This window comes from Vulpes vulpes, chromosome 14 (genome assembly GCF_048418805.1).
Source record: "Vulpes vulpes isolate BD-2025 chromosome 14, VulVul3, whole genome shotgun sequence".
Lineage (NCBI taxonomy): Eukaryota > Metazoa > Chordata > Mammalia > Carnivora > Canidae > Vulpes > Vulpes vulpes.
In genome coordinates, this window is record NC_132793.1 from 109,004,739 (window position 1) to 109,132,849 (window position 128,111).

General features: G+C 52.1%; 1 protein-coding gene across 5 annotated transcripts; it reads right to left on the reverse strand.

Moving 5' to 3' along the window:
* Nucleotides 1–1,425: 1,425 nt before the first annotated feature.
* RGS12 (regulator of G protein signaling 12) lies at nt 1,426–121,042 on the reverse strand. 5 transcript variants are annotated; one of them, XR_011997142.1, is made up of 19 exons: nt 120,942–121,042; nt 91,508–93,488; nt 77,406–77,522; nt 52,122–52,143; nt 22,331–22,500; nt 21,766–21,858; nt 20,658–20,801; nt 19,950–20,129; nt 19,532–19,685; nt 17,892–17,968; nt 15,595–15,789; nt 15,165–15,238; nt 14,581–14,707; nt 14,133–14,229; nt 12,257–12,336; nt 11,719–11,872; nt 9,922–10,487; nt 7,119–7,181; nt 1,426–1,935 (listed from the first exon to the last, which is right to left on the reverse strand). XR_011997142.1 is itself a non-coding variant. In XM_072737631.1 (19 exons), exons 2-19 carry the CDS (start codon nt 93,386–93,388, stop codon nt 1,709–1,711), a joined length of 4,317 nt encoding a protein of 1,438 aa, XP_072593732.1. In that variant the 5' UTR covers nt 93,389–93,488; nt 120,942–121,028; the 3' UTR covers nt 1,426–1,708. The 5 variants fall into 5 exon arrangements, 3 of the variants coding, with proteins under 3 accessions (XP_072593732.1, XP_072593733.1, XP_072593734.1); XM_072737631.1 differs by having other exon boundaries at nt 10,026–10,487; nt 120,942–121,028; XR_011997143.1 differs by lacking the exon at nt 7,119–7,181.
* Between the last annotated feature and the right edge of the window lie 7,069 nt (nt 121,043–128,111).

Here is a 128,111-nt window from a genome sequence, read left to right on the forward strand (position 1 = left end):
CCTGCCCTAAGTCAGCAGGTTGCCCAGGAATGTCCCCTCCTCCCTGGGAGGACTCCCTTGGGCATCTCCTCCAGGACGCCTCCCCCCCCCCGGACCCCCTCAGCCCTGGGCATCCCCCCTCACAGCTTGGACAACCTCTGTCCAGGGCTGCCCACGCTCCACCCTGAGCCCTGGCCGGGACCCGCTGTCTCTGGGTAGCTCTGGTCCCCAGAAGAGCCCCAGCCAGGCACCCAGGCACCCAGGCCCACCAAGGGCCACAGAAACCTGGCTTAGAGTCCTGCCCAGGTCTGCATGCTCTTTCCATCTGTGACCTGGAGTCAGGACACAATTACAGTAGGCCCACCCCCAACTCCACGGGTCCCGGAATGCATGATTGGGGGCTGCGGGCAGAGCTGCCAGGGTTCCCCATGAATTAGCTCAGCTGTCCACAGGCTGGCCCTCACTTTGGTCAAGGGATCAGCCTGGCTCTGCAGCTACCTCACTGCACACCCCATCCCCAACACCACTCTCTCTCTAGGCCCTTGTTTTGCCATCTGTGCAAAAGAAAGGAGAATGGAAACTGGGGCCACCTAGCTTGGTCCGTGGTGGGTGCAGGGTTGGGGAGGGGCCTGAGCATCAAGTGTGGTATGGGGGACACCATGGGTGCAGGTAGGGGAGCATGGTGGGTGCCAGGAGACACGATGGGTCCTGGGTGCAGTAGGTGATGGGTGCCCCCCTTCCAACACCTCCCAAGGCCCCACCCAAAGCACTGCTCACTGGGGGTGGCTCCCTAGAAGCATCTGGAACCACTTCAGTGGCCTGGCCCAGTACTTGCAGGTTAGGCCCCTCCCAGCACGGGGTCCCTCAGCGCTCAGCTACTCGATGTTGGGGTTCTGCTCATCAGCCCTGACAGGAGGCTGACCAGACCTGCTCCACCGATAGCACACGGTGGCCCTGCCCCACAGCATGGCCTGACATGCCCCCTCTTGCCGAGGCTGCGGCCATTCTGTGATCACACTAATTGCAGCCTCGGGGCCCAACCCCGCCCAGGCCCTGCTGCACCCCATCCCCCACATGAGGCAGAGCACAGGGTCCCCACTGCCCCCAGAACCCAGACAGGAGAGCACAGGGAGCCGCGCGGCCGGGGACTCCCAGCCGAACCCTGCCCTCACGGGCGGCCACCCCCAAAAGGGGACCCTGCCCTGACTTGTCAGGCATGCCACAAAGCGGATGTGACCAGGGGCCTTGATCGAGAAGGGTCACTTCCTCTCACCCTCCAGGGCACCATGGCTGTGAGCCCTGTTAGGTTGGCTTCCTTCTCTGCCCACGCTGACCTCAGCCATCATCTCCTCGACCCCTCTCCTTGATACATGGGCCAAAATAATGGCTTCCCGAGGGCAGGGTCTCTGACCCCAGCACCCAGCACGAGGCTGACACTCGGGGGGGTCCCCAAAGTTGATTTATTGAGGGAAGGCTAGAGGCCGAGGGGCAGCAGGGCAGGGTCTGAGGAGCCCTCTGAGCCAGCCATGGCGAGCGTCCAAGGCTAGGCCACTCTGCCCTCGCCTAGTTTGGCTCCCAAAGGCGTGGTGGCCAATATGGCCCCTCCAAGGCCCTCAAGGTGATATGGGGCTGTCCCCACGATATCACAGGCCTCCACACGTGTCCAGGTGAGGCAGCTCAGATGCAGCGGCAGGAGGGACAGCCAGTGGGGATGGGGCTTCAGGCGGCCTCAGACGAAGGTTGCATGGTGCGGGCTGGCCTTGAGCTTGGTAGGCCCAGCTGGGATGGGGCTCAGGCTGGGGAGCTCTGATGTCAGGGGCCCACTGGCCTGTGACCTCTGGGGACCTGTCCGCACCCTGGGAATGCTGCTGACTTGCCCGGGTGCCAAGCCAGCCACACGGTCCACGTCGATGATGGTGTTGACTGGGAGGCCTTGGCTGCCTCTGGCCCCGCCTCCTGTCCAAAGGAGAAGAAAGAGACTGTCACCTGTCTGCCCTGCCCTGGGCTCTGGAGCCCTCCAAGCACCCAGGGCAGGAGACCACATCCCACCCTCATCACTCAGACACAAGTGATCTCTGTCCTTGGGTGCCCTGGGCCTGGGGGAGAGTGCCCGACCTCAAGCCTCCGGGTTGGCAAGCCCCCAGACCTTCCTGGGCCCCACCACCACCCAGAACAGCAGAGTGCTCTCAGCAGGTGGGCTGCACAAGGCAAGCAAGGCCCAGCCAAGGGGGCTTTGGGCAGGAGTCACAGAGGTTGGTGTAGGGTGACAGAAGGTGGGGGCCCTGGGTAGGGTCACCCATGCCCCTCAGAGCCCCCACACAGTGGAAGCCACAGGCTCAGGAACAGAGCTCAGCTACCTGCTGACCCACCCTATCCCAAGCTAGTATGGCCCCTGGTTCCTCCTGGTGGGGCTAGGCCAAGGGGTCCTCAGAGAGGTAGTAAGTGGGATGGGGTCCTTGGCCACGCCAGTAGACTGCAGGGGAGGTACCTGTGCCTAGGCTGGTGGGGGTGGTCCTGGGGGGTGGGTGCTGGGCCCTCGGAAAGATCTCTCCTGGGGCACTCCAGACCTCCACTTACAGGCCTCAGTGGGCACAGGCCCCAGCCTGGCTTCTGGCTACCCTTCCCAGCCCTGGCTACCTGCTTGTCCTCCTGACTGTTGCCTCAGGGCTATGCCTTCACCCTCACAAACTCCTGAGTCAGGCACCCCCCGACACCTTCCCTTCCCATCATGCACACCTTGGGCCAAGTGCCCCTTCCCTCCACCCCAGCCACACTGCCTGCCCCTCTCACAGGCCATTCAGTAGTCAGCTGGGCATCTGGCTCCAAGTTCCATACCCGCCCCCCCTGCAGCCCCCTGGCCCAGAGGCCCTGGGCTGCCTGAAACTGTCTTGGAAGCTTCTAGACCCTGGGGAGGGCCATTGCCATCGTGTCTCCCAGCAGGGCCCATGTTGGGCAGAAATGTGTCTTCCAGATGGAGTGTCCAGGGACCAGCTCAGGGTGGGCATGGTGTGCACTCGGCCCTCTCCCTGAACTCCCTGGCTCCCTAGAGTGGGCAGGAGCCCTGTCCTATTTGTAGGCCCATGGCCCACAGTGGACAGGCTGGAGGAGGAGTGCAGCCCTAGGGACACTGGGTCCTGCCCAATGACAACCTGTCCCTAGGCCTCAGTTTCCCCAGCCTTGCTGGTGGAGGGGAAGACTGCTTCCTCCCTGGTTTCAAGACCTATAAGAAGTGGGGGTGACCATGGAGGTAAGGAGTCTGGGCTGCTCCATGGCCCCAAAAGTGCCCCAACTCCACCACACCCCACGCCTCTGAAGGTGCCTCTACACGGCCTCCCCAGGCCAGTCTGGGCCTGCAGGCAGAGACAAGCACCCTGTCCGACAGTGGCCAGCCGACCTCTCAGCAGCCAGTCAAGGAGGTGGAAGGGTACCTGGCCTGCAGCAGGGCTGCTCAGGGCCTGACCCATCCAGGCAGGTCCACGGGTGGTGGAGCCATGTTGGGGATGGGGTCCAGGAAAGGCTGCCCTCCCGAGGTCCACATGGCATGGCCCTTCAGGCATATTGACGGCCGTCCTGCCAGGGCATACTGGGATCCACCCTGTCCCCCATGCATCACTGGGTCCCCACAGTCCCAAATGCCAGGCTGCAGGGCCCAGACATGGATGGGGTAGGGTTAGGCCTCGCCTGGGACACAGATGTGCAGAGAGGCAGGGATTTGCCCTCTTAACCTCTGTCCCCGTTTGGGGCACCTGCCTGGAGCACTGAAGGGCCAGTGACCCCACACAGGTTCCAGAGCCCAGGCTTCTCCCATCCAGCTCCACAAGGACCCCTGGGAAGACAGGGAGCTGAAGGGGGCACTCAGGCCTTGGCCACGGGTCCCCTGGCTCCCAGGGGCTAAGGGGGCTCAGGATGGGGAGGAATGACTGCTTCTGAGGACAGGGTAGAGGGTCAGTCCATGGGCCAAGGATGTGAGCAACACAGGGAGGGTGGCTGCAGTCTGGGACCTTCCTGCCTGCCCTGTTCAGACTCGCTCTCCTGAATCAGTGGCAGCCCCAGACCTGTGACTCAGTGGCAGGACCCAGCCCTGTGCAACAGGCATGTGTCACAGCCCCTGGGCCAGGGCCCGCCCCAGAGAGGCCGCCAGCCCAGCCTTCCGAAGCACTCATCAGCACTTCCCCAGCAGGGCTCCAGGGGCGGCCACTTCCCAAGGGAGCCTGGTTCTGCTCTACATGGTTCACTTAGGGTAAGGCTCGTTAAGGTCCTGTCTCAGGTCCCTAAAACACTCACATGCTATCCTGCCCAGTTGGGCTGCTCTGCTGGACCTTCCTTTTCCTGGGGCACCACAGACCCTGCCCCTTGGCTGGCCCTCTCCGAACATGAGCATGACTGTGCTGGGGCTTTCACTGCAATCTGGAACCCAGGGAGCTCCTCCTGCTCCTTGCCAGCTGTCTGTGGTCCATCCATCCCTGGGCTACCCCTGCATCTGGCCACTAGCATTCTCTGAGCCAACTGCCAGGTCTGTTCTGGTCATTAAGGGAGAATGGGATGGCAGAGCCAGGACCCCCCTGTCAGGGACAGCACAGTACAGGGCTACACTGGGGGGACCAGGTCCCGGGGCATGGCCTGACCCCTTGACCATCTCCAAGCTCTCTTTCAGGATCAACTCCAGCTGCCTGTCCCATGGCCCTTCCTGACCAAGAGGAACCCTCCCTGTCATCCAGCTGCTTCGCTGTGACTTATCCTTCATGCTCTGGACTATCTGTGAGGCCAAATCCTGGGTGTCCTTTCAGGCCATCCCGACATCTCTGTGAAGCCTCTGGCTGCCCTTGGGAAGCTCCTACAGCACAAGGAGGTGTATGTACCGCTGAACTAGAAAATTGGGGAAGAGGGGTGGGGACCAGGGACAGGGACCCCAGAGTCTGCCCTTGGCCCCTGGCCCTTCCAAGGCCCTTCCTGACCCTGGGTACCCCATTCTGCATGCTTTCACAGAGGCTGCTTGGGTCCCCATGGGAAAGAACAGGGACAGCCCCAATCCAAGCCTTGGCTCCAGTCCATCAAATGTACAAGGGAGCTCTCCACTTGGATCCCCAGACCCACTGGGCTATGTCTGGACATGGCAGGGGGTGGAGGGGTTGTTTACTGGATTAAAACCCTTCATTAGTAAATCTGTACTGAGCACCTACTAGTGCCAGGACTACAGCAAAGGGCAGTATGCAGTGAGGGCAGGGGATGTCTTCAGGGAGAATGGGGACCAGGCAATCTCAGGGCCACTCCAGGTGCAGGCATGGATGTGGGGGAGGAGCCACAGGCAGGAGCCCCAGTGCTGGGGTCCAGAACAGCAGGGGACAACAAAGGTGGGGCTGGGTCACGCTGTGGGCCAGTGAGCCTCAGAAGTCAGGTAGAGCAGGGACAGTGGGCAGCATACACAGAAAAGGTCGGGCACGGAGCGTGGCTGTGTAGGAGACACAGGCTGCAGACCTCAGCAGCTGGGAGGATGGGGTCTGGGGAGGGGGCCGGGCCAGCCCCGGGAAGCCTGTGGAGGCTCCCAGCCAGGCATCTAATGGGAGAAGGTCTGCTCAGGTCTATTCCAGCAGAGCCGGGCCAGGGTGCCAGAACATGCGCTGTGGGCAAGAGGGCTCCCATCGAGGCCCCTGACACCTATGTGTCCCTGAAAAAGCCAGCCACCTGTGTGTGTGCTATGGTTGGTACTGGGTAGGACTGGGTTGTCTCACCCAAGAAGGTAGATGTATGCTCGGGGTGGGGACACCTCGGCCACCTAGATGGATTGGCCAGGCATCTGCTGGAGAGAGAGGACACCTGAAAGGATGAGTGAAGATGTGGGGAAGGACAAGGGAGTAGGAGGTGGGGCCTGGGTTGGGGACACCTGCGTGGCTGGCCCTGGAGGCCTCTCTATGGCTATGGTCCTGGCTTCCCCATTAACTGGGGCCGAGCAGGACACGCCAGGGCTGTGGCCGGGGGCAGTGGGGAAAAGGGAGGGTGGGGATGGGGATGGGGGCTGACCACTGAGCAGCTGGGTGCAGATGGGCTTCCAGAATTGCAGCCACACTGGGGGTGTGCGGTCTGGCTACCTTCACTGCCAAGGTCAAGGCTGTGGCTCCTCCAAGGGCTCGTGGCCTCTGCTTAAGGCTCCAGTTCCATTCCCATGGAAGCCACAGCACTAGGCCATAGCAACCCCCACTGGGTGGGCTATGTGTGAGGGGCCACGGGCTACACATGTCAGCTAGGAAGCCATCTGTGGGTTCCCAAGAGCCGCCACTCTGGAAACTGGGTGTGGCTTTGGGGCATAGTTGGATGAGGTCTCCAAGAGGGGAAAACTTCTGCCCTAGCCAGTGAGCAGCATCCCCTTGCATCTGAGCCCCCCCAGACCCTAGGCTGGAACAGCTCTGTGGGGATTCCTTCTAGGGAGCGGTGCTGGCAGCTGTGCCCATGTGGCCCCCAAGGGGCCCCACAGTTGCTAAGGGCAGCTGGTTGGTGGGGTCCCCAGGAGCCTGGCCTCCTGAAAGGGCTAGGAGCAGCTCAACCAGGGACCCTGACCCACACCCACAACGCCAGCGTGGCCAGACCAGTGAGGAAGAAAGCCTGGCTCTTCCCAAGCCTGCCTGGAGCCTGGTGAGGGGTGGGGGCATGGGGCTCTCCTGGCCCTCTTTGGCCCATCCATCGCTCGGACAGAGGGGCAGTTGAGATTTCTTTGAACCCTGCCTTTGGGGAAGGGCTCCATGTGACCCCTTGCAAAGACCTCTCCGAATCCCACATGGTCAAGCCCTATATCCTGGGGTTCCTAGCCACTGACTCTTTACTCACAAGTGGAGCCCAGCCTCAGGTCTGACACCAAGCAAATGTTGGGCTGGGCTGAGGTAGGAGCTGCTGGGGCCACCAGTCAGCAGTGAATGTGACCCCTTCTGCTGCTCTGGACACGTTCATCAAACATTCAACGCAACAGATGTGTTCTGCTCACTAGGAAGCCAGTGCTCTATAGGGCATAATTCTTACACCCTCTCTGAGTACGTGGACGTAGGCATCTTCTCACACAGTAGAGAGACCAGCACCACGCTGGGCATGGGCCATGTGCAGCCCACACTCGTAATTGGACTCTTGTTCTGCTGGGACCTGAGGACACGTACCTCCCCAGCTGGTCCTTCCCAGGACAGGAAATGCCAAAGGGCGCCCATGAACTCCCGGCGTGTCTTTGGAAGCCAAAGAGATAACGATGGAGAAAACAGGTGGCAATTAGGATCAGAGCAACCACAGGATTCATTTTAAGAGTGTACCTATGTATGGAAGGGGCTCTTTGCACTGGAGTCACTTCTTGGTCCACAAATCCTTTTGAAAACCTCTATCCTCTGGCCCTGAGGTTGCTGATGAGCCTCTTTGTACATGGACACTGGGGGTGGCAGACTAGTGTGAGTGAGCAGTGTGATCCTCGGGAAGACACCCCTGTCACCTGGGGGCTGTCCGGTGGTAGCCGCCCAACTGGCTGCATGGCCTGGATGTGACCATGAGCTGCAGAGCCCGAAGCCCAGGGATATCAGTTCACCGTGTTCCCTACCCTGAACTGATCCCCAGTGGCCGCCATGTAGCTAAGAAATATTTCACGGCAACTGCTAGAATCAATGAGGGTAACTTTGGGGGAGACCTGCCTTCTAAACCCTGAGAAATAAAATTCAGTGCTAGGTACAGATGTGCTCCAGCCTCAGGGGTGTGAAAGATGTTCTTCCCTCGCTTGATGGAGGAATCTCAGGGGTGGGTTCCCTTTCATTGCAATGTGGAGGTGTCCGACACATTATGGGGCCAGTGATTCTCCCACACAGAGAACCACAAAGACCCCGCCAGAGGCCTCAGGCTGCCAGCCCTCGCCGAGTTGGGTCATGGTGTGTTGCGCAGAAGGACACTCAAGACCGAGGCCCTTCCCATCAAACAAGCTTGTCAGCTCCAGGAAGATGGGGGATGGGGGTGGGGGTCAGAGCCTATGGCCAGAGCCCCTCCCTCTCAGGACAGCAGAGAGCCAGGGGCCTGGGGCGCTTGGGCTGACCATGGGACCAGTCTGGCCAGGAGGAGCCTGCCAGGGTGCAGGGAAGACCTACGCTCCTGCACAGCTGGTGCCAGCTGCCCTCCACGCTGACAGGCCAGAGACACCAGCATGCAGCAGGTGCGACATCCCCAAGGCACAAGCCTGGGTGCACTTCCCAGGCTGATGGTCATTCTGTGGGAAAACAGCCCCCAGGGGGTGAACCACATGGGCCAGACAGCCCGGTACAGCCCCACTCAGGGCTGCCAGCCCCGAGGGCTCCAGGTTTGGAGGAACCAGCTGCTGATCTCAGCCAGGCAGCCTTACTGACCACCACCTGACACCCAGAGTCTTCTCCCCTGGAGGTGACGGCACACAGGGGAGGCCTGACCACCAAGGCCATCGGTGTTCTCAGGGAGAGGAGGCCCCTTACCCATTAGGCCTCCATGTGGCCCAAGCAGGGTGCTGCATCTTCCCGTTCCTGTCCCAGGGTGGCCTCCCAGGGTCATTCAAGCCACCCCCTCACATCGCTCCCCATTACACAGCTGTGTGTGGGTACATGGCAAGTGCTCAAGAGTATCTCTTGAGTGAATGGCACATCTTTGAAAGCCACTATACTAAGGCAGACCCATTGAAAGTAGAAAGAAATTTTCAAAAGAAAAAGAAGAGAGCTTTAAACCAGTCCGATGACAAGATCCAGAGTTTATTACTCTTGGAAGCACACAGACTCAGAACACAGGTGGACCTGCGTACAGGTGTCTACAAAGAGCAGAAAGGGAAAGTCAGCCACAGCGCAGACGTGCAAAAGCGCGACACACGGGAAGACCACGGCTTCTCCCGGTTTGAGTCCGTGTGCAGTCTCAGTGGGAAGGCACCAGGGAAGCCCGCCCACATGGCATGTGTGCTCCAAAGTGCCCAGCTATGTACATATGTACAGAACACATAGCAGCGACGGCTTCCCTGGCCCCCCGATCCTGGGGTGTACTCAGACTGCCATTGGCACCTTGGGCGGGGGCCTGAGCAAAGGTAGGCATTCATGTCATCCCTGACAGCAGACCACATGTCTGGTGGTCAGTGTCCGCGCATCACAGAGCACACAGAGGAGAAAGGATAGCCACCAGCGGCCTACCAAAGTGTCCACTGAAAAGGCTCCTTGTCTACGGCACAGGGACGGGACAGGGATGGGGGACAGGGGTGGGGACACAGGCACACATGTCGTGACACTGGTTCAGAGCAGGGCAGAACTACTCCTGGAAGGCCAGGAGCCTTGCTTCCACCTGTGGCATCTGCGGCTCTTGGGCAGCTGGACCGTTCAGCCCCATTCCTATTAACCCGAGCATCTGTCTGGAGGAACGCCCAGGCCTACTCCAGGCCAGGGAACCCCAGGACTCCCTCTGGCTCCCTGGGAACCGAGCCACGGCCCAGCCCACATGGAACCAGACGCACCTGCAGTCTACTGGAATGGGGCCGGCGTGTGCAGCCCTCCCTCCCTATAGTGGACCCGGGGCCAGAGAGCACACTCGCTCTCTTCCAAACACATGGGACTTTACCAGTTGCTCAAGACAAATGCTATTTTTTTCAGTCTTGAGACTACAACACTAAAAATGCTAGCTATCCAAGTTTTAAGAATAGCACATACATCTTCAGAAATTCCCCAGGCCTGGCTGGGAGGCCTCAGTGGACCCAGGAGGGAGGAAGAGGCTGGCAGGGGAGTGCCACTGTCTATGCAGGGGTGGACACCACCCACGTGCACCAGCCTTCCCAGAGCATTGCATGGCCTGAGCCCCTCTGTGACCTGTCCTGGCCACACGCAGAGGTGCTCCTTTCAGAAAAGGCAGAGGGGGCCCACAGTGAATAGGACACCAGAGGTCACGTTGGAACCTTGACAGAGTGATTATTATAGGTAGAGGGGGACTTACCATAGCTGTTTCTTTTTTTTATTGGAAACTGAGTGGATAACACCGGGTGGACAGTGGAGTAGCAGAGAGTCAAAGGTGTGCAGGGGGGTCAAAGCCGGAGGTACCTGGTCTCGGAGGTCCGGCCGAGTCCTGCGGGGTGGGGGTTGGCGGCAGTAAAGTGCTGTTGGGGCTGCTCATGTCCCCCTCCCCCGTGAGCGTCAGGTCGGCCACGTGTTCGCCCTCCAGGGTCTGGACACCCCCGGCCTCAGCTTCCTGTGTTGGGGGCGAGGGGGTCAGGGGGGCGCTGAACGGGGTGCTGTCGGCCGAGCTGGGGCTTGTTGCCGGGCTTTCGCGGAAGTCTTGGCCGGGCCCCCATGCCTCTTGGGGCTGGGGAGCCTTCTCCTTGCCATTGCCCGTCAAGCTCCTCTTGCCAAAGCTCTTGGCCGCGCTTGGTGAGGAAAGGGCAAGCTCCATGGGGCCGGGAGGTAAGCGCAGAAACTCGGGTAGCACCAGGTCCTCCTTCCTCAGCAACCCGCGCTGGTCGTCTGCTCTGTTGCTCTGAGCTTTGGAAATGAGCTCAAAAAACTCTAGTGGAAAAAACCCCACAGAGTCTTAGAGAGTTTCCCACCTAGGCCAACACAGCAAAAAGTTCACCATCTGGAAAGCTCATCCCACTGCCCTGAAGCTACAGGCTGCGGGGCCCCAGGTGCTCATACCTGGCACCCTCTCTACCCTCAGGGCTGCAGGGAAGGCCCTGCCCTGTGAAGTCCTAGGAAGCCCAGACTCGAATAGACCAGAACCCTTGCCTGGACATGGTTGTGTGGGGATGGTTCGAGAAGCGTGTTCGTGGGCCGTACTCTGGCCCGGGGTTTCTGATTACACTTGGCAGCCCTCTGCTGGAGTCCTGGCTCCCTTCTGATGGTTACAGGGAAGCTAACTGAGGCACAAGGGAGCCCGCAGTACTTACTCCAAGAGGGCAGCGGGTGAACACAGCGCCTCGCAGGGTCAGTGCCCCTGGCTAAGTGTGGTGCTGGTAGGGCCCCCCGCCCTCTCGCTGGCTCCCCCAGACCTCCTGTCTCCTTACCTGGGCTGACCAGCAGCCATAACTGCAGTTCACTGTTCAAAGCAGGAGTCTAAGCTGAGCTTTCTCTAGCATTTAAATTACACTTTTGGTGTTTGAAGGATGACAAGGACTTTAAAACCTCAAATCTTGTGACTCACTTCTGCCTCCATGGTGGCCAGCAATGGCCAGGGGAGGGGGTGAATAGGAAGGCCTCACAGGGAGCTAGCTGTGGGCCCGGCTGCCTGGGGAGCACTCCTTGCATCAAAAATTCAGGTCATGCTAACAGCTGTTAGTTTTGATTCTGCTCTTAGAAGCTTTCAGAAAAAAAAGAAGTTTCTGTAAGAGATCACCTCTCTGGGGGTCTCTCGGGCCACCCTGCCTCTCCCCTGCAGGTCCAGGAATAAATCTGCCTCAGGGCCCCCGCCCTGCTGGTGAGGACCCTGATATGGGCCCCCTGACACTAACTGAGCTTTATGTGAGCCAGGGAGAGGGGGCATGGGCAGACCCTGGGGGCTGCTTGCTGCCCATCTCGAGGGCACTCCCGGCCTGGCCTGCAAGGGGCCCAATGCTCAGTCTGACAACTGAGAGGAGCGGCACAGACAGCTGCAGGCTGACCCAGGGGTAAGGGGCATGCTTGGTGTGACAGGGATTGCATCCTTCTGATGTCAACGGCTCAAAGAAAGTCCTAATGATCGCTCTGGAAAACTGACATCGCATTCACTAGAAAACGCGGAAGTTGTAAAAAGTACACATACCCTCTGCTTCGTCCAAATTAATTTTCTGATATTTTTTTTTCCCAATCTTTGCAATAGATTCTTCTCTCTTTGAAAGCCGGGGATCCCTAGCATTTTTTCCATTTTCTCCTTTTATTTTAATAGAATTAGACTTGCCTAGCGTTCTCTCCTCTCCCTGCATTAGAAGGAAAGTCAAAGTTCTGCTTACATGTCAGACACATGACAACACACAATCCATCAGTTAGAGACAAAAAGGACCTTTGAAATACAGATCACATTGACACAGACGTCCTGTGCCTTGCGGAAAAAATCACAGTGACACAAGTTACAAGAATAAGAACGTGTAAGGCACAACCACCCCCAACACAGCAAACGGGAAGCCAGCAGTTCATGGTTAGAGGGAGCCAGGCATCAGAAGGGGGGACAGGGTGTGGGCTGGCTCTGAGCAGACAGCCAGTGGGCACTCCGGGTGACAGAGGAGCGTGGGGGTCCCAGCCCACCCCGGCACTGCACCAGTCAGCGGCAAGGAAACTGTGCAGAGGGAGCAGAGGGGAATTACCGTAGCCGAGTGATTTCTGGAACTGGAATTTACAGCTATATTCTGTTTGGCTGGTGCACTTTTCTGTTTATCTGTGGATCCTAAACATAATGAAATACGCTTTGTAATGACAGTAAATCGAACATTCAGACATAACCACATTTATATTGTTTTTGAGAGAAAACTGTAGAGAAGCCCAAATATTAGAAATCTTGTATTAGATATCTTGTATTAGATATGCACATACAGCCCAGAGCCCTGGTGCAGGACAAGAAGACAAAAGATCGCCCTCCCCCAGCTGCTGCATCTGGGGCAGGAGACGCTGTGTGGAGCGGTGCAAGAGGCATGCCGGTCCTACACCGCAGTTATGGGGACTTTCTGGAGGCATGGCAAAAGAAAAGCTCATTTCAGATTCTATCTGGCAAGAATATTCTTTAGAAAGCAGAAGAGTCTCAGACTTAGGATATATGTTTTCAAATACGACTGTTGCTCCAAGTCAGGGCTGCAGACTAGCCTCTGCCGACACCAGCCATACAAAGACCACATGTCCAGGCCAGAACCAACAAGAAGAATAACAGCACTCTTGCCTATACACAGCTTTACAAACACACTGAAGTACCTGCCTGAGGTGCCATACTCAGACTCACCTGTGCACAAACAGGCCAGAGGGAAGCCATGCCCTGCTCGGGCCACTCACCCTGCCGGGCCCAGTTACCAGGTCCCAGAAAGAGAGCACAGCATTCTATTTTTTTAAAAGATTTTATTTATTTATTCATGAGAGAGAGAGAGAGAGAGAGAGAGAGAGAGAGGCAGAGACACAGGCAGAGGGAGAAGCAGGCTCCATGCAGAGAGCCTGATGGGGGACTCGATCCCGGGTCTCCAGGATCACGCCCTGGGCTGAAGGTGGCACTAAACCACTGAGCCACCGGGGCTGCCCAAAAGCATTCTAGAACCAAGGGTGGGCCCAGGAAGACTTCTCCTCTGCAACAGGGGGGCAGAGGGGCAGGGACTGGAACCCTGAAGGCATCCACCGGGACAGAGAGAAGTGAGCCCAGCTATGCTGAGGAGCAGAGACAGTCCTTGCTGGGTGGAAGGCCAGGAAAGGGAAGAAACAGCCCAAAGCTGCACCCAGCCGTTCTTTACAAAGTTATCTCCTGGCCAGGGTACTCAGTAGGTGGTTCCAGAAAGCCCTCTCCAGAGGACCCACTTCCTACTGCCCTCCACCTAGAAGGGGGTGGGGTGTTCTGAGGAGGAGCATGGGCTCTCAAGGCATCAGAGTGAAGCGTGGGGGACTGACTGCTGGCCCCAAGGTTGGGCACCTGGCAGTGGGCACCTCAGAGTCCCCAGGGCAGGTCTGTCATGGCAGAGGCAGCAGGATGGAAAAGGCTCTGTAAACCTCCCAATTTTCCCCACACGAAGTAGTGGGGATGTGCCGGCACCCAGTCCACTGCCTCCTCTACTGCAGGGCCTGTGTCCCTTATGTAGGACATCCTGAGGCCCCTCAGAAGGGATCACTCTCTGGCCAAAGCCCTGGACACAGGGAGTGTTGGAACCTCAGAGCAATCCTACCCTGGGGGGAGGGGGGTGTCCAGCAGGCCCATCGTCCCTTGTTACAGCTGAGAGGACACTGGCCCCCTTGTCAGCAGGCATGTGGCTCCTGGAGCGAGGCCCCTGAGCTCTTGGTCCTGCTGCCTCCTGCCCACAGTCAGGCCTGGATCAGGCTGGGCCCCTCAGACACCCAGCTGGGGTTGAGTTATGCCATGGCAGGGGCTCGCCAGGCCCCATAAGACCCTAAATGAAACCAGGGGGTTAGCAGGGCTGGGGGCTTCCAGGAGGCAGAACAAAACGGACCCCAGCAGGCCAGGGCGACCAGTGGAAGCCTCAGGGCCTCACTCACCTTTTACCCTGGAAGGCTCCTTCTCCTCCAAGATGACCCTCTGCCCATCCAGACTTGATATGGGGGCGCCAAGGTCCAGGGGCTCCTTCTCTCCACTCTAGAGACAGAGATGGTACATTGAGTAACTCAGTGCTCTTGTCACTCGGCCGGCTGGCCGAGCAGATTTGCAAATGACAGGAATATTGAAGGGGTTTCTAGTGCTGTGTTTCTCATTCTGGTTTCCCTGGACCAAAACCGCATCTCAACTATCACCCAGAGCCTGCTGGGAGTGATCAAGATATAGACAGACAACAGGACTCCCCTCGAGTGAAGCTCTCCCCCACAGGGCCTCAGCATGGCCTCTGGTTCCACATGCTCCCATCTGCAGAGCATCAGAGGCAAGCAGGCCTCTATGAGCTTGCTTGTCTGTGCAGGGAGCATAGCCACGCTCCCCCCACAAGACACTCACCAGCCTGGCCACCAGCTCGTTCAGCTGCAGGCCATACTTGGCTACCACGGGCCGCAGTACTTCTGTGACGGGCTTGGTCGGCTTGGCCTTCAGTCCCACTGACCGGTTAATTGGAACTAGATCCAGCCTGGTTGGAGGGGGAGAGACATATTTGCTGCAAATATAAACTTAGCTATTCCTCCCTGTGGGCACAACCATATAGTACCACGGGCCACCCTTGGCACCATGGGGTCAGCAGGTCAGTGCCAGGCTGTGGCTGTGGAACAGCTTCGGCACCAGAAGGAAGCCACAGGGGGCTTTGCTAAGGTTCCTGGTGGGCCATCACACGCAGCAGATGGGCCGCTCCTGGCAGATGGCCAGCACTCTGTCATCCCGCCTGTGCATCCCAGAGTGCGGCCCTATGGTGGCCACGACACAGGACAGCAAGTGATCCCCTGGCCCCATGGGTTCCTGGGGCCTCCCTGTGGCCGCTGCCACCCCCCAGCTCATGAAGGGGGCACCAGCTTTCTTTTCCCTGCCCAGGCTGCAGGGCTCATGGGGACATCCCCAGACACCTCACTACACAGCCGTGGCAGTTTTCATACCGAAACAAAGTCCGCTTTTCTAGCCGCAGGTCCCGAGATTCCAAGATGCTACTGTCTTGATGCAGCACCAGAGGCTTTGCAACCCATGAAGAAAATAGAGACTGACATCAGAAGGCAGATGAGATCCCTGAAGTGCTCCCCAACCGCTGTGGGATGCACAGCTCCACCAAGCAAAGGAGCAGCTTCAGAAACAGCCACCCAGAGGAGGCCGCGCTGCAGACAAGCTAACATTAGCGTACTGAGAGCCCCTTGCACGGGCTCTTGGGCTCTCAGGGTCGGCCTCCAGTGGCAGAGCACAGTCAGCCTGAGGGCCTGCTCCAGGCAACAGACTCAGGTGACTGGGCAGGTTTAGTTCACAAGACAAACAGACCCGCCATCCCACCACCCCAGCCCAGGTGCAGGATCCCCCATGGGAAGGGCAGCCCCGTACCTTGTCCCCGCCCACCAGGAAGAGGTCTACAGCAGCCCCGTTGATGCCATGTCGCTCGCAGAGCCCAGCCAGGACCTCCTTGATGGATAAGCCTGCCTTGACGACCACCATGCAGGACGTCCCATCGGGGAGCTGGATGCAGCAGTGCTTGGCGGCCTTGTCCCGCTCTGGCATCAAGGTCCTACAGGCATCCGACTGGGAAGCCGGGAGACCAGTGTTATGGGCAGGTGTGCAGGGCTGCCCTAAGAAGGGTTCTCACTAGCCTGCATGTGCTCAGGGAGATCATACAGTGTGTCTCCCTGTCCTACATGCAGCTCTGTAAATGCAGAAAGGCTGCTGTGTACAAAAAGCCAACAAAGTTGCTGGGGCTTCTACAGAAACACAGGAGAGAAGAGAGCAGGTCTCTCTGTATCTCTGGTCTTTTCCTCTACTCTCTCATCAAACCATTTACCAGGGTCGTATTTCGTGAGCTTTTCCGTAAGAATAGGAGGGGCCCTTCCCATGTTGTTTTCAGGGGTCTTGTCTTAGCCTTCCTGAGCTGGAAGCAGAGGGAGTCATTCTGTGGAACCCTGCCTCTCCCCTGCAGCACTGGGGGCCCACCAGGCAGGCTGGCTCGCCCTTAGAGGGCCTGAGGCCCAACCCAGTCTGGGAGGCCCTTCCACTGCTTGTCCTCATCTTCCTGGCTCTTCCCACCAGAACTTCCAGGACTAGAGGTCTCTCTGAGACACCTGGATTGTGGACAGCAAGTCAGCCTGAGGGACACAGGCTGGGAGAGGGAGCAGGGAGCTCAAAGGCCAGGAGGCAGGAACATCACCTGAGGGGTAAAGACCCCTGGCGGGGCAGCAGCCATTGGGTCAAGAGAAAGCTGTGAGGGGTGGGGTTTTGTTGTTTTCGACCATTCTGAACTTTACTCAGTGCTCAGGATGGCGAGTGTAGGGAGCGCAGGGCAGCGATCCTCCTTAGCTGCTGGCAGAGGGTCCACCCTGACAGCACCAGGGACAGGCTGAGGCCTCAGGTGCCCTTTCTGCCCAGAGGATGCGCAACAACTCTGTCTGGGTGAGGACACGGCCCAAGTTCACCTGCCCCCGTCCCAAGGCCTCTTGGCTGCCAAGTACTCAGCAGTGAGATGCACCTGCAGGACGGGGGAAGGTGGACAGGGAGACAGGTAGGCAGTGGCTCCGGAGCACCTGTCATCAGATCGTCCACATTATTCACGGACTACAGCAGAGCATAGGAAACTGCTATTTAGCGCTTTGTCCCAGCACCACGACCCCAGCCCAGACATGGGGGCTCCTGGGCAGGTAGGGCACCAACCAAGGGGCCAGCCAGGGCTCCATGTGTGCAGCACCCCTCAGGGTCTCTCCAGGACATCTCCTGTGGTCTCTGATTTACAACAGCAGCCACTGGCTGCAGATGGGGCCCCACATGTCTTCATGTGCAGCTTGCCCTGGATGGTGCTTCCCTGTCACCATCTCCTCCTGACGGTCTAGAATTCTCTACCACCCCAATAGCATTCCGGAAAACACAGTTTGTAGGTGGTAGGCTGATTATAAGATGGCCCCAACTATTCCCTTCCCATGGACAACAAGGATGCAGGAATAAAGGGTCTTTGTTTTAAGCCAGAGTTTTGGGGTGGTTGGGCCAGCAGCAACAGCGAACTGACACATAGTTAAAGCCCTCCAGCTTTTAACTGCTACACAGCATAACTGAAAAAGGGATAATATGCTACATTGTCACTGGACAATGACAAGTGACTAGGATGTTGCTGTTCAAGGAGGGTTTCCAAACCCTATCAGACTGACAGCTGACAGCCCGCAGGCCCCCCAGCGCTGCCCCCTCCCACCCCCAAATAGAGATTGGGGCCTTGTGGGCAGGACGCGAGGGGAGGTGGAGCCCCTGCTTCGGACGGGCCCCTGCCAGCAGAAACACAAACACAGGAAGGTTTGCCTTAATGGGCTATTCCAACTGTGACACAAACACAAAGCACCTGGCTTCAGAGCCTTCTGTTTGCTCTTAGCAGGAGTTCAAAACATGGCAACTGAATGAGAGCAATAAGACATCCACAGTAAATTCAGAAATATCTTCAGCACTCAAGGAGCAGCCCTCCCCCATCTGCCAAATGGGTCCCTATGCGGCCAAGAGTGCTGGGCTGGCAGGCGCCCCGGCCAGAGCCCTGCTCCCCACGTCCAACACACACTTTCATTGGGCTTTGTAAGTGTGGGCTCTGCGTGACTCAACACTGAGGGGGGTTTCATCAGTCTGCTGTGGCCTTTGGGGAGGCGGAGGCGGTGACTTACCAGGTCCAGACTCCCCGCAGAGGACACGGAGCCCTGCGACTCGCGGCGGCCCAGGCCTCCATTGGCATGCAGGGGCTCTTGATGGGGAAACACAGTGACTCAGAAAACCAAACAGCACCGTCTCCACTTTTCCACACTTTCTACCGAAACCTCACTTACTATCACATCTCCCAACCCCACCCTTCAGGCTGAGCAAAGGGTGCTGAGCCATGGCTGGCAACTGCAGGCCAGGGTGTGAGGAGACAGCAGCCCCGGTTCCCCCCAACCTTCTGAACCACTGGCCCACCTTCCAAAGCAGATTCCCAGTTGACCAGGTCAGAATTCCTGGGGAATGCCCTGGAATCAGGATTTAAAGCCCATTCCAGATGTTTCTCTAATGATCTGCCAGGGACAGGGAGCCCCAGCTCCTGGGGTCCTGCTCTGGTAGACAGGCTATTCAAGGCAACCGTTCCTGTCTCCCCAGTACTCAGGGGTCCCTGAACCCCATGGTGCTCTCTCATTGACTGAATTCTGCAAATCTGTCTGCCTCTCCTTTTGAAAGAACACTTGTTTGTTAACCACCCATGGCACGACCCAGGAGCACTGCCATCTGTAAAGGCACAGGAAGACAGTGCACCCACTGCTCTAGGAGGAGATAAAATGTATGCTCTACAGACGGCTTGGCACAGCACAGGCCCCATCCTGGGAGCTGTTACCACCTCTCTCCCTGAGGTGCTCCCTACCTGTGCTCTCTCCATAAATGCCCCATTCAAACTTGGGGACCCAGGCCTAGAGCCTGAGGGTTATTTCCTGGAAAATAATTCCTTTCTTGAGAATCCCTTGAGAAGAAAATCCTTCCAAAGCCTTTTCACATTATGCTCTTTTGTGCATGGTGTCACTGCTATCCTTCTCTGCCTTACCCAGAAGGTGCTTTCATTCCCTCTCACCCACTCCCCAGGACGAGCCTGTCCCTCTCACACTATGTTCTGAGCTTTGCACAAGGAAGAAACCAAGGGAGAAAATATCTAGAACAGGTGACCTTTAACATTTACAATAAAAAGTGACAAAGGGGGATCCCTGGGTGGCACAGCGGTTTGGCGCCTGCCTTTGGCCCAGGGCGTGATCCTGGAGACCCAGGATCGAATTCCACATCGGGCACCGGTGCATGGAGCCTGCTTCTCCCTCTGCCTGTGTCTCTGCCTCTCTCTCTCTCTCTCTCTCTCTCTCTCTCTCTGTGACTATCATAAATAAATTAAAAAAAAATAAAAAAATAAAAAATAAAAAATAAAAAAAAAAGTAACACAGGCCCATTTAGCCCTATGCACACCTAGGAAAGTGCCTAGGAAGGAAACTGAGAGGCTGTCTAGGTGCACAGGTGGCAGCACACTTATATTTTAATTCCCCTCCCAGCTTCCTACCAAGAGGCCTGGAGAGGACCGGACATGAAACCACCCTTGCAGGGTCCCCTGGCCCAGGGCAAGTGGGCTGGAACACACCCTTACCCTCTTTTTCAAAAGCACTGAAGCTGGTGGGCCCACCCTCGAGGGACCACACCCCAGACACAGCGCTGCACTCTGCACACCCCAGACGTGCTCTCCCAGCCCAGCCTCTGAGCCTGGCCCCGCCACCCCGCCTGTGCCTGAGCCACTCCATCCACGAACCGTTTGTGTGGTCACCATGCTCCTTCTTCTTCTGGGACCGCCCAGTGCTCCTGGTCCTTGACCAAGAGAAGAAGGCTCCTTTCCGCTTCTTCTCACTATCCTCATCCCCCAGCTCTTCGTTCAGGGATCTTCCTGATTTCGATTTTCCACTCAGCTGCCGTCCAATGGAGACATTAACAGAACATTATTTCAACGTTACATGAAGCATGAAAGGAAGCTGAGAAGAGCTGTAAAGCTGTCTGTGGGATGGCACAGACCCTCCAGCAGCCACAGGGCAGCTCTGCCACCGTCTGCCCCCCAGCTGAGGGCAGAGGGTGCATCCCAGGAGGGCTGCATCCCAGGAGGGCTGTGTCCTAGCGGCATCTGCTCCACACAGCAGCTCCCCTCTGCTGAGAGGACGTGGCTGGATCTCAGGTACCTTTTTTGGCGTGGACACGCTGGAGTGCTCTGAGCTGACGCTGTGCTTGGAGGCCGGGCTGCTGGGTACCTGCTGTGCATCAGGGAGGGAGCGACCTTCCACTTCGGCCAGGATGCACTCCTGGTACAGCTGGGACTTGAGAAAGCGAGTGTAGCTATCAAACTTCATCAGGTTGAAGATCTACAGAGCACATGCGACAGGGGTTAACTTCTGAAGCGACAAGCTAACATGCAATCCTGGAGAAGCTTTTGTTAAAAAAGAATGAAACCCACAGTGACTGGAGACTTGAAGGAAGGGAGAACCGCCTTGAAAATACTTTCCTCCATTTTTTCCCCCCACATTATTCATATGATTTAGCAACAGAAGTCATCTCTGATAGGGCCAGCAGGATATATGCTCTAAAAAGCAGTAGGCCCCATGTGCCCTTTTAATCACAGTAATGTCCTAGGACTGAAAAAACTCCATACCTATGTGCACATCACAGCCATGCATTCGTGACATCACACACAGCCTAGGCAGGAGTGACCACAGAGAGGGAGCCAAAGGCGGGCCTGCGGGGCTTAGGGAGTGTCACCTCACTGCCAGAATGAAGCCTGCTCCCAGAGAGCCCTCCAGCTACACCCACACCCATAGGCACCTCCCTTCTCCATCGGGCAACAAGGAGAGAGCCCTGGTGAGGAGTCCCTGTGGGAAACTGAGGCATATCACCTGCAGCTGCTGCTCCTTGAACATGTCGGGGTGAGGAGCACTGAGAATGTCATCTGCCAGCTGGGCCTGGCTGTCAATGTTGACGGGGGTGGTGGCTTTGCTGCACAGGAACTTGCTAAAGATCTCGCGGGCCCTATAGGAAAGCTGAAGGACACATGCGTGAGTGGGACATGTGGGACACAGGCTCCCCTGTCGTGCATGTGTGCTGCTGGTGTCACTCCCAAATCGTAAATGCTGGACACAGGTCCAGGCACTAGAGATGCGTTTTCTTGAGACCCAATAAATATTTCTTGCTTGAATAAATAAGTAAAAGTCCAAGCCAGTATGAAACTTTTCACCGAATAGGCTCCTCCCTGAATTTTTTCAGTGGGCTATGTAACTGTTCAGGTGCTGCAGCCATGGGACACCGAGGCACACCATCCCATGTCTGGAGTTTTCTGCGCACACTCGGGGTGATGGGAGACCTCGGTCCATGTAGCACCAAGGGTACAAGCAGATAAGAGGCCTGTTCTGTGGCAGGAAGGAGAGCCATGGGTGGCCTCAAGTGACTACACCATGGAAAGGACTGGCACCAGCAAGGGCTAATCTGATGGCATGTGTGGCACATGCAGGGAAGCTGTACAAATGGATGTTCTCAGGGTGCCCCTCTGGGCATTTAAGCTCCCCTTCCAACACACTGAGAAGCAGCACATCTGCTGGTGACAGTCTACAGCAAGGGGACTTACACGTGCCATGTTCACACAAAACTAAGTATTGCATATGTTAAGAAACTTACTCTGAAAAAGAAGTGTTTCAAAACCACATGAGAACATTTTTACATCGACCTCAACTGCACTAGACACCAGCCCACAGGGCAGCCCGGGTGGCTTAGCAGTTTAGTGCTGCCTTTAGTCCAGGGCTTGATCCTGGAGACTCCGGATCGAGTCCCACGTCGGGCTCCCTGCATGGAGCCTGCTTCTCCCTCTGCCTGTATCTCTGCCCCTCTCTCTCTCTCTCTCTCTCTGTGTGTGTCTCTCATGAATAAATAAATAAAATCTTTAAAAAGAAAAAAAGAAAGACACCAGCCCACAGTGAGACCATCTCATTCTCCAGGCATGAACAAACTTACCTCTTTTTTATCGTGTGCAGGAACATGATTAAAATATTCACAGGCCTGCCAGAATAAAATGTTTTCTTCACTGAATTCCTTCCTTAGGAAATCCTAGGAAAAACACCATTGATAAGCCCTCACACACAGGTAGTCCCCACGGCACCTGCCTTCCTCCCAAGCTGCTACTTCATTCCCACGCCTTCCTGTGCTCACCTTTCACAGACACCAGGGGCTTCTAAACCCCCTTCCCTAACTTACCCAAGGCCCTAAATGACAGACAAGCTGCAGGCACTTAAGGACCACCAGGGCGCTCACAGCTGTTTCCTCAGGGCAGAGCACCCTTTCCCCCGGGGCCAGCCTTGCCACATGCAGCTGACCTCCAAGCATTTACAAGAAACTTCCGCGGCCCTCACTGCAGGGAGATCCTCGACCCTGAGCCCAGGCCAGGCTGGGCAGAGGCCCCCCCTCAACCTCTTGGTCTTGAGTGTGCCGAGCATGTGGGCAGGAGGAGAACCCTGTGGTAGGGCAGCCTCTGTCCTTGGGGCCTGGAGCCCCTGGGCCCTGCCACAGCCCCCCTACTCACAGAGAAGTATCGAACACCGAGAGGGTCCTGCAGAAGGCGCTCGAATGACACGGCCCAGCTGGCGGCCCTCCTCTCACGCAGGCGCCTGCAGCTCTGCACGCTGGGGAGGCTGGCATTGCTGCTCAGGCTGTGGTTGCTCACGCAGTCCTTCAGGTCAGTGCCGGTCAGCTCTGTGGGACCAGCATACACCTCACCTGCACGTGTATCCCCCAAGCCTGCCCCACAGGGCCCGGCCCAGCCTTCTGAGAGGCAACAGGGGACTGTCCCCAAGGCACTTTCTCTAATACACACATTCAATCAATGATCTGCACCAAGTGCAGACAGCACACCCGGCGTTATTCTGGGGGCAGGGAATGGAGCGTGGAACAGGACTCACGCCAGTCCTCACGCAGCCGCGTGCACATCCATGGAGCAGGGACAGTAACAACTGCAACCATGCACGCGTCAATGGCTGAGCAAGCGCCGCAGACACAACAGGGCTCCCAGTGATTCCACCTGCAAGGCTCGGGAGGTGCCGGGTCACCATGGGGGGAGCAGAGGGAAGTGGGCACAGACGGGGTGTCTGGGACCTAGGACGCAGCTCTGTGTCTGGAGGGAACGTCTGCCGTGTGAAAGCACACTCACACGTGTGCCCTGTTCTGCATGGGCAGAACACTCAAACGTCCTATTTAACCACACGTGTTGTTGTGACAACTGACTGGAGGCCACCCCAGCATGGAAAAGACCACATGTGCCACAGGAGGCTGGCTCCCCAGAGGCTATGAAATAATCCCAAATAGTTTGAGTTCACTGATCTCTTAGGCAAGTTCCCGAATAATCCGCTCCTTCACAAAGGGAAGGGGAGGGACTGAGGGAGCCCCATGTCACTGTCTCCCACCTCGTGTGAGGAGCATGCTGGGCCTCTCAGTACCCCCGAGGGCAGGCCTGGTCGGTGAGACCCAAGGAAAGACACAGGTGGTCCAGAAGCTGGACCAGACACATAATCTGCCATGGATGCATCCCATTCTTTACAAACAGCACGTCCCAATGTCCTACACGGAGCCGTTTCCTCCCCAGGTCCTAACACCAAGGAGATTAAAGGCCGAGCCACAGCTTGCTGACCAGAGGACACGGGACAGGAGCATCCCTAACCTGCATGGGTGCAAGGCTTGGAGGAACAAAGCTGACTAATGAAATAGGGTCCATATGCTCCATCCTGTGTTCTTTCAACGGGGCTGGTGGTGGGAAGGAGCCCAAGGGAGGAATTGGTTGTAGCTCTAGGCCAACCACTGTAAATGCACCTTCTTAGTGACATGGGGCCAACAGTGGGGGAAGTGGGGACCAGGGAGGCAGACCAGGGGAAGTAGGGACCAGGGGACCAGGGAGGCAGGGGAAGTGGGGACCAGTACCCTTTAGGCTGATGCCTGCAGTGCTGAGAGCACAGTGGGCAGAGGCCAGGCCTGAGGCTACCACGCCTACAAGCAGGAGCCCAGAGGGCCTCGAGGAGGCCACGGTACAGCCCCTTGAAAACAGGGAACAGAGGACCAAGAAAGCAGAGCCAGGAATTGGGTCAAATTGGACCCACGCTGTAACTAGAGGCCACTTGGACAGGAGTCATTCAAAGCTCAAAAAGCATTTAGATTGGAAAAGAAAAGAAAAATAGAAAGTCAAAGAGTAATCTAATAACTTAAGCTGCTATAGAAAAAAATTTAAGATCCAGAAGATTAAACAAGATGAGAGAAGAATAATTTTAATTCTCTGTGGCTCATTAGACTCCACCACACGGTACATGTTATTTTTGAGAAACTCTGGTGGTGGAATCTGCCACTACTACTCACGGAGGAATGCAGGACAGGCCCTGGCTCAAGACACCAAGTTGCCGCACGGTACAGACGCACCGCTGCTAAACACTTAGCACAGCACAGCCAGCAGCGAGGGGTCCGAGCAAGGCCCCCCGAGAACTTAGCAACTCTGCCATCACGCAGCTGGACCACCTGGAATCGCCTTGCCAAGCAATCCCCACGTGGAGAGCTCCCCGGGCAAAAGCTGTCATTTCACGCTCACACGATGCAGGCTCACACACAGACCCGCTCTCTCTGATTTGTGTCCAGTAACCGCAGCAATGAGGGGTAAAACCCCACAGATGTTAATTCTCCCTGAATTAACATGTAATCCCAACAGATTTCCCAATAGATGTTTTATTAGAACCAGACGAGCTGAAATGTAAAAGTTCACGTGGAAAACTAAACGTGAAATGCTGGGAAAACAAAGCAAACCAGAGCCAGGAGGTGGGGCCGGCCCCACCTGGCGCCACAGCACAAGGGCTCACAGCAGCCTCGTCCCCAGGACAAAAGGTGACAACTATGCAAGGCCAGCTGGAAAACCACCAGAGAAATGATCAAGTTGGGTCCCTTCTGGCTGAAATCAATCTCACCTGGACCAAAGGTTTAAATGTAAGAAAATCAAATCAGAGAAACTCTGGAAGAGAAGATGCAAGCTCAGAGCCCTGAGAGACAAGACAGATAAACAGCCGACACCAAACTGTGTGTGTGTGCGCGCGCAGGCGCACACACGAGAAGAGCCAGCAAAGTGGTGGGGGGGGAAGGGGGGGGTCAAAGGTACAGGCTTCCAGTTACAAGAGAAACAAGTCCTGGCATGAGGGGAGCCAGCTTACAACACTGTACTGCATACGTGACGGTGCCGAAGAGAATAGATCTTAAAAATTCCCATCATAAGAAAAAACTCATGGAACTGCATGTGGTGATGGTTTTCACAACGTATACAAACACCAACTCATTGTGCTGTGTACCTGCAGCCCATGTAACATGTCAACTGTACCTTGAAAAATAAAGATGAAAGTTAAAAAACACCAAAAGCTAGGTCAAAAGGCAAAATGTGGAGAAATACAATCCATTACACAGATGAAGGACTAATTCTTTTTATATTTGAGACTGCCTGCATATCAAAATGAAAATGATCCAGAAACCAAAGAAAACTGGAGAACAGTGTGGCTGGTCACTAAGTGAGCTTAAGATGGCTCCTAACCATGGGTTCAGTTTCACCTACAATGAGCTAAAGGTGAATTTGAAGAACGAGCCACTTTATACATACCTAAGGGGGTAACATCACAATCAGCAGGGTCTGAGGTACTTTCCTGCTCTATTTTATGGTTGATAAAGGAGGTGATGACAAAATAACTTTTAAAATACCCTGTTAAGTATGAACACCAAAACATTCTTCCTCGGGCTTGTTTTCCTTGAGGCAATAAAGGCTAAACTGAGAGCTGAGGGTGATCAGAAGGTAATGGGACTCAAAGGAACTGAAAAAGCCTTAGGTGAGAGGCCAGATATGCAAAGACTCTGGGGCAGCAGAGTTCACGGCTGGTATGTCTGGGTTTAGGGGGAAATGGAGGGCCAAGGAGCATAGACTGTGTCCTGGGGGCAGTGAAGAACAAGGGAAGGTAGAGAAGACACCTCTCCTTCACAGGTCCATGGGCCCTGGTGTGTGCAGGGCGGCCCTGAGCTCTGCCCAAGGGAGGGTGCAGGTGGAAGGGGCTATGAGGGCAAGGGAGCAAACAGGAAGACTGGCCACAAACTGCAGACAGAGCAGCTGAACCCCATCAAGGGTGGTGGTGCTTTTGTTTCTCAAATAAAAGGTGTTTGGATTCCAACAACGCAGCCCACAGAGTGATTCTGAGCACCTGCCCTCCCAGGACACACAGGACAGCAGCGAGGAAGGGCACCTGGCACCCTGCCCCAGGCCGAGCAGATGCTGTGGGCCGCAGCCTAAGCATGTAAGTGGGTGAGGGAAGACACTGTTGAGAACTTGGAAGTGAAAGGTGACCCATATGTTGACTAAAATCATTTTTTTTGAGACCTGGCAAATATTAATTTTTTTTTTAAAAAAAGACTGACACATCAACCACTGGCCCTTTAAAAGTCCAGTGGAGAAAGAAACTAAAATTAAGGAAGGAAACTGCTAGGGGCACCTGAGGGTTCAGTGGTCGAGCATCTGTCTTTGGCTCAAGTCATGATCCTGGGGTCCTGGGATCGAGTCCTGCATTGGCCTCCCTGCGGGGAGCCCGCTTCTCCTTTTGCCTATGTCTCTGCCTGTTTATCATGAATAAATAAATGAAGTCTTTTTAAAAAATGAAGAAAACTGCTGAAGCATCTCCCATTCCATGCATTGTGCCCTACCACGCAGCTGCGCCATGACCCCGGCACACCTCGGGGAGGCCGGGGTGGTCTGCCCAGCAGGAGGCAGGCCGAGATGCACAGTGGCCTGAGCACACACCAGGGCAGATGAAGGGCAAGGTCCCCGTGGCTGCAAACCCACTCTCCCTGAAGGCACGCAGGCCCCGGGTGCCGGCGCTCAGGGCCTCACGGGCCCCCCCAGAGTTGGGGACAGTCATCTTGCCCCCAGGCTCCCCACACTGCGGGATGAAAGGCTGAGGCTCCTTCCCACGGTCTCCTTTTGTTCCCTTCTGTTTTGTTTCTCATTGAAACCATGCGGATGGCCGCTGGGCCAGCGGAGCTCAGGGAGGGAACACGGGACACGAGGACCCCGAAGGAGCCGCTCCCGGACCCCGCGGGGGCAGGCCACACGCTGTCTGAGGCCGTGGACTCGGCCATTTCCCTCCTGACAGCCGGATCTCGGGGAACACGCACATTCTTCAAAGTGGGGAAATCAGAGACAATTGCTGGCTGCATGAAGCACGTCAAGCCATAAGGTCTCCTAGCAACTCTGGATGAAGGCTCGCTCCCGAGGGGCATTGCAAAGGCACGTGGTGCGCACGCAGCGCGCGTGCTGCTCCGGTGGGTTTCAAATCCCGGCGCCTTCCACACATCCTCGCCCTCGATACCCACCATCCGAGTCTGAATTTCCTAACTCCACCTTCCAACTCACTCTGGAATTCTTCTCCAACATGGAAAACAGCACATTTGCCAAAGGACTGATCTTGAGCGCCAGGGCTCCGACCTCAGCTCCAGGGCCAGTCAGGAGACCGGGAGGGCCTGTGCACCCAGCTCCCCGCCGGAGCCGCTCTCCCACTCTGACAAAGGAGGGAACAGATCTGCGGAGGCTGCGCACACGCCCCGTGTCAGCATCATGCTAGAGAATGTTCCCTGCGTCTTGACTGCTTTTGTTTTTTGTTTTCTCTTTCAATTGACCATTTTGAGTCAAAGAAATGCTTTCCTGGCGAGAAAAACTTCAAAGTCAGTTTCAGACTTGCTGAAGACTAGAAAAGCCACCACCTTTATACTGGCTGCATAAACATGCAGGTTGCGTGTTATAAATAATGTCAATACACCTTAAGAGGACAGTTTTAGAGCTAATTCTGCAATACAAAGTTTTAGCCCATTATCTCACCAGGACATCCCGTCGAACCATAATCTCACACACTTTCAGTATGTAAATCACACCTCAAGGTCAAAGTCCTGGGCTTCCTGGCCCCGCTGGGACTGAGCGCCCTCCACAAACATACCTGCCGCCTGCTCAAGTCAGCCAGACCCCGACAAGCATGACAAGGCGCACAGACCACAAGGGACTTTACCTGGGTAGAGCTGATAAGAGCCACTGTGATGCCACTTAACCAAATACTTCCAACCATTCACCGAAAACCACCCCTCTGAATCCATACCAGGGTCAGCCGGCACAGCCCCCAGGGCTCCGGGCAAAGGCTCGGGCCACACACAGAGACATTGTTCCCAGCTCACGCTCCCCAAGGAGGCCGGTTAGCACACTCCCCAGCGACCCCAGTCCGCAGCCACAGCCGGCGACAAAGGCAATTCTCCCCCTTCAGGCTCCTGCAGAGGAAACCAATAGTGTACTCAACACAAAGCATCATAGGAGCCGCATGCATAATTCACAGCAAGACCTTTAGCCCGCTGAGGCTCGGGGAACTTGAATTATTTAGGCAGGCAGAGCTGGGCTGCTGGAGCTGCTGGCTCACGGGAGGCCTGAGTGCCCGAGGGGAAACCCTCAGCAGAGGCTTCCCACCGGCTGCTCGCCTGGCGGTGCACTTTCTGAGACCAGCGGTGGGGAAGGAAACAGGAAATAGCTTTTCATGATAATTCTGAGGCTTTTAAACATGTATTTTCCGACGGATCTTAATAGTTTTTCTAAACCCCATAAACACAAAGGCCTGTCTTTTAAAAGTGAGAACAAAGAGTTCACCAAAAACTTCAGGCTATCAGGAACAAGTATTTAGTTGGGTCAGAAAGCACCACATTGTTTGGTTCCCCTGAAGCCTTATTTACAAAACCTGCAGAGGGCAGGGTGAGGCTGGGGCTGATGTTGCTTCCCCCCCCCCCCCCGCCCCGCCCCAAATTATGCTGGTGCACTGTCCCACAGGCTTCTCCAGCGCCAGTGACCACTCTGCTCCAAGAGGGCAGAGAGAGGAAGCCTGGCATAGCTGGTCCTGCCTTCCCGTCAACAGTCGCCCGTGAGGCAGCGGAGTGTGGGAGACGGCTCTGCTCGGCTCTGCTCCTGTCTGGCCCCCGTGTCTCTGGGCCCCGGGCTTTCACGCACATGAGGCCAGAGCAAGTGAAGATGCCAGCATCACCGGAGCCACAGCTGGTGCAGTGGGCTCCGGAAGGCAGAGCCCTCAGTGCCAATGAGTCAGATGGGGGGATGCCTAGGCTGCTGAACCCCCAGGTGCGTGCAAACCTCTTCACCTGCACTCAAGCTGCCCCCTTCTGCAGGCTCTTTGTGCTATCATCTGGGGGGCACCTTTTTATTTTCATACCCTTTCAAACTTGTAGAAAGTTTACAAGAATAGTAAAAGGAACTCCCATACATCCTCTACCCAGATTCACCAGACATCTACCAACATGCTGCCCTATTTGCTAGATCATCCTATCTCTCCCCCTCTTTCCCATCCTCTTTCTCGACACAGACACACACACACACACATTCAGAACTGTTGGACATTTAGTTGGAGATGGCACCTCTCTTGGCCCCAGATACTTCAGGGTGCATTTCCGAAGAACGAGGACATTCTCTTCCACAACCACATACAATTACCAAACTTGGGAAAAGCAGCACAGTCCAATGGCATCAAGGATGTCCTTCCTAGCTACCTCCCCAGCATGGCCCAGGATGGAACACAGGATCACAGAGCTGTTGTGTCTCTTTACAAACTCCTGGCCTTCGTGTTCCCAGATTTCCACCCAGGCCAGTTATCTTGTAGACTGCCCCTCAATTTGGTGGGAATCCTCAGGAAGTGACATGTCCTTCTGGGCACATCTCCTGAGGAAGCACATAACATCGGTTTATTGCAGTCCTGGTAATGTCTAGGTAGGGCACCAGCTTTCCCCTCCAGGGGGCTGCTGCCTCCTTTGTGGGATGACAGATGCATCTGGTTCCCCATCCAGCAAGCAGCCACCACCCCTCCTTCACTTCTAGTCGGTATTCCACCATGAGAAAGAGCTTTCCTTTCTTCCCAATTTTTACAAGTTCATTTATCTATATGAGGAGGTGCTCAGTGGAATTTTATTTTATTTAGTGGCTAAGCCACTGAATAAAATAAAAGCCATAAATATCTGGGGTTTTTTTTCTTTCTTCTTTTCTGTATGTTCTGCCTCCCTTCTGGCTGGCCCTGGTGTCCTTCTGGGGAGCCCGTATCACACTCTGAGTGTCTCCTGATTTTCCAGTGTGCTTTCCACACTCCAGCCCAGCAAGTGACGCTTGGCTCCAAGGATAGCTGGTTCCTTTAACTGAAGAGTGGTATTTAGGTACTAAGATCTGCACATGAGGGCTGCTTGCTGCTACTGGCAGGTTTCCCTGCTCCCAGGACTTTCTGGCAGACAGAGCTAGGAAATAGATACACAGGCACGCAGACATCCATGCATCTCCACATTTACCTGTATGTCCACTATGACCATGAGTTCATACTGACACCTGTGACCCAACCCCAAGTGCATTCTCCTTTCCTATATTTTAACTCCCTCTCAACCATGGGGAACTGGGCTCCCACTGTCCTGGACTGTATTTACTCATTTGCTCAACCAGAATACACCCGGACTCTCTACAAGATAATTTAAGAACTCACTCATATCACTGCAAAAACAAAACCCACTAACTAGGGTCAATCTTGTTTGTAGTCCTTTTTTAGATAGGATATAGAGAGTCAATTGCACAGTCATAAGTGTTTGACTGAATTAAAACTCAGTGAGTTTTAAAATCATGTCACCTATCTTTTCAAACCTGAGTTTGCTCACCAAGTGCACTTGTTCACTCTTCAAGCCAAGCAGGCCTTGAGAATGCCTGCCACCGGGTCAGTATAATGGTGAATGAAATTCAGCTGCAGGGAGGAATACAGGTGGAGACTCAGGGCCCCAGGAAGGTTCTTCAGTCTCCAGGTGGCCTGATGTGGTAACTGCATGGGTCCGAAACCTGCCTTGATTTTCTCATTAGGGCAGAAGCTAACATTTGCAGGGCTTGGGGCTAGAGTATTAATAAAGGACTTCATACTACGTACCTAAATATTGAAAAAGCACCAGGGGAGCTATCATACTCTTGAATAAGCTATATTCTTTTAGCCTAACTTCAAACAACCTGGAAGACCAGATCTGAATTTAGAATCTGGAACTTGCGGGCAGCCCGGGTGGCTCAGTGGTTTAGCGCCACCTTCAGCCCAGGGCCTGATCCTGGAGACCTAGGATCAAGTCCCACATCAGGCTTCCTGCATGGAGCCTGCTTCTCTCTCTGCCTCTCTCTCTCTCTCTGTGTCTCTCATGAGTAAATAAATAAAATCTTAAAAAAAAAAAAAAAAAGAATCTGGAACTTGCCTGAGTTCTACACTGAGATATAGCTGCATGGGGGTGGAGGGCCTGCCTCCCCCCCACCCCCCTGTCTTCTCTTCCCACCCCAGCTCCACCCCTCCAGCCATGCATCCTAGTCTGTCCCATCATCCCCACCATAGCAGTCACCCTTTGGACCTAGGAATGTTCACTTCATTCCCCAGTTACCAACAAATTTAAAGCAGCAAGGCCGTTTTTCTGGAAGAAATCAGACATGGAATCTTTTTGAATGGGCCGGTTTGCCTGGGGAAGGAAGAGGGGACAGACCAGATCAGGTGGGACAGAACCCAGGCCGGCAGCATTCTGTTCCACACTGGGCAGCCAGCCCAGCTCCTCTCTGGCCATTAACTGTGGAGCTCTACTGATCATCAGAGCACAATTTTAGAACCCCTACAAGTACTTCCTCAAGACATGTCTAGAAACTATAGCTCTAAGTCAATCACCCAGTTTACAGAGGAAGTTGCTGAGGTCAGAAGACCTCCTGTACCCCCAGACTGTGGCCAGTGATGGTGCCAAGCCCACGGGCCTGTGCTCCACAGTGAGGCCTCTGGTGCCTCCCCTGTCAGATCACATAGCTCTGGAGAGAAGGCAAAATGCCCCGCAATTCTTATGGAAGCTCGGGGGCACGAAGACATGTGGGCCCAGACAGGAGAAATCTAAATTCCGAGCCTTTCCTGCAGTCAGTACTAGAAGTCTGATTTATCACTGTTCTGGCAGAGCAGAGCAAGACACACTTTCCACGTCTGAAATGACACAAGTCCTTCTGGAGAGTGAAATGCCAAGCAGATGGGGTAAAATGCTGCAAGAGCTCGCGAGGCCACGTGAGTGGGCAGAGCAGTAACCGAAAAGGGTCAGTGTGGGAAGTGTGAGGCGACATGCGGAGATGGGCACATCTTGTCACTTGTCACACTGAATTTTCAGGATTCTGGTCTCAGAGCCTTCACTATGACCACAAGTGGCTGGCAGAATAAAGGTGGCATCTAACCATAGGGAGCCTGTGTCACCAAAAAGGGACATAGGGCATTTTCAAAGATTAACCCTCATCAAATTCATTTATTACACTGGCTTGAACCTGAAAAATATGCCTTATTCACTTATTAGGTCATTCTTTGTGAAATTAATTTATTTCACTCGAGTGAATAAAACATGTAGGCTTTATGAAGGTGTTCTTCTTTTATCTTTGTGCCAAGGGCCACACATGAAGGGCAGATCGTCCATCTGCAGCCTGTCCCTGTCCATAGGGCACTGCCCAACGCAAGAGCCCAAAGACCCTAGATGCTGCTCACCCTTCCCACAGCCGCAGTAAGACCACTCATGCAGAGTACTCGAGGCACAGCCAGGAGCCCTGGGCCTGTGCTGGCTGATGCGGGACAGGTGGAGACCAGGTGGGAGAACACTTCCCAACAGGCCAGGGGCTGGAGCACTGGCCCTCAAGGAAGCAAAAGGATGGAGCATTCACATTCCTGCAGCAGGCACCTCAGAGACAGTGCTTGGGGACCACTCCTGGGAGTGGAAGAAAGGTACTGGTGAGACGAAGGAGAAGCCCCACTTTCTAAGGCAGGTGTAAACCCTGCAACTGTAAGCCGGGGTTTCCTGGGGCAGTTATGGTGTCACATAATTTTAATGAAGATAGCAAGCATGGTAGATATAAAACTAAACACAATGGAATATCTACACCTCTTCTATGGCTTCCAAAGAAAACTAAAAAGTCATTTGTCTAAAATTGGGTTCCCAAAATCTGGTCACATGCTGGTCCCATGTTTCCTGGGGGCTGCAGCCCCCTGGTTGCAGAGAAAGCTGGGGCTTACTTGCTCTGCCTCCAGTAGCAGGGAACTGCAATGCGCCCAGAGCCGTGGCCAGCAGACTGTCCAGGGTACCAAAGCCTGAGCTGCCCACCTCACAGGCTGGCCTCAGGGAATCCGTCAAGCCTGAATCTTCTACAGAATAAGCAGATGACCAAGGCTACACTATCCAGCAAGCCCATTCTCTAGGTTTTCTTCCTAAAACTGGGGGAAACATTTAAGAAGAATAGGAGGTAAATGGGCCACTTCTGGTTCTCATTCATTGGACAGATATTTGTTGAAAGTCTACTCTGCGGCAAGCTCTGTCCTGGGAGCCAGAGTCTCTAGCCCAGCTCCAGTTGGCACAGGTGTGTTGGCTCACAGTGTGGGTTCCTAAGTCATGCTGCCTGGTGAATGAGAGCTCCAATCTTCCCAGCTGGGCAAGGGACTCACCCTTCTATAAGACTGTGGTAAAAGTCACAGACTGATATCACAGGGGTACTGCGAGAATGCCCTTCCTTACTGAGTTTTGTAACAAATACTGCCAGGCACATAGGAGGCATACAGTAACATTGGTTGGATAAGTGGGTCATGTATCCCAAATATGAGCTAATGATGTGGTACAGGCTAAAATGCACACAAGCTCAAATTATATGTATCTTGCGGTTTTAATGCACAATTCATGAAACATTTTTTCTTTTAGAAAATTTAAACATAAATCTAAAATCTCTATTAATCATTACCTAAAATCCCAGCCCTATCTCCCCTCCCCAGAGAAACCCCATCTTATTAATTTGGTGTTGATCCTTCCAGATATTTTTTTAATGCTTTTACCAGCATATATATGTTCCCACAGAAACAATGTGTATTGTTTAGGAAAACTACTAACTACCTTTCTGAATTCCATTAGTTCCAAAAGGCCTGGCCATGTGATTGATGTGCTTGAGGCTTTCCATTTTGATGCTAGTATCATTTAAGAATAATAGTTATTTGGTTTTCTCCTCTTCAAATTTTTTGAACTTCTTTCTTTTTCTTGCTTTATACTATTGGCCAGAATTCCCAATACAATGTTACATAGTTACTGAGATAGGGAACATCCTTGCCTTAATCCTGGCTCTCATGAGAATGCTTCTAATGTTTAACCATCAAGTATAATTTTAAAAATCAAGAGTGGGCAATTCTATCAGATACTCCTTTAGCTTCTACTGTGATAATCATATGGTTTTACTCCATCACTCTATTAACACAGCACAGTCTGTTCATATGCCTATGATATTTCACTACCAAATGTAAGCCCCACAAAGTCAGGGACCCTGTTTTTTTTTTTTTGCAAATGGATCTCCAGTGCCCAAAACCATTTTTAGAAGAAAGCAGGAGAAAGTAGCAGCTCAAAATATGCTTGCTAAATGAATAAATGGTTAGTTTCTGCTTTAGTATTTCCTTAATCTTAATTTACACTTATTTTTCTGTTGTGTTTTCCTACCTGATGTTGAAAGCTTAAGCTCCTGTATTTTCTAACTGTTCATTTTTATAATATATACATTTAATGCTATAAAATTTTCTCTTTAAACCACTTTGGCTATACCCCATGGTGTTAATATGTAGCACCATAATTGCGAAGCAGTTCTAAATTGTATTGTAATTTCCAGTTTAATTTTCTCCTTGGCCCACAGATTATTTACAAGCATAGTTTTGAATTTTCAAATGGGTGGGTTATTTTTTGTCTTTTTGTGATTGACATCTATTTAATCACAATGCTGTCAGGAGATGTGCTCTGTCTGCTATAAATATTTTTTAAATCTGTAACAATTACATCTTGGCATAGGATATAGTCAACTTTAGTGAATATTTAGGATACCTTTAGGGAAAAGTATATTGGGCACAAAGTTCTATTTATACCTGTTAAATTTTATTGTTTTATTTATTTATTGTTTTATTTATTTATTGTTTTATTTATTTATTTATTTATTTATTTATTTATTTATTTATTATTTTTACCAGCTTGATCTCTTAGCTTGTGAAAAAGGTATATTACAGTCTCTTCCCAGGAGTACATGCCCATTGGTATTGTGGTCCATCTAAGTCTGCTTCATAAATGAGATGCTCTATTTTTGGTGCATAGAGCCCCTCTACTTGCATTTGTTTTCACTTTGAAGTATTTTGTCTGGGAAAAAAAAAAAAAGAAGTATTTTGTCTGAGATTCATATTCTCATACCAGTTTTTCTTTCTTAGTATCTGCCTGTGCTATCTTCTTTCATTTAAGTATTTCAATCTGCCAGTGTTGTTTTAAAATTGGACTTTTAACAGTCTAAGTGGAGAGTTTACACCATTTGATGCTTGCTTTCCCATTGATCTTGAAATTGTCTTCAGGCCCCGTCCTAGGCTCCTTCTCTGCCCAGTCCCTCTGGGCAGTAATACTGAATGCAGTGTGCAGTTATACTGAAATGTGATCAGAATCACAATAGCGACACTAACAGCAGCAGCTGGGTTGTCACAGCTTATGATTACATGCCAGGTGCTGCTCTCAGTGCATGGTGTGCATTAACTCACTTACTTCTCATGAGAACTCTGTGCACTAGGTCCTGGGACTGCACCATGCAGACAGCAGAGCTGAGGCACACTGCCAGGAGCAGAGGCCTGTGGGGATGTGACCTGACCGCATGTCCCACTGCCTCTCCCACTCTAGCCCCCACTCAGCCCAAAGATTTGAGACTTGCCTTTCCTGTACTATCTCGAAGTCTTCAAACTTACCAAGGCTTTCAAGTCCACTGACAGGCTGATGACTCCTGAACTTTCTGCATTCTTTATCTGTTTATGCCATCTACACAGCATCTCCCCCAGGACATTGAGTGAGTACCTCAAAAATCCGAGGCCCAAAGCAGAACTCCTGTGATTGCCCCACTGTCCATTTCTCCCCATCCCACTCCTTCCCATGCCTGCAAATGCCATGAACATCCCATACGTGCCAAAGTGAAAACCCGGAAGTTGGCTTTGGGATGGTGTCTCCTCACTCCATGCTACCCCAACGGACACACAGTCATTCTCTCTCAGGTTCCCTGTTGCACCCAGCTACCTGTTCTGGGCCTCTCTTGTCTCCTCTTGTCTCGACAAACCCACTCGGGCTAAGCTCAGTTCACATGTCAGGCCCAGCTTTGCTTGGCCATGTCCACCTCTGCCTGGGTCGGGCCCTACACCTCTGCCACCCCAAAGGGCATCACAGCTGACCACAGTCAGTCAGCTACCCACAGGCAGCCGTGGCCTTTCCATTGGCTTCTCTCTGATGTGATGGGTCACCTTATACACAAATCCTCAGAAAGTTGAATACGTTGCAGGCTTCTCCCTCACCTTTGTTTGGACAATCGAACCCATTTGAGGGTGACATATTAGTCTCAAAAAATCTCAGTTAATCCTGGTTTTAGATATGGAGACCAGTCATCTAAAATCTAAAAGAAACAGTTTTTTAAAAGACAAACCAAGCCAAATTTAGTATTTACTCCTGGGGGAGTGACCTCAAGATTTTTATAGAGCAAGGCAGTAAGTGGCTACATGACAAAGATGACACACATATATTACAAAACAAGTTTTAAACCCAACAGTCTTAATGTCAATGGCTGTTTGTGGCTTTATAATCACATTTCCAGGGAAAGTGTCACACAGAAGTGCTAGATCTCGACTAGCTCAGGCAGAAGCGAAGATGATTGGAATACAGTAGTGATGTACAAACTGGCTCTAAGAGGTACGAGAAAATGCACGGGCCCTGAGAGCAGGAGTGATCCTGAAGATACACAAAACTGAGACTACACCGCAGATCTCACAATGCTCCAATAGTGACAGTAATTACAGCACGAAGTGTCGACCCAATGATAGACAAAGAGGCCAATGGAACAAAAGACAGAGGCCAGAAACAGACCCGCAAATATAGGATTACCTGATAAAGGCGCTGCTTCAATTCAGTGAGGAGAGGATCGGCATTGTAACACCTGGGGCGGGGCCAGCTGGACCTCAAGTGGGACAGACAAGGCTTGTCCCCTAGGTCACTTCATGCATAAGAAGCTGCCTCCAGATGACCCGAGATTTCGAGGGGAAACACTAAAACAATGGTTTTTACCCCCACAGTCAGGGGCAGGGCAAGGCTTACTCTAAAAGAACAAAGTATCATCAGAAAGGAAAAATGACAAATTGGATGATAGTAAGATAAAATCTTGGTCAGAAAAAGACACCACTAGAAGAATGAAGAGGGAAGCTGCAGAGAGGCTTACCTGCATACACAAATTCAAGACAAAACTTATTTCTAGGATATATTTTTGAAATTTCCTACAAATAATAAGGAAAGACAGACGATCTGATAGAAAAATGAGTGAAGGTCTTGCACAGGCACTTCACAAAGAGGATATCCAAGTGGCCAAAAACACAAAAAGGTGCTCAATTCATTAGTCATCAGGAAGCTGCAGGGAAGAGCTACACCACAACCCCATGCCCCATATTCCCTATTTGATGGCTCATCTGAAAACAGTGTGAAGAGCAGAGAGGATGTGGAACACCCAGAATTCCCACACATGCTGGGCAGTGTATATATAGGAAAACTGTTCTGGAACACTGATGTACTACAGCTCTATACACACCAGCACCAGAGCCAACCTGTCTCAGCAGCAGTGCTCATAGATGCTCGCCTCAAGGCCCACATACCACTGGCAATGGCCAAAAGCCAAAACCCACTTAAATGTCCCCAGCAGTCTTGTGGGATGGCGCATGGCAATGACAATGACCGGTTATTGACATGCACATGTATAAAACTCACAAGCCTCATATTGAATGACAGCAGCTGGACACTGAGGCGGGTAAGCAGTATGAATGCATCATGTTTAAGTTCAAAAATAGGCAAGATTAGCGGTGGACACGTGTCAGCCACCAGGCTAGGGGTCCGCTTTGGGGTCAGGAGCTGAAAGGGGGTACAAGGGGCTTCCAGGTGTTCACTCTGTGAAAAGTCCTCAGGCCATTTGCTGCTAGTGCGTGTGTACTGGCAGCGTGTGGCTGAAGATGAGTAGTAAAAAAAACACATCTGAAGTATCTGAATGAAATAGTATCATGAAATGTGAGATTAGAAGAGAGAGCAGCTTTTCTAAATTAGTATCATTTAATGTGAAATGTAACTTTGTATAATGAAATAAATTATTCTAATTAGACTGTGTTATTGACATTTCTTTCTAGAGCTGTTATCTACAGTTCATATTATTTCAAATTGGCCAAAACTGAGTTTTGGGACTTGTGGTTAGGAACAAAAATGGGGAGCTGTCGTAAGTGAGGACTGTCTCATGTGTCTTCTAAGTGGATGTGTCCACTGGGCGGGGAGGAGTTGCAGGTAACTATGCGTCTGTGCTCTTGCATTTCCCAGCTGGGGAATGCAAGTACTGGGGATAGTGACCAGCACACGCAAGTACTGGGGATAGTGACCAGCACACGCAATCTGCCGGAGGGGACAATGGTGTGCCCTGAAAGAGCACAGGTCTGAGAATGGAGAGGCCAAGTGTGAGCAAGGCTGGCAGAGAGGGCCGAGGGCACACTGCACACAGGGTAGGGGCTCTGGTTCCTCGCCTCCTTCCTGCCACCAGCAGGAGACACGCAGGGATCCTGGCCAGACCCAATCTGAGGCCAAGCCTTTCCTCCCAAATTCCAGCCATTTCTCCACAGTGAGTTCTTACAGATCAATCACTGCTGTGTCAGTGAACTGGAGTTTGGTTAATGTGAACTCAGAGGGGTGCCTTTTTAAAGCCGGGGAAAGAGGACGTTATGTCAGTACTGTCAGATATAGCCACACTTAAAACATACATAAGAGCTTCTCAGCACCAAGAACTGTGGCAAGTGAGGGCCACCCAGATCTGCTTCTAGCAGTAGCAAGACACTGACTGCTGATACACCTGAGCTGAAGCAAGGGACCACCCGTCCTGTCCATGTGCAGCATAGTGGGCGAGTGCACCCACTGCTGTCAGGCCATGAGGCTCAGATGACCTCCACCCTGGCCTGTCCACCTATGGGGCTGGCTGTCCACCTGTGGCCTGGGAGCCACCTGCTCACAGGGAGGACTGCACAGCTGCAAGCACATGAAGCACCCAGGACAGCCTATCCCAAGGGATGCACTCGGACCCCTGGTGTTGGTCCGTATGGTATCAGACAAGCCAGAAGTCCCTCCTGAGGAGGCAGGCTCCCCCAGATTCCCTCCAACCAGAGAAGGGCACTTCCTGGGGCCCCCTGTATTAGTTCCTAGAGAAGACTGGGTAGTGGTGGAGACACAGGATGTCCCCCACATGGGAGAAAAAGCCTAGTTATGAGGGCCACAGGAGACCCATTTCTGGTAGAGTCAGGGCAAGAGTTCCTCATTCATTTCACTAGTTCATTCTGCAGCCACAATAAATTCTATCAGAATATTACGTGAATGTGAAGGTAATTCAAGCTTCCTGGATTCCAGAATTAGGTGTTTACTCATTCACTGGCTGTTCTCAGTGCCTATTACTGAGCCAGTCCTGGGCACACCAGGGACTGGGCTGGGGTGATGAGAACCCACTCTCTCTAAGTTGTGAAGGCAGTTTTTATCCTAGAGGTAAATGGAAATCACTGAAGTTCTTTGTGCAGGAAAGAACTTTGATGTGATCTGAGTTTTGTTTAGAATTTTAGAGACACAGTGATAGGCCATGATGGAGCAACTGGGACCAGACTTCCTGTCGTGCCACATGTTATAAAAAATTAGGCAAAGTAGACCAACAATAGCTCTCAAAAACTGGACCATAGTCACTGTAAGACTCTGATTCCTGATGGAGAAGAAATCAGTGGGGTGAGTCCTGAGGCTGCCCAGCAACCTGTCAGCAGGCGCCACACACAGTGCAGCACAGAAAATGCGGCACATGGACAGGACGGGTGGTCCCTTGCTTCAGATTCAGACCTGAATCAACAACGGCTCTCTCACTGAGCTGAAGAGATAGCCACCAGACTCAGTGCAGCCTAGGGTGGCCAGGATCTGTAGGGGCTGCAAGAGTTAGTGGCAATAGAGCTGCAGGGAGCCCACAGGAGACCCTGGGGCCTGCTGCTGAGTTCTGGTTTGTGTGGGCATGGGGTGAAACCCCCACGAGGCTGGGCAAACAGTAGTCGGGGAGCTGCAGGCTGACCTGTTCCTATAGCTCCGGGGGTTAGGAGATCTCAGAGTCCCAAGGAGTTCTGGTTGGATACCTGCTCCACAAAGGAGACTCCACCTGTGTTAGGCTTATGTAGTGCAGCTAAACCACCCCACAGTAAAAGCTACCCTTAGACTTGCCCAAAAAAACCTAAAAACCAGCTTCAGAGGATCAAGCCAACCCATAAGTAGCTTAACTGCCTATTAAACAAGCTTCTGTACTCTTCAAAGGAAGATGACAAAATGTGGCACCAGTGGAAAATCTCTAGACATGTGAAGATGCAGAAAAATATGATTGGTAACCAGTCATCAGAGTAGACTCACGAATGCCAGTGATGGTGAGTTAGCAGCCGAGGATTTGAAGCCACATAGAGATGCTGCACACATGCTCACGGGAGTAAGGCAGGTAGGGATGTAGTCAGGACAGAGGGGAAGGGCTGGAGAAGCGACAGAGCCATTGCTGAGACAAAGTCATAGCCTTGGAAGCTGGGAGGCCACAGGACACACTGTAATGTGTGTTAGACACCGTGGAAGAAGAGATCAGGGAACTTAAAGATGGAGCCAAGGAATCTATCAACTGTGAAGTGTAGCAGAGAAAAAGTAGGACTAAAAATGAATGTTTTGCCAGGGTGGTCAGAAAAGCTCCAGGGGCCTAAAGCTTTTGTGATTAAGAGATACCCGATCCTGGGCAGCCCGGGTGGCTCAATGGTTTAGTACACCCTCAGCCCAGGGTGTGATCCTGGAGACCTGGGATTGAGTCCCACGTCGGGCTCCCTGCATGGAGCCTGCTTCTCCCTTTGCCTATGTCTCTGCCTCTCTCTCTCTCTCTGTGTCAACATTGGGTTGCAGGTGCCCCTTTGGATCACTGTTTGTATCCTTTAAAAAATTAAAAAAAAAAAAAAAGATACCCGATCCTCACAAACCCCAAGCAGCATGTACACAAACAAAACCAAATCAAGAGTCATCATAATTAAATTGTTGAAAACCAGCAATAAAATCTTAAAAGCCTTCGATGTGGTATGCCTGGATACTTGACCTTCTTACAGTTTCTCTAGCTTGGGGACGGGGGAGTTTTCCTAATTTGCACAAAAATTACTCAGGACAGCCCTTGGGAAAGGCCTTGAGTACCCCTGACCTCAAGGTCCATTTTCAAATCTTTCCTTTAAATTATTCTGGCCAACCAAGTTTTCGGCCCCATCTATAAAATGCTTTCTCTCAGCAACTTTATAAATACTCTAAGAGTGAACCTATTAAGATGTTCAGACAATTTTGAAAGTCCTTTGGTAAAAAACTTCTAACATTCAAAATATTATTTCAGTAGACTGTTCACAAAAGGGTAACACAGACTGAAAAACGCTCACGTTACAAGTGCATAGTTTTTCACAAGTGAATGCAGCCCTGGAACCAGCTCCCGGAGCAGCTCCTCGATCAAGAGGCAGGACCTGAGCAGCCCAGGAGCTACCCACATTCCGGATGCGAACACACAGCTTACAAAAACAGTCTGCACACCCCACTCTTTTTACACTACAGCTTCATAAGAGAGCAAAGTAATCAATTCCCTTGGGGTAGGAAGGATACACGCCTGCTGCCAGACAGGGCCTCTGGGGGGAGGGGGGAATAATACAGGAGGGGCACACGGGGGACCTCCACTGTGATTTTAATGCTCTAGAAAAAGGGTCTAAAGCAAATATGCCCAAATGTTCACATATTAGTTCTGGGAGGTAGGTCTGTGCTCACTGGCTTTATTACTTTAAAATTCTGTTCACTCAAAAAAAAATTCACAGTAGAAATAATTACTAATAGGGACGCCTGGGGGGCTCAGTCGGTGAAGCGTCTGCCTTCGGTTCAGGTCATGATCCCAGGGTCCTGGGATCGAGTCCCACGCTGGGTTCTCTGCTCAGCGGGGAGTCTGTTTCTCCCTCTGCCCTCCCCCAGCTTGTATTTTCTCTCCCTCTCAAATAAATAAATAAAATCTTTTTTAAAAAAAGAAATAATCACTGGGGCACCTGAGTGGCTCAGTGGTTAAGCATCTCCCTTTGGGGGATCCCTGGGTGGCGCAGCAGTTTGGTGCCTGCCTTTGGCCCAGGGCGTGATCCTAGAGACCCGGGATTGAATCCCACATCGGGCTCCCGGTGCGTGGAGCCTGCTTCTCCCTCTGCCTGTGTCTCTGCCTCTCTCTCTCTCTCTCTGTGTGTGACTATCATAAATAAATAAAAAAATAAAAATTAAAAAAATAAATAAATAAGAAAGCATCTGCCTTTGGCTTTGGCTCAGGGCATGATCCCAGGATCCTGGAATCGAGTCCCTATCAGGCTTCCTGCAGGGAGCCTGCTTTTCCCTCTGCCTCTGTCTCTCATGAATAAATAAGTAAAATTTAAAAAACAAACAAATAAATAAATAGTTGCTGGTAAAAACTCTCTCCAAATATCTTATAGAACTGGAAAGAAATAAGCACATTGGACAGCATCTTGGCAGAAAGCAAGGCTGCATGCTTCCCCAGACTAAAATCTACAGTCTGACTAGTGTTTACAGATATTTAGTACTTCATACCCTATAAATACACTATGTTATTCTGGGTATAATTTTTCAGTTCTAAAGCAAACCATAACGAATATGATATATTAAACCAAAATAAAGAGTTTTGGTTAAAACAGCCCCTCTCACACAGCAAATTACAAATTAACATTCCATCTCTACTATTTAGCAAACATTTCTGAAAAATGTTCAGTTAGGCTACACTGCTTTTCTGATGCAGATAATGTGAAATCACTAAAACTTTGTACAAAAATATGGCATTACTCTGAAACCTTTTACATCTCCCTTTCTTTTTCATATTGTATAGAATGTAGTTCCATTTGCCAGGAATACTAAAGATTACACCTTCTAGTCTGCATCAAGGTGGGCACAGGTCAGCCCCCAGCTACACCATCAGCAAGGGTCACCTCCCATACGGACTCCAGGCAGCCTGACTCTGCACCGCACAGCAATGCCCCAGATCCCCCAAATGCCAGAGGAGGACACAGACAGAGACATAGTTGAAGAGGGCATGCCCCAGAGGGCGGCCCGGGAGCTAGGCTAGCCCAGCCCTGGGGGTGGGAGCCCAGGGAATGCTAGTCATGGAATTCTGATACGTGTGCAGTTTCACAAGAGTCAGTTACTTCCAGTGAACGAGGAGAAGCAACAGGAGTTTATCTGTGAGTTGCATTTACTTTCATGCAGGATGATGTTAGGGAGAGGCTCTTCAAATCCCAAACACCTGAAATAATAAGAGTCACTTCTAGAAATTCAAGTTTACTACAAACTCAAAGCCTTGAGACAGACCCACAAGGAGAGCTAAAGGTTGGATTCTGGTGGGAGGAAGGAGAGAGCCCAGGCCTGGAGATGGCAAATGGAGGTTCTCCACTGGATCTGATCCAGGCCATGCCCACCATCGTTCACTGGGTGTCCAGCCAGAGTTAAAGAGGGGACATAGAGCCTGGAAAGACATGGCCTGGCAGCCCAGTGAGCTGTGCTTAGCCTCAGTCAGGTGTGTTCAAACTTCTGGGAGCAGAGCCCCTGCTGTGCCCTGGAGACAGAGCAGTCAGACCCACATCCCTCAGCACCAAGTGCCCAGAGGAGCAGGTGAAAAGGAGGATTGTAAAGCTCTCGGCTATAGCAACCTACTTTCCTCTTTCATCTCCTACTAAAAGTACTATTTAGAAACAAAACAAGCCCACACAGCGCAGCTTCCCAAGTAAGTGTGAGCATGTGAAGTAGGCTCCCAGGCTCCCCTTCCCCATACCCCTGCAGGCGGGAGTGGGGTGCAGACCACAAACCAGCCACCAACTTAACAAGAGAGCAACCCACAGGAGTCTCTTGCCATAAGCTCACAAACAGAGAAAGAAAAAAGAAGGGGAAAAAAGCCAAAGAAAGATTTTTTTTAAAAAGGGAGACTTTCTGAGACGTTCTCTGCATGACCCACCTGAGTCCTCCACAGTCGTCCTGGGAAAGGAGGTGACTCAGCAGAACCCTGACATTCTCAGTAAGGCAGGCTGACAGATAAGCTGGGGAGAGTGGGGATAAACCTTTGTGAGTACATCCCTAGCTGGCGGATAAGTGGATGGATGGATGGATGGATGGATGGATGGATGGAGAGATGGATAAGAGGAAAGATGGGTGGATGGGTAGGTCAGTAAGTGGATGGATGGGTGGATGGATAAGAGGATGGATGGATGGATGGATGGTGGGTCAGTCAGGTGCATGAACAGATGCATGGATGAGAGCAGGTACATAACAAGCAAAAGACAAACACAAAGTCTGGCCTGAAAGGAAACACAGCCTAAAGAGTGTTATAATCCTTCTTGTTCTATGACAGTACACAGCAGACTAAACAAATTGAGAACAAGAGCAATACTATTATAAAACCCATAAAGATGGGATCCCTGGGTGGCTTAGATGCTTAGTTGAGCATCTGCCTTCAGCTCAGGGTGTGATCCTGGAGACCCGGGATCGAGTCCCACATCGGGCTCCCTGCATGGAGCCTGCTTCTCCCTCTGCCTGTGTCTCTGCCTCTCTCTCTCTCTCTCTCTGTGTGTGTCTCTCATGAATAAATAAATAAAATCTTTAATAAAAAATAAAATAAATAAAACCAATAAAGAGGAAGTAAGAGACAAGATATATCTGAAAATCAAATTAGTGACATAGAAGAAAAGACTTTTGCAACAAAATTGTATTTTGAGTATGATGAGAACAGACTGGCTTTCCTGAAGAAGCAGAAACGTGAGGAATAGAGCACCTAGGGACTCTTAGAAACCTGCTAGTGAGTCCAAGTGAAAGAGCAGAGACAGAGAAGCCCAGTGGAAGGGCCTATCATGAGTCTTCTCGCCTCCACTCCACACAGAACCGAAGTTTCCAGCCACAAGGTGTGACACTACGACTGTGCCTTTGGTGAATGAAGTACATTCTGTGGCCATGACCCCAGGAGTGGTGGGAACAGAGGAGAGGCAGAAGGGGGCTGTTGGCCGAGCCTCCCTTGGCCATCTGAGCCACCAAGTAGCCTGAGTGCCCTGTGCCTGGTCCCCTCTGCCTGGTGGCACACTGCAGGGGACCCTGATCTGTATGGAGGACCTAGCGTGTTGGCCAGCATGGCTCTGACCTGCTATCCCCCTACATTAGCTTCACTATAAACACCTGTAGTGATGTTTGCCTATATTGCCCAAGGTTGTTGGATTGAGTTGATTTTTTTTTTTAAAGATTCATGTATTTATTTGAGAGAGAGAGCACGATGAGCAGGAGGAGGGGCAGAGGGAGAGACTATCAAGCAGACTCCCCATCGAGCAGGGAGCCCACTCGGGGCTTGATCCCATGACCCTGAGATCATGACCTGAGCCAAAATCAAGTCAGCCACCCAACCAACTGAGCCACCCAGGTGTCCTGGGGTTGATTTTTTAAAAGCCATTTTCTGCTTTACTTTTTCTTATTACTTAGGTTATTTATAGTACATATGTATCATTTTGCCCAAAAAGGCAAATATCCTCAAATATCAAATATGTACAACTAAACCAGGTATCAAGTGTCGGCGGCTAGAAGGAGAGATGTGGCAGGAAACTGGACACATCAGCTCCATGGCGCACCACTGCTGCCACCCACTGCACGGTCCTACTTCTCGGGGCCTCGGCTCTCACACTCTCAGCCTCTGGCATAAACGGAGTTATCATCCATCTCTGGGCTCTGGCTTCTCGAGCTGAGCACCATCTCTGAGGCTCCTCTGTATAGATGTGTGCAATTGCAGGAGGAGTGATCTCAGGGCTCTCAAGGGCTCCGTTGTGTGAGTATGCCAGTTACTCACCTTTCCTGCCGGTGACATCTGGACCTGCCTAACAGTGTAGCCATCAAAATTGAAATGAAGCACCATGTAGCATGACAGGCACTGTGCTGGCACACAGCATAGTTCGTAGGGGAGAGCTGTAGCCTCCTCAGCCCTCACCAAGCATGGCTGCAGCTGGGCCTCCTCCTTGGGCTCTTCCAGGCCCTGTGCCTCACTCAGGGCACAAGGCTGAAGGTCTAAACTGCTCAATGGTGGCCATGTGGTCAGAAGCCCCTCTGTAGAAGATTTGCAAATTATATCTGGTGAAGGAGTCATATCCAAAACATACAAGAAAATCATACAATTCAGTAACAAAAAGATAAATAACCAGATAAAAAAAGACCTGCACAGACATTTTTCCAAAGACATGCAGATGGCCAATAGGCACTTGAAAAGATGCTCAACATCCCTCATCATCAGGGAAATGCAAGTCAAAACCACCATAAGGAATCACCTCACTCCCATCAGGGTGGCTCTCATCAAAGAGACAAAAACCAACAAGCGATGGTGAGGACGTGGAGTAAAGGGAACCCCTGTGCACTGTTGGTGAGAAGGTAAGTTGGTGTGGCTGCTGTGTAAACAGTATGGAGATTCTTCAAAAAATGAAAATAGAAGTACCCTATAATCCAGCAATCCTACCCATGCGTATTTCTCTCAAGGGACCGAAATCAGGAAGTCAAAGAGAAATCTGCATCCCCGTGTTCCCAATGGTCAAGACATGGAAACAAGTGCCGGTCAGGTGAAGAGACAAAGAAATCACAAATACCCATATGGAAGAGTATTATTCGATCCTCAAGAGAGAATTCTGCTTTGAGATAACATGGGCAAACTCAGAGGTCATTACGCTATGTGAAATAAGCCAGACACAGACAGTCAAATACTGCATGTTCTCCCTTGTGTGTGGGATCTAAAGTATAGCTGATATTTGAACAGCATGGGGACTGGGGTGCCCTAACCCTAATCCAATCCCTGCGCAGTCAAAAATCTGGAAATCCATGTATAACTTCTGACTCCTCAAAAACCTACCTACTAACAACCCACTATTGACCGGAAGCCTTACTGATGACATAGACAGTCCATCAACACATGTTCTGTGTTCTGTGTTAACATATGCTGTATTCTTACAATAACATAAGCCACAGAAAAGAAAATGTTATTAAGAAAAGCATAAGGAGGGATGCCTGGGTGGCTCAGCGGTTGAACGTCTGCCTTGTTAAAGGATCCTGGAGTCCCAGGATCAAGTTCTGCATCCGGCTCCCTCCATGGGGCCTGCTTCTCTCTCTCTGCCTATGTCTCTGTGTCTCTCTCTGTGTGTCTCTCATGAATAAATAAATAAAATCTTAAAAAAAATTATAAAGAAAATACACCTACAGGACTGTCCTGTGTTTATCGGGGGTGGGGGGTAGACTCTGTGTCTAAATGCACCTGTGCAATTCAAACTTGTGTTGTTCGAGGGTCAATTGTAGTCAAATTCATAGCAGCAAGAGTGAAATGGTGGTTAGTAGGGGCTGGGATTGAGGGGGGTGGGGTCACAGGAGATGTTGGTCAAGGTCTATAGTTTCACTTATAAGATGAGTAAGTTCTGAGGACCTAAGGTACAAACGGTGACCACACTTCACAAACTTGTATTGTACACTCGTGATTTGCTAAGACAGTCAATCTTATGGTCCCCATCCCCTACATACACACACAGGTAACCATGTGAGATGATGAATATATTAATTACTCTTGACTGTGGTAATCATTTCACAACATATATGTATATCAAATCATCATATCATATACCTTAAACACATACAGTTTTTATTTGTCAACTATGCCTCAATAAATCTGGGAAAAATTAAAATAATTATTAAAAAAAAACCAAGAAACCCATGTGCAGAATATGATTACTGGTAACATGCGCCAAAATACACCCAGGCCAAGTACCAAGTGTGGTCAAGGATGCGTGGCCTGAATTAGTGGCCTTCCTCTTGGACGGCACCTTCCCCAAGGCCCAAGGTCCATGACACGTTTAATCTTAGTGGCTGGCTAAAAATGACATGTTTAGTTGCCCTCTGCTCTGATCACAGTTACTAAATGATCCTAACCTGCTAGCACAGCCTCTTAGCTGCCACTTACAGAGGAACTAACTAGCAGAAGATGTCTCCCCATCTCCTCACTACTGAGCGCTGACTAAGGTAGGACAGGCACTGCCTCAGAGTTTGCAAAGCCAAGGCCTGTGTGCTGGGTTGATGAGGCCAACCATCAGCTGCCTGGTGGCAAGGACCTCTGGTGCACAGCCTTCCCTGTCACTCCTGATGCGCCAGCCCAGGGACATACCCGCCATCTTCCCTCTTCCCCGCGGTTCACCTAACTTTGCACGCCCTTGAAAAGGACAGACAGAAAAGTAGGGTAGAGAGTAGACTTAAAATCAAAGGCCATCTGCATTCAGAAAACAAAGAAGAATTAAAGATCACAGGTCCTTCATCTGGTATTATTTCTGATTTCAAAAAGGTTCATTTCTATGTCAAAACACTAATCAAAACTAGTGGAAACGACAGCTATTGGTTTATGGCACGGAGCTTACGAATGACTTCAAAAATAGGTGTCTGTGCTAGTATGAGGTGGTGGATGGAAGCTTCTGGAGAAAGATAAGAGCCTGCCCACCCCTGCTCCATGTGGGCCGGCACATGGAAAGAGGCCCACCCACACTTGGGTGCTCAGGCCTTGGCCGCAGCCCCAGAATCCAACCAGACCTCTCTGCTTTTGTGCTCTACCAGATGGGGTTCTACTACTGAGCTTGTCTGCTTGTGTTTTAAGAGGGTTTCACTAAGAAATAAAAACTTTGAAAGCCACTGTCCCAACCAAGCATCCAGCTAGCAACTGCACATCCTGTGAGGGCCTTAATTCAGTCATTCATCCAGCAGACACCCTCTGTGTCACCTGCGGTGTGTGGCACTGAGGCCGCCACAGGGAGGCCACCTGCTAGTGGGTGGACGGGCAGGCCACACAGCCACCCAGATGAGTAATTAGGATGGAGGTCCTCGTCAGCAGTGCTGGTCGGAAACAAAGCCAGGCTGATACTCAGAGGGAAGCTGCTGGCGGGTGCAGCCCCCGTGACGAGCTGCCGCAACATGGGGAGCATGCTGGTGCGCACATGGCCTGAGGGCACATGAGAGCAGCGCAGGAGGACAGTGCCTGGCGAGGCACGGGAAAGGACTACCTCCACCCCTGGCAGCTCTGGGCAGGGGGAGGGCATGCCCGCTGGGTGTTAGTGGGGGAGGACAGCACTTTAGGAGATGGGAGCATGAGGAGGTAGAGTGGACATGCCCCCCAGGAGACAGAGGGGCTCTGGGACCAGCACGCTGGGGGAGCTGAGGGTTGGGGGGGTGAAGTTGTGCTCATGAAACAGCTGGGGTGGGGGCGTTGTGTGTGTGGCTCCTGCAGGGACCATCCCCGGGGCCGTGCTCCCCCTCACTCCTCCCTTTTCAACTTCAAAAGCCACATCTAGTAATGGCAGAAACCAGCCTAACCTTTTGGGGACGTAGGAGTTGAGTGGGAGGGGAGCCCTGGCAAAGCTGCCGGGTGCAGGGTAAAAAAAGGACAGAAATGAAATATGAGAGTGAGCTTTTATGACAGTAAAGCTGCACTGTTCCGAAACTCAGACTGGGAGAGCTGGACGCCCCTCAGGTGCCCACTCTGGAGGCTCATGGCTGCCACCTCTGCATTCCTGGTTTTTAGCTGTGGGCATTCTCTGTGAGCAAGTGTTTGAGTACCTTCCCTCACGGCAGACTGCTTCATTTCTAAGCTTTTCTATAATGCTAGAATGCTCTTCCTTTCCTTGAGACAGAATCTGCCCCTGGACTTCACCCTGGGTGGCCCTCCACAGAAGCTGACCTCTGACCCTGCCTGCACAGGGGTCAGACGAGCCCCTCTCCTTGTGAGAAAGTGGAAAATACTCTTCAAGTTTCAAAGATCACAAAAACAGCTTTGTCCACTTCCTTCAAATAAAGCCACACAACTAGATGGTGAGAAGCTGCAAGAGAAAGGGATGCTACATGAAAGGGAAGACAAGTTACCAACCATATTTCCGAGTGAGTGACTACTCGTCACCAAAGCCACGCACGATGTCCATGTGGGGACCCCAATCCGTGAGCAGGAGGCTCCCCAGGCCCTGCCCTCCTCCTGCAGTGACTATGCTGTTGGGGCTCCCAGGCCCCTCGGGGAGCCTGACCCCCCCGCCCCCGGCCAGCATGGCCCCTCAAACATCCATGTGTGGAAACCCATTCAACAGGCTCCTGTCTGTCTGTGGCTGGGGAGGCGTCCCCAGGAAGTAGGGTCAGGGGCTAGGGGGCCTGGAGCTGGAGCTGGGGCACGATGGGGCAGGAAGCTGGGCACCATGAGCCTCAGCAGCCAGAGTTGCCTCCGCGGGCTCTGTGCATGGCCCCATCTCAGGGTCTGAACCCCAATCTCAGCCACTAACCTGGTGTCATGGTGGCCCCCTTCTGCCTCAAGGTGCTCATCTGTAAAGACGGCAGAATATAACACATACCTCCTAGAACTAGCATGCAAATTCAGTGAGAAACGTTTTCTTCTCAAAAATCAGAAGAGAAACCGAAGATGGGAAAAATAATAAAAGCATAAAAAAACAAAACATATATAAGCTGTCTGGAGCAGTTCCTGAGCTCCAGGGTGTGCTCATGAAACAGTGAGCCCCTGGCATGGAGGAGGGCCCGTGCACCCCAGGTCACAGGGGCAGGAGGCCCTGCCTCACAGTGGGGTGCTGCTCCCTCAGGAAGGACACAGGACCGTGGGGGGCCCCCCACACTTGGGGGGCTCGGCTTCGGACGCACTGAGTAGACAAGATACCCAAGTTCCAGGGTCCCGCACTTGCTGCTGACAGAACCAAACTGTCTCAATGACTGACTTCATATTTACGATGAAACTGAACTTCTCACATTTATAAATCTCCTGCAAAAATGATTGTCTTCTACCAGAAAAGACAAACTGGAACACAGTAGAAAGGGGAAGCATGAAGAGAATGTTATAAAAACCACTCACTTTTATTCTGGATTTGGTTACTGGTCCTATTTCTTTCCATTAAGGGAAATTGTTCCCACTCCCAGCTGAAGACTGATTAAATGGCATGATTATCACTGCACATAAAATAGGGAACGTAATTCCTTTTATTAAAATAAATCCACAAATACAACCTTCAGGCTCTGTGGCCTCAGGTATCAGCACGTCTGTAATTTGAGAGGTGCTCCACTGGCACCCCTGTGAGCAAGCAGCAGGGAGCAGGGCCGCAGGCTCCACAGGCCAGGCCGCCCTCCGCTCCCACAGCTCTGTCCAGGGTCCGCCAGCAGAGCCAGCGGTTGTGGGACAACAGACAGCATCGAGAAAACCACACTTACTTTCTCTCTCCCTTGCAGTCCCCAGGCCCCCTTGAACCCTGCACCTGTCCCCTCTGGCCGCCACCGCCTGCTCCCAGACTCACAGCCAGCAGACCATGAAAACACAGAGCTTGTACCTTTTGATAAACTAGAAAATTCAACTCTCAAAAGGCAAAGAATAGATTAATTAAAACATGTGACAAACAAAACACAACTTGTAAGCATAAGGACTTTCATGAGTACTAGAACCCTGGACCCACTACTCAGCTACAGGACAAGGTTACACCTGAGCAACTTCCAGTCGGAGAGGACACCTATAGCCTCTCAGTGTTGGATTGCTCCCAGGAAAGGAGTCTCCTCGGACGACATGACCCAGAGGCAGGAAGAAGGCTTCCTCTCCACCCCGGGGCTCCACTCACCCACTGCGCTCTTCCTAGGAAAGGGACACATAGCACCTGAGTCTCACCCGAAATTCCAGAATTGCTCAAATTCGGCCAGAGCTTTGAAATCTTCACTTGCTGCTTAGCAAGATGGCGTGTTTTAACTTGTTGGCACAGGCGTGGGACGGGACGTGCTGCAGCCGACGCCGGCGCGGCCACAAGGCCTCCACCCGCTCAAGGCCAGGCTCCTAACATGTCTCTGCAATGAACGGCTTCCAGAACTCGCGTCCCGGCCACCTGGGAGCCACGCGAGCTCCCCCGACATCAGCCCTGACCCGAACCCTCCCCCAGGGCATGGGGAGAGGCAAGTAAATCACCTCTTCCAGGGGGATCGGTGGCAAATACACATTCACAATTTGAACACTTCATTAAAAAAAATAAAAATATACATCAGAAATGGGGACTTACCGCCATCAGACACAGTTGCAGACTGAAAGAAAAGAGAGAGAGACATGAGTTAATTAAGCCTCATGACAAGTCAGGAACCAACAGGTCCACAGTGTGAGCACGGTGACCGAGGACGCACGGACACCTTGGTGAGCCGGTGAGCCGAGTGCCCACTCCCACTTCCTGAGTGAACCCCGCCCAGGCCGGGCGGGCCAGGGCCACAGGGCTCTGCGCAAGTCATCACCACTCTCCTCTGAAGAGATCAAATCCCAGCACGCTTGACACCATGAAGGACACCTTGAAGAAAGTGGCTTAGGAACCCACATCAGTGTGGGCAGCATGGGGGGAGGGGGCGGTCCCACCCCCGTGCCCTACATTCAGTGGTGCCCCACTCAGTGCCCACACTGCGCTAGGCCACTCTATCACCTCCCTGAGTGGGACCCCCAATGCCCCCATCCCCATGTGTGGTGACAGGTGCTGCTGCCAGCACAGCAGGGGTCCGTCCTGCAGCCTGCCCACCAGGTGGGAGCCTGCAGAGTGTGGGATGGGAGCAGAGGAGGGCAGCTGGCTCCAAGGCTCCAGGGCAAGAGTGAACAAGTTGTGGAAGAGAACAGGCCAGTAGGAAGCAGGAGGCTGTGAGGGAGGCCCTGGAATGACAGCTGGCCAGAGTAACAAAAGGCTCATCTGAGGAAGACTCCTTGCAGGCACTGTGCAGGCCAGTAGGGAAGTGGGGGGAGGGGAGGGGCAGCTGAGGAAAGAGCCCTTGAACAAGGGATGCAGGAGCCCACAGGGGACACCTTGCAATCTCACCGCACGCACGTCCTGGTCACAGTAGAGGCCGGAGCCCCCAGCACAGCATGCAGGCCAGGCCCCCAAGGCACGGGTGCTGGGACACTGGCGATTGGGCCTCCCCTGGCAGCCCGCTGGCCTTCACTATGCACAGGACCAAACCTCGCAGCTACGCACTCCTCAGTGGTCACCAAAGCTCCCCTTGGGCTCAGGCCTGGACTATGGAATCCCTGGGACTCCAGAGGGGAAAAAAGACATGCACCCGTATCCTCTCTGCTGAGACAAGTGAGACCAGTGTGCGGGATATGAGGAAGGGCTTCTCACAGGCACAGCTGACAGCCCGTTCCTAGCACCAGGCCTCCCTAAATCTCACCTCCCAGCCTACATGGAAGATGGGGGACCTCTCCCATTCTGAGCCCCTCACCTCTTGGGACTTGGATCTGAGCCAGCCCTGGGCCATCAGCCCTCACCAACCAAGGGTCTGGCCTTCATTACAGAAGCATGGGGTGGGCTCCTTCCAAGGCTGACACGTACATTAAGGTCAATCTCCTACAATCATGTTATAAATTCAGTAGTATCAGAGGCATGTTATTCCCTTGAGATTGATTATGAGAAGAAAATCCACAAGGAAGGCCACACACAAAATCAGAAATACTGCCAATAATATCTGAGAAATAAATCATAAAATGCAAACTTCATAAATATGAAGGCATGGTCAACTTCATGTTATGATTACAATGAAAACTACATTCTCAGGCTTTAGCAGATGGAACAGATGCACTACAAAGCTCTACACCCATCCCCAGAATGAACCAAGACCCATGGTCCAGGACAGAGGTGGGAGCGAGAGTGGGGTGCAGTAGAGTGGCAGCACGGGGTGCCACATGGACGAGGCGGGCAGGACACTGCCAGACTCTAGGCTGGGGGCCTTAGGTGCAGTGCCAACAGATCCAGGTAAAGCTCAACAAACATGCTTTTTTAAAAAGTACACTTTAAGGGATCCCTGGGTGGCTCAGCAGTTTAGCGCCTGCATTCGGCCCAGGGTGTGATCCTGGAGTCCCAGGATTGAGTCCCGCATCGGGCTCTCTGCATGGAGCCTGCTTCTCCCTCTGCCTATGTCTCTGCCTCTCTCTCTGTGTCTCTCATGAATAAATAAATCTTTTTTTTTTTTTTAAAGTATACTTTTTTAGAACAGTTTTAGATTTATAGAAAAATTATGAAGACAGGACAAAGACAAACATGCTTTTAATATATTGCTGCTCCCAAACCACCAAAGTTGCCGCTGGTAAGACCCAGAGGCTGGGCTGGGCATCGGGTGTAGGGCACAGCCCACACACCCTGGGAAACCTGGACAAAGATGCCCACTCCCTAATTCCTCTGGGAGAGAAGCAGCCTTCTCTCCCAGGCAACTGAGGCCTGCAGGAGTTCCAAAAAGTGAGACCACCCAAGTAAGTGCTTACAATTCAAAAAGGCCCCCAAACCCGGGAAAAAAGCCCACCAGGAGAAACAGCCAGCAGAAACTACAACTAATAGAGCCTTGGGCACTGGAAAATTCTGTTATAGAATGCCACATGGCTCTGAAATCGTCCATAGAAGCTGTGATACGGAGGAGAAGTAGTAAAGTGGCAGCCGTGAAACACACCCTCCATGAGGCGTCTGACAACGAACCACACTTCAATAAGACACCCTGTAGAGGCTGGCAGAGGGAGGCTGCTGAAGAGAGAGTCTGGGAACTGGAAGCCATCCCTGAAACGGTCACACTGGCAGCAGCTCAGAGACAAGGACGGCTGGGAGTGAGCTGAGGGTGGAGAGGTGCAAGGCCTGGATGCCAGGTGAACTCTTTCAGAAAGGAGAGCTGTCCTGCTGGTGCCAGAGCTCACAGCCCACAGGCCACCCCCAGGGACCCCTCACGCACACCCTCCAGGAGAGGCACTCCACAGTCCTTGGGCCTCCGTTGTGCACCACGTTCCAGGAGCAACTCAACATCTCTGAGCCACAGCTTCAAATGTGCATTTCCTTCCCTTCCCCCAGCTTGGGAGGGTGTGTACAGAGAGCATTTCTCAAGCCTAAAATGCTAAGGAAAGTTCAGGGCACCTGGGTGGCTTAGTGAGTGAAGTGTCTGACTCTTAGTTTTGGCTCAGGTCATGATCTCAGGGTCCTGGGATCCAGCCCCACATTAGGCTCCCTGCTCAGCAGGGAGTCAGCTTTACCCTCTCCTTCCACCCCTGTCCTGCTGATGCTCAGTCAATCTCTCTCAAATAAATAAACGAAATCTTTAAAAAATATATACATATATCCCTGGATACAAAACCACTGTCCTCTTCCAAGTTCACATATTTTCAGAGAAATGGATGATGACTATACCATTCCTGACCAGATTATTTAATTTGCAAATAAATAATGTATAATCACCATTAACCTAACTCTTCTTTTTTTCTGTCCAATATTTATTTTACTTTACCAGCACACACTGGGGAGTGGCAGAGCCAGGCCATTACATCAGCCGATCCCTGCTCAACACCCCAACTCCTTAGGCCCTGAGATGGACTGTGGCAGCAGGTGAGGAGTACGGATCAGGGGGCTTCACTTCAGGAGGAGATAAGGCCTAGAGAGGTGAAGTGATCTGCCCACGGCGCTGGCAGGAAGGAGCCAGGGAGGTGCCTGTGGGGAGCACAGAGCACAACAGGCTTTACTGGTGGCCAGTGCTCAGTGCTGGGGGCAGGGGAGGGTAAAGGGGACAATGAGGAGGGGCGGGCAGACAACCTGCCAACAACAGGGAGGTGGAAAAGACAGAGAATCCCCAAATCGTTTCTATTTGCCTCAGGATCAATGACATGTCTGATTCTGACCCAAGTTACCCTTTCAAAGCCTGGTTTGCATTTTTTTTTTAGCACAGCCTTGCTGACGGGGGCGGGGGGGGGGTGGTGTCCAAAATGGCAAAGCTTCAGAAACTCCCACAGATACTTCCCATAGAGCATCCCCACAGAGGGGCATCTGCTGCTCAGTGTTGCTTAAAATCAGGCATTCGCAATGTCTCAGCACACTGAGACCACTGGACCACCATAAACATTTTTATGAATTAAAACTTAACCTCCCCAAAGTTTATTCTCAGACCTAGGACAATCTACATCAATAATTCATTTTCACAGGGGGATCCCTGGGTGGCTCAGCAGTTTAGTGCCTGCCTTCAGTCCAGGGCGTGATCCTGGAGTCCCGGGATTGAGTCTCACATCGGGCTCCCTGCATGGAGCCTGCTTCTCCCTCTGCCTGTGTCTCTGCCTCTCTCTCTCTGTCTCTCATGAATAAATAAAATTAAAAAAAAAATTCGTTTTCATTAGTCTGTACTTGTGGGCTCTTCCACGTTCCCACATCTACGTGTTACACTTAAGCAGAACCGCAAAACAAGCTGCCAGTGAAGTTAGCATTTCTCTGCACTCACAATTTAAACATGTACCATAAGGAAACAGCTCTAAAGTGTTCTATAACATGCCTGCCGGACTAAGATTTACACTAACATAAATGTATTTATTTGGAAGAAACTTACAAAGTATTTTAGATATGCAATTTAAGTCCACACAATCTCCATTTCTTGGGTCAGCCTCTTAAACCTGACAATTCAGTGGAAATCGGATCTATTCCGAGCAGGAAATCTGGACCACACGTTCCATGGATATTTTATCTTGAATTAATGGAGTGAGGTTTTTTTTTTTTTTTTTTTTAATTTTTTTTTTTAAATTATTATTTATTTATGATAGTCATACAGAGAGAGAGAGAGAGGCAGAGACACAGGCAGAGGGAGAAGCAGGCTCCATGCACCGGGAGCCCGACGTGGGATTCGATCCCGGGTCTCCAGGATCGCGCCCTGGGCCAAAGGCAGGCGCCAAACCGCTGCGCCACCCAGGGATCCCTGGAGTGAGTTTAAGATCACTAATATAAAGGGAACTTTATATTACAAATATATGACAAACTAGCCTCTATCAAGGCTGATCCTGCTTGTAACTTTAGACAAGAGAAAAGTACTAAACTATACTGTTGTCAAATTACTTTGATATATAATAATATATAAAAATATCAATTTTCAATTTTGAGCCACTGACAAAATTTCCTATCTTGGACATAAAAAGTATTAATCAGTCATATCTGAGTCCTAAATAAAAGACCAAAGGTTGCAAGTTGCCCAAATGCATCAAATATTCTGAATACAAAGAGAAGATAAATAACCCAAATGATGGAAAACCTTAAGAATTTAGCAATCCTTGGACACCTGGGTGACTCAGTGTTTGAGCATCTGCCTTTGGCTCAGATCATGATCCCGGGGTCTAGGATCGAATTCCTCATCGGGCTCCCTCTGAGGAACCTGCTTCTTCCTCTGCCTGTGTCTCTGCCTCTCTGCGGGCTTCTCATGAATGGATAAATAAAATTAAAAAAAAAAAAAGAATTTAACAATCCTATTTGTATCTAATATATATTTATTTGACTTTTTAAAAACTCGATCATTGGAACGCCTGGGTGGCTCAGTCAGTTGGACGTCTGCCTTTGGCTCAGGTCAGGATCCAAGGGTCCTGGGATCAAGCCCTGCATTGGGATCCCTGCTCAGTGAGGTGTCTGCTTCTCCCTTTCCTTCTGCCTGCTCATGCACCCCTGTTCTCTCTCTCTCTCATTCTAATAAATATATAAAATGAAAACTTGATCATTTCAGTTTTAAGTGACTCCTCGCTGGACTGAGTACAGAAGAGAGCGGGCTCATGTTGGGGCCTGTTGGGCGGTGTGCCCTGACTCGGGCTCTGTGGGCCCAGGGGTCTTCACACCCAGCCACAACCCCCTAAGGAGCTTTCAAATCAATTCAGTGGCCCCGAGCCACATTTGTCAACCAAGAAGTCAGATGGATAGAAAACTGTGAAAGGAAAATACTAAATACTTGCCATGGTTCATGCTGTGCTCAAGCCTAGCTTCAGAGTTGCACATGGGTGTGCATGTGGGTCCGCACATCACGTGCATGAGGTCCTGATGTGACCCCATCTCCCCCTGTGGGGTGTCGTCCCAGGACTCTGAGAGCCTCTGTGGAGAGGACCCAGCCCCTCCTGTGCCTTCAGCTTAGAGCACCTCCTGCTCCCCCACTCCCCCTACAGCCCCACCTGGCCAGTCCACCTACCTGGCTGTAGCTTCAGCTACACCTTAAGCCTTCCTTGCCAGGCCCCTGAGGTGAGTCCAACCACACAGTCTGATGTCTGCCCTCACAGGTCAGTTCCCAGGTCCCTTGGCTGCGGGGCCCAGGAGTGACATCCCACAGACCTCCCAGAGAGCCTGGTGAGGGGGCTGTGCTCGGTGCCTGTCCCCACACTGGGAGGCCACAGTGTTTGATCCCACCCCCAGGTCTCTCCATGTTCACGAGTATAAGTCACGAGCACACACACCCTCCATACTACTGCTTTCCAACAAGTCCAATCAAAAAGACAGCTGGATGTACGGCTCACAGGGAGGCAGGGAAGGGGCACCTATTCCTAAGGTTCAAACTATGATGTTCATAACAAAGGATTTCTGTGTTCCAGGAAATAGGGAAGACATGGGGTGAATGACACAGGGTGAAGGTGCTCCAGACGTGTTCTGTGACACACAGTGACAAATGGGACATGGGTGAGGGTGGAGCCATCATAGCACAACACAGCACACCACAGTGCACTCAGCCCGAGGGGGAGAGGGGACGGGGCAATTGAGGGCCTTCAAGCAGATGCAGGCAGAGCCCCAGAGCTCAGAATCGGACCTGGCCTCTCTCTCTAAGGTGTGAATCCCAAAGACTTCTTCATTCTTCAATAAAATCAGAAGAGACCCAATCAGGCCAAACCTACAATGACAGCTTTTTCTCAAAACTCAAGAGTGAATATCCCATCATGTACATGGTGAAGCCTAAGAGCAAATTCTGAAAACACCCTGATGAGCAGCACACAGGCTCCACACTAATGCTAAGTATTCAGTGTGAACACCTGATTGCACCCCAAAATCCTCTGACCTTGATGTAAAGACCATAAATCCCTTTTTCTCACCAGCTGTCCCAAGTTTCAGAAAGACACAGAAGGTCTGGGAGGACACCCATGACTTAACATCCCAACAGGACAGCACTGAACTGCTAGCAAAGTGGAGGTAAGCATGGCCTGCCTAGGAGGCTCTGTGGGCTGCGGCCCTACATCTAGCTCTCAGATGGACACTGTTGCATAGGAGCTCCTCCTGAAGGAAACGGACATGCAGGGACATGCAGAGGCCGAATCCAAGCCCCACTCTTGTGTGAAGTTGAAGCCCAACCCCAGGGATGCACTTTCTCATAAAGGCCAAGGTGTGTTGGTGGTTTTAAAACCTCCACCCACAAGCTGGAGTTGAGCCGCAAGCTGGAGCCCTCCATCCTCCCAGGCTGGCTCCATCGGCTCCCGGCAGCCCCTGGGCTCCAGCTGTTGCCCTGTGGGTCCTGGGGTGTGGCCTCCACCTTCAGGGTCAGGCAGAGCCTCGGGAGATTCAGCTGATATTGCTTCTACACATCAATGTGTCCTGCACATGTGGGCTGCATGCGACAAAGCCACATATCCAAAATGGGCAGCTCCGCTCCCAGGTGCTCATGCTGGGGGCTGAGGATGAATCCAAAAATGTCAGAACCCTGCTGCCTGGGCAAGTCAGGTGTCACAGGGGAGCATGGCACAGAGAAGGGCAAATGAGGCTGCCCCCTTGGGGTGTCGATGAAGACAGGCTGATGAGCAGCCCCCAGGGCTGCAGGCAAGAGAGCAGGGTGGGGGCGTGGAAGGGAGAATGCAGAGGGACAGGTCTGGAATGCCGAGTCCATGGGCCTGCTGACATGGGCTCCAGGGATGGCTTGGGCGAGGGGCAGGGGAACCCCAGGGAGAAGCCCAAGTCTGACTTGGTCACTAGTCCCCACCTGCCTCCTGTACATCCAGAGGGAGCTGGGAGTGGACATGGACCTGCTGCCAGGTCGGAAGCCAGGGTCCCTGATGCAAGAGGCAGGCTGGCAAGGGCAGCCTCTACATGACAGCTGGGAGGCACGTGGAGCAGAGAAGCCAGGTAGAGGGATCTGAGGGGAGGGGGCCCCCAGGATAGTTGGTCAAACTCTAGGACACCCAAACAAATGCTGTTTTAGGAAATCTGGTTTTTCTTTCATGAGAGGACGATAAGCACGGACAGATGAGTCATTCCAGAATGGAGGGTGAAAAGGGACAGGGCGCTGGGCAACCCCCACAGGGTCAGGGGGAAAGGAGCCTGCATGTAGGTCACGCCACAGGGAGGTGCAGAAGACAGGGCCATCATCGCTGAAGGAAAGCTGCCAGGGCACGGTGGCCCAGCACTTATTAAAAGAAAGGGGAAGACAGGCAAACAGAGGTGAAGTCCCCTTAACACACACTAGGAGGTCTTCTTGTATAGCCAGAGTCAGAGCCCCAGAAAGCGGGAGAGGAATCTGTGCAACCAGTGCATTCAGTGGCATAAACGCGATCACCCTGACAGACCAAGGCCCCTCCCCCACCAGTTGTAGGGTGGAAAGAGATCTGGGGCAAAGTACACACCGACTGGGCCAGCCCTGGGCAGAGGCCAGCCCACCGGACACGGGCCCGTGGCCCTCCACCTGGCTCTCCCCGGGACTGTGGGAGCCCCATGAGAGGGACAGGCTGATGGCAGACACAGGCAGTGAACAGAAGTCTGTTCAACTGAGCTAAAAAAGGAGAAACTCAGTCAAATGCAAAAGAATTTCGAGCAGCCCACCCAGCTCATCCTAAGGTTGGGAGCCAGCCGGGCGGGAGGCGGCCTGACACGTCAGCCCACAGAAGGGCACGCCTGACACACTCGCTCCCGTCCCACAGCCAGCCTGGCAGCCAGGCAGCCCACACGGCCCCAGGGACCCGCTCGGCCACCCCCGGGACACCTAAACCCCGCTATCCGCCCTGTGACAAGAGCTGAGTTCATCAAGGCTCCAGCCCTGCCGCGTGACCGCTCTGCCTTCTTCCCCAAGCCTGGGCTGACCCTCCTCGCCGTCACTGCTCTGTCTTCCTCCAGCCTCTCCAGGCCTTTCTGTGGGACCTGAATGCCCGCTGCACACCCTCTGCACACCCCGACCAGGCACCGGTGCTGGCGTGGGAGCCCCGAGCATGGCTGCTCCCACTGCTCATACCCTGAGGCCCAAGGTGGGACAGGCTCCGAACACTTGACTGTGTCCTCCCAGTGAAGTCCTTCTTATTTTCAAATCCTACCCAGAGCCCCAGTGCACGAAGAGGTGAAAGCCCCTTGGTCTCTGGAAATTTTTTTCCCTCATACTCTAGCAGCCTGAACACAGCTGCCCAGGCAGACAGACCTCAGAAGGCATCCATGACACAAGAGGCGCTCCAAGCCCCCGAATGACACACGTCTGCCAAGCGTGCCGCTCAGCAGGATGTGTACTTTCTGACCGGGAAGGGAAGGACGGAGCCTAGGAGCGGCTGACCTCTGAGGCCAGCCCTGGCCTGGCGGGCACCCGAGCAAGACGGTGGGAGGCAGGTTGGGGGCAGGTACCACCCAGCTGCAGCAGCCCTGGGCCCCTCCTGGACACCCAGACCACCAGGTACCGCCGCAGCAGCAGGGTGAGGGGTCCATTCATGAGGCTCGCTGAAGCTTCCCTCTTGTGACAATTCATATTCCTTTTAGGCTATGGCTTTTTGTGTCTCCTCACACCGCACCCCACCAGCCTCTGCAGCTCACACCCATCCTCATGTGGCTCAAGGATGACGGTCCGCTTTGTTTTGACAGAGGGGCATATATGCATGCTCAAAGTCTACTTCTGCTCAACTTCACTTCTGAAAAGATGGAGAAACTGGGATCTTTTCATTTGGCCAGTGAAAGCCTCATGTGTTTTCTGGTCGGCAGCCACGGGCTACCCTTTGTGCTCCTGAAATGACTGTGGGAAAGCGCTCCAATGAAGGCAGAAGAGCTCTCTGCCTCAAGATGAAAGACGCTTACAAGAAACACAGCTTTTCATGAAGCACAGCATCCACTGAGTGTGTGCACACACACGCACACACACGTTTATGCACACATACACACTGCAGATGGCGGCCCCAGGGCATCCCCACTTACAGACCAACAACTAGAGGCTCAGAGGGAGAAGCACTCCCCTAGGATGGCAGAGCCAGAGAGGTGCAGAGCCAGCCTTCCCACACGGCCCCCGGCTTTTACTCTCCTTGCACCTGTGCCTGCAGGGTGAGGCCTCCACCAGGACCCTCTTCCTGCCCCCTTTCCCATGGACCCCCCTGGAGCCAGGCAGAGCTGCACGCAGTACCTACACTCATCCCACGACCTTCCAGCACCACCCTCGACCCCAGAGGGGAGGCAGCTGCTCATTCACCACTGCTTAATACAACCATACAATCAGACTTTAACATACTCATGCCCACAACATATTTGGCAGTTTGAGCATTTGCAAAAATTTCAAAACAGATCCAAATCATCTATACAGGCATGTACAAAGGCAGATTTTTAGTGACCTTTTTTTTTTTTTTTTTTTACTCAGAATAAAAGAAACATTTTCTAACACTTGCTTTTGTATACCACTGAAATGAAAACGCAATCTACGTTTATGGACAAATACCTAACCAGTTAATCGGTCCCTTGAGGACACAATATTTCCGTAATTCACTTTTCCATCCAGGACGAGGAATGGGATATACAGGAACACACAGTCCCTCTTGCACCAAGGCAGCCAGAGGCAGCCAAGCAGCAGGCATGCCCGTCAACATCAAAGCCTCTACCCTCTCAAGTAGGCTTCAGGAGTACTCGGGCTTTTCAAGCTACACACTAAATATTTTAAAAATACATTAAAATCTGCACTTACAACATAAGGATAGTTCCTGACCTATCCAAGTGACCTCTTCCTATTTTCCATTGAAAAGGGAGACAGCTCCCTCTCCTCTGCCACACCTCTGAACCAGGCATTTGTGAACTGGCCCTTCTGCAGCTCTCCACAGAGGCTCCAGCTAGATATTAGGAAAATATCAAGATGAAACAACTCTCAGGGAAGAATGGATTTAAAATCATACCCTGTAATTAGTGACAATCTTCTGTAAATAATTTACTTTCACCTTTAGGTCAACACAGCACAGCCACAAGAGGAAAATAAACATAATTTTTTAATCTGAAGCCTTTTGGTAAAAATTTTCATGGCAAGTTCAACTTATCAAAGCTCGGATAATAATCAATCACTAAATATGATTTTCAGGAGTTCCCTTTGTATGGGTAGGAAGCAGAATCAACTCATTATGTTTTTAAAATATTAGATATAAAATGGTAATTTAAAGAGTACAATAGATTTTTAAAATCCAGTAGAAATCTAACACTTCATGCACTTGGCTCACTTTGAAATCAGTCAGAGTTACTATAGTAGGGATGAGAACAGCCCTGATGCTCCCTGTAGGGTGGGCTTGTAGACCCCAAGCAGCTGGGAGCCGGGCTGGCCCTAGTCCCCAGCCTCGCTCAGAGGACCTGCGGTCCCACAGCCGGCCATGTATCTCCAGACAACTCTCTTCAGCTCCGGGATGCAGACACAAGAGGTGCTTTCAAAGTTTACATCTAAAATCTACCATTCACCGAACAACCTAAAAATAATGCGGTAACTGCGATGCCAAGTTTTCTTACAAAAAAATCTGTTAAGTGACAAGAAACATTTGGAATACCTTACCTGCTGATCATTTAAAATGTGCGTCTCCTTTGACAGCCCTTTTCCCAAATTCATCTTAAGACAAGAACCCTTCCGACCCACACCAGGCGCGCAGACCTACACTACAGCACTTGACGCGGCAGCATGCCTGTGCTTGTCAGGGAAGTTTAAAGACATTTCAGATGAAGTTCCATTCCGCTCCCTTCGTAACCCATGGCAACAGGACACTGCAGGAAACTGTGGTTTGCCAGGGATTCAGACTCTATCTCAATTGTCTCATAAAAAAAAAAAAAAAAGGCCGTTTACATAAGTCACGCTGTGAGATCATTTTTCAAGTATTTCCTCTACCAAATCAGAAAAATAAAACTTCAGCTGATAGGGGTAATGCTCAGTCAGTACAACAGCTGCAGAGAATTTGTTTTTTTAGCAGCGTGGCGCAGTTCACAGCCTTAATTACAGTTGCTGACAATTCTATTATAAGCCTCCATATGCACGAGTCTATGTGGTGCCAACCTGCGGAATCGGCCGTGTTCCTAAAACCCATCTCACGCATCTATCTCTGCTCCATGATTTGCTTGTCTGTCTTCTGATGCCTGATACAACCTGAAAGTGAGGGAACCACCGCAGATCCTGGCGTGTGGAGTAAGTAGAAAAGAAACAGGAAACTGATTCTAGAACCCAGGTATTACCTGTTATAGAACCCTAAATTTACCTGTTAACTTTCTGGAGACCCAAGGGCAAATTGCTCACCCCAAAGTGCTTCTCCACACTACAGCATAAATGTCTTATCTTCATGGGCCCCAGTGCTCAGCTCCCCCGTGGAGAGTTAGGTTGCCGCAGACCTTGGGGAGCATCCTGTCCAGGGCTGCCAACGCAATGCTCATAGGGTCAAGATGGCCCTCAGGTTTGGGGTCAGGCCATCAGCCAACTGCACTGACCATGCTGAGCCTGTCCTGACTTTTGCTTTTCTGTGGGAGAAACAGAAGCACTCCCAACGTGAGCATTCAGTGAGGGTAATGTGCCACACGGGGCACAGGACTGTGTTGAATGCGGAAATTGTACGATGCCTGCCTAAAAGGTGAAAATCTTATAGACAAAAAATGGACATAGGCTCAAGCTTCTTCAGACTGCTTTTCTTGAGATCCACACACAATGGAAGTATGAACTGACCTCAACGTAAGAGCAAGGAAGGGGCAAAAGCTGCCATGACCATCCACACTACCATTGAACACAGGGAGTACCTGGCCTGGCACATGGGAGATGATGGGGGGGAGCACATGAGGGAGGGGCTGGGAGGGGGGAGAGCATGGCCCAAGGCTGGGGGACAAGCTGGGAGATGCAGGGAAGGCTGCAGGGAAGGCTGGGACCTGGTGAGAGAGGCCTACAGCCTGGGCCCCCAGGAGGTGGGCAGGGATGTGCCAGGCAGCCCCACCTTCCCCCTGTTCCCTGTGATGAGTGGGGGTGATGTAATGAGCTTCAGCCCAGAGAGCTCCTTCCAAGCCTCCTGGGCTTCCAGGGTTCCCATGGTTGACTGGCCAGGCCTGGGGGAGCCTAGAGACCCTGCCCTCTCTAGGGCCTCATCTTTAGGTACCATGGCCCACCCACCCTGCCTGTTCTCCAGAATTCGTCTTTCCCAAACAGGGCAGTCAGCAGGATGAAGGAAGGTGGGGGGGCTGCCACTTACAAAAAGGCTCCCTGGGGACACGAACAAGTCACCTTTCCCAGGAATACATTAAGTCTGACAGACAAAGCCAGCAAGCCCATCTCCTTCCCCCTAGGCAGCTGTGAAGAGAGAGAAGCAGCACCCAGAGCACCGTGTGGTATCAACCGCAGACTGGCAAGGTGGAAATAGGATCTGGCCAGGCCGTGGGCAAACAAATGGGACACATGTCACCCTCCCTTACCCAACCCTGACACCCATGTTCCCCTGCCCAACTTCACCCTCCAGCATGCATGCATGCAAGCAATCATATACACACATGCGTGCACATAAGCCCATCTTCAGAGGAAACACTCTGGCAGGTTTTCACAGGTGGTCACAGCTGTGTGACTCTGTGATCTGGATATTTTCTGCACTGATTTCCAAGGGGCCTGTACTAACCTGTAGGTTTGGGGAGAGCACAGTGGGCCTCCAGTCCCAAAGGTCTGCCAGGCTCTGGACCAGGTGGCAAGAGCATAGAAGCAGAACGTAGGATGGGTGGGCCATGCCCACGGGGCACAGTGTGGGACCTCTGACGTGGACCTCTAGAAAACCCGGCACCTAGGTCCCATGCCGGCTACACTACTGCTCAGGTGCCAAGTCTGTTTGTTTTCTTTCTTTCTTTCTTTCTTTCTTTCTTTCTTTCTTTCTTTCTTTCTTTCTTCTTTCTTTCTTTCTTTCTCTCTCTTTCTTTCTCTTTCTTTCTTTCCTTTTTTTCTTTCTTTCTTTTTTTTTAGATTTTATTTATTTATTCATGAGAGAGAGTGAGAGAGAGAGAGAGAGGCAGAGACTCAGGCCTCAGGCAGAGGGAGAAGCAGGCTCCATGCAGGGAGCTCGATGTGGGACTCGATCCCAGGTCTCCAGGATCAGGCCCTGGACTGAAGGCAGCGCTAAACCACTGAGCCACCCAGGCTGCCCTCTAGTCTGTTTTCATTGTAATCGTATCAGACAGAAAAGCCCACTGCCTAGCAAAGGAAGTACAATCTCATCTTGTCTGTGGTTCGTCACATGGGGAGCAAACAGCAGCCTACCCATACCCGGCTCCACATGCCTATCTGGCTCTTGGCGCCACGGTCTCTCAGAGTCCTTGTGTCCCTTTGGGGCTATGTCTCCCCTCTAGCTGTCAGTGTGCCCTTCCCTGCTGTGTAGGGTGAGGAGAGGGAAGGGACAGGGGCAAGAACCTGGCGGCAACCCCCCCTGTGCCAGATGGTGCCCTCAGCTCCCGGAGCCCGGCTCACCTTTGGGGGAAGAAGGGATTCCCAAGCTGCCCAAGTGTCCAAGAGTTCCAGCAGCTTCTGAGAGCAAGTGTCCAGACATTCTGACACCAAACACTCACCACTGTATCCTCCCTATCCTGATGGGTGCCAGCTCAGGGCCAGTCAGGGCTGAGTTCAGACCTGGGCCCATAAAGACCAGCCCCTAATAAAATCAAGTGTGGGTTTGGGTACAAGAAGAAAAGCCTGGCGGGGGTGCTGTGTGGTGATGCACAGGCTTGGCCTCAGCAGTGAGCTGCCCAGAGGGGCAGTGAGAAGCTCACCAGTGTTGGTGCAAACCAACTGAGGAGCTAGGGGCCTTTGGTGGGGTGCTCTGGCCCCAGAAGCTGAAACAGGAAGTAGGCCTGCCCAGGAGTCTGTCCTGTCCAGTACAAGCACCTAGGAATGGCAGCAGAGGTCCTGTGGGGCCCCAGGGCAGAGCAGCTCAGGGAGCATGCCAGGGGAGGGTCTGGCCAAAGCTCACAGATGAGAGAGGAACAGAGGGCATCCCCGCAGGAACACCAGCAAGCCAAGCAGAGAATCCTCTGTCGTCACCTGGAAAATCCTGGTAAAGGAGCCAACCAAGGAGCCTCTCTTGTATTCTGGACCCCTGGCAGCAGCCTCCTGCCTTCCCAGGTGCCTCTCATGGGCTCCTGCCCCCAGTCCCATGCCAGTCTTGGAGCGGGGAACACCTTCTCCTTAATGCCCTGGACTCGTCAGGACCTCCCAGGCCTTCTGGAACATACACACTCTACTGAAGTTCCAGCGTGGCAGAGGAAGATGAACACAGGGAGCAGCCCAATCTCAGGGGCAGGTGCCATCCCCTTATCCCCACCAAAGGAAAGTCTACACAGGTTGGGATGAAATGTATGGCCTTAGCGCCCCCTGCCGTCCAGGCCCTGAGCTGTCAGTCCCTGCTAAACACACCTGGAGTGGCAGGGGGGTCCCCCAGCCAACCTCCTGGGTAGGGGGGGGCTCTAGACCACCAGGCACAGGGAGGGCTCCATGGAGGGGGCCAGGGCACAGTGAGAGCCAGAAGGAACAATGGGGAGCTCCCCGTGGTATGCTAGTTACAACCAGAGAGGCTCCAGGGGCAGCAGGGCAGGCGGGGCTGGCATTCATGGGACAGCCCATTTAGAGAGGGATGGGATCTCAGGCCACGAGTAGGGGCTGAAGGCCACAGTCTACAGAGCGGCCAGGTTCTCTCCCACTCCCAAGGCTGCAGCAAGGTCAGGCAGGTGGCTCTAGGGTACAGCAAGCTTGCTCTGAGGAGGGCTGAGAAGAAGCACTTCCAGGTGTACGGGTCACTGCCGGACCACCCAACCCTGCCACTGTGACAGCAGCACATACATGTGAATGCTCTGTGTGCCAGTAAAACTTTATTCACAGGACAAGCCTTGGCCTGAAGGCCACCATGTGCAGACTCTGGCCCTAACCACCACCTTTCTGCCCAGTCCCAGCCCCCCAACCCCTCTCATGGACCCCAGCCCCCAGGGCTCCTGCTGGCTCTCCCAGCTGCTTCTCTCCCACCCTCACATTCTCCAGTCTGATGGGTGGTGGTCCCTCCTGGTCATTTAGAAACCTAAGAGCGTCCTCTGTGCCTCTCAATGCCCTGGGAACTCCTGAAGGCAGGGAGTGCATCTGGAGAGCTCAAACAGGTGGCTTCCAGGTGCCGCAGGCAAGATTTGGGCCCCACCCCTCCTGTACCACCCTGCGTGCCACCATAGGACCTTCCACACACAGCCCCACTCCCTGGCAATGAAACCCACACTACTGCACTCTGTACTCGACACAGAACGTCACTCTCTCCTTCTCTCCCTCAGCATCCCAAAGCCTCCCTCACACTTGGAGTAAGACCCAAGGTCTCAGCCTGGCCCGCCCTCCCTTCTGTCCCCCACATCTTCACATGCTGGCCCCTTGCATCAAGGGCTCCACGTGAACATTCTCACGGCAGCCCATCTCTGGCCACAAATGTGGCCAGTTCCCCCACTGCCATCACCCTACCACAAATGTGCCAACGCCTGCCATGCCTCCATGCAGGAGGTCCCCAGTACCAGATGCCTCCCACCGGCATCCCTAGGTCCCTCTTTCTTCACCCCAGGGACCCTCGACCCTCTCCCTGGGCCCCAGCCAAGCACCAGGCACCCACCAGCTCAGTCCAGGAGCCTTCCCGCCATGCCTGCGCCCAATCAGAGGAACCAGAGGTCCCGAGGTCACCTTTCTCCAACCATCTATGCCCTGGGACTCATGGGCCATTCCCATTTTTTTTTTTTTTTAAGATTTTGTTTATTCATGAGAGGCAGAGACTAGACAGAGGGAGAAGCAAGCTCCCTTCGGGGAGCCCAATGTGGGATTCGATCCCAGGACCCTGGGATGTTGAGCTGAGCCAAAGGCAGATGCTCAACCACTGAGCCACCCAGGTGTCTCTCACAGGGCATTTCTAATCCCGGCCCATGACAGCTGTCACCGCTGTGCTGGACAAGCACCTTTCCCACACTGTCCATCTCCCCGCACTCATACCGTGACATGCCTGCAGTCTCACCCATTCTGTGCCCTGCACGCCTTCCCAGCAGGCTGGTCAGAACAGCTAAGGAGAGGAGCCCCCAGCGGCCTGCCCTTGCCACACCCCACCCCCACTCACTGCTCGGCCCTCTCTGCTGGAAGGACCACAGCAAACCACTTCTCATTCTTTGTGGCCAACAGCCTCCCACAGCGACACTGGGTGGAGACCCCTAGAGACTACGGCCTCCCATGCTGGTCTCAGGGGCATAGTTCCCTTCTAAGCCTACACATGCTCAGCCCAGCACCCCTGCCCCCGAGCCCTCTCCCAGGCCCTGTGCACCTTGGCACCCTCTCACAAACATCAAGACCAGGAGTTCACACCCCGAGCTGCACCTGACCAAACACCTAGGGGGCAGAGATGTCCTGCTATCCATGTGGGGCCTAAGAACTGGCCATATTCTTCCTGACTGGCCTCTTGGGTCACTGCCTCCTGGGTGACCATCGGCCACCATCACGACCAAAATGCACACCTTTTTAAAACACACAAAAACTTACCTCTGACATTTCTGTGGCAACTGTCTCATTCTCTGACTCCACCCTCAAGACCCTCCCCCATTCTCACCATCTCTCAGCTGCTCATCTCCTGCTCACTCATCTCCAGCTCAGAGGGCAGGCCTCTCATCACTGCGTCCCCATGCCCAGGCTCCTCTGTCCCATCTTCCTCTCTTGGGCTCCCCTGCGGAAGCCCAGCCAGTTACTCTGCCCCCCCCCCCCCAGCAGTCAGCAGGGCTGCGGGGCTCAGGCTGAGCATGTTTTCTGACACGGGTTCAGACAAGAATACATAATGGGAATGTCCGGTTCAGAGGCTCATCCCAGAGTGAAGCCGTGAAGCCCCACCCAGGTCCTAATGAAAAGCCATGTTCGAGCCTCTCTGTGCTTCTACACTGAACACATGACCAAAAGCCGTGGCTCATCTGGCCTATTTTCCAGTTTTGAGAAATGGAATCATACAGATGTACTCTTGTGTCTGCCTTCTTTCTAGGCATTCACCTGCATTCCTACAGCAGCCACGGAGCATCTTGTTGCCCAACAAAATCACAGCTTACCCATCCTTCTCAGGGTGGGTGGACAGACAGGTTGCTTTGGCTTCAGCAACCCAGGACTGTGCTGTTTCGAATTCCTGCATACGTGCCGTCTGCTTTGAGGGAGCAGAGCTCCAGATTGCAGGGCCCATGTACCTCCACATGCAGTAGATAATGTCACCCTCGCCCCAGGGGTTCAGAGGGGTCAGGGCTGCTTCCCAGCCACACCAACATTCCACACTGTGGTCTTCATTCCAGCTGGCTCTGCATACGGGCCTCACCACGGTAGTAACAGTACCTTCCTGATGACGAATGTGGCTGGATGTGTCACTGAGGTGTCATCTTTCATAAAATGTCCATCTGAGTCTCATGCCCACTTTCTGGTAGGCATCCTCAGATGGATGGACCTTGGGGGCCACTACCACCAATGCTCCCACCCCGTATTCTAGCAATGGTGCATTTGCACAAATGAAGGGTCCTAACATTCACCCAGTTGGGGCATCAGCCTTTGCCTTTACGGTTCAAGCTCTCTGTTGGGTAATGTCTTCTTCGCCCCAACACCATGAGGTTGTGTGCCTTCAATACCCTCTGGTGACTCTCCTGTGCCGCCCTTCACATTACATCTACAACACAGCTGGATTTCGTTGTGTTTGTACGGCATGGGGAGAATGGACTTCCTTTTTCTCACATGGATCTCTCTACCCCGGCACCACTGAAAAGACCACACTCAACCCTGTTCTGCACACAGCCCAATTATTAGGCACTGCGTCTATTTTTATGCATGTTCTTTGAGTCCACTGTCTGTCTGTCCATCCATGTACCGACACCTACACAGTCCTGAATTGCTCTCACGTTGTAAGTTTTGATAGCGAATAGCAGAATTCCTCCTACCTATTCTTCCTCAAGGATATCTTGGCTACTCGGTCCTTTGCATTTCTAGGCAAATTTTAGATTTATCTTAAGTTCAACAAAACACCTGTTGGGATTTTTATTGAAATTGCATTGAATCTATATGCTATTGTCTGACTGTACTCACAGCTGACTATTGTATTTTGACAGACTATCCATCAAGCTTGCCAAGTATTCATTAATTTCAATAATGACTACAGATTCTTTTAGATTTTTGATGTCATAATCATATCCTGTGAGAATAATAACATTTTCATCTTTCTTTTGTGGTTTTTAGTTCTCTATTGTTTTTACTTTCTTAGTATGCTAAAACTGGCGATAAACATTTGAATAGAACTGGTGACAGCACACATCTTCCTCTTGGTCCTGACCTCAAGGGGAAAGCTTGAGTACACTGCATGCTCTAGGGGTTTTTATGTCCTTGTCAGATTGAGGAAGTTCCCTTTAATTCCTATTTTGTTAAATTTTGTTTTGCTTTGTTTGTTCTTACCATGAATGGATACTAGCTTTACCCAATGCTTTCCTGTTGCTGTTGAGATGATATACAATTGTTCTACTTTACTCTGTTAACATGGTAAATTATTTTGACTTTCAAGTGTTTAAAAAAAAAAAAAAACGTCCTTGGAATGATCATGAACTGCTGGACTATGCTTATGTCAGGGCGTGAAGTCCTCCCACCTGTGCTCACCAGTGGGCAGCCCTGCCCCTCCCCTCTCCTTTCAGGTCCTCATCAACTTTTGGAGCCAAGGTTTTGGAGACCTCATAAAACGAGTTGGGCAGTTAACCCCTCTTTATGTATTCTTCTGCTGTTTCAGTCTGTTAATTTCTGTTTCATTAATTTCTGCTTCTGCTTCCATCACTGTCCAGCCTCTACTTCTCCAGGTCAGTTTCACCACTTTCTCTCTAGCCTCAAGACAACCTTCCGCTTTCCATCCCCTCTCATACAGGCATGGGAACACTGTGAGCACCCCCCTGGGCAAGATGCGCCCATTCCAGTGTCATCCTAAATATGCTGAGCCCCACAATGATTCTCTTTTCAAGTTTTCTTTTCAATTCTCTTTTCAAGCCCCTAATGATTCTCTTTTCAGTGGATCACTTATCTACAGGTGTGTGGGCACCACCTCCTTGCCGCTGGCTTCCAGTCAACCTTGCTGCAGCAGGGGACAGACTGAAGAGTCCTCTAGATCTGCTGAGACTTGCTTTATGATCCAGCACGTGGTCAGCATTCATAAACATCCCACAAGGGAGTGGAAAGAACGCACTTACTGGGTACAGTGCCACATGACGTCCAGGAGGCCAGGGTGGGAGTCATGCTGATTGGATTCTCTCTTACTGACCCTTTTCCTGCTCAACCTGCCAGGCATTAAGCAGAGAGTATTTTCTTGTCTCTAGCCATTCTTGCTTTAGATATATTGAGAGCATGCTCCTGAATGTGTATCACATTCAGAATTGTGACTTCTTACTGCTGCTCACATGGTGAAGGTTCCCTTTTCACCTTTAGGACAGCTTCTTGCCTGAAAGCCAACTCTGACATCAATACAGATATGCCATCGTTCTTCTTTCCTTTAAGATTTTATTTATTTGAGAGACAGTGAGAGAGAGAGAGAGAGAGAGAGAGAGAGAGAGAGCACGAGCAGGGGTGAGGCGCAGAGGGAGACGGAGAAGCAGACTCCCCACTGAGCAGGGAAGAACCCAGGGCTCTGATTCCAGGACCCTGGGATCCTGACCTGAGCCGAAGGCAGATGTCCAACCAGCTGAGCCCCCCAGGCACCCTACTCCATTCTTCTGATTAGCATTGCATGGTAAGTCCTTTCCTGTTCTTTTATTTGCTTTCTGTGTCCTCAAGCTTTCATGTGTCTCTAGTATAGTATGATCATATTTTTCATGCAGTCTGACAATCTTTTCTTTTTAATTAGAATATTTAATTTATTTAAAATCAAGGCACTGGGTAGCCCGGGTGGCTCAGTGGTTTAGCACTGCCTTCAGCCCAGGGTGTGATCCTGGAGACCCAGAATCGAATCCCACGTCGGGTTCCGTGCATGGAGCCTGCTTCTCCCTCTGCCTGTGTCTCTGCCCCTCTCTCTCTCTCTCTCTGTGTCTCACGAATAAATAAATAAAATCTTACTAATCAATTAAAATAAAATAAAATAAAATAAAATAAAATAAAATAAAATAAAATAAAATAAAATAAAATAAAATAAAATAAAATAAATTAAAGGTACTTACTGACTTATCTGGGCTTAACCCCAGCTCTGCCAAATGCTGCCTCCTGTCAGCAGTTTCTGCTCTTGCCCTCCTGTTGTCTTGCCTCTCAACTTTCTCACCTTCTTTTGAATTGACTGTTTTTCATAACTCCATTTTTCCCTCTTGCAACCTAAAATTACTCCTTGTTTTATTGCCTCAGGTTACTCAGGGGATTACAGCATGCCATCCTCACATTATACGAATCGAAGATTTACTGGCTCCTCTCTCTCTACCTTCTTCCACAGGGATGTAAGCATCTGAACTTGCACCCTCTACCCTCCCTGGAGCTCAGACTAGTGCTGTGGTGTCAGGTAAATTTACATATTTTTAAACCAAATAGAACACAGTTATTCTTGTTTTACACAGTCACCACTCATTTGGGTTGACCCATACATTTACCATTTTATGTGGTCCTACTGGGTCCTCCTCATTGTCCCTAGGCTTACATAGCTCTCATCTGAGTCTGCCTCCAGGGGACCAAGGGGCCCCGGGAAGTGGACCCAAGATGGATTGTGCAGAGGAGCTGGGCCGGTGATAGCTGAGGGGATGCGGAGGCCCCTGCAATATGGAGAGAATGTTCCCAAGAAGCCCAGAATAAGTAAGCACCAGTTGAAGGCTGACATGAAAGCTGGTGCCTCTTTGAGGGGGCCATACAAGGCAGTGAAGCCCAAGAGTCTGGGGACAGTCTCAGAGACTGCTGAGGACACCTGTTAAAGAACGACAAAGGAAGTACAGACAATGTGTTCAACAAGCTGCCCTCAGAGAGAAGCTTACCAGTGACGAATGTTCATAAAAGTTATCTGTATCTTCTATATTTTGAAATCTTCAGACAGAAAAAAAACAGCAAAGATTCAATCTTATGTCCCTAATGTACTATTTTCACAAAAGTGAGAAGTCCCACATGTGGCAGAAAGACCACAGCTTTGCAGTCTGACATGCCAGGAAAATGCTCCTGAATCTGCACCTCAGTTTCCCCATCTGTACAACAGAGATCGTGACAATCTCTGTACGGAGCCAACCCAAAGGTCCGGAGAGAAAAGACCAGAGCCGCCCAGCCTGCCCTTGATCAAGAGCACAGACCACAGTGCACGCGATGGGGGCCTGTTGTGGGAAGTCCTGGGACTTCCTGTTGGGCAAGGAGAAGTAAGCACCAACTACAGCGGCCTGTGGCACCCATGCCAGGGCCTGCATCAGAGAAAAGGATGTCTGACCACAGGCTGCCACCATAAGCCTGGCTGGTGCTACTTCGTCACCTCTTGGAGGCTCAGACCCCTTCCACAATCCTTCCAGAAACACACGAAAACACCTGGCAAGCCACCTAACCCAAGAATGTGGGCTTAGTCAAGACCTCCTTCTGGTGGGACCAGCACCACTCTGAGGGTCCCCAGGCAGCAGGCTCTGCCTGGCCTGTGCGTGTGACACACACACCTCTGCTTCTTCCACAGGAGTGTGGGTGATACACTGGAGCCTATGCTGACCACTGACAACCAAACCCGGCATACTGGCCTGATCCGCCCCCCAGTTACCATGAGACCACAGGGGAGGGTCTCACCGCCACCACAGCTCCAGCCCCTCAACCCACCCTCTGACTCCAACAAAAATTCATCCAGCCAAGAAGACAATGAGGTACTTTCAAAGGCCTCTTCTGGCTCTAACATTCAATGATTCCCATTTCACATTAAAACACAAACTAACTTAATCTTTTAAGCAAGAAACAACCAAAGTCAGTTTGTTTCCATTTATTGTTATTCAGTCTGTAAGAAATTATCTTAGAGGAAAAAAAAATAGAAAAAAAAAAAGAAATTATCTTAGAGTTAGTTTTTAAAATAGAACCACACTGATATTTGCACAACCAAGTTCAAAGCAGGATTATCCATGGCAGTCAAAAAGGTGGGAGCAACTGAAGCGTCCACTGCCAGATGGATAGATAAACAGAATGTGGAATATCCATGCAATGGAAAAATGGATCAAATATTAGGACATTCTGACACCTGCTGCCCACAGAAGGACCTGGGGACCCTGGGCTCCAGCACAAATCTGCTATGATTCCTTTTACATAAGGGACCTAGGGTCATCAAAACCCACAGAGACAGAAGTTGTGACAGTGGGTTCCAGGGTGAGGGGAGGGGGATGGAGAGCCAGGGATTCAGGAGGACAGTTTCCACGTTACAAGAGGAAGAGTGCTGGGGATGTGGGGCAGGGGGGACAGCTGCCCAACACTGTGATATGTGTCATGCCACTGAACCAGGCACTTAACAATGATGAATTTTATGCTGTAACCAGTTTACTCCAATTAAATATATGTGTAACCAATGACACCCTAAACAAATGTAGAAATAAGCCACAAAAACTTTTTCAAAACATTTATTTGACAAAGGACCCATATCCAGAATAATATATAAAGAAGTACTACAAAATCTTTTTTAGTAAAATAGGAAAAGGATATGAACAGACTGCTAATTCATAACAGAGAAAACCTGACTGGCCAGAGAGCCCACAGTGGACCACTTGGCCACGCGCATCATCAGTGAAATGCAAAGTAAAACAAGCTGCCCTTCCACTAAAATGGGAAAAATCTAGTCTGACGGCACTTGGTGCCAGAGAGGAGGGGTGACCAGAGCCTGTGTGGGAGTAGCCACTCTGTTACCCAGCACCCCACCCAGAGGGAGAGGGTTTCCCCGCTTCCCACCAGGTGCCTGTCAACAGCACTAGCACGTTCACAGTGGAACAAGTGGAACAAGTGGAACAAGTGCCACACTGGGACTAAAGCCATGAGGGTCAGACTTGAAGGCATCAGGCAGTGTATTAAAGGTGGCACAGTAAGACATGGTACAGGTGCATCTGTGTAAAGTATGAGAACACACAACGAACCACAGAAGGATCCGGGGCTGCCAAGGGTTCAGCGGGGAAAGGGAGGTTCTAAGGGCAGTGAGAGACCACATGTGACACCATACACCTGTTCACAGGCCTTGAATGTACGGCCCAGAGAGTGGGACCTAACAAGAACGCATCCACACTGGCCCATCAGCATCCCAGGCACCGTGGCGGTGCCAATGCGGAGCACGGGGTGCTCTCTGCCTTCTGCCATGTCCTTCTATAGACCTAGAATGGCTCTGAAAGGAAAGTCTGTTTATTTTTTTTAAGAACTATAGATAAAAGCAAAGAACTTGGAGACGCCTGGGTGGCTCAGCGGTTGAGCATCTGCCTTCGGCCCAGGGCGTGATCCTGGAGACCCGGGATCGAGTCCCATGTCAGGCTCCCTGCATGTAGCCTGCTTTCCCTCTGCCTGTGCCTCTGCCTCTCTCTCTTTTTGTATGCCTCTCATGAATAAATAAATAAAATACTTAAAAAAATAAAATAAAGAGGGGACCATGAGAAGCCCTTCCTCAGAATTTTTTTTAAAGGTTTTATTTATTTATTTATTTATTTATTTATTTATTTATTTATTTATTTAGGATAGTCACAGAGAGAGAGAGAGAGAGAGAGGCAGAGACACAGGCAGAGGGAGAAGCAGGCTCCATGCACCGGGAGCCCGACGCGGGACTCGATCCCGGGTCTCCAGGATCGCGCCCTGGGCCAAAGGTAGGCGCCAAACCGCTGCGCCACCCAGGGATCCCAGAATTTTTTTTTTTTTTAAGATTTTATTTATTTATTCATGAGAGACACAGAGAGAAAAAGAGCACGTGGCAGAGGCACAGGCAGAGGGAGAAGCAGGCCCCATGCAAGGAGCCCGACATGGGACTCGATCCCGGGTCTCCAGGATCAGGCCCTGGGCTGAAGGTGGCGCTAAACCGCTGAGCCACCTGGGCTGCCCCACCTTCCTCAGAATTCTTGTAAGGGGTGAGCCAAGCTCACATCTGTAAAGTGTTTACAGGCATGCTGGCCACACAGAAGACAGAGCAAAAGCCACTGCAATGCTCTGCAGATGTAGGCAGAGGCAGGGAAGGCAGCAATATGGGCAGGGGTAGGGAAGGCCTGACTATGCAGTAGAAGTCTCCCATTACCCTCCCCGCAACTGGCGATCACAGTTACCAAGACAGAGGGAGGGGAGCAGGATTAGGGTGGGATTCAGAAAGATTCCAATTTATCTGCACGGTAGATGTTCATTTGTAAAAACCTGACAAAGAAAAGAGAAAAATTAAAATCAAATACCTCGAGATCATCAAGGGAGCGAGTGATACTAAATCTCTTGGATCTTCCAAATGATCTCCGGGCAGAGGTGCGTTGAGAAGTCTGAGTGAGTCCGATTCCCCGCCCAAATTTTGAGCCCTAAACACAAAGGAAAAAAACAGATCACATTACCTTCTTGGGAAGAGTTGTGGAGTTCTGCTAGGCACACCACCCAGAGAGGGGACCCCAGAGAGGAGAGGGCACTGGGGAGCAGAGGAAAGCAAGACTGGAGCATCACCCGGGGTCAATGTCATGCTATGCATGTGTCACCACAAGAAAAATCCAAAGTTGAAAACAAAAGTCACCCCAGGACTTCCACGTGTTTGCCCTGCCACTTAAGATTTGTACCCAGAGGACAACCCTGGCCTCACACCCCATGACTACAAGCCAGGGTCCTGCCTCCTGGCCTCCAAAGGCCAGTACCAAGAGCAAATGAAAAACAACGTGGATATTTGGGAAAGGATGAAGTGTGTGGGGAGAGAAATAACTATTAAAATAAAGATTATGACTTTACATAATTTTACAAGCATTTTAGGAAATTAAAGAATCCCTAGACATCCAGCTGGTGTCTGAAGACCAAAGCAATTCAGGTGCATGAAATAACTGGTCTTGTTCTTTCTCTGAGAAATGATCAGAATTAATTCACTGTCATTATGCTGGACACTTCCCCAAATGTGATTTGGGTCCAACAAATAAGGCATCACATTTTTAATATAAAAAGCATCACAGCTGAAAATCTCTGATTTCCTGGGTACTTGAAATCCTAAGTGACCAATTTCAGCCATAAAGGAAGTTCACGTTTTCTAAGGACTATGAGGCTCTCCAGATGTCTGTTCTTCTCCCGTGTGAGACCCTTGGGCGTCCTGCAGAAGGGGGCAGCCTTGTGGCACTGCCGGGGAGAGCTCCACCGGCCGTGTCTCAGTGCCACACAACCCTCACCCACACACCCCACCCCACTACCCCTCTCTGTCCCCCACACCTAGGCCACTTGGCTGCGTGGGGGAAGAACACAACCCCCAGACTGCTGTCCCATGACATGCCTGACCCGAGGGGCCCTCGGCCACATGACCACTTTTCTTTTGCTTGCTCCTCCTTGTCTGGGACCTCAGGCCAAGGGCCTTCAGGGTGGGGGTAGGCCTGACCCACGGCTTCTTCCTCCTGCCCCTTCTGGCCTCCCCCTGCCTTCCGCACACCTACTGGCTGCTTCCCTCACTCTCTGCCTTTGCACTCACACCCAGACCCCAACCTCTCACCTCCACCCCCTGAATCACTAGGGCCTAAATGGGAGCAACAAGCACATTATTTTTAATCTCTTGATTCTTTAAAAATATTTTATTTATCTATTCATGGGAGACACACAGAGAAAGGCAGAGACATAGGCAGAGGGAGAAGCAGGCTCCCTTTGGATCCCAGTGCAGGACTTGATCCAAGGACCCTGGGATCACAACCTGAGCCAAATGCAGAGGCTTAACCACTGAGCAACCCAGGCATCCCTAATCTCTCAATTTCTTTTTTTTTAAGATTTTATTTATTTATTCATGAGAGGCAGAGAGAGAGAGAGAGAGAGAGAGAGAGAGAGAGAGGCAAAGACACAGGCAGAGGGAGAAGCAGGCTCCATGCTGGGAACCCAACATGGGACTCGATCCCGGGTCTCCAGGATCACACCCTGGGCCGAAGGCAGCGCTAAACCGCCGATCCACCCAGGCTGCCCTAATCTCTCAATTTTTATTAAAAAGTAACGTAGGTGCCAAGGGAAACCACCTTCATTTCCTTTGCTCTGTGTTGCCACAGGGCTCTCCACAAGTGCTTCTTAAACACCAACCACATGCACAGGGCCACAGGGCACCCAAGACAAGCTCAGACAGGTCTCTGGACTCCAAGGAACTCACGATCTCTCAGTCCTCCTGAGGCTACTTTAAGATGGCAACAGAGCAGCTGCGGGCTACTTGAACGCTTCCCAGTCTAGAAGAAACCAGAGGCCCCTGGAGGCCACACCGTGGACTGCAAGTCCAGGATGGTGCTGAAGACTCCAGGCCAGGACCACTAGAGGAGGAAACTAGGCTGAGCAGAGGTCAGGCCCAACAGAGCCCTGGAACAGACAGGGCAAAGCCAGGCTGCAGACAGCACTGGCAGGGGTACTTCAGCAAAGTCTTCTGAAATAGAGTGTGCAAGCTCAGGAAAGGGCAACCTGTTGCAGGGGTGAGCAGAAAGAACCGAACCTAGCAGGGAGCAGTAGTACAAAGAGAGAAAGGGGTGCAGGGATTGGGGGAAGGAAGAGGAGGGAGGGGGAGAGCTAGGGAGTGGGGGAAAGAGGGGGAAAGGTGGAGGGAGAGGGAGGGGGAAGAAGGGACTGTCTCAGGAACAGGACAATAGGTAGGACAATAGGTAGGAACAGGACAATAGGACTGTCTCAGGAACAGGACAATAGGTAGACAATAGGTAAGAAAAAGGCAGAGATGCCCAAGGCTCCCTGTCCCAGAAGTACCATCGCCATCAGCAGCAGCACACAGGTCTTCTTCAGAACTGGTAATAAAACATCCCACTACACTCATCAAACCTGAATATCCCAACAAGAGTTCAGAGAGAACCCTTGCTAGCAGGTTACTTGAGTAGCAGGCTCCCTGCACATCTGCCTAGTAGCCCCTGCTCAGCCCTTCAGAGGCTGCTGCACTACTGGCAAGGCCTGGTCCCTGCCATCCAGACTCCGCTGGGCCAGGTGCCTGTTCTCCCCGCCCTTCAGCCCTCAACCCGAGGCCACCCCTAACTGCACTGCCTGAGGAGCTGCCCTGGGGTCCCCCTCTGAGAAGTCCTCCTCTGAGGCTGCGCCTTCCCTCCCCACCTGTTAGCACAAGTTCCCCCAGGAAGCAGGGCCCTTGTCCTCTGAATACCTACTGCCCAGCACAATGCTGGAAGAAAGGCTGAGAACAAATTGTCTAGGGGCCTATGAGCCCAGCAGCAGGACCCAGTGGCTTGCAGGCAGAGGAAGCCTGGCAGCCATCCAAACGCCTTCTCTGCAGCCCAATGCTCTTTGCTCCCAAACCAAAGAAGGCTCCAAATATGCACAAGACGAACCCTGTGTACAAATCATGTACTTGTGATTCCGTATTTTTATTTTGCGGGTGGGGGTAACGAGCATGTGGCTTTGTGCTAAGAACACGGTGTCACTGTGATGCTCAGGAGGCGAGGACATGCAGGCTGGGCCAGCCACTGGAGTTCTTAATGTAGTTCTTACCGTAACAAACTCAGAAGCTCACCAATGACTCAGCACCCCCGGCACTAAGTAACTCATGGTCCCCACACTCCGAACAAGGGTGTAACAGCCTGCATGGAAGCCCTTCTCCACCTGCGTCTCCTTCCTCGGTTGCTGTTGCTAACAACTCTGCACACTTGCTGCAGGAGGCCAGGGGTCATGCGGGGACACACTGTCACTGTCACTGCCACGTGGCCATGGCCCAGCCCGGGGAGCAGACTGTCTCGCCCCAGCTCCAGGCATGGAGAACATGGCCTGACCACCAGCAGCTGAGCCGGAGCCAGAGCCAGAGCCAGAGTCAGGGCGTGCAGCCGGGTTTCCAGAGGAACCAGAGGGCCCTCCCATGCACCTGGACCCTGCGTAGGACTTGGGAGAAACAACCCCCCTGGTTCTTGTCACCTCAAACTATAAGTGGGGGTGGGTACCTCAGGGAGGCTGAGAGGTGTCAGTTCTCTCCAGGGTGGAAATGGGGCAGGGGGTGGGGGGAGAGCAGAACGCCATCACCTGGGGTACCAAACTGCCCCAGCCACTTAGCACCAAGGCTGATCCATCCCACAGAGCCACTGAGTTAGGCGGCTCATTTCAGCACCAGCAGTGACTCAGACTAGCCAGTCCAACCACCTCGATCTCCACAGGAGAACACGGTAGCCAGTGAAACACCTGCTCAGGGTGACCCAGAGGGGGCCTGGAGCAAGCCCTGACTAGTCATTTTTTAGTTACAGTTAGAACTAGAGCTGTGCCTGTCCCGCTCATATTATGCCTCCATCCCTCCCATGGGGCCCAGTATGTAGTAGGTGCTCAGTAAGCACTTACTAAAAAAGTAGACTCTAACAAAGAAAACTGTTTAGTTCAAAATAGAGACCAGAGTATCTGAAGGTTTTTCTAAAATGAGAGAACACAGAGAATTTAAGGAGTAAGACTTCCAGCTGACATACTTACTGTTCCTGGTGTGTCAGGCAGAGTCTAGTCAGAAAGCAAGACCACACCAGTTGTTTTCACAGGGAGAATTTCCTAGAAGGAACAGTTAACTAGGCATCAGAGACCTGGAAAGGCAGAGACCCTAAGAAGTCAGAGACAGCCACCGGGAAGTGACTACACCCCCAGGGCTGGGACAAAGACAGGAAGAAGAGGGAGGGATTTAAACACAGCAGCCAGATAGGACCCAGACCTGGGGGAGAGGGGTGGGGTGCAGCCACAATGGAGCCAGAGGAGCTGATAACTGAGCTCAGGGCTGGCAGGGGAGAGGACTGCCCAGCCCAGGGAGGAGCGTTGCCATGGCAACATGCAGGGAGCAAGCAGGGAGAGGCAGGACCCTCCTCCTCCCCTCTAGCCACTCCCCAGCACCCCTGGGGGCAGAGCTTGGGGAGGGGGGGGGACACAGACGCCAATGTCCCAAAGCTTATTGCAAAAGGGAGACTCTAAGGGATGCCTGGGTGGCTCAGTAGTTAACAATCTGCTTTCGGCTCAGGGCTCAATCCCAGGGTCCCGGAATCGAGTCCTACATCAGGCTCCCTGCATGGAACCTACTTCTCCTCCCTCTGCCTATGTCTCTGCCTCTGTGTGTGTGTGTCTCTTGTGAATAAATAAATAAAATCTTAAAAAAAAAAAGGGGAGACTCTAAAAATAAATCTGATTAAAGGGATCCCTGGGTGGCGCTGCGGTTTGGCGCCTGCCTTTGGCCCGGGGCGCGATCCTGGAGACCCGGGATCGAATCCCACGTCGGGCTCCCGGTGCATGGAGCCTGCTTCTCCCTCTGTCTGTGTCTCTGCCTCTCTCTCTCTCTCTGTGTGACTATCATGAATAAATAAATAAAATCTTTAAAAAAAAAAATTATAAATAAATCTGATTAAAGATGTTTATAAAGGGAGTTATAAATTTTTACTGCAAGAAAATAAAGCCTAAATAAATAAATGGAGAGAAATAATACCATTTTCATGGATAGGAAGACCCAATACTCTAAAGATGTCAGTTCTCCCAAATTGGTCTACAGATGAAAATACAACTGCAACAAAAACATCAGTAGCATTTTTGGACAATTTACAAACTCACTGTAAAATCTATATAAAAGAGCAAAGCTCAGAATAGTCAAGATAAGGCAAGGAGATCCAGCGCATCAGATATAAAGACTCATTACAAAGCTACAATTATAAAAGTAAAGTATTGTTGGAGGTGTGGACAGTGAGGAGTAGAGCACTGAGAAATGGACCCAAACGTGTGAACATGTGATGCAAAGAGGCACAGCTGAGCCTCTTTGAGGAACCTCTGAGCCTGCCACACGGCAGGATGGTTATAGTGCTCTAGCAACAAGCAGCAGTTCCAAAGTCATCCAGAGAAAGAAAAAAATGAACTTGCCAGCTATCTTATTCTACTCATAAAGATTTTTCTTTTAGAAAAAAAAAAAAAAAGAATCTTCCTGACCTCAGGGTAGTGATGAATGTGTTACATCAACACTGTAAATCATAAAGAAAAGATTGACTAGATGGTTGACATGAAGACCCCACAAAGCAAGTGAACTACACAAGCCACAAACTGTGTAGCTATACGTGCAATATGATCAGCACAGGATGAACAGTCAGTATCTAAAACTCCGACAGACCAAGCAGAAAAGACAACCCAAGAGAAAAGTAGGCATAGATTTGAGGGGATCTCTCCCCACAAGGAATCCACACCTTCCTGAGCAAGGCCACAGTGCAGTATTATTTTACATCCGCTAGATTGGCAACAAAGTAAGAAGCCTGGCCAGGGCGAGTTCTGGCAAGTTCTGGAGACAATGTGGAGCAGTCTGGGTGCTCATGCTTAGCAGACTGGGACTGTTGGGAAACTGAGACATGGAACCTGACCCACAGTCTCCCAATCTTGGACTTGGTGATTTAATTACGAGGAAGCAGACAGGAAACTCAGGAGAGATTTACCTCCAAAGGGTAAGACCTTCCATTTCAGAGTTGAGGGGGGAGCATGTCTGGGGAGAACCTACCAGAGATAATTATTTACATTGCGAAGAGTAGGAGGGAAAACCCAGGGTTCTCCCCTCTGTCTCCAAGGAAACTTGCTTAAAGAGCCAGGAGGAAGAGGGTATAGCATGTGTATAAGCTCCCTGATTCCTCTTTTCAGGGTTCCTCACCTACAGTACCACCCTGGTGCGTGTAGAGTGACACCTGACGTGTCTGACACTGCCATGGTCCAGGGACAAGGACTGAGTGCCAGGAAAAAGTGTGGTTGTTATAAGTCAGTAGTCCAATCTGTCGCTGCTCCAGAAACCTGCTGGATACTAAAATATGGATACTAAAAACTCAACACCTGGCAGTTATTGGCAAAGATGAACAAGCACTGCTACCGACTGGCCATTGCACTCTTTGGACAGACCCCGGGAAATCCCTTCACATGCATTGCCGGAGATGGACATGTGTGCAGGATGCTCATAAGAGCAGCACTTGCCATTTCCTCAATGGCTCAGAGTGTGTGTGTATGTGTGTGTGAGAGAGTGTGCATGTGTGAATACGTAAGAGAGTGTGTGTGAGGGAATGTGTGGATATGAGAGTGTTAGTGAGAACTGTGAATGCGTGAGAGAAAGTGTGAATGTGAGAGTATGAAAATGCATGGGTGTGAGTGTGTAAGTGTGGGCGAATGTATGCACGTGTGAAAGAGTGTGTGTGAAAGTGTGAGCGAGAGCATGTGTGTGTGTGCGTGTGTGTGTGGCGGTGCACGCATGGTGGAAATGAATGGGCCGCAGCGGCAGACAGTGCATGGCTAAATCTGAGCCGGCACCGGCTGCGCTGAGCCCCTCCTAGAGCCGGGCAGAGAGGGCGGCAGGAGGACAGAACACGCTACTGCTGCGGCCTCCCCAGCTCCTGACTCTGGCGGGAACGGGGCCACCTCGCTTGGAACACTCTCACTTTTCCTGGAAAGCACAGGAAACCCTGGCAGGACAGTGGGGGTGGGGGGCGCTCTGTCTCTGTCCTGGCACTCCCTGTGCTCCCACCACCTCCTCCACAGCACCTGGTCCTGCCTCCCTGAGCCCCCCAACCACCCACATGCCCCCCTCCACGGGGGCTCCGGGCTGCCTCCACCGGCCCCTCAGCACCAGCCACCAGCCCAGCAGCAGCAGCCGGCTGGCCCGGCCTGGCTTCCCGTTTGCTTCCTGGCCTGGCGACCTGGGGCAGAAAGTGACGCCACGGTGCTGGGGCGTGGTTCCCACAGGCTAATGGGCAAAGCCACTCTGTGCAGAAAATACAGTATCCTCCAGATTCTTTTTTTCTAAGATCTATTTTAAAACTTCCTCTCATTGTACTGGAAGGCTGCACGAGATCTGTTTGTTGAACCAGGTACCCTCCCAGCCCCCTGGGGACCAGCCCATCACCAGCTATGCCACAGAAACATGGCTTCGGCTTCCAGCGCCATGCCTCACTTGGTTCTTACTAAACAGAATTCAGAAAAACAATTTTTTTCTCCAAAGGAATGATTTTTAGCAAGTAAAATATGTTCTTATTCCCGTAATAAAAAAATCAAAGTAACACAAGATAAAACCAAAATGTCCTGGACCCATCCCCAATCTCCCCTTACACCCCCATGGTAACTGCTCAGTAGGGAGCGTTTCCTTTGACTTGTTTCTATACATTTATATATAAATATGTACACACTTTAAAACATACAGGTTCATTTGAGGGGTGTTGACATTTTCACACAAAAATGGGATCATATTAAATACATGTATTTTGGTGACCTTTCTCCGTGTGCCTTGGGGGGGCTTTCCATGGGGCTGGTACATGGACCCCACTGCCTGAGGCAGAGATGGCGCTAACTACTCTTCCCTCCTGCCTCTGCCATGGGGCTGTGTGCTGCACATGAGGCCCAGGGGCTCACCACGACACTGACAGCCTCCTGCAGCAGAGGCCACCGTGTGACTCAGCTGACAACCCCCTCCCAAGCACAGCAGATACGGCCACTGGGGTGGCCACAGGCGTGACCCTGTCTTGCCCTCCATGTTCGCTAACTCATGTTGCTTTCTTTTAAATGAGTGCATGTAGTCTGCGGTGTTTTTTTCAGCACTTTTTCATTGTATTCAATCAAAAAGGTATTTATTAGGTGCCCACCAACACTGCCAGTTTGGAAAGGACTCACTCCTGAAAGTCTGTCCTGCAAACCGGTGAGTGCCTCCAGGGCATCTTGTCTTCAAACACTGTGGTCTCAGGATGCCTGTACCCTCATACAAAGTACTGCTGATCCCAAAGAGCTTCTGTTTCTGTGGGATCCACCTATTGTTTATTTTCCATATTAAAAATGAAACTGAGAAGTTTAAAAATATTTACGAATTCATTTCAAAATAACAATAAGAAATCCTTTAGATGGTCTTATAATGAACATATTTCCATTTTTAATTTTTCCAAAATCCATTACGTGTGAAGTTTAAGAATATGGATTGTGCTACTTAGCCAAATATTTTGATTAATATTATTTTTAGAATATCAGTTTTCAAAGAAGCAGAATTAAATATCCTTAATTCAAATTAAATGTAATGGGATCATTTTTGAAGATACAGATCACATCTCAAGGTCTTGGGTTTTCTTTCACATCAATCCCTTTGTTAGTCATACGTTCCCTTTTGTACCTAAGATACTCAGCAAAAAGCAAAGTAAACAAAGCGGGAAATCACTTAAGGCTGTAACCAAAGCGGTGGCAGAGGAGGACAGTGAAGAGATGGGCCTGGATGAGCACTTCTGGGGGTCAGCTTCCTCCTTCACTGTGGAGCTAACAGACTGCATACAGGTACGACCCAGGAACTCACAGGGCACATCTCATACAAAGAGCTGCGGAGCACAGTGTGGGAGCCATCGTCAGCACCTAGAGACCAGGAAAGGCCATCTTGAGGCGGAGGTAGCATGTCCCTCCCCATATGGCTCCCAGAGAAGAGGAGCCACAAGGCTGCCAAGGCCAGCACTGCCCTATAACCACAAGAAACAGCCCTCAGGCACAGGTGACCAAGACTGGCTCCAGGAGAGCTGAGGATCGAGATGGGCTTGGGGGTAGGAAAAGCTCAAACATGCTCCCCACTCCACCAAGGGCAATGCGGGAGTGGCCACCCGGCTCATACGGATGGCCTTCTCACGGCCTGCTGGCCTGATGGAGGCACTGCCAGCCAAGGAGGGAGGGAGGTGTCAAGGTCTAACAGGACCTTGCTCTGGTCTGGAATGTCTTCCAGGAGGTGGTGAGTGAGTGCTTGGGGATGGCCGTCCCACAGTGGCTGCATTCCAATGGGTTCCTGCACTGTTTCCAAGAGAGCAGCGGGGCCTTGGGGGGCAGCCTCTCCAGCTGGCCCCTGTCCCGCCACTGCTGTGAGGCCTGCCCCAGGGTCCAAGAGGGCTCTTCCTCCTAGCAGCTCACCATCTTTGGCCTATGTCGCACTTTTCCACGCTGTTTCTCTGCTCAAACCTGGTGTGTTTTCTGTCCCCTGACCCATGCACAGCATGTCACTGGAGCCACTGCTCCAGAAGAATGGGAGTCACCTGGGGCCTCCACTGCATGGCACCCCACCACGTGCCCTTTCCAACACCTCTCACTCTCTCCCCACTCCCAGGCACTTCCCTCATCCCTCCTGGCCTGTCTTCCTCATCCCAACAAGCCTCCAGGAGGGACACCAGGAGACCACCTCACAATCTCTGGAAGCTTCTGCCGCTCCAGCAAGGGAGGCTGTGAGATTAGGCTGAGCTAATAATCAGGAGAATCCATGGAGCAAAGTAAAAATTAACTGATAACCTTCAAGAGATTTTAGTAGGAATCCAATAAAACACCATTCACCACTCCTTATTTTTAGATGAACTGGGTGTCCCATCACCGTTACCAAAGGAACAGGTCATCCAAACTAGTCTAATGAAGGAAGCCAGACAGACCCAGGGAGTCTGAGTCTCAGCACTTCCTTGGTCCTCTGACGCATATAAACCTGACTTTCCTTGTCAGTAAAATAAAAAGAACGATACCCACCTGACGGGCTCACAGAATTCCCACCTGGGTCCACAGTACACTGGTGAGCACCTTCCTGTTATCTCCCAGCACAAGAGACACCCCAACTCCACCGCCGCATGTCCTCCTCTGTTACAGCCTAAGTCCTACCAGCCAGGCCCTCCTTCTCACTACACTTGTGTTCAAGGTGAAAGAACATCAAAAAGAAGCCTGAGACCCTCATAAATATCATCACTGATCTCTGACAAAGGAACAAAGGCAACACAAGCAAGCAAAGACAGCATCTTCAACAAATGGTGCAGGAGCCATGGGACATCCCTACACAGAAAAATAAATCTAGGCCCAGACCGTATACCCTTAACAGAAATTAACCTCAAATGGATCATACACCTCAATGTGAAATAAAAAATTTATATAAAACTTGAAGATGACACAGGAGAAAAGCTAGATGATCGTGGGCTTGATGAGGCCTTTTCAGATATACCGCCGAAGGCATGATTCATGAGAGAGAGAACTCATCACCTGGGCTTCACTAAAACTAAGAAGTTCGGGGCAGCCCAGGTGGCTCAGCGGTTTAGCGCCTGCCTTTGGCTCAGGGCTTGATCCTGGAGACCCAGGATCGAGTCCCACGTCGGGCTCCCTGCATGGAGCCTGCTTCTCCCTCTGCCTATGTCTCTGCCTCTCTCTCTCTCTCTCTCTCTCATGAATAAATAAAAAAATAAAATATTAAAAAATAAAACTAAGAAGTTCTGCTCTGGGAAAGACCATGTCAAGAGAATAAGACAAGCCACAGACTGCAAGAATATGACAGGGAAGGATATGACGGCATCCTACCTCATCAAGGAGCTGCAAATTAAAATAAGAGTGAGATACCACTACACACCTGTCAGAACGGCCAGATCTGGGCCCCCCACCACAGCACGTGCTGGCGAGGACACAGAGCCACAGGAGCTCCTGCTCACCACGCTGGGGACGCAGAATCACCGGTGCAGATGCTCTGGGAGATGGTCTGTCAGTTTCTTACCAAACTAAACATTTACTATCTGATCCAGCAATGAAGCTGCTTGGCATTTACCCAAAGGAGCTGAAAACTCGTCCACACAAAACCCTACACACAGATATTAACAGCAGCTTTGTTCATAATTCCCCAAACTCAGAAGGAACCAGGATGTCCTTAGCTGGTGATGAAGGAATAAGCTGTGTCCATCTAGATGGTGGATTATTCAGCGTTAAACAGAAACAAGCTATCAAGGCACAAAAGGGCCTGGAGGAGCCTCAGGTGCACGTCACAAAGAGGAAGAAGCCAGTCAGCAAAGGCTGTGTGCTGTAGGAGTCCCTCTGCAGCACATTCTGGAAAAACAGAGCGACGATGGGGGACAGGAAGGAGACCAGTGGGTGCCAGGGGCTGGGGTTGGGAAGGAGGACCCCGGGGGAGCACAAGGGTGTTTAGGGCAGCAAAGCTCCTCTGTGTGATACCACAGGGGTAGACACCTGTCATTCCACAGTGGTCCAAGCCAACGGACACACAACACCGACAGGGACCTGGAACTGAGCTATGAACTCTGGGTGATGATGGTATCAGTACCGGGTACTCCCCGGTGGGGATGCGGATAGTCAAGGAGGCTGCGCACGTGTGTGGGCAAAGGGTATACGGGGAATCTCTGCACCTTCTTAATGTTACTGTAAACCTAAAACTCCCCTAAAAAATTAAATCTTGGGCAGCCCAGGTGGCTCAGCGGTTTAGCACTGCCTTCAGCTCAGGGTGTGATCCTGGGGACCCAGGATCAAGTCCCACGTCGGGCTCCCTGTATGGAGCCTGCTTCTTCCTCTGCCTGTGTCTCTGTCTCTGTGTGTGTGTCTCTCATGAATAAATAAAATCTTTTAAAAAAAAATTAAATCTTTAACAAAAAGAAGAAATCCAAGGTTTGAACCATGACCCTGCTTAATCCTGACTGTTAAACCTCAAAACTTGGCTACGTCACTTGCAGAACAGGGGCTGTAGCACCCCCTCTTCGCAGGTGCCCTGAGGTTGGAACCCCCCTGGGTGCAGTCTAAGACAGCAGAGAGCCCTGCAGCGCACACACAGGGCTTCCACCCAGAATGACCAGGGGTACACCTGACCTGCAGAGAGCCACGTAAACACCCTTTCCTTCCCCCAGTGCAAAAATTCACTTATACACCACCAGTGGAGACACGTTTGTAGGATATGCATTCAAAGAGGTGGTGAATTTTCCAATTTCAGATAACATTTACCACCTTTCGGGCCCTCCTTCCTTAGCCTACCACAGCAATAGGGAAGGATGCGCTGCTGGAACCTCCCCACCCCCAACCCCAGAAGGAGGCTCAAGTGTGAAGCATCCATGCCACAGTCTGGCTGGCTGGAGCAGACGAGAAGGATGTGGGTGGGGGGGATCGCCCCAAGAACCCAGGCCATGTGTGGCTCAGCCAAGGGACAAGAGAACAGGTGCACATGACAATAGAACATCTGGCAACAGCAGTTTAGGAACTGAGTCAAAAACCCACACAATTACAACTGTTTATAAGGACAAAAATCTACCCTTAGACTCTTCAAAATGTGATCATGGCCATTGGGAGAGGGAAAGCCAGGGGGTCTGACCTCTCCTCCATCTCTAAATCTTTAGTGTGTTGTACAGTGGAAACTACTATGACTAGGAAACTACTAGGAAGGGTGCAGGCATGAACAGAATATTCGCTGAACAGCCCCTCAGCTCTCCTGTTTCCCCAACCCCATCCTCACCAGCCAGCAGAAGGATCTCCTTGTGAGACTCTTGGCTATCAAGAACAGAAATGTGAACACATGCAGAAAAGATACTTTAAAATCATGAAGGGCAGCCCTGGTGGTGCAGCAGTTTAGCGCCGCCTGCTGCCCAGGGTGTGATCCTGGAGACCCAGGATCGAGTCCCACGTCGGGCTCCCTGCATGGAGCCTGCTTCTCCCTCTGCCTGTGTTCTCTGCCTCTCTCTCTCTCTCTGTCTCTCATGAATAAATAAATAAATAAATCTCTAAAAAAATAAATTAAAAAAAATTAAATCATGAAAAGTCCTCTGAGAAAAGTCCCTTGGAGACAACCCAAGCCAGGCACCATTCCACTGGTGATCTCACTGGGTCATTCACTGGGCGCTGGCCACACAGCAGCTCAGCCTGTCCCTCCAGTGCCACTGGCCACCCCTCTGCCAAGGAAAGTCCTACATGCTAACGCCCGCCCTCATGCTCCAAACTGAGCTCCTAGTGGGAAAGGCAAAGGCCCCAAAGGGACATGGACAGGTGTGAGATGTTCAAAGCACTGCTGCACCAAGCATGGTCCCTTACCATTTGATAGGCACCTTCAGTGAATAAGGAGCACAAGCCACCAGCCCACTGCTGAGTTCAGCTGGCATTTTTTTCATAACAGGATTTTCCAGATGAAGTAAACAGAGCAAGGATCCACACCCTGGGAAGTGACCTGTCTTGAGATCAACAGTATCTGTGCTTCAAGAATTTTCTCATCTCAAAAGGGTGGGATGAAATGGGCTCCAAAGGGGCCCATGGATAGGACCCTCCTAGGCACCAGCAGTACGAAAGGGCAGGAGGGAGGGAGGGAGGAGGGCCTCAGCCTGGCTGTGAGAAGTGATGTCCCTCCTCCATTATCTGCTCTGCACAGGACCTGCCAGAGAGGGGGCAGTACCTAGAGGGCTCCCGGGCAGGACAGAGCCCACCGCACATAAGCAAAAGACGTCCTGCAGGGCCAACAGAGGCAGGGCCCAAGGGCAACAGGAGAAAAGCGGGACTAGACACTTGTCAACTAGCATGTATCATGCCATCAGTGACTGAGTTAACGATATCCAGCTCTGTTTTACCAAATCACATCTAACAGGCTTACCTTTTTGTCTTCCTTAGTCTTTCTAACTTGTCGATGGGGACCGAAAATGTTTTGCATCCCGAAGGCCTTCCTGGACCAGTCTCTTTTCTGGGTGCTCAGGGGGGGCTGTGCCAAGCTGCCCTCCACCCTGTAGCGGTCGGCGGGAATCTTGCTCATGGGAGGGGGCAGCGTGCCGCAGTTGACACTAGACCACCCATCGGTGGAGTCTGTGTAAGACTCCTGGTCACTGGCGTGTCCGCACTGCCACTCCTGCAGGACGTGGACTGGAAGCCACCGCTGGCCGAAACTACCGCCGTGGCCCACGGCACCCCTCTTGGAAGGCGGCACTGAACTCCGCAAGGGGGCAGGGGGAGCCTCTCCGTGAGAAGTGGACCCTAAGTGCTTACTGAAGTCCCGGCACCTGTCAGCCTGTGGAGAGGCCTCAAACAGGGGGCCCCCTTCGGGGTCGTGGCAAAAGGCCCCATTCCAGGGGGCACCCCAAGGCTGGGAGCTCCTCCCACCGGCACCCTCCCAGCCACTGTTGCTGGGGCCGTGCCTGCTAGAGCTGGCGCCCAGGTCAACCACAAGCACTCGGCTGCTTCGCTCCTCCTGGTGGAAGTTGCCAATGCCACTGTCACTGTTGCTGCTGGTGCTGGTGTTCTGGTGGGCATCCGCATCCCCGTCCACAAAGGCCCGGGCCCGAACTCCCTCGATCAGCTCGCCCATGTCTCTGTACAGCACGGAGACAAACTGGAGGACAGGGAGAGAGGATGCTGGGAACTCAAGGCAGCCGTTGGTGTCGGGGTCGGCCGTGCACTCAAACCCAAACCGCCGAGCAATGCCCTGATGGATCTTGTGATTGAACAAGTCTGGATCCACCATGAACACGTGGCAGGAAGTTCGCAAGGCACCCTCATCCTCATGAGCCAGACTCCCATCGTCACTGGTCTGCATGGTCACGAGCCCAAAGAGCCTCCTGTCATCTGGGCACACAGCACTGAAGGCCAGCTTCTCAGCCGGGTACTCGGCCAGAACAGCCGCCTGGTCAGTACAGAGCTGCACACGGTCGTGCAGGACCCGCATCGTCACCAGGGAGTGGATTTTCTGCTCAGCCCGCAAGCGCCGCAGGCAGCCACGGATGGCCTGTAAACTGTCCGACTCAAGGTTGCAGCTTGTGGAAGGAAGTTCGATGGAACCTAAGTAGCCTACGACCATGGCAACGTTTAAAATACTTGCGTCTACTACAAAATCTTCATGATTCTCAGGTCCGATACTGAAAACTGAATCATCATTAATCATTTTTGATATTTCCTCCTTAGAAAGCAGGCCAGGATTTGGATGACTTATACTTTCACGTCCAAGGTCAAATCGCGCAGTGGCTGACTCTGAAAGGGATCTTTGTTTCAATTTCAAGGGCTCTGAATTGCTCGCACGAAGACTAGGATTTTCAAAGATCATACTGAGAATTCCACCGGACTGCATTTCTTCAACAACTCGCTCTGCTCTATTTATACCTAAGGCTTTAGAATCAAGCTTGGGCTTCAGCCAGCCTTTTCCTTCATAAAATCCAATCTCTTCATCACTGGAACAGGACTCCACGTGGCCAATGCCTTCACCAATCACCATGTGCAGGACACCAGAACATTTCCCAATTAATTTCACTACATCCTCATGGGACGCTTTCTTCACATTGATTTCATTGACAGCAAATATCTGATCACCAGCACGGAGGCCCACAAAATCTGCAGGGCTCCCTCTCATGACACAGCTGAGCACACAAGGCGCCTGACCAGAAAGGGTAAATCCGTACCCCGTTCTTCCTCTGGCCACTTCCACACTCCTCATGCGAGGGGGCGCCTGCCCATGAAGTGGACGCTCCACTGTGTCCCCTGCTCTATACATCTCGATGTGCTTGCAATACCAAGGGCATCATTCTTCACTGCAGGGGATCCATAGTTCAGGGAATGCTGGGTGCTACTGCACTTTTTCTTGAAATAATGCCCTAAGGAAGACAATAAATAGCTTGTTATTCCAGATCCCATATTTCCATTGCTTACCCATATCACCTAAACATAAAAAGATAACTCATAACAAAAACCATCACAGAAAGAGTGTCTGGTTAACACATAAATGTCCAAAGGAAGGAAAGGCAGTCTCTACATATGGTAAACCATAAAGTCAGCCTAAGAAATTTCCCTCCGGAGCAGACTGTGTTTCCCAGAACCGACACCCTTTGCAACACTGATGTGACGTTACTCCCACCTTAGGTTTGAGGGATCCAGGGCTGCAGCAGAAGCTTCTCCTGCCTTCTCCTGCCGGGCTGGGCAGAAAGGAAAGACACCTCAAAACCTTACCATTCCAAGTGTGATCAGAAGACCAGTAGCCTGGCAGCGCCTGGAAATGGGCACAATGGGGCTCTCGTGCCCTTCTGCAGATCCAGCACATCCCTACCTGCACTTTAATCTGAGACGCAGAGGCAGAGTAAGAAGCAGTGCTGGCTACAAGACCTGGGGTAGAAAGGCGCCTATCTGATCACAAATTCCTCCATCACAAGCAGCAATCCATCAGGAAAGAGTCAACTTATATTCTCTCATATTTTTCCTCCCTCAATTAATTTCTTCTGAACAAGGTACCATGTGGGAAAACCGCGTTAGTCTGAAATCGCCTCAGTCAACTACAGAGGCCACCGGATAGAACAGTTAAAACCACCAAAAGAGCAAAGGAGGGCAGCCTGGGTGGCTCAGCGGTTCAGCGCCGCCTTCAGCCCAGGGTGTGATCCTGGAGTCCAGGGATCAAGTCCCACATCAGGCTCCCTGCATGGAGCCTGTTTCTCCCTCTGCCTGTGTCTCTGCCTCTCTCTCTCTCTCTCATGAATAAATAAAATCTTTAAAAAACATTAAAAAAAAAAAAGAGCAAAGGAATATAATTTAATTGTTCCGGGGATGACTTCATCCTTGGTTGTCATCAAAAACAAACCTGTGTCAGGGTCCCAGGACCATCCCAGTTCCATGACTCATTAGGAGGACACACAGGACCTAGAATACAGTTGTGCTCATGGCTGGGACTGATCCCAGGGAGTTGGCCAAGGGAGAGGTATGGGGTCAAGAAGTCAGGGGGACGAAGTCCAGAGGAATCAGGTGCCAGCTTCCAGCATCCTCTCCCTGGGACTCAGGTGGGATGTGCTGCATTCCCAGCAGTGTGTTGTGACAACACGTGTGGGGTCTTGTCAGCCAGGGTGGCTTGTTAGGGACATAGAACAGGGCTCGCTGGGGCTGGTCCTTTCAGGCCCTTGCCCCTGGCTCAGCCCAAACCACAGACCCTCAGGAAGAAGGGGTCTGGCACAGGCAGGGGGGGTACAGCTGAGGAGTGGGAACACTTCCTGGACACCTGCCCAGGCCCAGTGCAGCACAGGCCTCTCAGGGGACAGCCTGGTCCCACTGCGGAGCTCCTGCTGTACAAAACCCTTCAAAGATCACTTTAAAAAACAATACAACAAATCATGTTGTGAAGACCCAAAACAGTATAGAGATGTTTCTTAAGGAAAGTACATTTTTAAAATAATTGTTCTAAAGTTGTTAGGATCAATTCTTCATCTTGGGAAAGGTCTGCAGTCACAGAAGCTTAATCTCAAGTAATGCCCACCCACGCATGACAGAAGAAGCTACAGGAACTGAAGGGTGTGCTCCAGGGTGGCCCCACCAGTGGAGGCAGGGACAGAAGAGAGGACACAGTGTGCAAGATGTGGATTTGAACAAAATCACCCCAATGGCTAAGAGTGATAAAAGAACAAAGTATTTCTAAATTACCATACTGTTTAATATCTAAGTGGTGATACAAGAATCACTTAAGCATTATGACTGGACATTTAACTACTTGATATTCATCATTAAAATCATCTATTAAAGTTGGCCAAGAATAGTGTTCAGGGTCTCCTCACCAGGCCACTTCCACGCTGAATGATGCTCCCCCACCAAATATGCCTCACCCCCAGGGAACTGGGAAGTAGCCTCCCACAGCCAAAGAGACCTCGCAGGCATGTTCAGGTGAAGGCTCCTGACACAGAAGGTTATCCTGGCTGATCTGAGCAGCCCCTGGAGTCACAGGGTCCTGATCAGAGGGAGGCAGGAGGGTCAGGGTTAGAGAGAAGTGGAGATCAGAGTGGCAGGCTATGAAGGTAAAGGAAGGGCCACACAGCTCCCAATCGGGGCACCCCTAGAAGCCACAAAAAGTGAGGAAAACAGACCCTCCCCTAGGGCCTCCAGAAGGAACGGTCCCACGACATTGTGACTGTAGCAGGTGAGACTGACTGTGGACTTATCACCCAGAGCTGTGAGAGAATAAAGTTGTGTTGTTCCAAGCCTCCGAGTTTGCTTCCGTGGCCACAGAAACTCGTGCCAGCGGCATCACCCTACTGGCGAGGAGGAGCACACAGATGCAAGGGCCACTATGCCTGTCTACCTGTGCCACCCATCACCATGACCCCTCCCAGGACAGGGGTTGATGACGCCCTGCTGCCTTCCTCCAGTGACAGAAGACTGCTGGCTGTCTCTGCCAAACAACAGGTACTGCCTGTATGAAATTAATGATTTCCCAATTTTACATGCAGAATTATTTTGTAATTCACCCAAACACCAGAGTTCTAGCACTGTACGATATAACACCAAGCAACAGTCTTCTATGTGACTTACCCAAATATTTCTACTGGATTCTTACAGTCACATTCCTCTATTGATTAAAAACTGTTTCTAATTCAAGTAACTTTCTGACCACAGGTCCTGTCCCTGTGCTTTATTCACTGAAAAAGAATTGTTTCTAATTCATATAAGTAGTGTCTTAATACCTACAACCACATTTTATAAGTTCAGCCTACAGGTTAATTTTCCTTAAACTGTATCAGTTAATAGTAAAGTGAGCAGAGTGAAATTTGGAAGAAACCATAGGGCACAGTTTCCAGCTCCTGTTGACATTTTTGCCATCTGGGCTGCTCAAGTGCCAGTTCCTGGGTCCCCTTCCTCCACCCGGATACTCCAGGTGAGGAGGTCTGAGCTGCCCGCTTCAACAAAGTCTCTCCCCCACACACACCTGCCAGGTGATTTCGACAGGTAACAACACCTGGAGCGCCCTGACTTGAGATCACCTGCTATGGGCTGAATGTGTGTAGCTCCAAATTCACAGATGTTGAAATGCTACCCCCCAGTGTGAGGGTGTGTGGAGGAGAAGCTTGGGAAGTGAGGAGGTTTAGATGAAATCGTGAGGGTGGAGCCATCAGGATGAGATTCGTGTCCTGTAAAGCAGGACACCCCCACCCCCGCTCTCCATCAGGTGAAGACAGTGAGGACTCGAGAAGGCGGCTATCTGGAACCAGGGAGTGTCCTCACCAAACACCGGACCTCAGTGTGCTTTCAGGTGCTCAGCGTGCAGGGTTCTGCTGTAGCCCCAGCCAATGGACACATCATCCAAGCTGGCCTCCCCATTGCACAGAAAAAGGGAACAGCTCAGAAAGAAGCGACGGCTTCCTCACAACACAGACAATAGGACACAAGGGTCTCCCCACTATGCCCACTACCAGGATCAGTCTCTCATTACCAAATGACACTCATTCCTTTACCTACGTCATTCAGGCCAGCAGGACCCAGGACTATACTTCAGGTGCTGTGACCTTTCCCTACTCCTCTCTGAGGTACAAATCAGAAGACAGTCCTATCTGATGAGTTGCTCCACTCACAGCCAAGTGAGTGTCTACTCCGTGCCCTGCAGCATCTCACACCCAGAAGCCACACGGGACCCTGAGCAGCCCCCAGGCCCCAGGGAGGGAGAGGCAGGATAAGGCAAAGAGCCACCACCCCACGTGGTGTGCTCTGGGCCCTGCAGGGGGAGCAGGGAGAGCAGGAGTAGCAGGGGGAGGAGGAGCAGGAGGGGCAGGGAGAGCAGGAGGAGCAGGGGAAGGAGGAGGAGGAGCAACAGGAGCAGGGAGAGCAGGGGGAGGAGGGGGAGCAGGAGGAGGAGGGGAGCAGGAGGAGCAGGGAGAGCAGGGGGAGGAGGGGGAGCAGGAGGAGGAGGGGAGCAGGAGGAGCAGGGAGAGCAGGGGGAGGAGGGGGAGCAGGAGGAGGAGGGGAGCAGGAGGAGCAGGGAGAGCAGGGTGAGGAGGGGGAGCAGGAGGAGGAGGGGAGCAGGAGGAGCAGTGGGAGCAGGGAAAGCAGGAGGAGTGGGAGGAGGGGGAGGAGGGGGAGCGGGGAAAGCAGGAGGAGCAGGGGCAGAAGTCTGCCGGCCCAGAGGGGAGAGGAGCACAGCATGTAGCACTCCTGCCAACCGCATGGCTCACCCCCTTCCTCTATCCTTCCTTGCTGGGGTGCATTTTGGAAGGATGATGCCCCAGGTCACCATGATAGGCCCTGAGCTGAGCACAGGTGCCAAAAGACCGAAGCCGGGAAGAGCAGCTACAACAAGGGGGCCTGGAAACAAGGTAGGAGGGGAGGCTGAGGACCCCGGGCAGAGGGCACCCATTGCATGAAGACAAGTGGGAAGTGCAGGAACAGAAGCAGATATCAGATAAGCACTAGCAGCGGGGAGCTGTATGCGGTACTTGGTACTTGGTACTTGGCCTGAGCCAGGGCTGTTCTCAGGACTCCACGTGTGGTAACATGTGTGCCCACAAGCCACACTGCTATGACGTAGGTAGGATTACTCCCATTTTGCAGATGAGCAAACAGACACACTGAGAAGCTAAGCAATCTGTCAAGGCTGCACAGCTCCTGAGTGTCACAAGTGGATTTGAACCCCGCTCTCTCCACCTCCACACAGAGGGGTCCTTAGAGGAAGCAGAAGCAGCCCTAGGGCTGAGATAGCAGGCGCCGGCCACCTCCACAGTCCCTCTGACCGCCTGATCTCTTGCTGCAGAAGCCCTGCGGTGCCGTGCCACCCTCTCCGACCAGGACCACCAGCAGGCCCTGCCCCTCACATCCTCCCCCAAAGCTGTTGTGTCTGGGTGCTACCTCCAGCCACCACTGCCATGGCACCAAAAACCCACTGGGCACTATTCCCCCCAACTTCTTGGGGACATTTGCAGAAGATGCAGCATAGCCTCAACACCGTCACACATACCAGGATGCATGCTGACCATCCTTGCACCCTGGCCTCACCTGGTCTGACCCATTCTGGCAACCTGCCACCTGACCTCAGAGAAGCACTCCCCAGTCCCGGACATGTTTCCTGCTCTCCCCCAGACTAAACTGACCTAGGACCTGCCCTCTCCAACACACCAGGTCCCAAAAATGCCAGAGGATGAACTGGTGGGTTCTTGGCTCACCAAGGCCAGTTCCAGGCCATGAACAGCCACCAATAACCCACACCCTCACTGAGCTCTCATCCTTAAAGGGCCCTCCCCACAGGTCCCGACCTGACCCACCACTACTTGACACCTGCACACACTACCTGCCGTTCAATGGTGACACCAGGTGGGACCCTGTGTGGGACTTGGCCCAGAACAGGGCTGCCAATTGAGGAAACAGACCCTTCCTTCAAAGACCCCACAGCTCAGGGACAAGGATGCTGACTGACTACCCAGGACTCCCCAGCTGCACATCTGCATACTGTTGCTTGGTGAGTGGCTCCCAAGGAACCCAAGGGGCACAGCACACCCAGTGGGGACCCTCCAGTGGTCACGGCCCCCACCCATTGTGCTCCACAAAATGGCACTGCCAGCTCCCTCGACCAAGGTAAGGACCCCTTTCCTCTCTGGACTTCAAAGCCCTCCCCTGTGGGTAACCCCAAGGCCAACAGGAGATGAGAATAGTGCAGAAGAGCTAAGCCACCAAGAGGATTGACCAGGAGCTGCCAAGGGAAAAAGTGGGAATGGAGGGGAAGAAACATGTGGATAATTTGGTGACAAGTCTCCCTGTTCATCTGTCACTATACCACCCACAGAAGGCAGCCAGAATGGGTTCCCCAAATTTGTAGGGTATATCTGGGTTGTATGACTTACATTGCTCCCCATGTGGAAAACATGCTCTCTTCAGAGAACCCTGAAGGCAGCTAAGACTGAAGCCAGACTTTTTAGCATTTGATGGGATGTCTGGCCTTGTTTGATGTTAGAAAAAAATGGAAAAGGACTGAGAGAAATAAACTGGAAGAAAGATCAGAGGGATCCTGCAGTCACCAGAGCAAAGGGGACACTCCCCAGCCTCACTCCCATGCTCAGGGGACAGGCCACTTGCTCAAGCCCTACAAAGAAAAACACAGCAGTTTAATTACATGCCTCAAACCACAGTCATGCCAATTCTCAGGGAGTGCTTTGCAACCAGGCTGTTTCTGCAGAAGCAATGGGTTACCACAGCCCCAGTAACACAGCTCCAGTGATGGTGGGGATGGAGAGCATGGGTGGACAGATTGGAGGTAGATGGGGGATGGATGGATGGGGAATGAATGGAGGGGGGGATGGATGGATGAGGGATGGAGAGATGGATGGGGATGGATGGAGGTAGATGGACAGATGGATGGATGGACTGACTGGATTTATTAGTGGTAGTCAATGTTTGCCCAGTAAAACCTGGTTGGGGATTAGCTGGTCCAAAAATTAATGGACCCAGGACAGCTGGGTGGCTCAGCGGTTGAGCATCTGTCTTCAGCTCAGGGTGTGATCCCAGGGTCCCTGGATCAAGTCCCGCATCAGGCTCCCTGCATGGGGCCTGCTTCTCCCTGTGTCTCCATGTCTCTCAGGAATAAATAAATGGAATCTTTAAAAAAAAAAAAAAAATAAGGGACACCTGGGTGGCTCAGTGGTTGAGCACCTGCCTTTGGCTCAGGGCATGATCCCAGATTCCAGGATCCAGTCCCACACTGGGCTCCCCTCGGTGAGCTTACTTCCTCCTCTACCTGTGTCTCTGCCTCTCTTTGTGTGTTTCTCATGAATAAAATAAAATCTTTTAAAAAAAAAATTAAAAATTAAAAAAAATAAAAGAATCAACTGGATACCGCTTATCTGGAACCAGTCTCATTTGTACCATTTGTTTGACTCCCCGGGTTGTGTTTCTTTTTCTTCACCCATGATGCAAGCTCTAGGCCAGTGTGGGGCTGCCTTGGGAAGGTGGGCCTGCCCCCACATAAACATCAGCCCAGGCAGACTGTGCTCATCTGAGCCAGCCAGCCAGCCAGATGCACCAAGGGCCACGTTCCCAGCACAACCCTCCAAGATCTGCGGCACTCTGGTGCTCTCCTGAATAGGAAGCGTCTGATAAACTGCAACAACGTGTAAACAAGCTCCCAGACATCCTAGAGGGGTGAGCTGAAGCCTCAAATATACCAGGCAAGGAAAATTTCCCATGCTCTCTGTAAAAGACTTTTTGGACTTTGGGACCAAAGAAGGAAATTCTTTTAAAAGGACTCCTGGACAGGTGGTACCTCATGTGTGTAGAATTCTGCAGTCTTCCCCTGAATACCAGAGGCCTAAAATAGCTCTGTTAATATAAAGAAGCGAGCTGACGTTTGTCTGCATCTGTCTCACAAATACTAGGAGCACCTCTGTGCAAGTGCACCTCTAGGAGGAGGGAAGAATGGAGATAACAGGACCTGCCAGGGGAACCTGTCCTGGGGGAGCCTGTCCTGGGGATGCTCTCCTTTGGGATCCTATCCTGGGGAACTCATCGTGGGGAGCCTGTCCTGGGGTAGCCTGTCCTGGGGATGCTGTTCTTGGGATCCTGTCCTGAGGAACCCATCATGGGAAGCCTGTCCTGGGGAACACATTGTAGAGGAGCTTGTCCTAGGGGAGCCTGTCCAAGAGAACCCATTGTGGGGAGCCTGTCCTAAGTGAACCCATCCTGGAGAGCCTGTCCTGGGGAACACATCGTAGGGGAGCCTGTCCAAGGGGAGCCTTGCCTTCTATCCCCCCCAGTAGCTAAGACAGAGTCTAGCAGGTTGCTCTAGTCAGAGCTCTTGGACTGTGGAACTGGACCTTAGAGGACCAGTCATGCCATTCATGTGACCCTGGTCAAGTGAGGACCTTGGTCATGTGTATGGTAGAGACCCCAGAGCCACGGGCTGAGGCTGTGTCAGTTGAAATCACACATGAGAAGTAGGGCAGGGGCCAGGCCTTTGCTTCCATCCTTGCTGGCACTCCCCCACCCATCTGAGAAGCCACAGTCCCAGGAGACAACACAGGACCCCCTGCGTGGTTCCCTAAGGGCAAGGATGTGCTGGCTGCATACACCAAGTTCACAGCACTCTTCCCTTTCGAAGGCCCCTTCCTGGACCACCTACTGTCCACAGGGCCCATCACAGGCCCAGGTCCTTCTGCTCGCTCCCCTCCCTGACTCATGAGCATGAATGTGAGCCCAAGGGAGACGTGTGGCTATGCAGGCAGTCTGTGTTCACGTCTATAGGCCCACTGGAGCATAAGAAGGTATTCAGTGGGCAGCCTGGGTGGCTCAGTGGTTTAGCACCGCCTTCAGCCCAGGGCACGATCCTGGAGACCTGGGATCAAATCCCACATCAGGCTCCCTGCATGGAACCTGCTTCTCCCTCTGCCTGTTGTCTGCCTCTCTGTGTGTGTGTATCTCTCATGAATAAATATATAAAATCTTAAAAAAAAAAAAAAAGGTATTCAGTAAGCACCTGCTGAGCCACTAAACATGGCTGAAAGTCTTACCTTTCTCTAAGTATTAGAATTTTAATAATTTTTTGTTCAGAGCATCTAAAATTTCTAAAAAGAGCAAACATGATTCTTGTAATGAGAAAAAAATCAAAGTTAATTGAAGCGTGTGATGAGTTTTACACGTAATTCTTTGTTGTACAAAAATGAAGGTGGCCTTTTCTCTCCAAACTCACATCAATCCTGCCCCGCCATTGGCCCAACAAGGATGCCACAGGGAAGACAGGTGCCCTATGGGGTGCCCCGGGCTGCTGTGGGGGCACCTGTCTTCCCTGTCTTCCCCAGCTGGCTTCCAAGCAGGAGACCTTGCCTGAATCACAATAGGGCCGGGCAAGAGTAGGGTGCATGCCCGGAGCCCCAAGCCTTCATGGCAGCAGAGCAAGGGCTGCAGGTGCAGGGAGAGGGAGTGGTCACAGCATGCTGCCCACCACAGACGGCAGAGCTTGCTGGGCAGGATGAGCAGAGGGCATTGCCACCCCTGCCCATTAATCAGTGTTCTAATCAACACCAACTCAGAAAACAGTAAAAGGATGAAAGGAACCCAACGTCAAGTTTCTGACAGGGGTGCCAGGGGCTGCTCCAGCGGTCAAGCATCTGACTCTTGATCTCAGCTCAGGTCATGATCTCAGGGTCGTGAGTTCAAACCTGGGGTTGGGCTCCACACTGGGTGTGGAACCTACTCAAAGAAAAAAAAAAAAAAAAAAACCTGACAGAAAGCCACTCTGGCATGTTTCTGAGTTCCCGCAGGTGAAGCTAGGATCTGCCCCATTCCCTGTTCCCAGATCCCATCACCTCTGAACCCCCGAGCCCCTGAACCCAACCCCTCAGACAAGGGCTGGCAGCCTAACTGCCCCAGTAACCAAGCATGAGATGCAGCCTTGTACCCAACAAAGTCGCAGGCCACAGGGAAGCAGGTTGGCCATCAGGGTGTGTGGGGGTCAGACAGCCAGGGCCACGGGCTGCCCTCTGCTCCTTCAGGTGACATGGACCCTACAGACTGATCCCAAGCAGACTGACTCTGTTTATATTGACAGAAGGGAACCATCAAGAGTTTCCAGGTGAGGACAGTACTTGATTGATGAGCCTACGTTTCAAGTAACACCACACAGAAAGCCCACTGAATGAAACCCAGTCGCACAACACAGGTCCCACAACACGAGTGCAAACAGCACAGAAGGGCATAGACATGGCAATGAGGACTCTGTCCAAGGTCACCGCTCCTGCCCCAGCTGCACACTTCTGGCACATCTCCCCAGCAAAGCTCGGCTGCACCTCCTCCCCTCACCCCTCCTCTGAACTCCCGTCACCACTGTCTCACCTCCTGCCAGCACCCCACTGTCCACGAGGATGTTCCCGAAAGCCACCTCCTCATCTCACCTTCTGCTTTTCTAAGTCCTGGGTGCACGTGAGGTCAGTGAAAGCTGCTGTGGGAGGAAAGGGGTGGAAGTGGCAGACTGGGATCCTGGGAGATGAAGGGTGAGCCTCACAAACCCTCTCCTTGAAAAACCGTTCCTCCGGGGAGCTGCTTATGGCTGCCGTCCTTGTCCCTTCAGGAGCCCAAGACAGAGGAGGGCTCATCTCAAAGTCGTCCATGTAGTAAACAGCAATGTGATTCACAGGAGGCCCACAAAGTTGTCAAGAAAACTGCGTCAGTGAAAGCACTACCACCTTGAACTGGAAGCAGGAGAAGCAGCACAAGATGCAAACTCCACTGGTGGGGAGAGGCCACCCCCCTGCAAGCACGTGCTGTCTTCCATGAGAATGGAAGATGACTCAGATGGGGGTCAGAGGCCCTGAAGACAGAGTCAGGCCTGGAGACCTAACCAAGACATTTCCAACAGTGGCCAGGCCCCCACACACCCCGTCCCCCTTGCCTTGGGCAGGAGTGTCCATGGTGGCCATCCCATGTCTGTGCCAACAGTGTGCTCAGGTGTGGGAGGCGGGGCTGGGAGCTAGCCTCTCTCGCCCAGGATGGAGAGGATGCACATTCCAGGGGCTGAATCAAGGAGCCACAATGGGGACGCCTGGGTGACCAAGTGGTTGAGCATCTGCCTTTGGCTCAGGGCGTGATCCCGGAGTCCTGGGATAGAGTCTCATATTGGGCTCCCCGCAGGCAGCCTGCTTCTCCCCCTGTCTATGTCTCTGCCCCTCTGTGTCTCTCGTAAATAAATTTAAAAAAAAAATTTAAGATTTAACTTATCCATCCATGAGAGACCCAAAGAAAGAGGCAGAGACAACTCACTGGGGCCTAAAACCAGACAGTGGTAGGGCAGACTGACACCTATCAATGTTCTGATATAACTCAGTGATACCCTCCCAGTTGTCCCACCCTTGGCAGCCCTTCCCCCTGAGCCTCAGGCTGGACCTAGTGCCTCACTTCTAATAACCAGGGCAGAAGCAACAAGAAGTCACTTCCAAGATAATTTAAAAAGAGACTGGCTTTTGTCCTCGTTGTCTCCCTCACTTGCCCTGAGGGAAGTCAGCTGCCAGGCTGTGAGGTGTGCTGAGCAGCAGCCCCATGGCAACAATGTGTCTGGCCAACAGCTGGTAAGGTCATGAGGCCTGCCAGCAGACCCGTGAGATCCTCGGAGGCCACCGCCACCATGTGAGTGAGCCTGGAAGCAGACCCATCACAGTGTAGCCTGGCCGACACCCTGATCACAACCTTGGGTGACACCTGAAACAGAGGACTCAACAAAGCCTCAGATTCCTGATCCGAGAAACCAAGAGATAATAAATGTTGGTTGTTGTAAGCTGCCGTTTGTGGAACTGTTACACAGCAGTATGTGACTAATGTCCCATATAGTACAAAGTATGAAAGTTTTCGTTTGATTTGTTAGCACTGCTGCTATCAATACAGAAAAAAACGGCACTAGATTTATTTCTAGGTAGCAATGCGTGATTAACTTTCTCAAGGTGTCCCCCTAAAGGTGAGCCTCACAAACCCTCTCTCAAAGTCGTCCGATGGAGTAAACAGCAATGTGATTCACAGGAGGCCCACAAAGTTGTCAAGAAAACTGCATCAGTGGAAGCACTACCACCTTGAACTGGAAGTTCTGCAATGGGTGATTCAGGAAATCTGACTGCACACACTTGAGACAAACTGACTACAGAATGGAACAAACTGGCCAAGAACAGTGCCTGCACTGGATGGCCACTGAAAGACTGTGACCTCACAGCTAACCATGACAATCCCATCCCACTAAGGAGGGCGCAAGGCACAGGTGCACTGCCCAGGGTCACCACCGAACACAGACTCAGCTGACCAAGTCCAGTGTGAGCTCTTCAGCACCACCTGGCTGCCTCTCATTTTCTCCTAGCACGTGAGGAACAGACCTCCTGGGAGGTTTTTCTCCCACCAAAATGATGTACCTGGCTCTCAGTCTAGCTCAATTCCATGATACTTCAACTCCCAAATGTGAACACTAACCTAAGCTTAGGAGGCAAGTCAGCAGCCCCTGAGATCATTCATGTGCATGGTTGTTGAATAATTTATAAAAGGCTGAACAGAAGAGCACAAAATATACAATGTTCCGGGTCAGCATTTTGTGATTATGCAAAGGTTTTGCAGGGGCTTTTCTTAATGTCAGTTCTTGAGGTTTAACACTTCAAGTCCAAAGAAACCAAGAGATCAAGCCACAGAAGCAAGTATCAGGCTCGGTACTAACAGGGCATTTCCATCTGCCCTCCCGGTGGGCTCCGGGCTCCAGGCTCCAGACTCCAAGCACCAGGCTCCAGGCTCTGGGCTCCGGGCTCCAAACTCTCAGCTCCAGATTTTGAGCTCTGGGCTCCAGACTCCAGGCTGGGGCAGGAAAAACAAGCCCCTAACAGAGCTGCTGCGTGATCAGCATGGGAGCTGAGAACACACTCCAACAACAGTAAAGGTACTCTTGGAAACAGGAACTAGGGCAACTTTAAGTAATGAGGAAAGAAGAGAAAGAAATAAAAAGAGAGGAAACTAAGGACTGGCAACCTGAAGGTTTCATCTCTTCAAACACACTAGAAAAACATATGTACAATGACTACAGTCTGATCCTGTGAAAAGGAGATGGTATTCTGAAAGTACTGATACACAGCTGGAGAAGTAGTTATGCCATCCTTACCACTTACGGCTTGAAATGCGAGCTCTAAACTTGCCTAGCTTCCTCCCTCAGGAGAACATGACACCAGTGCATTTTCAAGGCACTGAGCCAATGGATGGCCAGACAGATGCCACTCAGAGCCCCTCGGCCTCCCCTCGTCCTCCCTGCCTTCCCAGCTACGGCCACAGCTCAGCGGCAGAGGGAGACCCTGGGCTGCAAGTGCCCAAGGCCCTCCGGACACAAGGGCCTGTGGGAACCAAGGGCCTGTGGGAACCGGCTAGGGCCCCACGGCACAGGTGTGTCCCTCCAGTTCCCGGAGTCCCACCTACAGTCCGAGCCTGGCTCCAGGGTGCCTCTAACCCAGCACTTGCCCTCCTCCTAGCACGTGAGGGACAAGGTGGAGATCTGGCACGAAACTATCATTTAAATTACAAAGGTCCATTTTACTGGTTCAAAAAATATTAATGTATCTTTCTGAGTGAATCTAATCTTCTGGGATATAAAGTTCACACCAAACAAAATCTGTAGGCTAACCAACTAGGAGAAGGAAATGTCCTACGCTCTCTCATCTCAAAGAGATAAACATGCAAGACCTCTGATGATTAGAAAAATGCATTCTTTAATACTGGCTGGGCTCACACAATGCACAGTGAATGGGACAGAGCGCCTGCAGCCCCGGGCCACACAGACACCTGTGCTGTGACCCCGGGTCCACACCGTCCACACCCACAACCAGCATCCCCCACATGCACTTGGGCGGGTCACCGGCCTGACCCACAGGCTCTCCCCCCTCATTTTGCAGGACTCTCTGTAGTGCTGGACTGAACAAAGCTACTGAGGTAGGTGCATTCTAATGTAACTTCTTTTATTTACATCACATTAAGAACATTTTCTACACCAGAAGGAATTTAGGGAAGCTCTCTATTAAGGAAAGAAGCTCTGGAGAAGGAAGGCAGCCAGAGGGCCAGGTGGGAGCTGGCAGAGGGGATCACAGCAAAGGGCAAGGCAGGGAGGGGAGAGGCTGGTGGGTGGCCCACCGGCACCCCGCAACAGCTGGCTGTCACCCCTACTCCTGTGCAGCCTCCCTGGGCAGCGCTGAGCCCCGCTCCCGCTACCACAGAGCCTCCTGCTCTCCCTGACGCCACCTTTCCCACCTACACCTGCCCTCACCTTCCCTCAGGCTCGACTCCAACCCAGGCCTGTAACACTCCCCCACTTCTCTCGGGATCCAGCCTTAGCCTCCAGCCTGCCTGTTGAGGCCCGCCCCAGCCTCCACGTCCACCTCAGACAGGCCTGTCCTCGCTGCCCACGATTTCCCTGTGTCTCATTCATCCATTTGCTCGTTCACTCACTCAATGGCTGTTGAGTGGCTTCTACAGCAGCATCAAGTAGACAACTGTGAACAGTGACCAGGGGTGGCCCCGGCCTCTAGTGCTAGCCAACCCCGGGGGGACAGCACAGCTCATCAAGCCAAGACCACCAGTCACGGAAGGTCTGGGGGACACACGGGGTGGGGGCACCCAGCCTTGACCCCCTTGGGGAATCACTCTTCCCCTAGCGTGCCCTCTGCCCATCCCTCCATGGCTCCTTGGTTCAGTTCCGACCCCACTAGCTCCTCCAATCCCCACCTCCCCCACAGCTATCTGCAGACCAGTGGGCCTCACACTCTAGCCACACTGCTGTCTGCCCAGGCACCATACCACCTTCCAGGCCTTTCTGAGGGGCTCAGACAAGGGCCCACAGCCATGGCTCACTCCCACCGGGCCGCCACCACCAGGACCGAGTCCAGGGGACTCAGAGGGCAGGTGCCCACCCCCTCCAGCTACCAGCTCCTGGCTTGCTCTGTAGCTGATGGAACTGTGGGGTTATTTTTGATTCCAGTAACCAATTCTAGCTCAATTATCTGGAAGGACTGGAGATTAAACCATCTCAATTTTCCCTCCTGTTATTATCCGACTTTCCCTTCCTCCTTCTACTTGATTCTGTCTGTGGCTGTCACCTGGGCATCACGGGGCTATAGAGCTGTCAGGTCTGGCATGTAAACAGGACACCCAGTTAAATTTGAATTTCAGGGGATCCCTGGGTGGCTCAGTGGTTTGGAGCCTGCCTTCGGCCCAGGGCGTGATCCTGGAGTCCCGGGATCGAGTCCCACATCGGGCTTCCTGCATGGAGCCTGCTTCTCCCTCTGCCTGTGTCTCTGCCTCTCTCTGTGTGTCTCTCATGAATAAATAAATAAAATCTTAAATAAATAAATAAATTTTATTTGAATTTCAGATAATAGATGGCTGACTTTTAGTCTAAATGTGTCCCAAATACTGAGCAGCCTGTGTTGTCTGAGCAGCCTTCTGTTGTCTAACAGAAGGGACAGAGGAGGCCGTGGCCCTCACAGTCCCTGACTCAGTTTCCCTCAGCTCTCCTTGCTGGATCCTGGCTGGCTCCCATTACCTCCCCCCCCCCCCGGAATGTCACCTCCACCTCCCTCCCAGGTCCCCCAGCCCCACACAGCAGCTCCCCTGGGCCAAGTGGGCAGTGGCTGCCCACAGACAGGGGACAGGCTGAGCCCTGTGTCTATCCCCCTGCCTGACTCCCCACACCTCACTCAATCCCCAGCCCCAGCCTGCCTCCTGCCTCACCCCCAAATGCCTAGAAAGACACAATTTTCCTTGGCAACAAATGGCCTTATGTCAGGCCTCCCACGCGACATTCTCCTACCCACGTACAAATTTGGTCATTGCCTACAGGATTCAAGAGGGACAGGCAGAGGAGTGTTACACTGCCCTTTGTCTGGCTCTCTCATTAAGGCTGAAAGGAATCTTTCTGCTCTGCATGTCTTTCTCAGTTACTCCCAGGAAGATAAGAGAGTGTGCAAACACACCAAGTCCCTGTGCCCACTTCAGTGCAGACAGTATGAAGGAGAAGCTACAAGCCTCAACCCTGCCCACGGGGAAACTGAGGGCAGACACCATTTGGAAGCAACAGAGGAGGGGTGGCCAGAGGTCATATGAGCAAGAGGCCCCAACCCCTGGTAGCCCCACATGGCTCCTCATCTCCCGGGTCCAGGCAGGATGTCATGAGCTGAATGGTGCCCCCAAAGACATCAGGCCCTAATCTGCAGGCCCTGGAAATGTGGCCTCCTTTGGAAACAGGGTCTTTGCAGATGGGCTTAAGTGAAGGATTCTGGGACAGAAGATGGTCCTGGATGGTCCTGGATGGTCTGAATGGGCCCCAGATGCCATCCCAAGTGTCCTTATGAGAGGGAGGTAGAGGGCAAATCCAATGGAGGCAGGGGACAGGTCACGTGAAGATGGAGGCAGAGACAGGGCGGTGTAGCCATGGCCCATAACTGCCAGTAGTCCCAGCAGCTGGAAGAGGGAGGAAGGATCCTTCCCTAGAGCCTAGGAGGGAGTGCAGCCCTGCCCACACTTTAATTTGGACTTCTGGCCTTCAGAACTGTAAGAGAATAAATTTCTGCTATTTTAAGTCCCCCCATCTATGGTGCTTTGTGACAAGGGCCACAGGAAATGAACACAGGGCTGGGCCCAGGGCCCTCCTCTTCCTGGGGCCCAACCACCCCAACTTCATAGTGAGGAAGCCAACTGGCCGTTAAATTCTCAACTCCACAGAACCATCCTTCTGGCTGGACTCCAGGCAACTAGGGATACGGGGCTCTGGTGAGCGGGATGGTCTGGGCATGTCACTCTGCCCAAGTACCACCTGGGGAAAATGTGTCCTAGGCTTGGCTCCTCTGGACTACATGTAGGAGGAGCCACAGAGCTCACAGCCTGCCACAAGCTAGCTGCTTGATAGAGATATGCTCTGCAGGGGAGCCTGGGGGGCTCAGTAGGTTAAATGCCTGCCTTCGGCTCAGGTTATGATCTCATGGTCCTGGGGTCCAGGCCTGCATCAGGCTCCCTGCGAGCAAGGAGAAGCAGCTTCTCCCTCTCCCTCTGCCCTTTCTCTCTTGTGTACTTTCTCTCTCTAATAGATAAAGTCTTTTTTAAAAAAGAAAAAAGAAAAAGGGACACCTGAGTGGCTCAGTGGTTGAGCATCTGCCTTCGGCTCAGGGCATGATCCTGGAGTCCCGGGATTGGGTCCCACATTGGACTCCCTGCTGGGAGCCTGCCTCTTCCTCTGCCTATGTCTCTGCCCCCCTCTCTCTCTGTGTGTGTCTCTCATGAATAAAAAAAAAAAAAATGATGTGCTCTGCAAAGATCTGAGCTACCTACCTGGATACCTCCCAGGGCACATATACTCATATAAATGACACTACAAACCTAGATGTGACATCACTAGCAACATCGCTACTGGTCACAAAGTCCTATGTGTAAGACACAGTTCCACCATGTCACACACACCACCCTAATTAATGCTCACAGCAGCCTTATTCTTAACCTTACCTGACACACACTGTACCCAAAAAAGCCCAAAGTCTAACCAGACAGTGGGGCTGGAGTGAAGAACATGGTCTGTATCTCTCCTCCTGGCTCTCAGATGGAGCCCCAAGCCTAGCAAATTCATGCCAGCCTCAGGGGTTGTCAGCCTCTGAGAGGTCAGAGAAGAACCACCCCTGATGCTTATCCCTAAGTGGCTCACATCACAGGAACACAATGAACAATAGACAGGCTCTACTGCCACCGTATTCATCAAACTCCTTTACTGATCTAAAAAAACTATCAGGTAAACACCTAGAAGGGCTTTATAATATCCAGTGTTTATGCTAAAGAAAACTTTTTTTTTAGACTAGAGGGGTTCCCTCCTGATTACCTTGATTCTCCAGATGAGAAACAAGTAAGCCCCAAAGATCAAGGCCTGGCTATTAATCAAAGTGTGAAGAGGTCTATCAGTGAAGTAAAAATACTCACGTGTTATCCTATGCTGCTAAATCCAGTTCCAACCGGGTACAAGACACAAAAACCAACTATGTGAAGGTTTTGGAGAACTATGAAACGCAGGCAGAAGGACGCCTGGGTGGCTCAGCGGTTTAGTGCCTGCCTTCGGCCCAGGGCATGATCCTGGAGTCCCAGAATCAAGTCCCACATTGGGCTCCCTGTATGGAGCCTGTTTCTCCCTCTGCCTATGTCTCTGCCTCTCTCTGTGTCTCCGTGAATAAATAAAATCTTAAAAAAAGAAAAAAAAAAAAAAAGCAGGCAGAAACTAGAGGAGAATATCCCCTAGAAGAACAGAGTCGCCCTGGGTAAGACATGGGTTCGTACAAATGGCTTGGAACTCCGGCAGAAAGCCACAAGCCTCCTACCTTTGAGTCAGAGAATGGAGGTTGGGTACAGCTGGAAAGTGAGGGAGACATCTCAGTATCTCAGAAAGGAGGTAGCTTGGAAGAGAGAAAGCCCTGAGATGTGTTTGTAAACTGCCCAGGCCCTCAGCCAGCCCCTGAGCTAGACATCCCCTAAGTGCCTCCAAGCAACAGAAGGAGCAGCCCAGGTGCTCCAAGCGGAGATTACAGCAGAGATCTCAGTTTAAGTCCAGACAAATTAACTTCCAGAAAAAAAATCATAATTCTCCAGAAAAGAGAATCACCACAGTGGACCGTCCACAATGTCCAGCACATGATTATTACTAAATGTTCAAAGAAACAGGAAGATGTGCCCCACAGTCAAGAGAAAAAGGGATCAACAGAAATTGATCCTGAGATAGCCCAGGGCATGAAATTAGCAGATAAGAACTTAAGGCAGCTAATATGATGTATTCAGAATTTTATGGAAAATATGATCATAATAAACAGATGGCACATCTCAGGAAAGAAACAGAAACTATAAGAAAGAAGCAAGGCCCCTGGCTGGCTCAGGCAGTACAGCACATGACTTGATCTCAGGGTTGTGAGTTCAGGCCCCACACTGGGTGTCAAGCTTACTTGAAAACATTAAAAAAAAATTTTTTTTTAAAGAAGCAAGAGGAAATTCTAGAAATAAAAACTACAGTAACTGAAATTCGAAAACTCACCAGACAACTGGAAGCAGAAGAAAGGGTGTACTAACTTGAAGACAGACGAATAGAAATTATCCAATATGAAAATAGACAAAAATGGTTTTTAAAATGGACAGAGCCTAAATGCCCTGTGGGACAGTATCAAATGTCAACCATGAATGTAATAGGAATACCGGAAGGAGAGAACAAACGAAGGAGAAAAATATCTGAGGATATAGCAAATTTTCCCCAAACCTGGTGAAAAATTACAAATTTATATAATCCAAGAATTCAACAAAGCCCTCCTACACATATCACAGTCAGAAATGCTCAGAGACAAACACAAGAGCTGTAAAGCAGCATCACCACCTGACACACAGGGACACCGCAGCTAGGACAGAGTCTCATACAAACAACAGCAGCCAGAAGACACTGGGATAACGTAGTCAGAGTGCTGGAAAGACACTGGCAACCTGGAATTCTACATCAGCAAAAAGATCCTTTAAAACTGAAGTAAAATGAAGACATTACAGATCAATGAGAACTGGGAGAATTTAGCAAGAAATGCTAAAGGAAGTGTTTCTGGCTGAAGAGGAATGATACCAGATGGAAACTCAAATCTGCAAGAAGGAATGAAGCACATCAGAAATGGTGAGTATATAGGTAAATATTTCAAAATATTGGTTTTTCACTCTTAATTTCTTTAAAATACATAACTTTTATTTTTTTTTTTAATTTTTATTTATTTATGATAGTCACAGAGAGAGAGAGGCAGAGACACAGGCAGAGGGAGAAGCAGGCTCCATGCACCGGGAGCCCGATGTGGGATTCGATCCCGAGTCGCCAGGATCGTGCCCTGGGCCAAAGGCAGGCGCGAAACCACTGCACCACCCAGGGATCCCAAAATACATAACTTTTAAACACAAAAACAACCCTGGGTTGTGTGGTTTATAATATATATAAATGTAATGCCAATGACAACAAGAGCTCAAAGGGGGAGTCAATGGACTTACTATTACAAAATCATTACATTTTATGTCAAGTGTTACCAAACTAACTTAAACAGAATGCAGTTGGTTAAGATACAGGGGTCCCACTTGCATCTCTTCACAGCCAGCCCAGCTCTAGAAGCACCCTTTCACCCAGCACTACTTTAAGGCTCTTTTATCATCTCACATCATCACAAGAGGAAGGGTGAGGGCAGTACATTTTGAGAGAGAGACCACATTCACACAACTTTTATTACTGCGTCCTTACACGCATTCTAGCTTATTATTAGTTATTCTTGTTACTCTCTAATTTGTAAATTAAACTTTATCTCAGGTATGTAAGTATATGAAAAGCCACAGTCTAGATGGGATGCAGTACTATCTGTGGTTTAAGGCATCCACTGGGAGTCTTGGAACATATCCATATCCCCTCCAGATAAGGGGGACTACTGTACATATTTTGGACCACTAAAGATAAGGCAAAGAGATACAGCTAAAAAAACCAATAGAGGAATTAAGAAGGAAAACTAAAAAATACATGTGTATGTATAGTACATACATGTATATATCACATACATAACTGTACACACATACATGTATGTGCGTACACATATACATATATTCAATTAATCCAAAACAAGACAGAAAAGGGAAAACTCAAGAACAGCAAAAAACAAAAGTAGAATAGAGGGGTGCCTGGGTGGCTCAGTCAGTTAAGCATCCGACTCTTAATTTCAGTTCAGGTCGTGACCTCAGGTCGTGGGATAGAGCCCTGCACTGGGCTCCACACTCAGCACAGAGTCTGTCTGAGAGTCTCCCTCTTCCTTTCCCGCTGCCCCTCCCCCTCTGCACACACTCTCTCTCAAATAAATATCTTTTTAAAAAAAGGTAGAAGAGAAAACCCAGTGGTAGACATCAATCTGCTATGTTGGTACTCCAGCAAAATAGAAAGGAAGAGCTAGAAAACAGGAGTGAGTGTGGCCGAGGCAGGGCCCCCTGGCCGATGGGACAGGTTGTGGACAGCTGCTAAGCCCAACCATAGGCACTAGGGGCTCACTGTGTCCTGTTTGCTCTGTGTCTATTCAAGTCTGTTCCGTAAGGAACACTATTTTAGAGTATTCCAAATAGAGGCACTTGGGGGCTCAGTCGGTGATGTGTCTGCCTTCGGCTCAGATCATGATCTCCAGGTCTTGGGATCGAGTCTTGCATCAGACTCCTCACTCAGGGGGGAGGAGTCTCCCTCTCCCTCTGTCCCCCACCAAACCCTGTTCATGTTCCCTCTCTCTCTCTCTCTCTCTCTCAAAATAAATTTTAAAATCTTAAAGAACAGTATTCCAAATATTATTTATGCCCCCCCAAGCTACTTTGGAAAAATTTGTGTTTATTATTTATTAGTTAATTTTAAAAAGTCTTCAATTTGGGGGATACTTAAAAACTAAAAACTGTAGCGACACCTAGGTGGCTCAGTGGTTGAGCACCTGCTTTTGGCTCAGGGCTGATCCCAGGGTCCTGTGATTGAGTCCCGTATCAGGCTACCCACAGGGAGACTGCTTCTCCCTCTGCCTATGTCTCTGCCTCTCTCTGTGTCTCTCCTAAATAAATAAAACCTTTAAAAAAATAAAAAATGTAAATGGACAAAATGTTCACATTCACAAGCAGAAACTATCAGACTGGATAAATGAGCAGGACCCAACTATATGCTTTGTAAGAAGCTGATTTTGAATATAAGAACACAAACAGATTCAGTATAAAAGAACAGAAGAGCTATGCCATGGAAACAATAAATGTGAGAAAGCTGGAAGGGCTATCTGAATATCAGACTTCAAAGGCACCTGGGTGGCTCAGTCGGTTAAGCCACTCAGGCTTGATTTCAGCTCAGGTCATGATCTCAGGGTCCTGGGAACTGCTTGAGATTCTCTCTCACTCTGCCCCTCCCCCTTCTCTAAAAAAATATATAAGACTTCAAGACCAAAGCCCCATTCATCAGTAGAATCACCATCACAAATATGCACAAACTTAATAACAGATTCGAACACATGAACCAAACCTGAAAGAACTAAAGGTAGAGATCGACAAATCCAGTCACTGTTGGAGATTTTAAAAACTCCTCTCAGCAACTGTTAGAACAACCCAAATCTCTACCACCCAAACATGAGAAATAATACAAGTGATATGAATACTACCAAGTGTTTCTTCTACATGACAGGCATAATTTTAGGTGTTTGAAAGCAGCCATGAATAATACTAGGGAAAAAAAATCCTGGTCTCCTGGAGGATATAATCTCATGAAAAATACATGGGGGTGGAAAATAAGGGAACAGAGTAACAACACAAAGTATGTTATTACCTTCTAAAAAAAATAAGATCTTGCATCTCTAAATGAAGAATGAGATATTTTTTAAAAAGAAAAGGGAGGGCAGCCCGGGTGGCTCAGCGGTTTAGCGCCACCTTCAGCCCAGGGCCTGATCCTGGTAGACCCAGGATCAAGTCCCATGTCGGGCTCCCTGCATGGAGCTTGCTTCTCCCTCTGTCTGTGTCTCTGCCTCTCTCTCTGTGTGTCTCCCATGAATAAATAAATCTTTAAAAAATAAAATAAATAAAATAAAAATAAAAGGGAAATTGATACCTAGGTGGTACAGTCAGCTAAGCATCCAGCTCAGGTTGAGACCTCAGAGCCATGAGATTGAGCCCCACATCGGGCTTCCTGCTCAGCACAGAGTCTGCTTAAGACTCTCTCTCCCTCTCCCTCTGCCCCTCCTTCCCACACACACACACTCTCTTTCTCTCTCTCAAATAAATCTTTTTTTTAAAAAAGGAAAATAAAAAAAGAACTCTTGAGAAATGAAAAGGATAACGGAAATGAAACAATTAAAGGAAGAGCTGGAAGACAATGCAAAGCAATCTCCCAAGAGCTGAGCAAACATCTCTGAGATCAACAAGAGATCAGGGGATTAGCAGGTCAGCCAGGAGGCCCAAACTCCAAATAACAGGAGTTCCAGAAAGAAACTACAAGACTTAAGGCAAGAAATTCTCTCAGGAGTAATACAAAACATCAGTCCTCAGGCTGAAGGGTCCCAGCATGTGCCCAGCACAACGATGAGCGCAAGCACCATCACGGGCTACTTGAGAGCATAGGGCAGCAAAGGAAGCTCCTATGAGCTTCCTGGGGCCAGATCACTGACAGAGAGCTGAAATCACAATGGCACCCATACTGGAAACCGAAGACAGTGAAGCAACATCTTCAAAATTCTGAGACAATACTTTTCAGTATTTCAGTATTCTATACCCAGCTAAACTAAAAGTTACCAAGGAGTAAAGATAGCTTCAAAATCAAAGACAGAAGTAATATCTACATTGGGACGCCCAGGAGGCTGTGACTTGAGCGTCTAACCCTTGGTTTTGGCTCAGGTCGTGGTCTAGGGGTCAAGGGTTCAAGCCCCATGTCAGGCTCCATGCTCAGTGGGGGGTCTGCTTAAGATTCTCTCTCCATCCTTACCTCCCCACCTCAATAAATAAAATCTTTTTAGAAAAGTAATACCTAAGGCACACTGGGTGGCTCAGCAGTTTAGTGCTGTTTTCAGCCCAGGGCCTGATCCTGGAGCCCTAGGATCAAGTCCCACGTTGGGCTCCCTGCATAGAGCCTGCTTCTCCCTCTACCTGTGTCTCTACCCCTCTCTCTGTCTCTCATGAATAAATAAAATCTTTTTAAAAAAAATAAGTAACATCTACGTACTGCTTCTTAATCATCCAGAGTACGTCCTTCAACAAAACAAGGAGCGAACCCAGGTAGAGAGAGGGGGTCCAGAGTGCAGCGACCAATACAGAGGGAGAGCAGCAGAGGGAAGCTGTGCAGCAGCTGGGTGTGGGGCTCCCCTAGATCAGCAGAGTCTGGGGCAGGATGGAGGACTCCAGGAGAAAAGTCCCCCAACGACAAGCACCGCCAAAACAGGGACGTGGTGGGACGCATGCTGAGTGTAAGACAGAGAGCCTTTTCATAGGTGGGTGACAGGGCTGAGAGGGAAAGCACTATGCATGAGTGTCCTGAGTAAGAGACCAAACCTGGAGTCAGAATGGTAAGCAGTGACCACAGGTGCCACCAAAACCTAGGATTACAGTGGGAAGTGGAGGGGAAAGGGGCAGGGCAGCTTCTGTACCTCTGACAGAAACCAAAAGAGAATGTCTACAACATATACATGAGAACAGCAGCCTGAGCAGCAGTGAGCACCAGGGAGCACAGAAAGCTCAGGACGAGTGCCTCTGGGGGATGCCAAGAAGCAGGCAGGACAAGATCTGCTGCTTGATTTTTTCATCAGTGGGCTTGGCTCTCCACCCAGGGTTCTAGAAGGCAGACCATGGCCACAGTTAAGGGACAACAAGATGTAGGAGAAAATAAGTAGCATGGTGTGTGTATGTGTATGTCCATGTCTGTCGATGGTTGTGTGTGTCTGTGGGTGTCTGTGTGTAGGTGGCATGTCTGTGTGTCTGTTTGTCTGGGGGAGGCTGTGTATGTGTCTGTGCCTGTGAGTGTGTGTGTCTGTGGGGGGTGGTGACTGTGTGCTTGTCCATCTATAAATGACTGTGCGAATAAGAGAAAAGATGGGGAAGGACAAACATCAGGGATCACCATGACTGCAAGGTTGGGGACAGCAAAGCCTCTGAATGGAAGAGGGAAGACAACCAGAAAGGACAAACTGCACTGGGAATGCTCTAATGCAACAGCTGTCTGCCTGGAGCACATGTACCCATGAACCGGGTGAACCTCAGAAAGGGGGGACCAACAATCATGGGTAAAGTTCGTCTACAGTAAAACTGTGCATGTATGCGTATAAAGTACACTTCTAAAGAGAGACTACAATTTTTATCAGATGGTCAAGGGAGCTGGGGACCACCAACCCCCAAAAAGTAAAAAGTCATTTACCAGCCTCGGACCCCAAGCAAGGCTTATCTTCTCTCTCGGGCCATGGAGGAAGGGAAAGGATGTGGCTGCTCCTCCACACAGGGAGGGAAGAAGCAGGCCTCCCAAAAATGGAGTCAGGAGCATGGTGGAGGGCTAGAGAGTGGGCTCCTAAGGCTCAGGTCCTAGTTCCCTGGACCATGGATGTCACTCGAGATAGGTAACAGGGACTTGGGAGTTGTGACTATGTTCAGGACCCCGTGATGGGAGAAAGCCCCCTCCCCCCCCATCTGAGTGCAATCCCAGGTGTCCTTGCAGGAAGGAGGCAGAGGGAGCAAGAGAGCTAGGCCACGGTGGGTGGGAGCCCTGGGAAGCTGGAAGGGCTGGGGGTGGGCTCCCTCCTGCTGAGGTACCACCTGGGTGTCAGCCCAGGGACACCCCCACTGCCTTCTGGCCTCCAGAACAGCAAGGGAATTCATTTCCATGGCTTCAGCCACTAAGTTTGCAGTCACTTGTTGCAGCAGCCACAAGAAAGTCTTTCAAGCGCTAATTAGGAAGTCTAATGTTTCCAGGAATTCCACCCAAGTCCAGGAAGGTGCAAGGTGTAAAAGGTATGAGGCAGGCCCTTGCTGCACCCACCTGCCCACAGCCTGTGAAGCCCTGACACACTGCCTGCCCTGCACCCTGTTTTGCTTGGCTTTAGGCACAGGCACAGAGGGCGACAGAAGACAGTAGCAGCAGAGCCAACTCGGCCACCTGGAGGGATCTCCCATGGAAGCCAGCCGGCACTTCCATCCCCCGCGACCTCCCACAGCCTTGACCCCCCCCAACCTTGAAACCCACTCCCTCACAGCCTCACCCTAACCCAGAGCCCAGCCCAAGCCCCCTGTGCCCCCTCCGCCCCTCTCTGCCTGGCCACATCCCCCTCAGCCGACCCCATTCTGGAAAGAGGGGACAAGGCCTGTCCTTGACCCCAGGGCCACCAGCCCACAGCCACCTCCTCACTGCCACGCAGGCCTGGTCAGTGCCTCCACCCCGCCCCACGACAGGGCCACTGCAGTCGCTCCACACATCCAGCCCCAGTCCATGGCCTTCCCTCCAGCCACCGTGGCCTCCCCTGCTCCACCCGTCCCAGCGGTCCGGAGGGTGTCCCTTGTCGCCAGTCAGCCAAAGAGTGGGCCACCCGCCTGAGGAGCGTCCCTCCAGCCCAGGGCCTGTGCAGGCCCTCGAGCCATGGTCTCTGGTCCTCAAACCTACTGGGTGAGGTGGCATTTTTATGAAATTGCTCACGATGACAATTATGTCTCTAAAGTAATACCGTGGCCACATTCTCCTACTCCTCGCTGTCCCCGGCTGCATGTTCTAGACTCCAGGACCCCTCCCCACCATGCCTCGTCTGGCTGCACCCCTCCTCTCCGGACCATGCCCTCCTGCGGGGACCCCCTCCCACCACACACTTCAATCACAGACTCATGGACACATCCCTCAGAGCGCCCAGCGGCCCCCTGGCAGGCATCATTGCCAAGCCACTCCACAACGAACCACCGAGGCACGGAGCAGGTAGGGCACATGCCAGGTGAGCGGCCGGGCAGGTGCCAGGCAGGCGAGGCACACAAGGGACCTCTGTCTATACCGCATAACACCGGGGCTGCTCTCCGCCTACACCCCCACAATTCTGGAGCACTCTGTCCACACTCCACAACTCTGGGCTGCTGCTGGCTACACCCACACCCAACAATTCTGGGGCTCATCTACACCCCACAACTCTGGGACCCTGTCTGAACCTCACAACTCTGGGCCACCCTGTCTATACCCCACAACTCTGAGCCACTGTCTACACAAGATGACTCTGGGCTACTCTGTCTACGCCCCACAGCTCTGAGACTCAGTCTATACCCCACAGTTCTGGGCCGCCCTGTCTACACCCCACAACTCTGGGCTGCCCGGTCTATACCCCATGACTCTGGGGCTCTATCTGCACCTCCCAACTCTGGGCTGCTGTCTGCACCCCACAACTCTGGGCCGCCCTGTCTACACCCCACAACTCTGGGCCGCGTCTACACCCCACAACTCTGGGCCGCCCCGTCTACACCCCACAACTCTGGGCCGCCCCGTCTACACCCCACAACTCTGGGCCGCCCTGTCTACACCCCACAACTCTGGGCTGCTGTCTGCACCCCACAACTCTGGGCCGCCCTGTCTACACCCCACAACTCTGGGCCGCGTCTACACCCCACAACTCTGGGCCGCCCCGTCTACACCCCACAACTCTGGGCCGCCCTGTCTACACCCCACAACTCTGGGCCGCCCCGTCTACACCCCACAACTCTGGGCCGCCCGGTCCGCACCCCACAACTCTGGGCCGCCCGGTCCGCACCCCACAACTCAGGCCCCCCGGGGGGCAGCACAGGCTGGGCCGGAGCCGCACCGCGCGGCGCCGACGTTGCCGCAGCTAATCGCGGGAGCTGGGGGTCTCTGGAGACAGCTCTGCGCAAACAATGCGGCCGCCTGCCGGGGGCCGCCAGGAAACTCAAGACCCCGAGCCGACTCGGGCCCCGGGCGCCCCGGCTCCAACCCGGGTCCCGGGGGCGCGGCGGGCACCTAGGCCCCGGCTGCCGGCCCCTCCGCCCCCAACCCCGACCCGGGCCCTCGGGTCCCGCCGAGGAGCGGCCGGCCCCGCGGCGACCCCACAGCCCAGGCTCCCACGCCGCGGCCCCGCCGAGGGCCCGGGAACAAAAGGAGAGCGGCCGGCGGCCGGGCGGGCGGCCCGGGGGCGCGGGGGCCCACACCGGCCCGGCGCCCGCAGGACGCCCCCAGGCCCTCGCCGCGCTGGGCGGGGCCGGCGGCTGGGCCGCGGAGGGCGAGCGCGCGCCCACAGAAGAAAGAAACGGAGGCGGGGCGGCCCCGCGCCCGGCCCGCAACCTACCGGCCGCTCGCTCCGCCGGCCTCGCCCGGCTCAGCCCGCGCGCGCAACGGTCGCTCAGCCGCCGCCGCCGCCGCCGCCGCCGCCGCCGCCCGGGAGGGGGCGGGGCCAGGGGCGGGGGCCTCCGTGGGCGGGGCCTCGGGAGGGGCGGGGCCTCCGTGGGCGGGGCCTCGGGAGGGCGGGGCCTCTGGGCGTGGGCGGGGCTCGGGATCCCGCCGAAGTGCTCGGCCTGTGGGCGGGGCCTCAGGGCGGGGCCGAGCCTCCGGGGGCGGGGCCTACAAGGCCGAGGCCCGGGGCTGCCAGGGAAGAGGGCCGAAAGGGATGCAGGGCGGGCCCTTGTCCCGGGGCCAGCGAGGCGGACGTGAAGGGGCGGGGCCTCCCCGACCGGCGACCGGACTTCCGCTGCCCGAGCGGGGGAGGTGGTGCGCGGCAGCCGCGGAGTCCTTGCAGATCGCCGCCTCCGGTCCCCTCCTTTCTCCCAGCCCTGATGCTCTCCCGTCCTGGGGCTCCTCCTGCGCCCCCGCCCCGGTCCCTCCCGACACTCCCGCCCCTGGGGCTTCTCCCGGTCCCGGGTCCCCCCACCTCGGGTCCCCTCCGGTCTCCCCGACCCAGATTCCCCTCCAGCCCCGGTCCCATGAAAAGTGAGCTGACACTTCCTCCGCCCCGCGCAAGCCGCCTAGCATCAGGGATCCCACACCCTCTGAAGACCCTGGTGTGCATCTAGACCGCCTCCCACCCGGAAATCACTTTATTTTTAAGAGAGGAGAGCAATGAGAAGTGTGCTGTCCCCCGCAGAGGACCGTCATCCCCTAGTCCTCCCAACAGGTGCAAGAGCCAGGCAGGCATCACCCTGCTCCCTGTAGGTCCCCTCCCCTCCTGCCCAGGCAGGACAGAGAACCCTCCAGGGTTAGCTCTCTCCCTGCCTCCCATTGTCTTCCTCCTCAGCAATCACTATTTCCTTGGAAATTACTTTCCCTGTAGTCACAGTGACCAGCTAGAGTACTTTGGGGCAACAGTCCCATGGGCATTTGCTATGTGATATAAGTGTGGAAAAAAATCAAGTGCAGGCCTCCTGACTAGTTGGGCCCTGTCTTGTAGTAGGTACATGGCCAGCTCCCAGACCTGGCTGGAGCCACTTGCACTGCCTGTTAACTCCTCATGACAAATTCACCAGCATCACGCTACCACCTACCCCTGCAAGGGAAAACCAGAAAACTCAGATGTTCTCTATTCCCTCCAGTGATCCCAGGATGATAGCAAGGGTGATTCTTCTACGTCTAACCCCTGATGCTGGGGTGTCAGGAGGTGGGCCCCTTGGGAGGTGATGAGGTCATAAGGGTAGAGCCTCCACGAGTGACATTAGTGCCTTCTAAAAGAGACCCCAGGGACATCTGGGTGGCTCAGCTATTAAGCGTCTGCCTTTGGCTCAGGGCATGATCCTGGAGTCTTGGGATCGAGTCCCACATGGAGCTCCCTGTGTGGGGCCTGCTTCTCTCTCTGCCTGTGTCTCTGCCTCTCTCTGCGTGTCTCTCATGAATGAATCAATGAATCAATGAATCAATGAATGAATAAATAAATAAGACCCCAGAGAGCTGCCTTGTCCTTCCACCAAGTCGATGAAGCAGGAAGCTCCCACCAGACACAGAACCTGCTGATGCCTTGACCTTGGACTTCCAGCCTCTAGAACTCAGTCATCAATGAGCCCCCCAGTCTGTAATATTTTTGTCAAAGCAACTCAGATGGTCTGAGACACACATCCAGGTCTGCCTCTGCTGTACAAAGGCCAGGGGCGGGACAGCAGGTGAGCAGAATCCCTCCCAGTCTGGGCCACAGCCCCTTTCTAAGACTATCACGTGTCCCTCCTGCCTCCTGAGAGTCATGTCAGCTACCTGCTCAGGCCTGGGTCCGCTTTCATCCTCTTGTTTCCTTCCCCCAGTGCCGAGTCCCTGCTCCTTGCAGCTTGCCTTGGCCTCCTCCCTCCCTCCTCTGCTGCCCTCCTTCCCTGTTAAATATGTCCCTGACATATCTGCCCTCCAGGTTTCATGCCCTGGGGACTCTCTGCAGCACCTCTCCTGTCCTCCTCCCCTTCTGAATGTATCACCTGTTTTCTTTAGCCTCAGAAATCCTCCTCTCCCTACTCAATGCTGCGCCTCCCCCAGCAAGTTTTTCTCATTGGCAGCCCTTCCTCATCAGGTCTTGTATTATTTGTTCTGGTCCCAGGAGGAAATTTGAGAAGAGCCCAATAAAACCCCCGATTGGAAGGGAAACCAGAGAGGTGGTGCAGAGCCAGGAGGAGTAAGGGCAGGGAGGGGGGCAGGCACCTACTAGGGCTGAGGGAGTGTGGGCAGAACTCAGAGGGAAGGGAGAGGGAGAGCCGCCTAACAGCCCTGGGGCCAGGGGCACGCCAGCCCTGATGGCCCCAAACACGGGACAGCAGGGAAGTGAGCCCCCACCCCACCCTCCTCCCACCCTTTCCACTCCTGCCCAGTCCCACTGATGGAAACTTCTGGAGGCAGGGGCAGGCCAGCCTCCCGGCACCGGCACTGGGAGCAGAGAAGTGGGGTGGAGAGCTGCTCTGACAGGGGGCACGGCAGATCTTTCCTTGCCTGTGGCTTGCTTCTCCGCATCTGCACAGCGTCCACGGGTATTGCCAGCTTGGGTGGGAAAGGAGGGACGCATGTGTGGGGTGGCTGAGCTGGGGACTTCAGCGAGGCGGCACGCCCAGGGGAAGAGAGGGTGCTGATCCAGCAGGGTGGGGCTGAGGGGCTGCTTCCACGGGAGGTACTCCCCCCCCCTCCCCGAGTACGGAAAAGTTGTGCAAGACAGAAATGGGCCATCTGTCATGGTGAGAAAAGAGGTGGAAGGGGAAACTGAGTCCCGATGTGAGCAGATGTGCCTTATCAATGAAGTCAAGTTCCTTATGCATATCTGGTGGTTTACAAGGACGGGGCACACTCCTCACTCTGGCCCCTCTGGCCCTGGGGCTCTGCTCTGCACTGCCCTCACCCCTGGGGTCTGGTGCATCCCCTCCACAGCCACCCCTTCTGCTGTCACAGCCTCCGTGGTCGCGGCCTGGGACAGCTGTGCCTGCCCAGTGGCTGGGACACCCCAGCAGACACCCCCAGAATGATTTGGCCACAACTGGGCACCCTTGGTCCATGAAGCTGACACATCCTCATCACAGGTATGCAGCCAGCTCTGCCTGCATGCCCGTGGTCTCCACTCTACTCTTTTTTTTTTAAAACATTTTATTTATTTATTCATAGAAGACACAGAGAGAGAGAGAGGCAGAGACACAGGCAGAGGGAGAAGCAGGCTCCATGCAGGGAGCCCGATGTGGGACTCGATCCCGGTCTCCAGGATCACGCCCCGGGCTGCAGGCGGTGCCAAACCGCTGTGCCACAGGGACTGCCCTCTCCACTCTACTCTTATTGATAGTTCCCCACTGTCCCCTCATGTCCCCTCACTGTCCCCTCATGTCCCTTCACTGTCCCCCTCACTGTCCACTCACTGTCCCCTCACTGTCTCCTCACTGTCCCCCTCCTGTCCCCTCACTGTCCCCCTCACTGTCCCCTCATGTTATCTCACTCTCCCCTCATGTCTCCTCACTGTCTCTTCACTGTCCCCTCATGTCCCCTCACTGTCTCCTCACTCTCCCCTCATGTCTCTTCACTGTCTCCTCACTGTTCACTCACTGGAAGAGACACAGCGCCCAAGAAGCAGCAGTAGCGGATTTGGGAGGCCAGGTCAGTGGTGCAGGGCTGGGGAGGGGCCAGGTGGGGCCTCTGAAGCGAGAACCAAGGAGGCAGGCGGGACCAGAGGAGGACAAGGCCCACGTGGAAGCCAGAGGGGACGCCAGGGAGATGCATGTGGGGCTTCGGGCCCCAGCCCAGCCCAGCTCACACCTGCCCACACCTGATCCACCCTGGCTCCAGGAGCCCCCCTGAGGCCCTCTTAGACCTTCTGGGGGGCAAGCCACCTCTTCCCGGAATGTCCCCAGCACCCGCCAGGGGCACCTCCGTGCTGTAGAATTCAGTAGGGCCAGCGAACAGGGGAAATCAGTCACATGAAGCCTGAGGTTTTTACCCAGAACACATGAAATTAATTAAATAGAGCACATTGTTACTAAATAGAACTCGTATTAATTAGGGGCATTGTTACCAAATAGACTATGCATTAATTGCATAGACCACATCGTTACCGAGGAGAACACACGCTAATGAACCAGAGCGCATCGCCCCGCACGGAATGCACTTTATTTCCCCGGGGCCCCCAGAAGAAGGACTGCACAGGGCCGGGGCCGCGGGCACAGGAGGTCCCACAGGCGGGCCAGCCTCGGGCCAGGTCACCCAGCAGGAGACGGGGTCCCCCGCGTGGCGTGACCGCAGCCTCCTTGGGCAGACCTGACTCAGAAACGTCTCTTCCTATTTGGGGGAAATGTATCTTAGCAGAATCCTTCCTGTCACAGAAAATAAAAAGTAATGCAGAGAGCACTGCCTCAAAGCAGGCAAAGGACAGCGTAAGACCGTTCTCACCGTTGGGCTCTGAGGCCCCCTGAGTGATTCTGCCATGACCTCTGTCAGCCGGCACGTCACTCCTGCGGAGAAACTTTGTTGGCTACGCCCAGAGCAGAAAGCCTCCAAAGCTCACCTTCTGGATGGGGATTTTTAGATGAGAAGAAATGAGTGTTCTTTTATAAAATGGTGGATCCCTCCTTCTGCTTCGCCGACGTGTGTGCTCAGCTGCCGCTAGCGGGCCAGCCCTCGCCCAGCAAGACCCAGGTCAGGGCCACGTCCCGGAGGCAGGAGCTCCTGGTGGGGCGCGGAATTGTCTTTGGCCACGGCCAGTGATGTGGCTGCTGGCTGCCACCCACCTGCCCATTTCCAGGCACGCAGACTGAGGCCAGCCGCGGACTGCAGCTGGCCAGAGGGGCCACCCTGACTGAGGTGGGTTCCCCTGCATCTGGGGCCCACGGAGCTCCGAGGCCAGGGCGGGTGGCCTAGCATGGGAGGGCGGGAGCCCGAGACGCTGGCCTGAGAGGATCAGCTTCCCTCGGGGCCACGGGGACCCACAGATTGGTGAGGACCTCTTCCCGCACTTTCTACGGTGATAATAGGGACTGCACAGGGAACTCTGGGCACTACCCTTCTGAGCCGGCCTCGGGAAGTGGGGGTGACTTATCCCAAGAGCCAATGGTGAAACAAGCTCAGGAGTGGAGTGTCCCCAACACCTCCCCCCTGCCCCACCGCAGGACACTGGTGGCAGGTGGCCGGCAGGGGGCCACGGGCTTCCACAGGCTACCATGCATATTTGCTGCGGAGGGGAGGGCAGAGAAGGGCTTGGGAAGTCTTTGGGGTGAACACAGGACCTTTCCCTTTCAAGGGGACCCACAGTCTCGGTGCTGCTAGACCTTGCTGCATCCCTGGAACACCTAGCCCAGGTCCCCCTGCCTCCACCCACTTCACAGATAAGCAGGACCCCTGCCCTTCACACCCACCCCCAGCCCAGTGGGCCACCTTCATGGGTGCCTGCAGTGACAGCCAGCGTGATGGCAGCAGTGCCAGGCTAGGGCCTGCAGGACCTTTCCCAGACTGGAACACACAGTCTGTGTCTGGGGAAGCTTCCATCCTCCTCCTGGGAGACTGGAGAATTCTCTAATGCCTGGCCCCGGGCCCCAAGTACTCCCAAGAGCAGACCTCCTACACTTTCTGCATCACCCACTTCAGATCCACGGTGAGAGGCAGGCTCCCAGGGGTCTCCCCCAAGCAGCAGGGCGGTGCTAGGTCCCGTACCCCAGGGGGGATGAAGCCTTGGGGGCAGGGGGCTGCTGTCCCCTTCATCTGGAATCCACCCCACTCACTGCCTGGCAGGGCTTCACCCAGGAGGCCCCGCTCCTCTGAGGTCTGGTCCCAAACTGAGTAAACTATCCAGTGGAATGTCTTCCAGACAAAAATTCCTATAAAACAACAAAACTGAAAAGCAGAGCTAAAGTTATGAGGTCTTTTTCCCAATTTTTTTTTAATGTGGTAAAATAGACTTAGAAAATTTACCATTTGGGGATCCCTGGGTGGCGCAGCAGTTTGGCGCCTGCCTTTGGCCCGGGGCCTGATCCTGGAGACCCGGGATCGAATCCCACGTCGGGCTCCCAGTGCATGGGGCCTGCTTCTCCCTCTGCCTGTGTCTCTGCCTCTCTGTCTCTCTCTGTGTGACTATCATGAATAAATAAATTTAAAAAAATCTTTAAAAAAAAAGAAAGAAAATTTACCATCTGAACTACCGTTAAGTGCCTAGTGCAGCAGCGTTAAGTACACTCACCATATACAGCCGACCCCCTCCACCCAAGAACTGCTTTCATCCTGCAAAATGGAGCCTCCGTCCCCCATAAACACTAACCCTCTGTCCCTGCCCACCTTGGCACCACCGTGTACTTTCTCTGTGCTTTGACAGCTGGATGCCTCCTGTACGTGGGGTCACCCAGCATTTGTCCCTTGGGCCTGGCTTCTTTCACTCTGCATGATGTCCTCAGGGTTCATCCACATAGTAGCAGGTGTCAGAAGATCCTTCCTGTTAAAGGCTGAATAATACTCCATCACATGGATGGATCACATTTTGCTAATCCATCTGTCCATCCATGGACACTGAATTGCTTCCACATTTTAACTATTGTGAATAATGCTGCCACAAATTTGTGTGTACCAGTGTATATCTGGCCCCTGCTTTCAATTCTTTTGGGTACATGCCTGGAAGTGGAATGCTGGATCATAGGGTAGTTCTGTTTGATTTTTTGAGGACACTGGTTTCTGCAGCAGCTACACCAGTTTACATCCTCACCAGCAGTGCACAGGCTTCAGCTTCCCCTCATCTTCACCAGCACTTGGTATCTTCTAGGCTTTTTTGAAAGTAGTCATCCTACGGGGTGTAAGGCAGCATATCATTGTGGGGGTTTTTAAAAAGATTTTTTAATTTATTCGTTTGAGACAGAGAAAGCACAAGGAAGAGTATGAGTGAGTGGGACGGGAGAGGAAGAGGGAGAAGCAAAGTCCCCTCTGAGCAGGGAGCCCGATGCAGGACTCGATCCCAGGACCCCAGGATCATGACCTGAGCAGAAGGCAGGTGCTTCACTGACTGAGCCTCCCAGGTGCTCCATCATTGTGGTTTTGATTTGCATTTCCC

What these genes read in the sequence shown, in the direction of transcription:
- RGS12 (XM_072737631.1), bottom strand. Translation starts at nt 93,388, where the DNA reads ATGTATAGAGCAGGGGACACAGTGGAGCGTCCACTTCATGGGCAGGCG. An exon ending in TCAAGGAGCAGCAGCTGCAG is followed by an intron (nt 20,130 to 20,657) that starts GTGATATGCCTC and finishes TGTGCTCTGTAG; the next exon opens with ATCTTCAACCTGATGAAGTT. An exon ending in TCCTGGTGGGCGGGGACAAG is followed by an intron (nt 15,239 to 15,594) that starts GTACGGGGCTGC and finishes TGGGTTGCAAAG; the next exon opens with CCTCTGGTGCTGCATCAAGA.